Source organism: Pongo abelii, chromosome 1 (assembly GCF_028885655.2).
Source record: "Pongo abelii isolate AG06213 chromosome 1, NHGRI_mPonAbe1-v2.0_pri, whole genome shotgun sequence".
NCBI classification, from domain to species: domain Eukaryota; kingdom Metazoa; phylum Chordata; class Mammalia; order Primates; family Hominidae; genus Pongo; species Pongo abelii.
Window position 1 is genome coordinate 1,064,667 of NC_071985.2, and position 144,179 is coordinate 1,208,845.

The 144,179-nt window shown below is 39.5% G+C and overlaps 6 protein-coding genes, 2 long non-coding RNA genes and 1 pseudogene across 9 annotated transcripts; 4 read left to right on the forward strand and 5 right to left on the reverse strand.

Moving 5' to 3' along the window:
* Nucleotides 1-1,273: 1,273 nt before the first annotated feature.
* LOC100455573 (olfactory receptor 2T8) lies at nt 1,274-6,664 on the reverse strand. Its single transcript, XM_054560754.2, is given in 2 exon segments — nt 1,274-3,258; nt 3,261-6,664. Coding segments are annotated over 2 exon segments (933 nt in total). The 5' UTR covers nt 3,499-6,664; the 3' UTR covers nt 1,274-2,563.
* An 11,677-nt stretch (nt 6,665-18,341) lies between these two features.
* Nucleotides 18,342-23,011, reverse strand: LOC103891232 (olfactory receptor 2W3). The gene has a single exon (XM_063724186.1). The coding sequence runs from the start codon at nt 21,557-21,559 to the stop codon at nt 20,615-20,617; it is 945 nt and encodes a 314-aa protein (XP_063580256.1). The 5' UTR covers nt 21,560-23,011; the 3' UTR covers nt 18,342-20,614.
* Nucleotides 23,012-30,959: 7,948 nt separating this feature from the next.
* TRIM58 (tripartite motif containing 58) lies at nt 30,960-53,985 on the reverse strand. The gene is made up of 6 exons (XM_002809204.6): nt 53,421-53,985; nt 50,425-50,520; nt 46,221-46,451; nt 43,326-43,348; nt 43,130-43,230; nt 30,960-35,174 (listed from the first exon to the last, which is right to left on the reverse strand). The coding sequence occupies exons 1-6, from the start codon at nt 53,838-53,840 to the stop codon at nt 34,585-34,587; spliced, it is 1,461 nt and encodes a 486-aa protein (XP_002809250.2). The 5' UTR covers nt 53,841-53,985; the 3' UTR covers nt 30,960-34,584.
* Nucleotides 31,466-35,444, forward strand: LOC129060725 (uncharacterized). Its single transcript, XR_008527625.1, has 2 exons — nt 31,466-31,790; nt 34,996-35,444. It is a non-coding gene; the product is annotated as an uncharacterized LOC129060725 (long non-coding RNA).
* Nucleotides 53,986-69,316: 15,331 nt separating the features above from the next.
* On the forward strand, nt 69,317-70,313 carry LOC100456643 (olfactory receptor 11L1). The gene is given in 2 exon segments (XM_009243511.4): nt 69,317-70,273; nt 70,276-70,313. Coding segments are annotated over 2 exon segments (966 nt in total). The 5' UTR covers nt 69,317-69,345.
* Nucleotides 70,314-76,297: 5,984 nt separating this feature from the next.
* Nucleotides 76,298-107,252, forward strand: LOC129060726 (uncharacterized). Of its 2 annotated transcripts, none has more exons than XR_008527629.2 (3): nt 76,298-76,475; nt 77,740-77,845; nt 99,195-99,458. It is a non-coding gene; the product is annotated as an uncharacterized LOC129060726 (long non-coding RNA). The 2 variants fall into 2 exon arrangements; XR_008527628.2 differs by lacking the exon at nt 99,195-99,458 and adding an exon at nt 107,030-107,252 and having other exon boundaries at nt 76,300-76,475.
* Nucleotides 82,324-83,876, reverse strand: LOC100456254 (3-keto-steroid reductase/17-beta-hydroxysteroid dehydrogenase 7-like; annotated as a pseudogene).
* On the forward strand, nt 94,515-97,346 carry LOC100457385 (olfactory receptor 14A16). The gene has a single exon (XM_054560756.1). The coding sequence runs from the start codon at nt 95,490-95,492 to the stop codon at nt 96,420-96,422; it is 933 nt and encodes a 310-aa protein (XP_054416731.1). The 5' UTR covers nt 94,515-95,489; the 3' UTR covers nt 96,423-97,346.
* A 20,494-nt stretch (nt 107,253-127,746) lies between the features above and the next one.
* LOC100462154 (olfactory receptor 9S13) lies at nt 127,747-131,773 on the reverse strand. The gene has a single exon (XM_054560764.2). The coding sequence runs from the start codon at nt 131,410-131,412 to the stop codon at nt 130,489-130,491; it is 924 nt and encodes a 307-aa protein (XP_054416739.1). The 5' UTR covers nt 131,413-131,773; the 3' UTR covers nt 127,747-130,488.
* Between the last annotated feature and the right edge of the window lie 12,406 nt (nt 131,774-144,179).

Sequence of the window (144,179 nt, forward strand, 5' to 3'; positions counted from 1 at the left end):
AAATGAAGGTGAAATATTAAGCAAAATACAGTTGCAAAGTAAGTACTAAATGAATGAAAGGTATTTCTGTTTATTACTATTATTATAATTATTTTATAAGAAGTTATACTCTCTTTACTCCATCTAGGCGAGGGTTAAACCAATTCACTTAATGTGTCTGAAAGAATATGGAAGTTGGCTATTTGATGAAATTACCCTATGATCAAATTATGCCTATGTTTATATAAATAAACCAGGTTTAAAGCATAATAAATTGGCTTTAGATACCCTAAAGCACAACCTGCAGGCCCAGGGTAAATGCCTCAACCAGGCTTTCTTCCACAATCCCCAGGGGCCGCCACTTCCACACTACTGCATGGATCTGCCAACCTGGATCTCACTGGCTCCTGCTCCCTGACAGCATCTGCTCTACATTCCTCTGCTCCTTATTTCAAGAAAAGAAAAAGTTGTGAAGGAGAAGATTCAGACTAAAAAAAAAGCAAAGTAAAAAAAAAACAAAAACCGTCTCTAAGTACGTGAAACTATTGTATTACAATTGATTTTTGGATTTAATTTTTTGTTTTTGGAGATCACATGAGCATATATTTATAAATAAATTGATATAGAAATAAATGTATGTTTATGTTTGTTTCCTTTGTAAAATCAGCAGTCTCTTTAACATACCAAATTTCTTGCCTGAAAATTACTATATCTATATAATCATTTACCAGTAAAGGAGTGAAAGACATGCCATCCCCAAAATACCAAATTGAAATATTGATTACTTTGAATTAAAAACATAGAAGCAATGGTTATTTCAGAAAGGGCCAGCTGATCATTCTCTACCTACATGCGCGAAGCCATAGAGATTCCTCAGGAGGTGCACCCTCCATGTACCAGCTGAGAAAATAGCCCTTACACCAGACACTGAGATCTGGGGGTGCAATGGATCAGAATGAATATGCTTACCTAAGTAACCTTTCTACAAGTTTTACTCCCCTTCATATACCTCCTAATGACGCACCTAGAAACATATTGCTGTTACCCCATCCTCTTTGTCCTGTCATTTCTTCTTAAATTTATCATTCTTTCTCGGGAAAATATAAAATTGTCTCTCTTTGGCCACTTCCTCAGATTTCATGCTCTTGTGAAGAAGCCCCTGTTAATGTAAAATTAATAAAATCTGTGTGTTTTAGTGGCATCATTCCTCCAGTGAAGTAGAATGTTCTGTTACAATTCATAATTAAAACAAACAGATTTATAGCTTTAAGCAGAATGCAGGAGGTGGAAGAGATGTACTAAATACCTGGTTTAATAGAACAGCAAATCTTGAGGCATTGAATGATAACACATGTGTCAGGAAATATAATAACAAATAACCCAATATATGATTTTATTTCCAAAATTCCAAGTAGTCCTATGAATGCCATAGATTGCCTATTAATTAATGACCAAGTTGTTTTCGCTTTGGAAGCATATACAGATTTTTTTTCCCAAAAACGGAAGTAGACTGTTTACATCAATAGGCAATAGATAATAAGCTAACGCAAGAGGCCTCAACATTATTAGTCATCAGGAAAATGCAAATTAAAAGCAAATTGAGTTCCTACTACACTCAGAAGAATTGCTAAAATGAAGAAAACATCGATATTCGGAGCAACTGGAACTTGTGTGCATTGTCAGTGGCAGTACCAGAGTAAACAACCACTTTGAAAACAGTCTACTAAAGAGTTCATCAGACACCTACAAAGAAAAATAAAAACATATTATCACAAATAGGAGATTAACAGACATTTCAGTCATAAGAGCTTCAAACTGAAAATAGCCCAGATGTCCATTAGCAAAATAATGGATAAACAAATGATGAAATTTTCTGAAAACGAAATACTACTTAGCAGTAATAGAATAGCAACATTTCAATGAGGTAAAAATGTGGAGGGATTTTAGAAATACATTAAGCTGAAAGAAGGAAACAAGATTCAAGACAATACTATTGGTTTCCTTTGATATGAAATTTTAGAATAGCCCAAACTAATGAACAGAGATAAAAATTAGAGCAGTGGGTGTATCTTAGGCCTGGGGTATCACTGGAAAAAGGCCTGCAGGACCTTTCTGAGGTGGTGAAAATGGTATCTCTTGATAATTCATGAATTACCAGGGTAGATATTTGTGGAAATTGGTTGAAAAAGAACACCATAAATGTGAGAATTCTACTGTGTGTAAGCTACACCTCAATGTGAAACAAATGGCAACAATTAACCTTCAAAATTATTGTGAGGTATGATGTAAAACCATTTTACTAAAAATTAGTGATTTCACCGATTTTTAACAATCCACGATTTGATTGGATAATGACAGCTGAGTAAATGAACCCAAGGAATGAAGATTCATCTGCAATTCAAAGCAACACATACACACCACACACACACACACACATACACACACACACACACACAGAAAGAGACAGAGAGGGAGAGAGAGAGACAGAACAGATGTAGATATAAAAGTGTATATTCCTTATCTCTAGGAAATTCCACACAAACACTTTGCACAGTTTTGAATGTTGGGGCAAATATATATACTCTTATTCAAGATTTAAGGCCACACACCGACCCATACACCTTGTCAGGGCTTCCTTGACCTCACTGTTCCTCACACTGTAGATGAGGGGGTTGAGTAAAGGGGTGAACATAGTATAGAAGGCTGACACAACCTTGTCGTGGTTAGTGGACCTGTGGGATTTGGGTCTCATATAGGTAAAAATGCAAGCTCCATAAAAGAGTCCCACCACAGCCAAATGTGAAGAGCAGGTGGCAAAGGCCTTCTTGCATGCTTCTGTAGAGCGCATGTGGAGAACAGCAGCGAGGATGAGACCATAGGAGGACAGGATGAGGGACAAGGGCACCAGGAGCATTAACACACAGCAGATGTACATGGCATTTTCGAAGACTGAAGTGTCAGCACAAGCCAAACGCACCAGCACGGGGGCCTCGCAGAAGAAGTGATTGATCTCGTGTGCACCGCAATATGGGAAGCTCAGGGTAGCAACAGCCTGCAGGAGCCCGTCAGCTGTACCCAGGAACCAACACGACATGGTCATCCTCAGGCACAGCTGCCAGCTCATGAGAGTGGGATATCGGAGTGGGTGGCAGACAGCCACATAGCGGTCATAGGCCATGGCTGCTAAGAGGAAGCACTCTCCACCACCCAGTGTGAGGAGGAAGAAGATCTGCACACCACAGCCAGCGCGGGAGATGGCCTTATTTCCGGTCAAGTAGCCGCCATTTTGGGCACAGTGGTGGAAACCAGCATCATGTCCATGAGGGAGAGTTGGCTCAGGAGGAAGTACATGGGCGTGTGGAGCCTCCGGTCCCGGTGAATCAGGAGAATCATGAGGGCATTGCCAAACAGGGAGGTCAAAACGATACTCAGAACGATCATGAAGAGGACTTAGTGGGCTGTGGTGTGGTTAAAGAGTCCTAGGAGAATGAAATAAGAGGTATACCTCCCATTTTCCATGATTTCAAATAAGAGTGACACTGCAAATGGAGAAAAAGATGACAGAGTGTTTATCCTTTATGGTACTCCATTTGAGTTACACAGTTCTTGAAAAGTACTTGTGTGAAAGCAATGAAACCTATGTCAAATCTTTCATTTGCCACTTGCAAGATGTTCTAATTTGTGCATAAAATTAATTCAATTTTTTCTCATTTCCAAGGATTTCATAATAAATGCTTCTCAGGCTAAGTATTGATTAATTTTATATAACAAATCCAGGTTCGGGATAAGTTGCAAGTAACCTGTCAGAATGATTTTGCTTTATCTGATACCATCGTGAGTGCGAATGAAATGATTCACATAATTTGTCATTTTATTTGTGCTTGAGTTACGTCATGTATACTCAATATTTTAGAAGCTGAATTAAGTCAATATATTTCATTATATAAAACTACATCCTTGACTATGAAGGTTGTGGGTCTATAACATATCAAAACTCATTGAAACCTACCAAAATCAGGCAGTTTTCCCTGACTTAATCCAAGAAGACTTTTTTTTAACTTTCTAAACAGGGTGACTTATATTCTCAGGTCTGGAATGGCTGAGTCTGCAGATGAAAACATAATTAATTTGGAGTTGTGAACACATTTAGTCCTCCTTTACAGGTGATAGACTGAAAACAGTACTGACCTTCGTGGATATTTCTTATTTCTTTGCAGTGTAACAGTATAATGGTAAATACACATTTTCATTAACTGTACAAGGTACTTTGTTGCAATGAGACTTTTCTCATCAGTCCACAAGCATAACAACCTTTACCAGGTAAAGGAGGAAAAAGAAAACTAAGATCTTTATCCAATCACAGAGATAAATTAATTTCTTCTTCAGTCTCAAGAGAAATGAAATCTTTATAGACATTTTCATCTTAGATCTGCTGGTGCAGGAAGTTTTCTACCTTGTTGAATAAATGTCACCACACCTGCAAAGGTATCGATGATGATTCAATCTCAAGGATATGGTCTAATTCAATAAAGTTACATGGCAGAAGGAGCCCATCTCTTCCATGCGAATTCCCTTTGCCTCCACTCTTTGTATCCACCCTAAACTCAAATGCCAATCATGACCGGGAAAGGCAGTGCAGTTGGGTTAGTGGATACCACAGTGCATTACTTAAGCATCGTAATGCTACTGGCAGCACAATACCTGAGGGTTTTATTTGGCTGTTTAAAATTTAAACATCATGGAAATATACATATTTCCTTCTTGACAAATAAATTCTGCATTTGACAAAACTTTGTGATCTTCACACCCTCGTATCTCTAACATGTTCTATTTTTTCTTTTTATTTCTTAGAAAATGCAATAACATGTACTTTCTACACGTAGGAACTACACAAAATCTCTAATTACAGCCCTTAGTGTCACTTTGCTGAAAGACCTCAAAATCCTCCTAACTCATTTCTTTCACTCAATATCTTCCATGTCTCCATTTTTCCAACCTTCCTTAGTGTTGAAAATTGATCAACTTTAAATATCTTTTAAAAAATCAACCTGTAATGTCATAACGTAGGGTGTTGAACAAGTTTCTTAAATTTTTTTTTCTATCATATTAACTATTTTTAAGTGCACAGTCAGTACAGTGGCTTCAAGTATAATCATATTGTAGTATGACCATCCACAACATCCATCTATGAATCTCTTTTCACCTCCCTAAATTGAAATTCTGTACCCATTGTGAAATAACTCCCCATTCTTCTCACACACAGCCCCCAGCAACCACCATTCTATTTTGTGTCTCTATAAATTTGAGTGTTTTAGAAACCTCATATAAATGGAATCATGTGGTATTGTGTATTGTGTGTGTGTGTGTGTGCGTGTGTGTCTGGCTTATTTCACTTATCATAATGTCCTCAGTGTTCATCCCATGTGTCGGAATTTCCTTCCTAAGGGTGAATACTATTTCATTATCTGCATATATAACAGTTTGTTCATTTATCCAGTTATAGTCATTAATGTTGCTCCCACTCACTTCAGCTGTATATTGAAGTATCACTTTAATGGAATGTTTCATGACAGATGTTAGTTTTTTTTATTTTGGTAAGGTAAACATATATAGCATAAAAATATAGCAATTTCAATTAATTAGCCACTTACATTGTGCCAGACTGGTTCATATGTTTTCAGAGAATAATCTCAACAACTTGCATGACTTTTCAAGTCAGGAAAAACATTTTCTTATTATGAAGTTCCTACTATGGTTAAGTAGTTTGTAAAATTTGATGTCATTAGCTTGTACTTTTCAGTGAAAATAGATAATATTTCTATTCTTTATGTTCAGGTGGAATAAAAATTCTTTATTTCCAGGTGTATAAAAATTATCAGTTTTTATCAGTCTAACTGGTCATCATGCCATAGCATTCAGATTATTTCATGAAATGATCAATTAAATGTGTTAAATAAAATTAGTAGATAACTGTATTTCTCTATGATGTGATAATATTAAATTATTTGCTTTATTGAAATTACTGTCTAAATTTTTATGTTACAAAGCTAAGATAATTTGCCACTAATTAAAATGTTTATAAACCTACAAAAATGATTATTTGGGATAATTTTTTTAAAAAATTGGCCATGGATACAAAGAACAGTTAAATGAAAAATGAAGAATTAAATAATCTTGCTAATAAAATGTCTATAATTTCATTTAAAAGAGGGTTGAAAATTCAAGATTGACTAGTGTAGAAAGAAGTATGATCAAGTATTACCCTGAAAAATAAATATTTTCCTTTTCTTTCTTCACTATAGCTTAGCAAGCTAGAGAATTTTGAACTATATTTTCTTCTGTCTCCATAGTTTCTTACTTAGAATGGTGATAAAATGTGGACATCTTTACTTTAAATCACACTGATCTCTTTTGCAATGCTAGTAGAAGGCACGTATATATCCCTTCCTTTTTCTCATCAATAATTCGTCGAGTAATCATAGAACACTGAGAACAATGCCTCTAACATTCCATTCTGTACTTTTCTGATCCCTGTTGCCAAAACTTAATAGTAAAACTGTAACTCTCCTCCCCATAATACTGAAATGATTAATCAATTTGCTCTGTCAGAAAATAAATTGGAAACAGCCAAATCATATATTTGACAAAACTGACAGGTTATTACAAGAATTTAACCTGATGACCGTGTCAGCTAGCAAGTTTTGATTCTTCAGGTTGTAGAATGGATAATAGAATTTTATTTGTAAAATATATAGAGATACATAGCTATGAATTCTCTAGAGTTCAAACTTTACAGGAAAATTATTAAATATTAAGTGATTAGTATTTACACAACCACAGATTGTCCACTTACAGAAGATAAAAGTGATGACTCTTCCCAAAAGGCTGGATCCTGTCTGAGCAGCATGGTCTTAATGCCGCTTTGGGTGGAGGAAAGCTCTTCCAGCCTGGCTGTGTAGGCTTCACTTATATCAGTGTCTACAGTCTACTGTTTAGGGTGTGGCCTAAATTAAATCTGATTAATAAGCCAGAGAGGCATGAGTTTGCCACTTTGGTTGCAGAAACATTTAATTTTGGGGGACATTTTATAGATACCCATAATTTTAATATACTTCCAAAATGCTTTTGGAAAGCTGTGATTGATGTACTGAAAGAAGAGAGAATTATTTAGGAGCAAAAATGAAATGTAAAATAGATGTGCATGGAAAAAGATGATGCTTAAAAATACATTAAGGGGTGAGGTAATGTGACTGTGGCATTACTTGTCTGTAGTTTAATAGGATGGGAAGATTAAACAGTGTGATATTGAAAGACCAGCTCTTCTCAAAGAGAGTAGTTGAAATAAAAGGAAACTGTGGTAGAATCCATGGTAGTTTCCTTATTGAACTAAACTTGACAGAATCTCTGCTGCATTATAAGTATCAATGTTTTTGCATCTGTGTGATATAATTGTATTTTTTAATATTTTGTAGGTTTTTATCTATGTAATAAAATCAGTGAAAACAACAATAGTAACAACAGATTGCATTCACTGTGCCAGGCAGTTTGCAGTTTGATTTTATCTGGGGCTGCTTTTTGTGATTATGTTATTTGTTCTTAATATTTTCCACTGTCAAGCACCCTTGGATCCTGGCTCCACCTTTTGCAAGTTTTGTGAACTAGGGCTTCACTACTAGTGCATATAAATCTCAGCTTCCAAAACTGTAAAAAAAAAATATTTAAACAAAATTTCTCATGGAATAGATCATGGGGAAAGCTGCTCCTACACAAAACGAGAGATACTGTAATAGCTTATTCCAAGTGAAGTTGTAATTACCATTGTTTTTGTTTAGAAGGCAAGCCTATCATAGATTTTAGTGACACCTCTGCCTTTGCATGTTGGATCTTACTGAAGTGGCAAATGTTATTGATCACATGCAGTCTACAGTTAAAGTCAGGTTATCTTCTTTCCTGTGGGAAAAAAACAAATTCCTGGCTAAGTGCAAGCAGTAGGTCATAGATATTTAGTATATCAAGTAACAAATAAAACTTTCAATGAAAGTTTACCTATCACTTATGATAAAAGTTTTATCTTTCCATGTTCTCAACACTGATGTCTCTCAGGTCCCAGGGGCATCAATATGATGGTGTAGTAACACAGGTGGCTACTGTCCAATGGGGGAAGTAGCCTTTTGCCTTAAGTAGATCAATTCTCTGAAGGACTCTAGGGTGTGTGAGAATTAAGACCAGACAAGCTGTGAGTCAGATGAGAAAAAGATGTATGTACTGCCCAGAGCTCCACAGAAAAACAGAAAGGACAGTGATGCTGGGTAGCTGAGTTGAGATTAACTACTATGTGGCACAATTTACGAAAACCAAAGAGAGGCTATGCTGAGTCCCTACACCACCAAGACCTTGACATTCTGCCCACTCGCCTCCTGATGGCATGTGGGGATAGACCAGCTTCCAGATTTCACATAGATGAGCTGTATGGAGGAAGCCACCTAAAAGGTGACCCTGCCAGAGGGCAAAGTCAAGAGTCCACAGAGCAGCAAGCCTGAGCAGGAGAAATAAATATCACTTAGAAATTCCTGAAAAAAAGACTGAGATGGAGACTTAGACATTCAGGAAGCTGACCAAGGAGAGTTCCTAGTGTCAATTCCTGTGGCATTAATGAAGCAAAATTGGGCACAGGGAGAAAATGAACTGTGATGTAGTCACAACTACAGTCTCGGCTACTCCTTGGATGAACTCTGAGATTACCCTTCCATGTTGCCTTGTAGTAGGCAACTGGCCCCGTGTTTGTGTTCCCACAGAAGCAATTATTACATGTGGCTGCCCCCAGGAAGAGAGCATAAGCTTGGGTGAGGCAGTTTACCTCAACTGGGAACAGTGACTTGAGAAGGACTTAGCTGAGAGCTGTCAGATACTAATTCTCCTGGCAGCTGAGGGAACAAGTACTTCAGTGCTCAAGTGGGAAGGGGAGTGTGGAGAGCACACGACACTGTATAATAATGTACATTACACTGCATGAGCCAAACTCGATCAGAATTCAGTATGAAGGGAGCCCCAGTGCTATTCACACAGGTGTATTCCTGCATCACAGAGCAGGGGTGTCACATGGAGGGCAGGTATAGTCAGCATCTAGAAACAACGACCAGGGCACTAAAATATGTTTGCCTGGAAGTTCTAGTTCCAACTGAATGGTACAAGTTGGTTTGGAATTTGCCAGCTAGGAATATGCTGGCCTGAGGAGCTGAAATGGAAACAGCTTCCCTCTCTTTCTGACCAGGCACTCCCTTGCACCACACACACTTATCTTACTGTATGCTTGTTAAAAGATTCTAGGGACTAATTTTGAAACCACTCAGGCATGGAGACCAAGTGGCAAATTCTCTCCCTCTGAAAGATGACCTCAAGACAAATAATCTGCAGCCCAGCCACACTTGAGATGGTGCCAGCTGGCACTCTAGGTGGGCAATAACTCAAGATAGCCATCGCAAAAAGACACGCAGACCCTACTCTCTGCATAACCCCTGCATACCTCCCACACCACGTTTCCCTTTTTAAGCCCCTGCCCTCAGCTCAAAGCTTTAAGATGGTTTTTGTTTTTGTTGTTGTTGTTGTTTTGAGGCTTGAGGCAGCCCAATCTCCCATCTCCTATTAATTGAAAAATAAAACTGCTTTCCTGTCACTGCATCCTGCCTGTTTTGCAGTTACCTTCTAGATGGTGAGCAGCTGGACTTGCATACAGTTCCAGAAATACAGGTCTAAATGTACTTTCTACAACATTAAGTCTATAATTCAGTGAAGAGAATTCTCAGCAAAGAAAAACAAAAGAACTAAATAGAAACGTAAGAGCCAAAAAAGGCAGACCAAACAGTAATAATAAAAAAAAAATCCTCGCTGTAGTTCAGTGTAATAACGAAATATAGATGACAGGTAGAAGAGTTGGCAAACTTAAACCAATAGGAATTACACCATCTACCAATAGGAATTACACAATCTAAATATAATGAAGAAAAAAGATTGAAAGGGTAATGAAAAGAGCTTCAGGGTCCTGTGGGACAATAACAAGACAATTTTTGTCATTACATGTAATTTAAAGCTTGTCATGTATTTTTGAGTATGCATCCCATTTATTATTATGAACTGCCCATAGTTAGCCTGAATCATTTTTCTTGTGTGAAGTATACAGCTAATTCGTGGTCTTAGCATAACAAATCTCCCTCTATTATTTATTATCAATGTGAATCTTTATATGTAAAGTGTGTTTGCGCTAGAATAATTCATCATTGTTATGTATTTTTGGGCACGGTACCTGACACGTAGTTTTTGATCCTCACCCTCCTCCCACCTACTACCCTCCAATAAGCCCTGGTGTTTACTGTTACCTTCTTTGTGTCCATGTGCACTCAATGTTTAGCTGCCAGTTATGAGCGAGAACATTCAGTGTTTAGTTTTCTGTTCCTGTGTTAGTTCACTAAGGACAATGGCCTCCAGCTGCATTCATGCAGCTGCAAAGGACATGATTTTGTTCTTTTTTGTGGCTGTGTGGTATTCCATGCTTTATATGTATGAGATTGGTGCAAAAGTAATTGCGGTTTTTGCCATTGAAAGTACTCTGTCATGGGACTGCTGGGTCGAATGGTAGCTCTGTTTTCAGTTTTGTGAGAAATTTTCAAATTGTTCCACGCTAGCTTAACTAATTTACATTTTCACCAGCAGTGTATAAGCATTCCCTTTTCTCTGCAACCCTCCCAGCATCTGTTGTTTTGATTTTTTTTGACTTTTTAATAATAATAGCCATTCTGACAGGCGTGAGATGGTATCTCATTGTGGTTTTCATTTGCATTTCTCTAATAATTAGTGATAAGCATTTTTCCATATGCTTGTAGACCACATGTATGTCTTGTTTTGAGAAGTGTCTGTTCCTGCCCTTTGCCTATCTTTTAATGGAATTCCTTTTTTTTTGCTTGTTGATTTGTTTAAGTTCCTTATAGATTCTGGATATTAAACCTTCGTCAGACACATGGTTTGCAAATTTTTTCCCATTCTCTACATTGTCTGTTTATTCTGTTTATAGTTTCTTTTGCTGTTAGAAGACCTTTAGTTAAATTAGGTCCCACTTGTCAATATTTATTTTTGTTGCAATTGCTTTTGGAGTCTTCCTTATGAAACCTTTGCCAAGGCCTATGTCAAGAATGGTATTTCCCTAGGTATTCTTCTGGAGTTTTTTTAAGTTTTACATGTAAGTCTTTAATCCATCTTGAGTTGATTTTTGTATATGGTGAAATAAAGAAATCCAGTTTCAGTCCTCTACATATGGCTAGCCAGTTATCCCAAAGTCTGTATTGAACAGAAAATCCTTTCCCCATTGCTTGTTATTGTCAACTTTGTCAGATCAGTTGGTTATAGGTGTGCAGCTTTGTGTCAGGGTTTTCTAAGCTGTCCCATTGGTCTATAAGTCTGTTTTTGTACCAGTACCATGCTGTTTTGGTTACTGTAGCTTTTTAGTACAGTTTGAAATCTGACAGTGTGGTTACTCCAGCTCTTTTCTTTTGGCTTGAGATTGATATGGCCATTCAGTTAGTTTTGGCCTTTTGGTTCATTTGGTCATTAGATTAGCTTTTTCTAATTCTGTGAAAAATGACGTTGGTACTTTGGTAGAAACAGCATTGAATCTGTAAATTGCTTTGTACAGTATGGCCATTTTAACAATATTAATTCTTCCTATGTATAAGAATGGAATGTTTTTCCATTTATTTGTGTCATCTCTGATTTATTTTGGCAGTGTTTTGTAATTGTCATTATGAAATGCAAAATCCCAGCATTTTGCATTCATCATACAATTGACCTTCCAAACAACGTTATGAAAGTGTGTTTTCTACTATCCTATATACAACCTCAGGAGTTACTTTAAGTTAATTTTGGAAGAAAACCTAGAAGAAAAGAAAAACAAAGAAAGGAAAGAAACCCTTGGGATCTTTCTACTGAGCTACCATCAATAAGGACAATCATTCAAATTTTGGCTCAAGAAACAGAAATAAATTTTCATTGTGTAGTTTCTTCTCTACCATGTACCTAATTGTCACGCATTAAGATCTTCTCAATTTAGAGACTCAGTTTGAAGCCATATGAGGTGATTTATGTAAGCAACTTACATTGTCAGTTCCACATTCTTCCTTCCTCGTTGAGTTTATTTGACTGAATTAATTAAATCACAAATTAAAATAAGAAACTTCAAGAATAGCACTTACATGATTTCTTCTAATTTAAAATGTATTCTTTGGCCGGGCGTGGTGGCTTATGCCTGTAATCCCAGCACTTTGGGAGGCCGAGGCGGGCAGATCACGAAGTCAGGAGATCGAGACCATCCTGGCTAACAGGGTGAAACCTCGTCTCTACTAAAAATACAAAAATTAGCCGGGCGTGGTGGCAGGCACCTGTAGTCCCAGCTACTTGGGAGGCTGAGGCAGGAGAATGGTGTGAACCCGGGAGGCAGAGCTTGCAGTGAGCGGAGATCGCGCCGCTGCACTCCAGCCTGGGCAACAGAGCGAGACTCAGTCAAAAAAAAAAAGAAGAAAGAAAAAGAAACAATATCACAGGGTGTTGTAATATCATCCCCTTTCCATATGGATATTAGAAACAATATCACAGAGGGGTTGTACACCTTTTGCGATATTACGAGTAATATCATCCTCTACCCTCCTGGATATTAGGAACAACATCACAGGGGAGATGTACAGCCCCTGCAATATTGGGAATAATATTATCCTCCCTTCCCCTGGATATTGCGAACATTATCAACGTAAGGGTGTACACTCCCTGCAATATTAAGAGTAATATCATCTCCTCACACCCTGGATATTAGGAACAATATAACGGCGGGGTACACCCCCTTCGATATTAGGAATTATATCATCCTTTTCCCCTGTGGATATTAAAAACACTATCACACAGGCGGTGTACACTCTCTGCGATATTAGGACTAATATCATCCCCTCCCCCCCGGATATAAGGAACAATATAAGACGGGGAGTGTACACCCCCTGCGATATTGGCAGTAATATCATCCTCTCCCCCGGTGGATATTAGGAATACTGTCACAGGAGCGGTGTACACCCCCTGCAATATTGGAAGTATTATTATTTTTTCGCCTGGATATTAGAAACAATATCCCAATACATATTGTTCTTAATATCCAGGGGGGAGAGAAGGGTGATATTACTCCCCATATCGTGGGGTGTGTATACCCTTCTGTGACATTGGGGTAATATCATCCTCTCGCCCACTGGATATTAAAAACAATATCACAGGGGGAATGTACACAGCCTGTGATATTGGGAGTAATATCCTCTCCTTCTTTGGATATTAGGAATGATATCACAGGAGGTGTACACGCTCCGCGAGATTGGAAGTAGTATCATCCTCTCTTTCCCTGGATATTACAAACAATATCACAGCAGGGTATACACCTTCTGTGATACTGAGAGTAATATCAACCTCTCCCCTGCTGGATATTACAAACTATATAAGAGGGTGGTGTACACATAGGGTGTTTAGGATATTGGGAGTAATATCATCCTCTTTCTCCATGAATATTACGAACAATATCAGAGGGGGGTGTACAGCCCCTGATATTAAGAGTAATGTCATCTTCTCCTACCCTGGATGTTAAGAACAACATTAAATGAAGGTGTACACTCCCTGGGATATTGGGAATAATATCATCCTCTTTCCTTCTGTATATTACGGACAATATCACAGGGGGGTGTATATCCCCTGCAATATTGCAAGTAATATTATACTCTCCCACCCTTAATATTATGAACACTATCACAGGATGGTGTACACCCCCTGTGATATCAGGACTAATGTCATCGTCTCCCCACCTTGGATATTACAAACAATATCAGAGGGGGGTGTACACCCCTTGCAATATTAAGAGTAATATCATCATCTCCTCCTCTGGATATTATGAACCATATCACCTCCTGTGATACGGTTCCAATATCATCGTCTTCCCCCCCCACCAGATGTTAGGAAAATATCACAGGGTGGTTGTACAAGCCCCTGCAATATTGAGAGTAATATAATCCTCTTTCCCTGGACATTAGAAACAATATCACAAGGGGGTGTGTATACTCCCCGCAATATTGGAGGTAATATCATCCTCTTTCCTCATCACCTCCTGTGATATGTTTCGTAATATCCAGTGAGGGAGAGAAAGGTGATATTTCTCCTTATATCGTGGGGGCGTACACACCCCTGTGATATGGATTGTAATATCCAGAGAGGGAAGAAGAATTATATTACTCCCCATATTGCAGGGGGTGTCCACCTCCCTGTGATATGGTTCGTAATACCCAGTGGGAGAGACGTGATATTACCCCCCATATCGTTAGGGGGTACACCTCCTTGTGATGTGATTCGTAATATCCAGGGGAGGAGAGAAAGGTGATTATCTCAATAGATGCAGAAAAGTCCTTTGACAAAATTCAACAACTCTTCATGCTAAAAACTCTCAATAAATTAGGTATTGATGAGACGTATCTCAAAATAATAAGAGCTATCTATGATAAACCCACAGCCAATATCATACTGAATGGACAAAAACTGGAAGCATTCCCTTTGAAAACTGGCACAAGACAGGGATGCCCTCTCTCACTACTCCTATTCAACACAGTGTTGGAAGTTCTGGCCAGGGCAGTCAGGCAAGAGAAGGAAATAAAGGGTATTCAATCAGGAAAAGAGGAAGTCAAATTGTCCCTGTTTGCAGATGACATGATTGTATGTCTAGAAAACCACATCATCTCAGCCCAAAATCTCCTTAAGCTGATAAGCAACTTCAGCAAAGTCTCGGGATACAAAATCAATGTACAAAAATCACAAGCATTCTTATACACCAACAACAGACAAACAGAGAGCCAAATCATGAGTGAACTCTCATTCACAATTGCTTCAAAGAGAATAAAATACCTAGGAATCCAACTTACAAGGGACATGAAGGACCTCTTCAAGGAGAACTACAAACCACTGCTCAATGAAATAAAAGAGGATACAAACAAATGGAAGAACATTCCATGCTCATGGGTAGGAAGAATCAATATAGTGAAAATGGCCATACTGCCCAAGGTAATTTACAGATTCAATGCCATCTCCATCAAGCTACCAATGACTTTCTTCACAGAATTGGAAAAAACTACTTTAAAGTTCATATGGAACCAAAAAAGAGCCCACGTCGCCAAGTCAATCCTAAGCCTAAAGAGCAAAGCTGGAGGCATCATGCTACCTGACTTCAAACTATACTACAAGGCTACAGTAACCAAAACAGCATGGTACTGATACCAAAACAGAGATATAGACCAATGGAACAGAACAGAGCCCTCAGAAATAATGCCACATAAAAGTTTTTTAGGGACAGCAGTAATAAAAAATAAATAGGTTGAGAAACACCGAGTTAGACGATTCATCAAATAGGGTAAGTATATCATATTGTACATGCAAGGTTGAAAGTGTCATCCAAAGAATGAACGGGATTGTTACCAGAAAGGGGTCCCAAGCCAGACACCAAGAGAGGTCGTAAATTAGAGTTAGGAAGGGCCTGACATTTTGCCTGATGGCTCCTATTGTTAGGGAGTTTAGCAAACCTGTGGTTTTTGCTGTAGCCAAAGGAATTTAGGGAGTTGCCATGGCAGCAAGGCCTTGGAGCCCTCAGCCCGTAGGTAACTTTTCATTGCCTTAACCTTGGGGTCCATCTTATTCAATAAAGAGATATCTATTTTGGCTTCTCAGATCACAAAGGAAGCCAAAATATTTTAGCCTAAAATATACTTCTTTGAGATGTTTCAAGATGGCTGTTCAGGAGGGCTGGAAATACAAATTTAGCTGAAAAGCTGTCTTTTGTGAAGAAGATTTGCACCTGTAGAGAAAAATGTGCATTGATGCAGCCAGGCTTTCTCTGAGGCCTTCCCTTGTCCAGATTTAGGGATGATTAACTGAGGGTCTGAAGTTTTTAAAGGCCTGAAACATTTACATCTATTCTCCCTGAGCACTGCTACCTGTGAGGGTCCATCCATGTAACAAGACCACCTTTGCTAGACAGGCCACCTCTTCTCTGGTCCCATAAGCCGTTTTGCCACTGATCCAAGCCTCATTCTTTCTGGAACCTCAAGATGGTGTAAAAGCGTCAACCATCCGGTCATTTATTTGAGATCTTATGTTTTGTAAAACTCCTGTGCACTTTAATAAATTCATATGCCTTTTCTCTTAGTATTTCTCAGCTGTCTTTTTTCAGTTGATTTTCAGTGAACATTCAGATGAAGGGGAAGTTTTCCCTTGGCCTCCACAAGGTTTTATTAATTTCCACAAATTTCTGTAGAATTAGTAACAGTTAGAGGATTCAGTGGAGAATGTGGATAGTGGGAGGAGGAGGAAAGTTTATTCCAGTTAAAATTGGAAAGTTAAAAAGTAAATAGAGCACTACCTTCCCCGGTGGAGAGATACTGTCGTTCTACATTCTGGAGCCCGCACGACTTCCTAGGACTCAGCTGCTCAGGGCTTCACACAAATAGCATAGCCCAGTGGCGAGGAACTGATATATGACCATCAGAACACCTTTATTCAAATTCCCACTCCTGCAGTAACGGTGTATTGAAATCTAAAATCTCTGAGCCCTAAGTTCATCCTTTGTAAGATAGATGTGATGTATTTCCCACCTCTCTTTCTTGAGGATTCAGTGAGTAAATACAAGTAAATTGTCTGAGTGATTGACACATACCCACCTCCTCAAGAGTATTAACCATCATTAGCATGGTAAAAACATAATTATGTTTCAACTGAAAACTGTGAATGAGGCCGGGTGCGGTGGTGGCTCATGCCTGTAATCCCAGGGATCTGGGAGGCCGAGGCGGGCGGATCACCTGAGGTTGGGATTTCAAGACCAGCCTGACCAACATGGAGAAACCCTGTTTCTACTAAAAAAAAAAACACAAAATTAGCCAGGCGTGGTAGCACATGCCTGTAATCCCAGCTACTTGGGAAGCTGAAGCAGGAGAATCACTTGAACCTGGGAGGCGGAGGTTGCAGTGAGCGGAGATCGTGCCATTGCATGCTAGCCTGGGCAACAACAGCGAAAACTCCATCAAAAAAAAAAAGAAAAGAAAAGAAAGAAGGAAGGAAGGAAGGAAGTGGAGAGAGGAGAGAGAGAGAGGAGAGAGAGAGAGGAAAGAAAAGCAAGAAAAGCAAGAAAGCAAGCAAGAAAGAAAGAAAGCAAACTTAGTAATTTTCAGCACACCCTTCTGGTTATCAAGTTATCAGATTCCAGCCCTTTCCTGGGTTTGAGCTATTTGCACTTCTTGCTAAGTTGTAACTGATAGACATGCAAATTATATCTTGTTAGGAACTGACTTCCTCCCAGTGGAAAAACCAGTTTCACTTTCATTTGCAATTCATCTCAACATTCTTCTACTCTGTAAATTTAAATTGGCTTGACTTTTCCATTAAGCTGGTTATAGCATCTGCCTAGTTCCCTCAGATACTATGAGTAACACAAATTCTTTAACTCATATTCATTTTTATAGCTGTGAGTCATGAGTTTATTTTTTCCTGAAAATTATATTTCACTTTTATATATGGTAGAAGTGACACTAATAGAAGAGGAGCCACAGGTGTAATAACAAAAACAGCCGAGTGTGGTGGCTCACGCCTGTAATCCCAGCACTTTGGGAGGCCGAGGTGGGGGGAACACCTGAGGTCAGGCGTTTGACCAACATGGTGAAACCCCATGTCTACCAAAAATACAAAAATTAGCTGGGCGTGGTGGCACATGCCTGCAATCCCAGCTACTTGAGAGGCTGAGGCAGAAGAATTGCTTGAACTAGGGAGGTGGAGGTTGCAGTGAGCCGAGGTTGTGCCACTGCAGTCCACCCTGGACGACATGAGTGAAACTCCATCTCAAGGAAAGGAGGGAAGGAAGGAAGGAAGGAAGGGAGGGAGGGAGGGAGGGAGGGAGGGAACAACAACAGTTAAGTAGATAGGAGTTTCAAGAGAGATTTTTTTTAAAAGAAGAAAAGAAAGATGAGACAAAATAAAAAATGTAGTGACTATTCGAGAAAGGGAAACAAGCAGAGGAATAAATACAGAATGGGACACCTGCAGCCAAAGCAGCCTTCATCAAACAGTGATTGCAGCAGAAAACCATTGGGCTAAAGGAGAAGAAACTTCAGCCTGGGCGACAGAGCATGACTCCATCTCAAAAAAATAAAGTATTTTCTTTAACATATATATGTGGACGTGGGGAGTTTTATAACTGTTGGAAATATATCCTAACTGCCACACAGATAACTCATTCTCTATTCATCATTACCCCATCTAAGGGAGGAGACCACCCCTCATATTGTCTTATGCCCAATTTCTGCCTCCAAAGAAAAAAAAAGTAAAAACTAAAAGGCAAATATCAAATCCACAAGCAGACAGCCCGGTGCCACACCCTGGGCCTGGTAGTTAAAGATCGACCCCTGACCTAATCGGTTATGTTATCTATAGATTACAGACATTGCATAGAAAAGCACTGTGAAAATCCCAGTCCTGTTTTGTTCCGATCTAATTATTGGTGCATGCAGCCCCCAGTCACGTACCCCCTGCTTGCTCAATTGATCACGACCCTCTCACGCGCACCCCCTTAGAGTTGTGAGCCCTTAAAAGGGACAGGAATTGCTCACTTGGGGAGCTCGGCTCTTGAGACAGGAGTCTTGCCGATGCCCCTGGCCGGTTAAACCCCTTCCTTCTTTAACTCGGTGTCTGAGGAGTTTTGTCTGTGGCTCTTCCTGCTACACATCCACATCAGTACTTCTTACAAACAGCATCCTTAAATAGTCAGAGGGGGTGCTCTGGAAGCACAGGAATCCCCCTCTCTGGGGCTCTGGTTTGTTTACACTTACACAATGCCCTGGGGCTGGTGACTTTAGATGTGAGGTGTGGAGATGAGGAGGATACAAAAGAGGGCAGAAATATGCCCATAGAGGAGGAGGGAGCCGAGCACAGGAGCAATGGCAGAGGAATGAGGACCGCCCCTCAGCTGGCCTTTCACACCACTCCCTCTCACCTTGTATTCGCCCTTGGTCTATGAACACTCTCCCAACTTTTTCCAGAATGTGTCTGCCCTCCAAATGCCCGGAACGAGAGCAGGGGATGATATACTTCCTGGGTCCTTAAAATGTAGTCCAAGTCCCCAAAATAAGGACATCACCTGGGAGGTTTGCAGAGATGCAGAAACTCAGACCCCTCTTATCACCAGCTGAATTGGAATTGCATTGGAACAAGACCTCAGATAACTGGAGGGCACATTAGTGGGACACACTGAGGACCGCACTGTGTAAGGAACAGTAGCCAGTCATGCCCCTTAGCCCCAAAGGGTCTTTGACATTGTGTGCCAAATGCTTAAGGACTTTTGCTCTTTGAAATTTCATGATGCAATAGAAACCACATGAATCGGGAGTCAGACAGAACTTGGAAAAAACCCTGGTTCAGTTCCCCTCAAGCAAAAGATTTAACCTCCAGATCTCAAGGACCAGGGAGATAAAATGGGAATAATGATAATCATGCTGACCTCATACAAATACTGAGGTTAGATGAATTAGGAGCATCTGGTACACAGAAGGGACTGAACCAATGTCAGGTTCTTCTTACTAATAATGAAAAAAACATGCCTGAGAAAGAATGATGCTTTAAGATTTAAATGACCCATGTATCATTACTTACAGGTTCACTTCTTGGTTTATGCAGAATCTTACACCAGATTTTGGGGAAAATTCCAAAGGTTTAGATAAAGGGTACAACAAACTCTACAATTTCATGAAAAGGTTTAGGTAGGAATTGGGAATATAGAAAATATGAAACTGTGCTGAATTCCATGATGTGATGGCTTTAACCACAGAGGCACTCGGACCACGTGGAGAACAGTGATGCATTTGGGGTCATTCTGACTGAAACGTGTCGGGTGTGTCAGACTTTAAAGCAAACAACAACAAACAAAGCAAAGCTCTGATCGAGAAGAGTTATTTCCTCTTTGCACTCTGGTATAAGTTGATGGAAACTCATCTTTACAACTGTTTGTGTCACTTCGTTCTTTGCAGCTGCTTTACAGATCATGATGGGTTTTTGGGATGATTTGTGTTATACAGTTCACACATAAAGCACATAATGTTGACCAGGCACAGTGACTCACACCTGTAATCCCAGAACTTTAGGAGGCCATGGCAGGAGGATCACATGAGGCCAGGAGTTTGGGACCAGCCTGGGCAACACAGCAAGACTCCATCTCCATAGAAGACAGAAAAGTCACAATTCCCACCGCCAGTGATGCACACCTGTAGTCCCAGTTACTTGGAAGGCTGAGGTGGGGGAGGATCGCTTAAGCCCAATAGTTGAAGGAGCTATGGTGGCACCACTGCACTCCACCCTAGGTGACAGAGTGAGACCCCGTCTCAATTTTAAAAGCAACAACAACAAAAACACATAATGTCAGAACTGAAACAGCCTCACAAAAGTCCAGAAAAAGGCAAGTTGGGAGTCATGGGCTAATACCAGCTGGAATCCAGCCGTTCCATCCACCAGTGGCCCCGGATGGAGGTGAAGACAGGTGGAGATGCCCTTACTCCTTTCCTAGCTCTCTCTTCCCCAGAAGCAACCTTCCCAGTGCCCCCTTCACCTCTCTGTTTCTGAGGGTGTAGATGAGAGGATTGAGGAGGGGGGTGACAATGTTGTAGAAGAGCGTGAGGAACTTGCCCTGGTCCTGGGAAGAACTGGCTCCTGGCTGCATGTACATGTAGATGATGTTTCCATAGAAAAGGGAGACCACAGTGAGATGGGAGCTGCAGGTGCCGAAGGCCTTCTGCCTTCCTGATGCTGACCGAATTTGTAACACAGCCCTCACAATGTAGCTGTAAGAGAGCAGGATAAACACCAAGGGGGACAGCACAACACCCACCGCCAGGACAAAGACGGTGCCTTCGATGGCCACAGTGCTGACGCAGGCCATGCGGATCAGGGCAGGCATCTCACACAGGAAGTGGTCCACCTCGTGGCGCCCACAGCGGGGTAAGCGCAGGGTCACGGGAGACATGGCCAAGGAGTTGGCCACCCCACAGCCCCAGGCCCCTGACACCAAGCCCCGGCAGAGCCTGGGGTTCATGATCACCATGTAGCGCAGGGGCTTGCAGAGAGCCACAAACCGGTCATAGGCCATGACGGCCAGGAGCAGGCACTCCACACCACCCAGACCCAGGAACAGGAAGAGCTGGATGGCACAGCCCATGTAGCTGATGGTCTTGTCACGTCCATTAAGGTTGTAGAGCAGCTGGGGGATGGAGCTGGTGGTGAAACTGAGGTCCAGGAAGGAAAGGTGGGTGAGGAAGAAGTACATGGGGGTGTGGAGGTGGGGGTCCAGCCGGGACACCAGGATGATGGTGGTGTTGCCTACGAGGGTCACGAGGTACGCAATCAGGATGACCACAAAGAGGATCCTCTCCAGATGGGGTCGGTCAGAGAATCCCAGTAGGACGAAATGGGTTTGGGTGCTGCCATTGGTTCCATCCATCTCTACTTCAGCTGAACAGAAATATCAATCCTAATAATAACAGCTGATATTAAGGGAGAACTTACTAGAAGCTAAGCATTCTTCTCTGCTTTTTATTTTATTCATTTAACCCTATCAGAAGCGAAGCATTCCTCTATGCTTTTTATATTTATTTTATTCATTTAACCCCAACAGTTATATGGAGTTGCACTATTACTATTAGCTCCCAACTTATAGAAAAGGAAACTGAAACACACATGTGTTGAGCAAACTATGATATGTAGGAAGACACAGAGCTGATTCTGAACCCTGGCAATGTCTGATTCTGAACCCCAGCAATGTCTGAGAGTATGCAATCTTAATCACTATTAGTACTGCCTCTAAATCCAATGAAGTGAAGGCAAATCCTGCTGTGGCCAAACCATGAATTTTTCTAGAGACTCCAGTCCCTAAGATCCTGCCAAAAACCTCAAGGACTCAAAATGGAGCCTCAAAAGAATCCATCAATAGTATTTAAGAAATACTCATTACACACAGAGTACTTTATCTATTACTGGTCTCAAAGAAACACCTCATTCATTGGGTTATCATGTCTGAGGTAATTTTTAAATTACCTCAGAATTTAATTTAATTTAATTTTAAAATTACCTCAGTAGATAAATAATGTAAGAGACAAGCAAAATACACATAAAATCTCTTTTTTTCTCTCTCTCTTTTAAATGGGCCTGGTATTGAAGAAATAGAGTGTATAGGTTTTTCTTCCAAAGTACTATATACTGCTTGAGAAGATAAAACAGATTGAAAAAACTGTGTAACGGATATTACAATTGTAATGCAATCATTCACGCATATGTACAGAAACCTCTATCACGTTCCAATTCCAATACCACATCACATTCAAAGCAAAGAGTATTTGATGAGACAAACCACAAGTCTTACAGACAGATATAGAGAGACTCAGTCCATCCTGGTGTTTGGGTGATGGATGCATTAAAAGCCAAGACTTCGCCACTATGCAATACATGTAGCTAAAAAGCAGTACTCTCAAATTAATACAAATAAATATAAGTATGTATGTGCAGGTAAAAAGCAGTACTCCCAAATTAATATAAATAGATATAAGTACGTATGTGCAGGTAAAAAGCAGTACTCCCAAATTAATATAAATAGATATAAGTACGTATGTGCAGGTAAAAGGCAGTACTCCCAAATTAATATAAATAGATATAAGTACGTATGTGCAGGTAAAAAGCAGTACTTGCAAATTAATACAAATAAAAATAAATCCATACGTGCAGGTAACAAAACAGTACTCCCAAACTAAGACAAATAAAAATAAATACATACATACATTTTGGGCTACAGCTCCAAACTACTCTGCATTATCCCTAGGCTAACAAGACTAAATTACAAGATCTCAGCAAGCTCATTTGTCTTTTCACAGTTTTCTCATCTAAAATGGTAATAATCAAACCTACCTTACTTAGTTTACAGATATGCTTTGAGAGTTTTTAATATGAAATATAAATATATGAAACATATAAAAGTTCAGTGAGTGTAAAGGTTTCTACATATGTTAAAAAAAAAAGGTGATGTGTCATGCAAACACAGAACAGGAACATAAGCCCATAAGTCTAGCCAGAGAAATCCAGAAGAAAAAAAGCCTACTGAAGAGAAACTATCTTATCTTATATCTAATCAAGCTTTGAAAATACAATAACTATATCATGATAACTGACAAGGCATTTGTGGGAGGAAGGGAGTGTGGGTCGCTTCTTTATTCCTTACACCAAAAATATAAAATTACAAATTATATATTTAAACATTTTAAAAATACAACTACAATCAGAAAGCATGATAGTTATTTTTCCTTTTTTTCCCAATCATCTTGAATAAGTATACATCATAAGCCAAGTTGCAATTCTCAAAAGTTAAAAAGCAAAACATAGATAAATTGTATTACCTATTTAGAAAAATTTATACTCTAAGAAACACTTTTGGCCAGGTGCGGTGGCTCATGCCTGTAATCCCAGCACTTTGGGAGGCCAAGGTGGGTGGATCACCTGAGGTCAGGAGTTCACAACTAGCCTGGCCAACACAGTGAAACCCCTTCTCTACTAACCATACAAAAATTACACGGGTGTGGTGGTGCACACCTGTAATCCCAGCTACTCATGAGGTTGAGGTAGGAGAATAGTGTGAACCTGGGAGGCGGAGGTTGCAGTGAGTCGAGATCGTGCCACTGCACTCCACCTTGGGCGACAGAGTGAGACTCCGTCTCAAAAACAAAACAAAACAAAAAAGAAACACTACTAGCAAAGTCTAAAAAATAATGACAATAGTAGAAAAATTCAGCAAGACAACTGAAGGCTACCTTAATTTTTTTCTCAAAAAAGTGGCAAGAAAAACCTGTAGCAAAAGAAAAATATGTAATGACTTGAAGAAACAGTTCACAGGAAAATGAATGATTTACAAGCAAGTGATACAAACATTAGAAATGTTTGCACTGATGATTGAGGTTATAAAAATTTAAATATAAAGATATTTGCTTTTCCAGATAGGTAAATAGTGAAAAGTGTGGTAATATCCAGAGCTTGAAAAAATGTGGGAAATAAGTCCAATCTCATAAACTTTTTTTTTTTTTTTTTTTTTTTTTTTTTTTGAGACAGAGTCTCACTGTGTCGCTCAGGCTGGAGTGCAGTGGTGTGATCTGGGCTCACTGCAGCCTCATCCTCCCAGGTTCTCCTGCCTCAGCCTCCCAAGTAGCTAAGATTACAGACATGTGCCACCACACCCGGCTAATTTTTGTATATTTAGTTGAGATGGGGTTTTGCCATGTTGCCCAGGCTGGTCTTGAACTCCTGATCTCAAGCGATCCACCCATCTTGGACTCCCAAAGTGCCAGGATTACAGGTATGAGCCATCATGCCTGGCCTCATGAACTCTTGATAAGAGTCAAAATTGAAATAGTATCTTTGGAGAGATATTTAAAAAATGACTACTTAAATACACATATACCTTGACATAGTACATATTATTTTAACAAAAGAAATATCTGTCTTTCATAAAATGTTAAATGACATGCTTTTCTCATTGCCCTGTTAATTCCACATCTAGGAATCTGCTTTGCATTTATTAACCCTCAATCAGTAAACACATACCCTCAAAAATTGCATTATAGAATCTACTGAAATAGATAATACTGAGAAACAAGGTATGTTAAAGTGATAGACATGATTTAATAGACGATGACTGGAAACAATCACTAAATTGGAATGACATTACCAAGAATTTTATCCAAAAAAAAGATATTAATATCAAACAAGTAGAAAGCTAACTATACTGGGTGAGGTGGTTCACGCCTGTAATCCCAGCACTTCGGAAGGCTGAGAAGGGTAGATCACAAGGTCAGGAGTTCGAGACCAGCCTGGCCAAGATGGTGAAACCCCATCTCTACTAAAAAATACAAAAATTAGCTGGGCATGGTGGCGCATGCTTGTAACCCCAGCTACTTAGGAGGCTGAGGCAGGAGAATCACTTGAACCCGGGAGGCGGAGGTTGCAGTCAGGCAAGATCCCACCACTGCACTCCAGCCTGGTAACACAGCGAGACTCCGTCTCAAAAAAAAAAAGAAAGCTAAATATAATGTATAGTGAGATTATATGTAGTGTGACTCCATTTTTTGTTCACAAACTCTCACCATACACACACAAACATACATGGTACGTATATAGGTATATAGGCACATGTTGCAGAACAACACATTTTGGTCAACAAATTCCATCTGTGGTGGTTCCACCTCCTCTAGAGGAGTCTGAGGCAGGTCCTTCAGGCAGTATTGTAGAGGGCATTGTGATTATAGGAGCTGACGGCTCCATGCATGTAGCTGCCCCGGAAATCCTTCCAGCGGGACAAGGCGTAGAGGTGGAAGACAGTGGCACTGATCGTTCTGTCTCAGTGGACGCCCAGGCTAATGTGTTTGCTTGTGTCTTAGTTTGCAACGAAAAAGTTTGAAAAGTAAAAAAAAAAAAAAAAAAATTAAATAGACTATAACTTGTAGAATAAGAATAAAAAGAAAGTATTTTATACAGTTTTACAATGTGTGTTTTAAGCTAAGTGCTATTACAAAAAAAGTCACAAAGTTAATAAAAAGTAAAAGTTTTACAATGTAAAAACATTTCCATAAACTAAGGATAGTTTCTAACTGAAGAAAGAAAAATACTTTTTAATGCATTTAATATAGTCTAAGTGTACAAAGTTGATAAAGTCTGTAGTCATGTACAGGAATGTCCTGGGTCTTCACATTCAGTCACCACCCACCCACTCACTGACTCACCCACAGCAACTTCCAGTCCTGCAAGCTCCATTCATGGTAAGTGCCCTACACAGGTTACCATGTTTTGTATTTTATACAGTATTTTTACTGTGCCTTTTCTATGTTTAGATACACGTATACTTACCACTGTGTTACAGCTGTCTTCAGTATTCAGTACAGTACCACGCTGTACTCGTTTGTAGCCTAGGAGTGACAAGCTATAGCAGACACTTATGGCCTAGGCTTGTGGTAGGATACACCATCTAGGTTTGTGTAAGTACATGCTGTGATGCTCACACAATGACAAAATCACCTAACGATGCATTTCTCAGAACATATCCCCATCGTTAAGCAACACATGACTGTATTTGTATTCAAATAGAACCGATATCTGGATGTACGGTTTGAAATTGTTCAAAAGGCTCATTTCTAGCTTGGGCAACATGGGGAGACACCATCTGTACAAAAGTCAAAATTAAACCTTAGCCCGGCATGGTCGCACAAAGGTATGGTCCCAGCTACTCAAGAGACTGAGGTACGGGGGTCAATGGGCCCAGGAGGTCGAGGCTGCAGTGAGCTGTAATCATGCCACTGGCACGTCAGCCTGGGCGACAGAGTGAGACCCTGTCCTCCCCCACGCCTGCCAAAAAGAGACTCACTTTTAGAAAGTAAAGTGGAGGTTTAAGAAGACTCTCATTAGGCCGGGCATGGTGGCTCACGCCTGTAATCCCAGCACTTTGGGAGGCTGAGGCAGGCAGATCACCTGAGGTTGGGAGTTCGAGGCCAGCCTGACCAACATGGAAAACCCTATCTCTACTAAAAATACAAAAAAAAAAAAAAAAGAAGAAATTAGCCGTGCGTGGTGGCGTATGCCTGTAATCCCAGCAACTTGGGAGACTGAGGCAGGAGAATCACTAGCACCCGAGAGGCGGAGGTTACAGTGAGCCGAGACCACCCCATTGTACGCCAGCCCGGGAGACAGAGCGAAACACTGTCTCAAAAAATAATAATAATAATAGTAATAATAATAATTTTGCATTGGTAGATGTAGTGCTTTGTTATAATTAAATGACCTGTGATATAAGTGCTGTCTGTGTATATCTTTGTGTGTTGGTGTGTCTGTCATAATTTTTATTTTATTTTTTTTTTTGAGACAGAGTCTTGCTCTGTCACCCAGGCTGGAGTGCAGTGGCGCGATCTCGGCTCACTGCAAGCTCCACCTCCCGAGTTCACGTCATTCTCCTGCCTCAGCCTCCTGAGTAGCTGGGACAACAGGCGCCTGCCACCGCACCCAGCTAATTTTTTGTATTTTTAGTAGAGACAGGGTTTGACCATGTTGGCCAGGATGGTCTCGATCTCCTGACCTCGTGATCCGCCTGCCTCGGCCTCCCAAAGTGCTGGAATTACAGGTGTGAGCCACCACGCCCAGCCTGTCATAATTTATAAATGTTCTAAGAGCAAGGAGTATGTTCTTCAGATTTTTTTAACCCTTGAGGCACTCCCTATGGCTTCTTCATTTAACAAACCTACCTACAAGTGCAGACCTCTGAGCTGAGTTCCTCAACCCAGAAACCTGCTCACCATTTTCACTTGTATGCTGCTAGGCAACATTGAATGAATGCAGGAACACAGATGTAGCGAGAGGGCCTCAGCCAGGTCACGAAATGCCTTCTACCCTCTTGGGCGTACACAGGTGCTGTAGCCAGGTGTAAGGAAATCCAAGTGCCTCTCTCAGGTTTGGCCCATTCCTTATAAATGCAATGGCCCACAGTATTTGTGAATAGCGGTTTACTGCAATTACGCAGTGTTGCAGCTCTGCTGAGGGAAGACTGGAGATGGACCCTGATGGCAGCCTGGGTTCATCAGCATCCCAAAGCGCTGGGGAAACTTCAGACCCACAGGGATCACCAGCACATCCACTGAGGCAGAGGCGTGCACCACATCAAATTGCCCAATCTCCCGTCAGGTCCAGAGAGAAAATGAGGACCATGAGAATTTGTCCCTTGATATAAAAAGAATTTACTACCTCACGTAAGTAAAATTAGGGGACTCAATCCACTGTTGTTCTAAAAACATAAATACCAATGAGCCATTTGCTCCCCTCCCCTGTTCCCAAGAATCATTATATGGCTAAGAAAACAGCTGAGACATAATTGGTCCCATGCTACCTAGAACAGAATCATGCATTTTGTTTTTTAATCTCTCCTTATATCTGCTGAAAATAGGGCCAAAATATTTTGACATCTTCTTTTTACTAATATTTTTATGTATGAAAGAGAAAGAACCCATTGTCCTACATAGTGAAAAAAATCACATAAAGTGTATTATTACATTAAGGAGCTACAGCATGGCCTGTTTTATTTTTATTTATTTATTTATTTTGAGAGGAAGTTTCGCTCTTTTGCCCAGGCTGGAGTGAAGTGGTGCAATCTCTGCTCACTGTGACTTGCAACCTCCATCCCCCGGGTTCAAGCAATTCTCCTGCCTCAGCCTCCCTAGTATCTGGGATTATAGGCATCTGCCATCACGCCTGGCTAATTTTTGTATTTTTAGTAGAGATGAGGTTTTACCATGTTGGCCAGGCTGGTCTTGAACTCCTGACCTCAGGTGATCCACGCCCATTGGCCTCCCAAAGTGCTGGGATTACAGGTGTGAGCCACTGCACCCAGCCTTATTTTTACTTTTTGATTTGAAAGGAAGACGTTAGCATACATAGGTTTATAGTTTCAAAAACTGATAAGGAAATTTAGCAAGTATCATTACTTGGATGTGTATATGTAACTATGTTTTCAACGCTCTTGTAAAGGCAAAAGTGACATCACAATGCTGAATTTTTTAAAGAAAATAAATATACAAAAATAGCCAAGCAATGTCAGAAAAAAATCAGACTTAGAGTCAATTAACTAAGAAACTTATCAATATGACTGGGTACTTTTGGGTAGATGTAGTCAGAGAAGTAGAGAGTAAAGAGACTATTCTACACAAGTGAGTGTGTAGAAGTCATAAAATATGTGTGGTACACATATGCAGGCCCTGACATCCTTTCTTCCTCCCTGTGTAATAGAAAAGCAGACCACAGAGGGCCCCAGAAGCACAGAGAAAGCAAGTACCAAGGAGTCGGTGCTTGGAGGGCAGACAGGTTGAATAGATCCCAGTGTTCCCAATTCTCTGTGTCCTGGGGTTCTAGGGGTTGCAATCACCACTCCAAGCGCTTTCCATTACTTTTGCTGGCTAAGGAGGTTATTTCACTTCCCACTCCTGATTGCTCCTGTATCCCCTCCTCCCAGTCCTCTTCACTCAGGGCCTTCTCAACATGCTAGAAAAATTAGTCTAAGGTTGGGTGCAGTGGCTCACACCTGTAATCCCAGCACTTTGGGAGGCTGAGGCAGGCGGATCACCTGAGGTCGGGAGTTCAAGACCACTAGCCTGGCCAACATGGCAAAACCCTGTCTCTACTAAAAACACAAAAATTAGCTGGGTGTGGTGGCGGGCGCCTGTAGTCCCAGCTACTCGGGAGGCTGAGGCAGGAGAATCACCTGAACCCAGGAGGCAGAGCTTGCAGTGAGCCGAGATCATGCTACTGTACTCCAGCCTGAGTGACAGAGTGAGACTCCGTCTCAAAAAAAAAAAAAAGTTTAGTAAATTGATAAACCAGTCACCTGACTTGGAGGAGCGGTCATGAGGGTATGTTGGCCTGTTCTCACACTGCTATAAATATCTGAAACTGGGAAATTTATGAAGAAAAGAGGTTTAGTTGGCTCACGGTTCCACAGGCTGTGCAGGAAGCAAGGCAGCATCTGCTTCCAGGAGGCCTCAGGGAACTTTTACTCATGGCAGAAGGCAAAGTGGGAACTGGTGTCTTACGTGGCAAGAGCAGGGGCAAGAGAAAGTTGCGGGGCCACACACTTTTAAACAACCAGATTTCACAACTCATCCAAGGCGGATGGTGTTAAACCATGAGAAACTGCCCCCATGATCCAATCACCCCCCACCAGGCCCACCTCCAACACTGTGGATTATAACTGAGCATGAGATTTGGGTGGGGACACAAAGCCAAACCATATCGGGGGGTATTGAGCAAATTAGTTCTTTGAATAAATTATCCGGTCTTCTGCATATGTAGACATAGTTCTGGAGGGTTATAGCTTAGAAAAGGCTAGAAGCTCATGTTGGGGATTGACTTTCTCTTTTAGTTTTCTGTTTTTTAAGGGAGAGGTCTCACTCTGTCACTCAGGCCAGAGTGCAGTGGCGTGATCCTGGCTGACCGCAGACTTGAAACCCTGGGCTCAAGCAATCCTCCTGCCTCAGCCTCCCAAGTGGCTGGGACTACAGGTTGGCACCACCATATCTGGCTAATTTGTATTTTTTTGTAGGAACCAGGTCTTGCTTTGTTGCCCATCTGGTCTCAAACTTCTGGTCTCAAGCAATCCTCCCACCTCAGTCTCCCAAAGTGTTGGGATTACAGGCGTGAGCCACTGTGCTCTACCAGGGTTGATGTTCAAATTTTTATAGAGAACAAAAGAATTTCACTGGTAATTGTCAGAGCAGTCCTTAAGGATATGTCAGAAAGAAAAAAAATTATGATTTGAGATAGTAAAAAAAGCCAAACGTATATAACAGAAATGCACAGTAATAGGGAAGCGACGGGAAGGACAGCAGACCCAAGACACCCCATTTCTAGATGGCGTGGATGCACCATATCGTTTAGGTGAAGAAAGGCAACATAAAACATTAACATCAATTTTTTTAAAAAAAAAAGGTTGTAGTCTATGTAAGTTTATAGAAAGTTCCCCATATTTTTAGTGACGATACCATTTTGAGAGGTGGCTTATGGAGTATGAGACAAAGCATAATTCAAAGGTGTCACTGTGATGTCACAGGGAATAAAAACCACAGGGGGTTCAATGGGACGAGGCCTGGACATGCCAAGTTATCAGGTCACAAAATCCATTATGTTTACAAACTTAAGACTTCTGCTCAATTTTTCTCTATATCCCCAAAATTTGACTAATTTAGCACTTGGCATTAAACATTATTGGCCAATAATAATAAATATTGTATCCGTAGACTATATTACATTTTGCAAAACATTTTCAGGTCCATCAATTTTGCTCTCCACATCGTCAATCATTTATTCATTCAACAAATACAGATTGAGTGATAACCACATACAAACCAGCATTGGGGGTGCTTGAGAAACACTGAAAACATCATTGTCAACAAAGATACCTCCCCTTGTGGTGTTTACATTTAGCACAAAAAGGCAAAACATAAATAAATTAAATCAGCCTAACAAATAAGAGAACAATATAGTACACTAGACAACACGTACTATATGGGGAACAAAGAGCCTCCACTGAGCCTAGCAAGGGTGACTGGAAAGGTGAGCTCTAGGTGGGCTCTGGGGGAGTAGGGCTGTATGGTATCATTGAGAAGCTGGATCTCAGAAGACTTAAGGAAGAAAGGGAATAATGAGTCAAGGGGACATCAGGGAAAAGGGAATGTCAAGCAGAAGCCACAGCTGGGGAAATGGCCCTATGATGGGAAGTGCCTGCTTTGGTGGAAACCCGGCCATGAGGCCAGGGCAGCTGGAGCAGAATGCAAAGGGAAGTGGGGGTGGAAGAGATAATCAGAGGAGGGATGGGGGTTCAGATCCTCTAGGGCCTGGGGGTTCACTGTGAGGATTCTGACTTTCACTGTAAGTTGAATGGGAGGTCTTTGTGATGGTATCTAAGTCACTGTGCTGCCAACATATCCTTGGGTGCTAAAGGAATCAGCCCAGCTGCTGTAGAGAGAATGGGAGTGGAAGGGCCTAGAGCCCAAGCAGGACCACTGTGAGGAAACGAAGGTCATAATCCAGAGGGGCAGGATGGAGTTCCGACCATGGTTACAGCAGCAGGGTGGCCAGGACAACTGAACCCCGGACATATTCTGAAGGTAGGACCAACAGGGCTTGCTGATGGACTGGATGTGGGCTGGAGAAATCAAGAAAGTACTCAATCGGATGCCTGGCTTAAGCAATCAAAAAAATGGAGTTGCCATCCAGTGACAGGGAGAAGCCTGTGGTTTTTGTTGTTGCAGTTAGGGAGAGACTTGGGGAGAAATTTGTGGTTAAGTTTTAGGCAAATTGAGTTTAAAATGTCTATTTTGATGTCAAGTGGACAGCTGAATATAAAAGACTAGCATTCAGAGGAAAGGAGAGGGAAAGCCAGGAAACGGGTAAGGATGTCGAGGATTTTGCTGGTAATGAAACAAAGTTCCAGAGGAAATAGTGGCAATCTTTCAGGAGTTGGAAAGGGAAAGAGAAGGGTCATTACAGGAGACACACAAAACTGTGAATCTAAGAATGCAAGAGATGAAGACTCACATCGGTTTACTGACTGATATAAACCACAATAAAATGCACAGTGAGACAGGATTCAGCAGAGACAGTGGGACCAGAGTATTGGGCTACACAGTGGGAAATGGATACTCCTGGGACTGGGATGCTCATTCTACCCTATGGAGAGAGTAGAAGACATGTGGAGGTGTTCTCCTTCCCACCCAGGGCTTCCCTGTCTCAGTGAATGGGTGGTGCCCCATGGAAGGGGTATCTCAAGCCACCCACCTGATCCCTGTGGGAAGGGATGCTGTTGCTGAGCTGAAGCCCACCTTCCCTACACAGACCTTGCATGAGGGAGGGCTAGGGCACACATGGCCTGTGGAACACCAAGAAGAGGGACATGAGGATGCGTTATTTCCTCTGTTTGCAAATCTATCACAGAGAGTAGAAGTGTTCGCTCATGATCAAACAATTAAAAAATCTAGGAAGAAGGCTACGTTAGTAATATGACTGGAAGGTAAGTTAAAAGATATCAGTTGAAAAAATCTCCCTGGAAGAGAAAAACATCTTGAACTTCAAATTGAGGAGGAAAATTAAACCTTCTGCAGATTATTACCAAATAATGTTAAATAATTTGCCATTAATTAATATTTGGTTAGCATTCAAACATTTACCAGTTAAACATTTTAGCATTTGTGTAACATTTATTTATTTATTTATTTATTTATTTTTGAGACGAGTCTTGCTCTGTTGCCCAGGCTGGAGTGCAGTGGCGCGATCTCGGCTCACTGCAACCTCCACCTCCTGGGTTCATGCCATTCTCCTGCCTCAGCCTCCCAAGTAGCTGGGACTACAGGCACCCACCACCACGCCCCGCTAATTTCTTTTTGTATTTTTAGTAGAGACGGGGTTTCACTGTGTTAGCCAGGATGGTCTCAATCTCCTGACCTCGTGATCCGCCCACCTCGGCCTCCCAAAGTGCTAGGATTACAGGTGTGAGCCACTGTACCCGGCCATAATAATTATTTAGAAGACAGTGATACAAAGAAGGCAGTAAGGTTAGCCTTCAATGACTTTTAACATTTTTGTTGGAAAGGTACAGAACATACTTTAAAAATAAGTTAAATATTATCATCATTTCATCATCATCATTATAATGTATTTAAATGGAAAAGCTGAATTCAAACCAGCAATATCAAATACGACCTTAAATATTTACTATAACACTGTGAGGCCAGTATAATTGTTCCATGTATAGGAACCATAACAAGCAGCTAAAAGAGAGAGAAAAGTGTTGCTTGAGGTCTCTTTTTTTTCTTTTTTGAGATGGAGTCTCGCACTGGGCTGGAGTACAGTGGTGAGATCTTGGCTCACTGCAACCTCCGCCTCCAGGGTTCAAGCAATTCTCCTGTCTCAGCCTCCCGAATAGCTGGGATTACAGGCTCCTGCCACCATGCCCAGCTAATTTTTCTATTTTTTTTTTTTTTTTAGTAGAGACAGGGTTTCACCATGTTGGCCAGGCTGGTCTCGAACTCCTGAGCTTGTGATCCACCCGCCTCAGCCTCCCAAAGTGCTGGGATTACAGGCGCGAGTCACTGCGCCCAGCCTTAAGGTCTTATAACTAGTAAATATCTACATTAAAGAACAAGTTGAATGAAAATTCTGATAAATTCCTACTTAAAGTGTATCCAAAGAAAAAGGAAAAAGTCTAGGAGTTAGTGATATTAGATTCAGAGGAATGAGCTTTTTAATTCTTAAAAATTAGTCTCAGAATAAAAAGGATTTTAAAAGTAATTGAGTAAAGTCATAGGAAATGTGACCGTATAAAGGAATGGCTCTAAATGCATTAATCTAGAAGGAAGCAACAGGTTAAACGGTAAGAGGTAAGAAACAAAAAATAAGGAATGAGAGAGAGGGAGGGACAGGGAATGAGAGATAGAGCAGGGGAGGAGAGAATGAGAAGGAAAATCAGGAAAACGAGGAGAAACAGAATTAAGGAGGTGATACTGGAATAGTATCAGACCATTCTGAATCAATTTAAGAATTGCCATGTCTAATTCTTATATGGAAGATTTGAAATACAAGGATATTGAAAGGAATAACAAATTATAATGAATGCATAGAAATCCTTATGTAATCCAAGGTCATTAATTTGAAGGAAGGCATCAAGAAAATGTGATCTAGAAATAGAGGTTGAGATTGCTCCATTTACAAAATTATTATGCTCTATAATCTTCCCATATGCAAATATTTCATATTCCCTCTTTCGTCCCATGGAAATATTTCACGGCAACAAGGAATCAAGTGCTGACCTAAATGGGTGTATCTGTTAAAACTTAGTACATTGATATCCTTCACCCCACTCCAGGAACGTTTGCTAGGCTAGGACTGCATCTTGGGAACAGAATTTTAGAGATGATCATCTCTTACATCAGAAGCAGGATCTAAATGATCCCTGGATGCCCAATTTCCTGACTCTGCTACTGTCATGGGTGGCAAGATAAGAGGAGTTGCATCACAGATGAAAAAGTAAGGCCGAAGAAGACCAGAGAAGAGTTGGTTGAATGTGTAGATGTAAGATCCATTTGTGACATTGTAGAATGAAATTTCACCAGCTTCATAGTCCAAGAAAATCCCAATGCAGCGAGGACTTTCCAGTTGGAGAAGAGGCACCGATGGGGAGGCAAGGACCATGTACTCATTCCCTTTCAGCAGCCACAGGGCCCAGACCCCATTCTCAGGAGATGGCATGGTTTCCCCCTTTCTTGGCAATGTGTCTTGACAGACCCCTAAACCCCACTCTGCTCTTTCTCCCACCAGAACCTCCCAGTAATGCCTCCCTGATGAGAAGCTCTGCAAACCCAGGATGCAGGGCCATGTGTCAAATCGCTCAGGGTTGTTGGGGACATCCCTCCATGGTTCTCCATCCTGCACACTGCGCAGGTCGGCAGTCAAGAGCAGACTCGGGTGCGCCGTGGCAGGATCCAGCTTTACATCCACTGCGGAAAGAACGTGGTGGAGCAGGTGAAAGGAAAGAAAGGACTGGTAGAAACTTAGGAAACCACTGAAAAGAACAGTCCCACAGTTCCTCACTTTTCTCTCTCTATTAACTCCTAGAGAAAACAAATCAGTATTTCACCTTACAGGTTAAATCTTCTTTATTACTTTATTATTCTTATTCTTTATAACTTTCTGGTGTATTCCACTGTTACCTCTGCATAACCCAGAACTCTTTAACTTCCCCAATAAAAACTACTGATGACAACAAACCAAGTGAATAATCATTTAGTTTCCTTTCATTTACATCTAAAGCATTTGTGTGTGTGTGTGTGTGTGTGTGTGTGTGTGTGTGTGTGTGTGAGAGAGAGAGAGAGACAGAGAGACGGGGTCTTGCTATGTTGCCCAGGCTGGAGTGCAGAGCTATTCATGGGCATAGCCATGGTACACTACAGCCTCAAACTCCTGGACTCAAGCAATCCTCCTGTGTCTGCCTCCCCAGCAGCTGGGACTACAGGTGCACACCACCATGTCTGGCTTACATCCAAAGCATCTGGGTGCACTTAGGAGGATCTTCTGCATTTAACATAAAATTTATAAACCCCTGAGGAATTTTTTTTTCTTAAAAATCTATAGGAGAATTTTATTAACATTAAACCCACTACTTCCAAAGTTATATTACTGTGGTAGGCGGAATTCTAAGATGGACCCCATGACCTTCACACTCTGGTGTTATCCTCATGAGTATGTTACACTATATGACAAGAGAGAGATTATCAAGGTGAGTCTAATCTAATCCCACAAGTCCTGTAAAATCAGAAAGTTTTCCCTGGCTATTGGGTTGGTGGCAGCAGGAAAGGTCAATAAGATGTGGATTTGGTATCTCTTTGCTGGCTTTGAAGATGGAAAGGTCACATGAGGAGAAAAATGAGTGATCTCCAGAGCTGAGAGTGATCTCCAGAGCTGAGAGTGATCTCCAGAGCTGAGAGTGATCTCCAGAGCTGAGAATGGCCCCCAGCCAACAGCCAGCAAGAAAACAGGAATCTCAGTACCACATTTGCATCGAATTGTATTATGCCAACAACCTGAATAAGCTTGGAGTAAGGTTCTTCCCCAGACCTACAGAGAAGCCCGGCGTGGCCAACACCCATATTTGGGCCTTGAGAAAACCTCAGCAGAGGAGCCAGCTGATACCACCTGGATGTCTGATCTTCAGAACCGTGAGCTACTAAATGGTATGGCTTTAAGCAGATAAGCTTGTAGTTATGCATTATATAACAATATAAAATATTGATACTCTGAAGTCCCAGTGAGATTGATGAAACATTTGACCCACATACATAATAAATAAATACATCTAGATATGAAAGCTCAGTGAAGGGGGGATGTAAAATATTCAGCGCATTTCCTTATTAGCATTGCTTATAAGTAGTAAATTAATTAACAATATGGTTTGGATGTGTATCCCCTCCCAGTCTCATGTTGAAATGTGATTCCCAAAGTTGAAGGTGGGGCCTAGTGGGGGGTGCTGGATCATGGGTGCAGATCCCCCATGAATGACTTAGTGCCATCCCGCTGGTGATAAGTGAGTTCTTTATCCGTTCATGCAAGAGCTGGTTGTTTAAGAGGAACCTGGCACTGCTTCCCTCTTGCCATGTGATACGCTGGCTCCCCCTTTGCTTTCCACCATGACTGTAGGTTTCCTGAGGCCTCACCAGAAGCAGGTGCCAGCACCATGCTTCCTGTACAGTCTACAGAACCATGAGCCAAAATAAACCACATTTCCTTATATTAATAAATTACCCAGCCTCAGGTATTTCTTTATAGCAATGCAAAATCAGACTAACATGTTAATACAGTTTGATTTTTAATATCAGAACAAATACTGCTTCTACTGCTACTGCTACTGCTACTACTACTGCCACTACCACTATACTTATTTGCCTTTAAACACTTCTAGTGAACTTTTTTATTTTTTTTGAAACGGAGTCTCGCTCTGTTGCCCAGGCTGGAGTGCAGTGGTGCAATCTCGGCTCGCTGCAAGCTCTGCCTCCTGGGTTCACACCATTCTCGTGCCTCAGCCTCTGAAGTAGCTGGGACTACAGGCTCCCGCCACCACACCCGGCTAATTTTTTTTTTTATTTTTCAGTGGACACAGGGTTTCACCATGTTAGCCAGGATGGTCTCAATCTCCTGACCTCGTGATCCGCCTGCCTCGGCCTCCCGAAGTGCTGGGATTACAGGTGTGAGCCACCGCGCCCATCCCTTTTTTTTTTTAACTGAGACAGAGCCTTGCTCTGTTGCCCAGTCTGGAGTGCGGTGGTGCAATCACAGCTCACTGCAGCCTCCACCTCAGACTCAAGCCATCCCCTGACCTCAGCCTTCTGAGTAGCTGGGAAGGCGTGCACCACCATGCCCAGCTAGTTGTCTGTATTTTTTGTAGAGAAGGGGTTTTTCCATGTTGCCCAGGCTGGTCTCGAACTCCTGGGTTCAAGTGATCCATCCGCCTCAGCCTCCCAAAATGTTGGGATTACAGGCGTGAGCTGCCACGCCCGGCCTAGTGAACTTTTATTGATACCCAACCTGAGTGGTCACATAACTGCACATTGCATTATTTTTATTAACTTATGTAACCACCCTGAGGGTCACCATTGTCATCCCTACATTATACAAGAGTAGATTCAGAGTAAAAGAGTTTATGTAGTCTTCCCAAACTCTAGAGGTAAATAATAACAGAGATTGAAAGGTAGGTCTCCATGGATTGTGTATTTAACATATGTCGTACATCCCCATGCCATTCCTCTTCCGGCACATTTGTCTGCTTCATTTCTAACAAAAGAGATCTGTGAAATGGCTTTTGATATGGTCTATATCCCATTCCTCTCCCTACCCTTTCTCTCCTAAACTCAATTCTTCATCATGATATAACCATACCCCAACCAAACTGCTCATGTCCATCTTCCCAGGGACCTCTGTGTTGATGAATGGTTATTTGTCAGAGTTTGTCTTTTTTTTTCAGATGGAGTTTTGCTCTTGTTGCTCAGGTTGGAGTTCAATGGCATGATCTTGGCTCACTGCAACCTCTGTCTTCCGGGTTCAGGTGATTCTCCTGCCTCAGCCTCCCGAGTAGCTGGGATTAGAGGCATGCACCACCACGCCTGGCTAATTTTGTATTTTTAGTAGAGACAAGGTTTCTCCAGGTTGGTCAGGCTGGTCTCGAACTCCTCACCTCAGGTGATCGGCCCGCCTCGGCCTCCCAAAGTGCAGGGATTACAGGCATGAGCCACCGCGCCCAGCACAGAGTTCGTCTTCAATGATTTTTCTGTATCTCTCAACACTGAGAATCTGCTTGTGCTAGAAAATCTCCCTTTTCCAAAGATAACACTCTTCCATGTTTCCCTTCCCTCACTGCTCACTCCTCCTTGATCGTCTTTGCTGTTCTCTTCTCCTCCACCACCACCACTGGAGAAACCTATGGTCCCAAGACTTGGACTTCTTCTCTCTCTCTCACCTCACTCCCTATCTACCCGGGTGCTGGCTGGCTCATTGCTTTGATAAAATTCCATTCATATGCTGACTGATTCCCAAATGCATGTGCTTAGCTTTGACCTTTACCCTGAAACTCCCTATTGTACATTCATCTGCCCATTCGATAGCAACATTTGGATATTCAGCACTCATCACAACATCTATGTATCCAAAACCCAATGCCCTTCTTCTGCTTCAACTGTCGCTTTCCTCATCAATATAAGTGGCAATCACATTTTGCCAGTTCGCAAGATCCAAAACCTTGGAATCATTCATGGCTCTTCCTTTTTATAGCACATTGTATATAATCCAACAACAAATCTTAACAGCTCTGCCTTCAGTATATAACAAAAATCTGTCCATCTTGTGGCACCTTGCGTAATAACATCTATTCCAACACATAATCATCTCTCATCAAATTACTGCAAAGACCCTTAACTGCTTTTCCCATGCCAATCTTCTCCTCTCTGTAATTTACTTACAAGAAAGCATATACAGTGATCCTCATAAAACATTAGTCCAATCAAACTATTTTTCTAGGTACAACTTTCAGTGATGTCCTATTTCACTCAGGGATAAAGTAACATGCTCAGAGTGGCCTGTCTATCTAGCCCTTCCTTGGTCTCTCCGACCCTCCTGTCATTTACTCTGCCACAGAGTCCTCACATTGACATCCTCACAGCTCCTGGAACACACCTGCCATCCTCCATGTCAGGCCTTGGCACTCATTTCTGCTGCCTGAATGCTTTCTTCCAGATCATATATTTGCTGGGTTATCCTCTGCAGGGCGAGGTCTTTCCTGGTCACCTTATTCGAAACTAGAACTTCTCATTATCCTTTTCATACTCTTCTTGATTTTCTTCAATATTCTGTATCAGCCACTTAACAGCCTGTGTATTTTGGTGAAGTACATATCTGCAACAGAAAGCTATGGATTGTAGCGTATTTTGTTGTTGTTGAATGATACATTCCAATGTTTAAAAGAACGGATGAGATAAAATTAATAACACATTTTGAATTATTTCATTCAATAAAAACAAATATGGATATGAGGTTACTGAGTCTGAGGGTGCCATGATGATTTTAATCAAGTCAGGCATTTAGTATACATTCATCTGCCCAGGAGAACGTGGGTACTATGCTGCAGAGATGGGTTTTCTCATTAAGGGGCTTTACACTCTTTCCCTGTATAGTAGTGAAGTCACTATTTAGACATAGTCAGTTTTCATTACTTGGGATAAATTAGATTTTAAAATGAAATTTTAAACAATACTGAATCTATACTGTTTTAAAGAATAATACGATCAGATTGAACAGAATCATGTTTTGTGACACTGCTTATTCCTACATGAAAATAACTGACAATATTTTTGGCTTTATTGACTCACTAATTCAAGCAACTCATCAAATTATCAGCCAATAAATTAAACCAAACTTCTTGTTAATTGATAACTTTGCAGTGCTTTCATATTGATTACTTTTAGGAGGTGGGGTGCTTTCAAATGTTTCATTTTGTCCTCCAAGCAATTTATTTTTAGCATTTTATAAACAAGGAAATGTAAATTTACTGGAACTAATGTTACTCATATCAGCTAATAAGAGATGAACTACAATTTTGAGCCCATAGTTCTAACCAAATGTAGACTCTGTGGGTGGCTGTGACTCTGATACTGCTCATGAATATACCAATCCTCGTTCTTCTGGGCGTGGTGATGCAGGCTCTATGGGTAGCCGTGACTCTGATACTGCTCATGAATATACCAATCCTCGTTCTTCTGGGCGTGGTGATGCAGGCCTCTATGGGTGGCCGTGACTCTGATACTGCTCATGAATATACCAATCCTCGTTCTTCTGGGCGTGGTGGTGCAGGCTCTATGGGTGGCCGTGACTCTGATACTGCTCATGAATATACCAATCCTCGTTCTTCTGGGCGTGGTGGTGCAGGCTCTATGGGTGGCCGTGACTCTGATACTGCTCATGAATATACCAATCCTCGTTCTTCTGGGCGTGGTGGTGCAGGCTCTATGGGTGGCCGTGACTCTGATACTGCTCATGAATATACCAATCCTCGTTCTTCTGGGCGTGGTGGTGCAGGCTCTATGGGTGGCCATGACTCTGATACTGCTCATGAATATACTATCCTCGTTCTTCTGGGTGTGGTGGTGCGGGCTCTATGGGTGGCCGTGACTCCGATACCGCTCATGAATATACCAATCCTCTTTCTTCTGGGCGTGGTGCACTCTCCCACTGAAGGAGACCAGGGAATTTTACCCTAAAATATGGCACCCTGGTATGCCCATTATTTTAAATTAAAGGCCCTTGGAGACCAGCACACACTGTAAGAAGCTTTATTCTAACACTCATTTATCTGCCTAAAGTCCCTGTGTTTTAATTAATTTAGCTCATATTGCAGGAAGACAGACAAGTCTGTCAACACACCTGGATAGACTTTAGTCACAAACCACTGTCTACTTTTCAACACTTTGTCCCAAGCCACTTTATGTACTCCAAGCCCAATGAATCCTCCAACAAATCATTTACTATCTCCCTAAAATCATCCACACCTCCCCATCTCCTTTTCCTCCAATAAAGAAAGGTATATAAGCATCTGTATCCCACTGAGTTATTGGGTAATTATTCTCCTGCAATTCCGCTGTGCTATGAATGTTAAACTTTTTCTATGCCTTTGTTCCTATTAGTCTTTGGTCAGTTGATTTTCAGCAAACATTCATAGGGAAAGAGGAAAGTTTTCCCTTGTCCCCTACACTGTCTCCTTGATAGTTTGGCTTAGCCATGAACTCTCAGGAAGGCCAGATGCTCCAATTCAGCATGGATGCCTTTAAGAGGAGTGCATGCGTCACCATGCCTATGATACTATGAAGTATGTATTTGGTCTACAGTGCAGGAGTCACCATACCTATGATACTGGGAAGTATATATTTGGTCTACAGTCACCATGCCTATGATACTGTGAAGTGTGTATTTGGTCTACATCCTGTTTACTGACATATAGTTCTTAAAATCCTTGAAATTTCCAGAAAGACGAGTGTCTTTTGTAAGCTAATAAGATGACTTGTGGTTGGCGATCCCCCAGAAAGCCCCCCACTGGTTGTGGGTTGCCAGGGGAACCAACCACGTGATTAGAGGCTTGACACTTTCAGTCCTTCACACCACACCCCCACCCACCTCTGAAGAGAGAGGGGCTGAAGGGTGGGTTGATAAACCAATGGCCTATGATTTAATCAATCATGTCTACATAGTGCTTCCATAAAAACCCAAAATAACTGCGTTCATTGGCCAGGCACAGAGGCTCACGCCTGTAATCTCAGCACTTTGGGAGGCTGAGGCAGGCAGATCATTTGAGGTTAGGAGTTCGAGACCAGCCTGGCTAACATGGTGAGACCCCGTCCCTACTAAAAATATAAAAAGTAGCCAGGCATGGTGGCATGCACCTGTAATCCCAGCTACTCAGGAGGCTGAGGTAGGAGAATCGCTTGAACATGGGAGGCGGAGGTTGCAGTGAGCTGAGATGGCACCACTGCACTCCAGCCTGGGCGACAGAATAAGACTTCATCACACACACACAAAAAAGAACTGAGTCCTGAGGACTTCCAGATCGCTGAACACATGGAGGTTCCAAAGGTAGCATGCCTAGAGAGGGCGTGGAAGCTCCGTACCCCTTCTCACAAACCTCGCCCTAGGAATCTCTTCCATCTGTTCATCTCTAGCCTCTGTAACGCCCTTATAATAAATGAGCAAATATGTGTCCCTGAGTTTTGTGAGCTGTTCCAGGAAATTCAGTGAACTCAAGAAGAGGGTTGTGGGAACCCCAATTTACAGTCAGTTGGTCAGAATCACAAGCCACAACCTGTGCTTGCGACCAGCATCTGAAGTGGGGTCAGTCTTGTGGGAGGAAGCCCTCAACCCGGGGAACCTGGTGCTATCTCCAGGTAGATAGTGTCAAAATCAAATTGCATGGAAGGACATCTGGCTGAAGTATCTGCTGGAGAACTGATTGGCTGTTTGCGGGGAGAAATCCCCACACATTTTGGTGACCAGAAGTGATGTGTTGTATTGACTCTGGAAAAGAACTTCTTCCCCCATCTCTTCAATAACCTGCCCTTTTCTATGGCTCCCAGCACCAAGAAGGAGGTAGAGCTCTGTCAGCATGGGTACCAGAGTGAGAAGATGTGGCACAGAAGTCTCCACACCCAGGAACAAACCAACAGCACACTCAAAATAAATTTCTGCTGATCTGGGCCACTAAGACTTTAGGTTCTGTTGGTCACTGCAGCTGACTGGCATAGTGACAAACCACAATACAAGGCAAACCCCAGGCAGCCTAATTCCCAGTCTCTAAGATGCAACTACCTTGGAACTTCCTCAAACCCCAGGCAGCCTAATTCCCGGTCTCTAAGATGCAAACTACCTTGGAACTTCCTCAGCAGCTCCCTCCTCCCAGGGATGCAGCATGCTGTCTTCAGTTCCATGGGGATGTTCTCTGCTTCCAGCCTTGCGACAGCCTTACTTCTGGGAAAAGCACAGAAACCACAGAAGTCAGCAGGGTTCTCCACCAGCTCCTCTGCCTCTCCCAATCCCTTCACCAATTCAGAAAGCACACATACCTGCTCAGGACTCCTCTCACACCCTGAAAAGGAAAGAAAAACACAGTGTGAGTTGGACTCTGAACTGCTTTTCACAGTCAGACTGAGGACACCAAGAAAATTTCCTTAGAAATTACTGCAAAACATTATTAAGATAAAAGTATAGGAGACAATAAATCTCTTTTTTTTTTTTTTCTGAGATGGAGTTTCGCTCTTGTTGCCCAGGCTGCTGGACTGCAGTGGTACGATCTCGGTTCACTGCAACCTCCACCTCCCTGCCTCAGCCTCCCAAGTAGCTGGGATTACAGGCTCCCGCCACCATGCCTGGCTAATTTTTTTCATTTTTTTAGTAGAGACGGGGTTTCACCACGTTGGCCAGGCTGGTCTCGAACTCCTGACCTCAGGTGATCCACCCGCCTGGGCCTCCCAAAGTGATGGGATTACAGGCGTGAGTCACCACACCCAGCCAAATCTCTTTTCTTTAAAGCTATATAAAGTTTAGGTTAATTCCCGCAACACCTATCAATTTAATTATCTTCTGAATTAATAATTCTGCCACTTAGATATTGTAACAAAGTAACATTCTGCATGTAATTCAGATGGAACAGGATAAAATAGATCCTAAGTACTCATAGAATTTATTTGAGGGGCATGCATAGGTTCCTCAAATAAAGACACAAAATGTTTCCCTAAATGTCTTTATAGGAATTATAAATTCCTAATTCTCTGAACCAACATACCAGAGCTATTACTATGAGTAGGTTATCTAAGTAGATTAATAAAGGAAGCCTTTAATAACTAGTAACATTATTTTCTCAAAGTAGATTATTAAATAAATATATCTGTGATACATTTATTATATTAATAATTGTATTTGGGATACATTTCCCCTCTCCCCTTAAAAACAGTCACCAGTCAGATAAGTTTTAATGGCGTAAAAGCAGGGGAATAATTTGTTTTACCGTGTATGGGAATGTCAGGCCTTGGTCTTGGCCTTCAGGGGTAAAACGTAGCTTATTAGTACCAGGGAAGAAAGGGAAAGGAAAGTATAAAAATATACAGCCTGCGCAACACAACCAAGCCTCATCTCTACTAAAAACTTTTTTTAAATTAGCTGGGCATGGTGGTGCACACCTTTAGTCCCAGCTACTCGGGAGACTGAGGCTGCAGTGAGCTATGACTGAGCCACTGCACTCCAGCCTGAGTGACAGAGTGAGATCCTGCCCTTATAAAAAAATAGATAGATAAGATACCTCATTTAAGAATATGTCCTCCCATGCCAGGTGGGGTGGCTCATGCCTACAATCCCAGCGCTTTGGGAGGCCAAGGCAGGCAGAGCAATAAATACTACTGTTGAAATTGTCAAGCCGGGCACAGGGGCTCATGCCTTTAATCCCAACACTTTGGGAGGCCAAAGTGGGTGGATCGCCTAAGGTTAGGAGTTCAAGACCAGCCTGGCCAACATGGCGAAACCCCATCTCTAGTAAAAATGAAAAAAAAAAAAATTAGCCAAGTGCGGTGGCACATGCCTGTAATCCCAGCTACTCAGGAGGCTGAGGCAGGAGAATCACTTGAGCCAAGGAGGCAGAGGTTGCAGTGAGCCAAGATCACACCACTGCACACTGCACTCAGCCTAGGCAACAGAGCGAGACTCCGTCTCAAAAAAAAAAAAAAAGAAAAGAAACTGTCAAATTTCTTGTGTTTTGCTGTCTGCTATTTGGAAAATTAATTCCTTTCTGACTCTTAGTTTGCTAACAAGGAAATGAGCATAGTAATAATAATAAAATATAAATTTAATATATATAAGATAAAATGAGACAAATTAAATGGTTTTATAAATTCATTTAATGGTCCCCTGCCTCATAATCAGTACGTTTAGTCACTGTACTTGCAAAAAGTATACAGACAGTTAATGTGATTACTTATATTCATGGTACTTTCAGTGTCTAGAACTGAGTCAGAAAAGGTGGAATCTGTGGGTCAGCTGTTAAATGAGAATGTGAATCACTTAGTTTAGAATCCCCTGAGTGAGTCATTGGGGAGGAGATAGAAGTCGGCCCTGATAAATTTCTGTTGCCATTGGTTCTATCAAGAAAACATGGACCCATCAACACCTTTGGCTTTCCCTGTTCACTTGGGATATGATGTCTTCACAGAGGATTAAAAACAAAGATTTCCTTTCACTGTTATTCGTCTTTCTGCTCTCTAATCCCAAATAGACTGGGAGGAAGCTGCACAGGAGTCCACGTAATCCCTCCTCACCATGCCTGGAACAGGCATGCAATGTGGGCCAGGAAATCAGTGTTTGCTTTACAATCCAATATAACAATTTCAAGCTGGACAATTTAAATCATCATTCATCCTTCTGGCCAGTGACACTGAAATGTGTTATGCAGGCTTTCTGGGTTAGCCATCCCTAAAAAACAGCAATGCTATCATGGACAAACTGACTCTGAGGTTTTAGGAATTCTCAGCCAGCAGAGTGTCGCTTGTCCTTTTCCTAGCTGTTTAAATTTTCAGAAATCATTAATTTTAAGAATTCTTTAGTCCTTAAAATGAACTATATGCTGTTTGTTTGTTTGTTTGTTTTTTGAGACAGGGTCTTGCTATGTTGCCCAGGCAGGTCTCGATTTCCTTGGCCCAAGCAATCCTCCTGTCTCAGCCTCCCTAATAACTGGGACTACAGGCATGTGCCACCATGCCAGACTCAAACTATGTGATTCTCTAGAATCGCATAATTCTGATGCCAGGAATAGCTTCTGAGTAAATTCTAGGGTGTTTAAGCTGCCTTCTGAGTAAATTCGAGGGTGCCCTTTTCCTAAACAGCATAAACGCCAAAGTGTCTCTGAAAGCCACTGTACTAGTCTCTGTCACCTCAGTCTCACATCTGCCTGCTTTTCTGGCACCCGGCCTCACCTCCAGCAGACCCAGGGCCGGGCGCTGGCACCTCTCCTGCAGCTCATCTGCCAGCTCCTTCAGGGCCTTGCTCTGCTGGACCAGCCGGCTCTTGCTCTCCCGCAGTCTCTGCAGCGTCGTTCGCTCCTCGGCCTCCAGCCGCCTCAGCTGCCGTTGCTCCTCCTGGGCCAGAAAACCACGATGCTTCTCAAACTCCAATCTGAAGCGCTGCCGCTGCATTTCCACTTTCTCCTGAGGTGACACAGTGGATCACATCATCAGCGCTTGACCTCCTGAAGCCATGTACTGGACAGTGCTGGAGAAGGCAACGTCCAGAGTTCCCTGGGCTCCGTAACTCTGTGGACTGACTGGCTGCGTTCTAACAACATGCACAGACTGGAGTCCATTCATATAAGAAGTAGCCCAGGAGAGTTTTCAAACTAAGTTTAAAAAATACTGTTGGGCTGGAATTCCCATTTTGCCACAGGCTTGGGGGCAAGGCACTTTTATATTGAAGTTTCAGTACCATATACAAAATGTGAGGTTTTGGGGAGGTTGAGGCAAGAGGATTGCTTGAGGTCAGGAGTTCAAGACCAGCCTGGGTAACAAAGCAAAATGCAACCCCATCTCTAAAAAAATTAAAATGAACTGACCGGGCATGGTGGTGAGCCCTGTAGTCCCAGCTACCTACAAAGCTGAGGTGGGAGGATCACTTGAGTCTAAGAGCTCGAGGCTGCAGTAAGATGTGATTGCACCACTGCACCTCAGCCTGGGTAACAGAGCAAGACTCCATCTCTTAAAAAATGTGGGGAAAAAGAAGAGTATGTGGATTACAGTTAAATATCTATTAAACTACAAGAACAGTGATTAGCAAAGAGCAGTCACACAACAGAAGTTACTATTTACTAGTAGATTAGTCACTAGAACCACTAGAAACAACTGAATTATGAAGAAATGTTAGAAATCTAGAATTGTTTGAATAAGAAAAGGCTGAGGGATGAGAAAATATGAATGCTGTTTCATAATATGGTAATAGTGAACACAACGATAAGCCTAACATTCTCTACAAAGCCAAGAAAGAACTAAGTGATGCTCAGGCCACTGATTTCAGAGTTCACATCAGGGAATTAATCCCAGTTTCTACCTGAATCTCACATCTTCAGTTTCTGAATAGTCCTAAGGAACATACTTTGTCCCAGGCTTAGTTTCTAGATTTTCTTCTCTCAAGGTAAGTATATCGAAAAACTAACTTTAAGCTGAGTATGAGAGGCAAAGTATTCCCTCAAAGTATCTATACCTCCCATTCTCTGTCCTGTTTTATCGAAATTTTATTTTTTGTATATATTCATGGGGTACAAATGCAGTTTTGTTACATGTTATACAGCCTTGTAGGTGAAGTCATTTGCCTGGTTTTTTTTTTAATCTTTTTTTTGAGACAGAGTCTCGCTCTGTCACCCAGGCTGGAGTGCAGTGGTGCGATCTCGGCTCACTACAACCTCCTCCTCCTGGGTTCAAGTGATTCTCCTGTCTCAGCCTCCTGAGTAACTGGGATTACAGGCACACAGCACCATGCCCAGCTAATTTTTGTATTTTTAGTAGAGACAGGGTTTCACCATATTGGTCAGGCTGGTCTCAAACTCCTGACCTCATGATTGGCCCGCCTCGGCCTCCCAAAGTGCTGGGATTACAGGCATGAGCCACTGTGCCCAGCCTGTTTGCCTGTTTTTAAACATGATAACTTCTTGCTTTGACTAAAAGGCATAAGCTATCACCTTTTTAAACTAAATATCCCCTAAGACTTAACTCCTTCCTTCCATTTTCCATCTCTACCTCCTTCTACCATTTTCTAAATCACCAGATTCAGAAAACTTCATCTTCTTTCTGAAATCAGCCAAGTCTGAATTCCATATGCTGATTCCTGAAAGTGTAACTCATGTAAATATGAGAAGCTCTCTTCATATCAGAGGCTGTGCTGTCGTGGGGTGGGGCAAATAACCCAGCCACTAGAAAAGATTAGAGTCATACCTGGGGCATGACGGGGGGTGTGGTGGGAAGCGATTTGCCTGCAATTCATCTTCCTTTCACACCACCCTCTTGAGCACAACTATATCTGCAGATAGAGAAAAAGGAAAGGTTGTTTTGTAGTATTTAGAACAACTTTTGACCAAAAATGTGTTTGCTGCATTTGGCTCACATGGATACATTCTCGATGGTAATGATCATGCAAGTTTACTTGGCTTAGAACAGGGATCTCAGTATCATCCCTACTTAAGAATAATCTGTAGAGGGCTTAAAACATGCAGGAACTCAGCTCTCCGATATGGGGATTCTGATTCTACAGATCTATGGTCAGGCCAGGATTGAAAACAATTGACTTGTATTTCAGCCTGAAAAGAACAAAAATTATCAATCAATATTACAATATTAAATAATGTACATCCTACCACTATGTACATTATAGGCAAGTAATGAACATTATTTAAGATTGTAAAGCTTTGTTCTTGTTCTTTTTATCTCCATTGCCACTACCCAATCCAAACTATGCTTTACTAGCTTGATCTCACTGCAGAACCCACTGCTATATCCCTATCACCTAGAATTGCATCTTATACTGTCACTACTAGTTTAAAAATATTTGTTAATAATATTGATAAACAAGTTTGTCAGTATCAACATTAATAAGTTTAAATATTTCTTCACACATCTGAGTAACGTTAGGTACTAATGTTATTAACATCAATATTATTTAATATTGATAACTTTTATCCTTTCCTATCACTATCTACATCATTTACGTATAATGTACATTTTTCTTTTCTTTTTTTTTTTTTTTGTCTGAGACAGAGTTTCACTCTTGTTGCCCAGGCTGGAGTGCAATGGCACGATCTTGGCTCACTACAACCTCTGCCTCCTGGGTTCAAGCGATTCTCCTGCCTCAGCCTCCCGAGTAGCTGGGATTATAGACATGTGCCACCACGCCCGGCTAAATTTTTTTTGTATTTTTAGTAGAGACGGGGTTTCTCCATGTTGGTCAGGCTGGTCTCGAACTCCCGACCTCAGGTGATCCACCTGCTTCGGCCTCCCAAAGTGCTGGGATTACAGGTGTGAGCTACCACGCCTGGCCTTAATGTACATCTTTCTTCTGGGATAAGTGTTATCTTTTCTTATCCATATGTATATATATTGTAATCTAGTAATATAGTAAATATAGAAAAATGTAGTTTAAAAAGTCTTTATGTAATATCTGTGTAAAGACAGAGTATAAGACTAAATTTTCAAAGAAAACAAGAAGGAAATAATTTTAAATACATAGAGTGATCAGAAAAGAAGGGTTATTTGGAAAAGAAGAATAGGAATATTCTGTAAAGTATAACCTATTATATATCATATTATAAATACATTAAATGAATATATAGAACTATACACACAGTTTCTATATATAGTTTCTCAATCTTGACACTACTGACATCTTGAACAGATCATTTTTTCCTCATAAAATATGGGAACTGTCCTGTGGACTACAGGGTGTTAAGCTGCATTCCTGCCTCTACTAGATGACAGGTGCACTGCACCCACCCTTCCTCAGTTGTGACATCCAAAAATATCATCTCCAGAAATTGCAAAATGTTATCTTGGGGGGCAGGTATCGCCTCAGGTTGAGAATCACTGTGTGTGTGTGTATGAATCACTCTGTGTGTGTGTACACGTGTGCACGCACATGTGCATGAATGAAACATGGAATAAAAAGAGCTAGTGAGGTATAAAAAATGGAATATGTGTATGTATAGATGATCAAAAAAAAGGCTGAACATTCAGATTATTTCCCTGTATATAAGATGATCACCTTGGGCTACACTTCTTCTGTTACAAAGTTGTGAAATATTCATTATTTCATTCACCTAACACATATTTTCAAACTAGTAGTGACAGTATAAGATGCTATTCTAGGTGACAGGGATACAGCAGTGGGTTTTGCAGGAAGATCAAGCTAGCAAAGCTATTTAATTATAATTTGGATTGGGTGATGGCAATAGAGACAAAAAGAATAAAAATGAACCATATCATTTGAGGGGACGGGGATGACCCAGGATGGCTCTGAGGTGCTCTTGGGCATATATGGAGATGGAACAAAAGTGCTGGAGAATGGAAGATGGTGGAAGAATTACTGACCCAAATCTGAATCCTTCAAACAGGCAAGCCTCCTAAAGCCCCAACATGGTCTTACCTTCCAAATGACAGTCTTTTTTCCCACGTTGGCCTCCTGAGTCAAGGCGTCCTCCAACTCTTTCCTCACAAGTTCCAGAGCCATCTTGAGCTTTACCTGTTTAGGAAGATATTTCAAAGCTGTTACAGATGCCCTCAATCTGTACTTAACGTCACACAGATGTGTGAGGAAATACAAAGATCAACTTAAACAGTCCCTAGAAAGCACATAAAAATGTTCAATGTCATTAAAAACTAAACATAAATATACTTAAGTTTTAGTGTTAGGGTCTCGCTCTGTCACTCAGGTTGCTGTGCAGTGATGCGATCATGGCTCACTGCAGCCTCAAATTCCTGGGCTCAAACGATCCTCCCACCTCAGCCTCCCAAGCAGCTAGGACTCCAGGCACACATCATTACATTCAGCTAATTTTGTTTTCTGTAGAGATGGGGTCTTACTATATTGCCCAGGCTGGTGTCAAACTGCTGGCCTCCAGAGAGTCTCCCATCTTGGCCTTCCAAAGTGCTGGGATTACAGGCGTGAGCCACCATGCCTAGCTCCTTAAATGTACTTTAATACCAGATACAATCAAATATTTACCTAAAAGTATGCTCACTGCATTGTTATATACGATAGTATAACTTAACTAAAACATTAAAGATAGGGGAGAAAAAAATTATGTTAACTGGACAGAATTAAAATAAGATGTTACAGAATGTTTAATGACAAGAAATACAATGATAATGTCCAATAAATAAATATATTTTACAAAACAACATTAATTTTGAAAAAAACATGTGCTGGTAATGAACATATTAAAACTGGGCTGATGTAAATGAGAATGATATTAGATGAAATATCATCTACTGGTGTTTGGATGAAAAGTGATGCTATTATATCTCTCTATATTTCAACTTCTTGAAGTTATTGGTTACTTCATGATAAAGCATAGGTTTATTATTGTAGTATTAGTAGTATTATTAGGTCAGAAGGAACTTGGTAGGTTATCATATTTTACATGAAAAAATACAATATGTTGTAAACCTTACAATGAGTAGAAATACAATGAGAACTAAATCTTCCTTCAATGATAGGGCCCTTGCTAGAGGTAAATATGTGTATTTTATTTACAGAAAACACCCACAAAGATACATACATAAACAGGATTTTAATTAAAAAATTCTATTCCCAAAGTTACTCAATAAATCCTACATACACACCAATTGTTTTTAAAAGGAGAATATTATAATTGTTATACACAAAATAACAGTAGAATTCATGATACCATTTGACCCAGTGGGGAAAGTGGCATGTGTTTTGGTGTTTACAAAGAACGAAGCACTTTAACACTTGTAGATAGAGAAAAGCTCCCTCAGGCCAAAGAAACTGTCAGCAAAAGCAAGGAGATGTGGCACAGTTAGGAAAACAGTGATTCAGCTAAATTTGCTGGGTTTCCTGGCTAGTTAAGACAAGAGAGCTATGGAAACATAACTTAGAGCCCTAGAAAGCTTTCACTGACAGGCTCAGGAGTTTAGATAATATTTATTTGGTATTTAACTGAAGAACTACTGAAAATACAGAGAACATCTTTAGAAATATTACACTAAAGGCTGGGCTGCCTGTAACACCAGCACTTTGGGAGGCCAAGGTGGGTGGATCACAAGGTCAGGAGTTCAACACCAGCCTGGCCAACATGGTGAAACCCCATCTCTACTAAAAACACAAAAATTAGCCGGGTGTGGTGATGCGTACCTGTAATCCCAGCTACTCGGGAGGCTGAGGCAGGAGAATTGCTTGAACCAGGACCCGGGAGGCGGAGGTTGCAATGAGCCGAGATTGTGCCACTGCACTCCAGCCTGAGCTACAGAGCTACACTCCGTCTCAAAAAAAAAAAAAAAGGAAAAATGAAAAAGAAATATTACACTACCAATCCTCTGTCTGGTACTTTCTGGATTTTTTTTTTAAAGGTAAGAACATACCAGAAAAGTTTAGCTAGAAATTACCTAGTACCTGTATCTCACAAATGACAACGAAAATCAGAAGAAATACCAAGAGAGATATTGATAGGTCCAGAAGGAAGGGGAAAATATACTAAACCTTAATTTAAAACAAACAAAGTAAATAAATAAAAATGTTAAGAAAGCTAGTATTTGCAATGCACTACAGCGCAACTGATAGTCCTTTGGTTAAATATGTCAGTAAAGACGACTTAGACCTCCTCTGTGCTGGCAGTTGTTCTACATGCTGGGATTCAAGTGTGTTCAGAAAACATCCAAGAACTTTTGAAGTGTACCAGTAGGAAGAAATCTACACACAATTTCACAGCTGCCACTTTGGGGGCCAAATACTTCCATTTTGTTTTTCTTCTTTCTCTTTTAAGCTTCCCGGGCTACACCCCAAATGAAGCACCTCTTCATTGAGGATGTTCGAATCCTAAGTCCCCAAATCCCTGCTGATGGAGAGCCACCCGCTCCTACTTCAGGAGGCACGTGCACCTGAGCTTTGGAGGGGTCGCAACCCGTGCCCAGATCGACACTCTTCTTAACAACGCCCAAACCCGAGGGTTGCTTTGGTGACAACACTCATTTAATATAAACACTGTGCAAAAGCAAAACATTGCACAAATGAGAATTATTATGGCAAGTTTACGATATAGACGTACAATCGTTACCAAGAATTAACTGGACCACACAGCCCTCCGGACCAGAGCCCAGCTGAGGGACCAGACTATCCACATCGGGAAAAACCAGCGCAGCGCGAGTTCGAGGACAGGAGAGTGCTTGGGGGAGGGGCGGACGGTGTAAAATAATGGGCGTGTGTCGCAAAGGGGGTTACCCCAGCCAAGGCAAAGAGACCCACACTGAGTGAGCCGCGTGGGCGGGGGGGACGGCACGGGGCGGGGGGGAGCGGCCGTGGGAGCCGCTCAGGAGACGGGTGGCCTCGGCGGCTCCGCTCCGGACTGTCGCCCGCTTCCCGGTCACCGCAGCGCCCGCAGCCAACGCCCGGGGGCGCCTCACCTGGTAGCGGCCGGCGGCCTCCTGCAGCGGCGCCGTGCGGTGCGTCCTGTGCTCGGGGCCGGCGTCGCACACCCAGCACAGCGCCGCCTGGTCCTCCTCGCAGAAGCGGCTCAGGTCCTCGCCGTGCCGCGCGCATCGCCGCGCCCCGGGCCCCGCGCCCAACCCCAGCCGCCGCACGCTCTCCACCAGGCCCGCCAGCTGCCGGTTGGGGCGAAAGCCCGCGGGCCGGAAGGGGCCCCGGCACTGCGGACAGGCGTAGACGCCGCCCTGCGCGCTGTCCGACTTCTCGCAGAACTCGGAGATGCACCTGAGGCAGAAGCTGTGGCCGCAGTCCACGCTGACCGGCTCCTGCAGGAAATCTAGGCACACGGGGCACCGCGCCTCCTCAAGCAGCCGCTCCCCGGGCGGCGCCGAGGCCATGACCCGCCTCCCGGATGGCTGCGCTCCTGGCCGCCCGCACTGTCGCCCCTCGCGGTCTGCACAGGGGGAGGAGCCCACGCCCCAGGAAAGCAGGCGCCGTGGGTGGTGTCCGCTGGCTTCAGTTCAAGAGCTCAGACGAGCCACACCCGGTGAAAAGCCACCACTCAGGCGCTGCCTACGTCGGGGATAAAATTTAACGTTATGGTTCCCCCCACCCTCCCCCCGCCACACACACACCCAGGAAACTGGGCATTTCTAACTGGAATCCCTCGTCATCTCCTATTTTCACTGTCAGTAGATTTGGAGAATTGCTAAATTCCCTCCTTCCTTCCATCTTTGTTTGTTTGTTTGTTTTTGTTTTTTTGAGAGGGAATCTCGCTGTCACCCAGGCTGGAGTGCAATAGCGCGATCTCGGCTCACTGCAGCCTCTGCCTCCCGGGTTCAGGCGATTCTCCCGCCTCAGCCTCCCTAGTAGCTGGGATTACAGGCGCCCGCCACCATGTCCAGCTAATTTTTGTATTTTTAGTAGAGACGGGGTTTCACCATTTTGGTCAGGCTGATCTTGAACTCGTGACCTCAGGTGATCTGCCCGCCTCGGCCTCCCAGAGTGCTGGGATTACAGGCGTGAGCCACCGCGCCCAGCCTCCATCATCATTATATAGATTTTGTGCAGATTTCTGGGGTACCAGTGCAGTTTTGTTACATGGATACACTGCATAAAGTCTAGGCTTTAGCGCAGGCGTCACTGTAATCGTGTAAATTGTTCTCATTAGGTGATCTCTCATCCCTCGCCCGCCTTCCACCCTCCGGTCCCCTTCCATTGTTTACTGAGCTACTCCATGGTCCTCTCATGCCATAATCGTTTCTTAAAAGCCTTTCCCCCTTTATATGGCATAATCACTTTTTAAATTTTTTTTCCAAACTGCATTTTTTTCTCTTGCACTAATTACCTCTTGATGAAGAAATGAGACACCGCCTGACACGGAAAGATGCCTGCATAGGTGTGTATAACTATAGGTTTACAGCCCAGCCAAAAATAATTCTAAATATTTAAATAAATATCTGGCCTAGTTCAATGAGGGTCCTATAAGGAATACACACGTGTTGTAGGATTGTTGCAAAGCCAGTCTTGGAGATGACAAAGCTATAGAGATGCTCATCAGAAGGAATAATTCAAGCTTAGCCTCTCAGTGCTGTACCTGTCAGATGGGGGAGGCTGAAACAGGAGCAAAATGATTTGACAGAGTATTTTACTTCATCCAATGGGAGGCTGAATCAGGATAAAGTATATTAAAGTCTCTAATGTCATCCAGAAAGTCGACAAGTCTGGGGCAGTGTCTGCATCTGTGCAAAATAACTTTAGTATGGTCGAATTTGAAGTGATGGTGGGGTGTGCCTCTGGCAAATCAATCTGTCTCTGAGCACACATTGTGTCTGTTTGTAGCCAGGAGTCTCAGACATTGCACCAGGTACTGAAAACACACATGTTAAGGAAAAGAGGTAGGACCCCATTTCTCAAGGAGCCTTAAGATCAACTAGAAGAGGTGGATACGAAATCATGCAAACATATAATTACAAACCAATAACTGCAAGGAAGGTTGCTCACCAGTCCTGCAGGAATATACCTGAGGTCTCTGAGCTAACCTCTGATAGGTGAACACAAGCTGGCCAGCAGGAAGGGGGGCTCCGCAAAGCTGTTCCCCCAGAAGCCATGAAGGGTACAAGGTAAACTTCAGCAGGTGGGAGTAAGACATACCCAGATGACACTGAGAAGCCAGGCAGGCTGGCAAGTTGGGCCAGAATATGGTGGCAGCAGATAAGGCTGCAGCAAGAGGAGGGGCCAGATGACTCAGGTCCTTGGGGATCCTGTGGGGTTTGTGGGTCTTTATTATAAGGACAAACTCTTGGGCTGGATCTCTGGTGACAGCAAGAGCAAAGGATTTTGAGGCCTTCTGCCTAAAGGTTAAGTGCATAATTAAAGTGAATAGATTCTTGGAGAACACACATGGATCTGTATTAGCAAAACATTAAAGATGTGACATTAGAGAAAAAAGCTAAAGAGCAGAAGGCTTAGCAAAGAAAAACAGACTCTGGCTCCAAATTAAGGGCTGTGGCACTTGCTAAGAAGCTTGAGGCAAGCTGTGCTGCGTTTCTGCCCTGCATTTCTTCTGACATGCAGTGAAAAGTGTTAGTGTCATTCGTATAAGGCCTTTCAGAGTATTAAATGAGCTAATAGATAGCAGACACTTAATATAGGTCCTGGCATGTTGGAAATACACACACACACACACACACACACGTATATATATTGAGACAGAGTCTTGCTCTGCTGCCCAGGCTATAAGGTAGTGCCACAACCTGACTCACTGCAGCCTCTACCTTTCAGGCTCAAGTGATCCTCTCACCTCAGCCTCCCAAGTACCTGGGACTACAGGTGCCCGCCACCACGCCCAGCTAATTTTTGTATTTTTTGTAGAGACAGGGTTTTGCCATGTTGCCCAGGCTGGTCTCAAACTCCTGGGTTCAAACAGTCTCCCCACCTTGGCCTCCCAAAGTGCTGGGATTACAAGTGTGAGCCACCTTGTCCAGCCATGTAGCAAATATATTTAATTGAAGAGAAGGAAATGAAATAGCAAAGTGAATGGAAGGATGGTGAGTCAAAAGGTAAGCTACATTAGGAGGAGAGATTTTTCTATTTTGTTCACTGCTCTATCCCCAGGACCTTGAAGAGTAACTGGCACAAATGGACACTCCACAAATACTAACTGAATAAACAAGTTAATAAGTGAATGAACAGAATTAGCATAGTTTATCATAGGAGCTAATGAAAGAGGGAAGCTCAAAGATGATTATATTATGTCAAATGTCAAATCCATGTTTTTCTGCATTTAACATATATGATCTTGCTCTGGCTTTCCATAACTCTGGCAGATGCTGGAGCATTTTTCTATTTTGCAGGCATAATGAGACACAGTAAAACAATACATTTCCTCAAATGTATGGGCCAGTTGATAACTAGGGTCACTTAAATTCAGATTTCCTAGTGCCTATGATCCTAAGGAAAGGCCCCTGGCTTCTGATGTTGGGGGTCACTGTGGTTTTCAGGAGGGTGTGACGGAGTGGGCGAACTCACTTCTTCCCCTGCTGGTTCTAGAGTTGCTGAGCTTAAACTGTTTTGTCTCTGACACTGGTTGACTAGGAATGACATCGGTACCATTGTTCTTAGAAACACACATTTCCCTTACAGCACATCCATGCAGGTAAGTCGTGGACTGGATTATATCTAGATGTCATTGTATTTACAAATGCTATGTGGAGTGCCTAGCCAGGCAGTTTCTGGTTTAATGGGAATACTCTAACTTAAATTTGTATTTTCTCATGAGCTTTCTTTTGAGGTAAATAAAGCACCTCTTTGTTTATGCCAATATGACCAAATTCTAATGCACCCCACTCCTTAATTTATAGGCTAACTCCACCCTCTGACTCACTTACAGGTTGCAGAGTTGCAAATCTTTTAGCTAATACCACCCGCAGCCATCCTCCTCTAATATTCCTCTTCAGTTGTGTCCTGCCTTCTGTGACATCATTAAAATATGGGATCTGCCGTCATCTGATCGTTATTCCTCCCTGCTCTTTTTTGTAATTTCTTTGGCATCATGGCTTTGGGCTCCTGAAACCATTTCTTCAGGACAGCAATATTTTCTTCCCTACTTTGAACCCTTTTCATGGAGTTTCTCAGCTCTCCATGGCCAAACCCTTTGCCTCAGCTTTGGGGATTCACAATCTCCTAGCTCCATAGCCCCCAAATCAGCCCCATTTGTTACCAAAACACCAGGAGTTTGGTCTAGGTCCTGCTGCTCTCCACACAGAAAGCCAATCACTGAGACAACGATTATTGCCAAAGAAGAAGCTTTTAATCAGGTGCTGCAGCAGAGGAGATAGGAGCTCAGTTTCAAATCCATCTCCCTGACTGACTAAAATTAGAGGCTTATATAGCAGCAGGGAAGAAATATAATACTGTGTGGAAAAAGAGGAACTAGGGAGGGGTAAGGAAGCAATCATGTTGAATAAGTGGACTGGACTGGCATCTCATTATCTGGTTGAGATGACCTGGGGTGATCTGATAAGTTTCAGTTCTTTGTTACTTTACTTTTTGAGAGGGCTGGTGGTCCTTTCTTGAGGAAGGAACTCAGATAAAACAAAAGTAAGTTTCAAGCTCTAAGACCAGAAGGGTCAAATTCTCTCTCTGTATGTGTATGTGTGTGTGTGTGTGTGTGTGTGTGTGTGTGTGTGTGTGTATGTCTATAGGACTATTGGGTTGGCAAATTCACAATGCCAAAAATAAAAGCACAGCCCTCAAGACTAGCAGCCGCTGACTCAGCATTTCCTCCCTGCTTCTGGCTTTAAAAGGACCTCATTCACGCAACTGAACCCTGCATTTTTTTCTCTTTTTCTTTTTTCTTTTTTTTTTTTGAGACAGAGTCTCGCTCTGTCACCCAGGCTGGAGTGCAATGGTACGACCTCAGCTCACTGCAACCTCTGCCTCCCGGGTTCAAGCGATTCTCCTGCCTCAGCCTCCTGAGTAGCTGGGATTACAGGCACATGCCATCACGCCTGGCTGATTTTGTACTTTTAGTATGGCTGGATGTGGCTCCCACTCAGGTGGCAATGCAGAGAGAGATAATGGCTAATTTTGTATGCTATGCCAGTTTAGCTTTTATTGGTAGGCAATGGATATCAATGACACTCATAATTATCACCACTGGATGTGATACATAGACCCTACTTTTCTCTTTCCCAGTAGTTGCCAGCATTGACATCCTGTGGATTACTGTGAATTAGAGGCTTTGTCTGTCCGAATGATGCTCTAGGGTGGCTGGGGTGGCTGGAATGGGAAAGCAAAGTTGTGGGGTTTTCTGATAGCCTTTGGAGGCAGCCCAGATCCAACTGTATTTGCATAGATCGCATTGTTCCAGCTGACAGATGCACAAACACCCATAGTAGGCCTCTCTAGCCACTTCTCCAAGGAAAGCCCACAAAAGCTCTCCAATGAGTTTGAAGTGATCCCTCAACACCCCCTTGCTATCTCTATTCTGTGTAAAATGAGGAGGAGAAGGGCACTGAGGCATTTTTCCAGATATACAGACTTCCGCAATGAGTCTGCAATTAATGGCCTAATATGGATCCAGTGTTTCATGTTGTGTTAAATCTGTTTGTGTAAATCCTATTGTGTAAATCAGTTTGATACAAAAAATATGTATTGGCTCTTAATACTTATATGACATGCGTTAAGAATGTCTGTGAATTCAAGAATCTTCCACAAACACACTCCATAGCACAAGAAGACAAAATGCATGAGTTATAAAAGAGTATTTTCTCCTGCTTTATATAAGACTTAAAGAAAGATAAGAAGCATACATATTTGATTAATTCATGGCAAGGTAGAAAGAAAAGCAGGAACAAATTTATGATGATATTTGAAGGGAGGTGGTTCCCAATAGTGGAAATAGCAAGAGGCAAAGCCCTCCAAATAAATAAAGTTATAAACGTTAACCTCAATTTTGAAAGAAATGAGCACATTTTTCAAAGTATATAAGTAAAGAAGGTAATACGATCCAAGTTGAGTCTTTGAAAAGTAAATTTTTAAAAATTATTTTTAAAAATAAAATTTGTCTGAAAAGCAGATCTTCCTAGATGAAAATGCTGATAAGAAGTACCAATCCAAGTGGCTACCTCTCCAACACTCTCCCAGGGCCCTTGCGGAACGGCTTTCCTTATCTACTCCCTCTCCCTCTGACCTTGTCTACCACTCGGCAGTAGAAGTTCTCTTCAGTTCGTGTATCAGGTCTCTCCCTCATTTGTCCCTCTTACTAGCTCCTGAATTACTTAGCAGAACCAGAAACTTTGCATCATTCCCATAACTAATATTTACACGTTTCCTTAGATGCCCTTTGAACTAGATTCCGCTAATACAATGCCTGCAATTTCCATAACTGTCTTGAAAGCAGTGCATTAAACTGAAATTCAGACAATGAAGCTGAAGCTGACCTGCCTTCAAACAGTAGTGCTCTAATGCACTCTTCCTCTGACTCTGGTGCGTTATGTAAGTCTCTCTGCCTATGCCTTCTGTGACAAAAAGGATCCTTTTATAAGGCTTATATAGAGCATTATACACGGAGTGTCTGGAATCTAATACACACTCAACAAATGCTCATCCAAACCCTTGGCTCCCCAATCAATTAATCCACATGGAAGAAAGAAAAGCAAATGCAAATCTTTGGGGACATATATTTTGTTTAATTGTCTGCAGGGCTAATTCTTCTGAAGTTTCCTTATTTCCGTTGTGTGTTTTACCTGGAGATATATGGAAGTGAGGACTTTCTCCCCAGTTAGGTGCCAGGAGGTTTGTGAAGATAACAACAAATTATCTGAGAACTTTAAGATGTGACTGACTGAGAAGGAATAATTATTGATTTCTAGATTCGTTATTTACCTTTTGTGGCTGGTTGTTTCAATTAACTCACCAGTTTTATTCAATTATTGGATTCCAAAGAGTTGTTCTAAATTAAAAACAACCATCTTGCCCAAGATTGTCCTTGGACATTGAGGGCATAACACCTTCTGCTTATGGTTGTGTACGTGGCTGATGTTCCAGGTACCCTTTGCCGGGTGCTCTCTCAAGTGTAACCCTTGATGGTTTTGCAGGCCTGAGCACCCTTTTATCTCCATTTTCTCAGCTGTTGCTGATGAGTACAGAAGTTTTGTTATTTGGCTCACGCCTGTAATCCCAGCACTTTGGGAGGCCGATGCGGGCGGATCACGAGGTCCGGAGTTTGAGACCAGCCTGGCCAACATAGTGAAACCCCGTCTCTACTAAAAATACAAAAATAAACTGAGCATTGTGGCGGGCGCCTGTAATACCAGCTACTCAGGAGGCTGAGGCAGGAGAATTGCCTGAACCCGGGAGGCGGAGGTTGCAGTGAGCCGAGGTTGCGCCACTGCACTCCAGCCTGGGGGACAGAGTGAGACTCCATCTCAAAAAAAAAAAAAAAAAAGAAAGTGGATACATAATCTTTGCTGGCTAGGTCATGCCTGTCTCTGCAAACATGCAGATATTACAAGATCTAGATTTGTGATAAGACATGAAAAGACCACCCCAAACAATGGACTGTTATACAATCCATAAAGCGTGCTTTATTCATTTTTTTCCCTTTAACAGGAGGAGAAAAGAGCTATGGTAGGAATTAACTGTAAAAGTAGCTGCAAAATAGCCAGGATTCAGGCTATATAAAATTTGCTGCAAAGAAAGCCAAGATACAGGCTGTATAAGTAGTAACCCAGTTGTTCTACCCCATATGTGGGACACAAAGAGTTTGGAAGGCAAGACATTAGGTATCTAACTCTGAAAGACAGTTCTATGACTATTTAAAAAGACGTATTTTTTTCTGCACTGTCTTTCCTCCTCCAAATTTTCTAAAAACTATACATATGAATCATATTATCTTGAAAAAATGCATATTGGTTAAATCAAACATCAATAAATCATAAATCCCGTCAGACTATAACATGATGTGATTCACTGTTGTATTGTAATGCCTGAATAAGCTCCAGGCACATAGTAGGTATTTGTTGAATAAATGAATCATAAATAACCAAACAAAATACATGGTTTTTTGTTTTTATACATTTATTTATTCAATGCTTTAATATCTTCTCTTAGACTAAAATATATAAATTTAACTAGAAATATTAATAAATTTGCTCTTCTTAATTAGACTTCAATACACTGGAATTAAAAAAAATCCTGCTATATTAGGAATGGGTTGAAAATCTTTACTTTTTTAGGCTGGGCGTGGTGGCTCATGCCTGTAATTTCAGCACTTTGAGAGGCCAAGGTGGGAGGATCACAAGGTCAGGAGTTCAAGACCAGCCTGGCCAATATGGAGAAACCCCATCTCTACTGAAAATACAAAAAAATTAGCTGGGCATGGTGGCACATGCCTGTAATCCCAGCTACTCGGGAGGCTGAGGCAGGAGAACTGCTTGAACCCGGGAGGCAGAGGTTGCAGTGAGCCGAGATCGTACCACTGTAGTCCAGCCTGGGCGATGGAGCAAGACTTCATCTCAACAAAAAAAAAATAAGAAAAAAGAAAATATTTTCTTTTTTAACTTATCTTCTAAAACTCAAGCTAATAGCCTCTGAGACCAATTTATATATTGCATTTTCTTTGTTAAATTGACAGATTTAAACTTAGAATGATCTTTGCTACAGATTGCTTTAATTGAATGAATGAATTAATTTGCGGTCATAATTTTTTCCATTTAGCCACGTCTGTAATTAAGATATGAAGAGGAAATGCCATTCAGCAAAAAGCACCTGTTATGCTTTCAGTCAGAACGGCTCACTCACCCACTCACTGTCTGCTTGCTGGATTTTAGAGAAATCTCCATTTGTTTGATTCAGATTTTAGTTCAACATTTTTGGGACCTATCCTAAGTTAAATTTAAAAAAAAATCCGTTTCAAAAAGAATGTAAGAATTGCACGTGTCCATATGTCTCGAACACTTTATCAACATCTAAGCCTCAGTGGGCAGAGCGGAATCTCAAAAGGTTGATTTGGTTGTTTTCTGACTTGATTGTCAAATTATAGAATAATATCTGGGGAACAAGATTCTCAGAAGGGCCAGGTCCCCAAGAAACGCAAGGCTATTGAAAGGAGATGTTGGCTTTACCCAGTGTCAGACACCACAGAAGATGGCAAATTTCAGATCTCACAATGAAAGCACAGTACGAGTTTGGGTTACAGGAGGGCACGGTAGACACTGCCTAAATCAGGGGCCATTTAGCGCTCTGGATGCCGGGAGAACAGACAAGTAGGGGGAGTTCATGCAGAGAAGAAGAAAATCAACGTGGTGTGTATTTTACTGTCAAATAACATAAATGTTCTTGTTTTGGTTGTGTATGTTGGATTCTAAAAATACATCGACTTCAATAAATTATTCATCTTATCAAGGCAATTTTAGCCTTTGCAGATTCTCTATGTTTATGGAAACAGTAAATATCTTGCCTAAATTATAAAACTGTAATAACAGACAAGTAATCAAGAGTTCTCGAGAAGTCAAAAGGCCATTTAGTTTACTCTGGGCAAGAGTGCATCTAAGAACAACAACATTCTTTTTTATTTATTTATTTTTTTTTTTTTGAGACAGAGTCTTGTTCTGTTGCCCAGGCTGGAGTGCAATGGCATGATCTCAGCTCACTGCAACCTCTGCCTCTTGGGTTCAAGTGATTCTCCTGCCTCAGCCTCCGAAGGAGCTGGGATTACAGGCGTCCGCCACCATGCCTGGCTAATTTTTGTATTTTCAGTAGAGATGGGGTTTCACCATGTTGGCCATGATGGTCTCAAACTCCTGACCTCAGATGATTCACCCTCTTCAGCCTCCCAAAGGGCTGAGATTACAGGCATGAGCCACTGCCCCCGACAACAAGAACATTCATAATTATTTTTATTTCAAAGAAAGCTACAAAGTTAAATCTGAGGTTACCCTTGTTGCCCTAGTGCTAAAGCCAACCCAGTCTTTTGGGAAGCAGATTTTTTTTTTTTTTTCCAGCTCAGTGTAATTAAAGTAATTCTAGCACTTGGAAATAGTCAGTATTTAAATCAGGCTCAGAGCACCTGTAATCCCAGCACTTTAGGAGGCCAAGGCAGGAGGATCACTTGAGCCAGGAGTTAAGGGCCAGCCTGGGCAATATAGCATGACCTCTACCTCTACAAAAAAAAAAAATATATATATATATAATTAACCAGGCATGGTGGCACACACCTGTGGTCCTAACCACTCTGGCGGGAGGACACTTGAGCCCTTAAGTTTGAGATTACAGTGAGCTATGATTGTGCCACTGCACTGCAGCCGGGGCAGCCAAGCAAGACCTTGTCTCTTAAAAAAAAATCAGTATTTCAAAAGGTGGCGAGCTCTTCATTACTGAAAGTATTTAACCATGAAGCGGTGATTACACAACAGTTCATTTTCCTTGTGCATTTGGATATGAATTGTGGGAGGTACTTTAGAAAACTAGGAACTGAGCCCAGTGTCCTGTAAACTCAGTCTATTGTAATAAAGGGCTGTTTTGTTTTCACTGTGGTCTCATCAAGGAGACCCTCATTGCTCTCCATGTTTAACTTATTTTTCTGTGGATGTTCATTTTAAATTGAATACCATGGTCATATTCTTATAAAATACTAAGTGAAAGCCAAAGCAAAAAGGAACCATTTTCCAAGATGGCATTGTTGTTTTACCAAGAGTATTTATTATTATTATTATTTGAAATGGAGTCTCGCTCTATCACCCAGGCTGGAGTGCAGTGGCATGATCTCGGCTCATTGCAACCTCCACCTCCTGTGTTCAGGTGATTCTTCTGCCTCAGCCTCCTGAGTAGCTAGGACTACAGGTGCCCCCTACCATGCCCAGCTAAATCTGGTATTTTTAGTAGAGACAGGGTTTCCCCATTTTGACCAGGCTGGTCTTGAACTCCTGACCTCAAGTGATCCACCTGCCTCAGCCTCCCAAAGTGTTTGGGTTACAGGTGTGAGCCACCGTGCTCGGCTGAATAAATAATCTATGTGAATAAATCAATCTATGTGAATAAATCAACCTATGTGGATCAAATAACGATTTTCTCACATCTCTTAGTTTTCATTCAGTATTTTCAAGCCAGAACTGCAGGAATATTTTGCCTTCAAACCAACATATACTTAACACTTTTATCTTGACTCTGTTATAAATTCTGAGAATGGCAGAAGAGTAGTTAGATCAGGCCTAAAGAAGATGGTGTTATCTGAGCAGACTGGAAGGACATGAGAAATGAGCCATACAAAGCTGTTCAAGGACAACATTGCAGGGAACTAAACATGCTAAGGAGAAAACGAGGCAAGTTTCAGGTAACTTGAAGAATACGATGGAGGCGGAAGCACTGGGTGCAGAACGGACCAAGAAGAACGTAGACTAAGAGTTTGGTGAGGCTATGAGAGGAGAGAACAAGCAGGGCTGGGTAACCTGTCAAGGATTTGTTTTTGTTTGTTTGTTTGTTTTTTGTTTTTGTTTCTTAAGCTTCATTGAAGAAATCAAGTACTATATACTTCAATATATATGACACATTCAGTATTATATTCTTTGTAGCATGTGCAATAATGTTAAGATATCATTTTCTCTTAATATAATCATTTCCTGGCTACATGAAAATAATATTCCCAGTGACTTTGACCAAGCATGAGAGGAGAACGTAGAACAGAGCAGAAATAGTGAACTACAACAGACATGAAGAACAGAAACAGCAAGTCAACAGAACGTCGATTCTGACGAAGTGGAAACTGCAGAGGTGAATATGTGGATTGTCTGGTCACAATGTTTTCTTCCTTTTCAGGAACAATTCACAGTACATCTGTGTTCCCTGCAAAAACTCGCCTATGTTTTAAAATGTTCTCTTTGACTGCTTTCTTGAGTGGGGCAGGCTGGACGTGGAGGTGCTTTAACGAAACTATTGCAACAATCCAGATGAGAGATAGTGGTGCCTTTTCCAGGGAGAAAGCGATGGTGATCGTGAATGGTGATCAGATCAGTTCTGGATACCTTTTCAGGTAGAGCCAGTCAATTTTGCTGAAAAATTGGACATTGGGTTTGAAAGGAACAAGAGTCAAATTCAGAGTTTCTGGTCTGAGCAAGTGGGAGGATGGAGATGCGAAGGCTGCACTGGGGGAGGCTGGGGTAGTCAGGAGTGCTGGTCAGCTAAGTTAGGTCTCATTAAACTGCAAATGCTGACTAGTCATGAGTGAGCATTTCACAGAGGGCAGTTTTTACAGGAGGCTTCTGTTCAAGCTTGAGACATAAATTCGAGGGCTGAGAGCAAAGTGACAGCATTCAAGTCAAGAGACTGCCTGAAACTGTGAAGGAAATGAAGGTAGATTGAGAGACACGAAGCCCTGTACAAGTGTGAAAAACCAGGACTGTCGCTGATCTAAGAGAGTATGTAGTTGTGGATATTAAGTGACCAGTGGATCCAGGAAGAGGGAGAGATCAACAGTGCGACTATGCCCCAGATGAAGAGGATTGGGAATGCAATGGGTGGTTGGAGGGCGATGCCAGCACAGCTGCGCCGTTCTGGGGCAGTGGCAAGAGAAACATCCTGATCACAGTGCATTCCAGCGAGCAAGGAGGCAGAGGACAAGGAGCAGTGGGGAGGAACAGTGCCCTCCAGAAGGGAAAGCATCAGGAAAAGGGAGCAGAAAAGTGCAGGTAGTATTCAGAGAACAGCCAAGCCTCTAGACCTATTCTTCTCTGTTTCGTCTTTTTAAAGTGGGGGAGAGAAATCCAGCCCATTGACATGCTGAGGAAATGCTTTGGCAGAAAAGGCACCATGGGTGATTCAGGCATGAAGCTGAGAATACCAGTGAAGGAGAGAAAAAAAGAATTTCTCTTCTCGACTTTCATAAATTCACCGCTGGGACAGATTTTCATGAGCGAAACACAGATCACCAGGAGAAAAACACGCATGTTTATTTATGCATGTCATGCCCATCACAAGAAAGAAAGCAGCTCTCTCAGGAAAACAGCTCACCTAGATTGTTGCGACAGTTTGGAAGCAGTGGCTTTGAGGCCTTGCTGAAATAGTATCTTAGCAAGGAGCCATACATCCTCTACGGTGACGAAACAAAAAAAAAACGGCATCTTCAGGCTTCCAAGGCGCAAGACATTTGGAAAGGAAAATTTATAGGAAGAGTAGTCTGTTCCGAGATCCCTGGCGTTGCTGTCTGAGCTGATAAGCAAGCATTATAAAGGGGACTGTCTTCAGGTGGGAAGAGGCAGAGGGGAGGCAGGAAGACCTTTGTCTTTGTAAATCTTGGTCCTGCCTTCAGGAAAGCAGAGGGAGGGGCAGGTCCCCTGTGTGTTCATCTTCTTCAGCTCAACACTCCTGAGTCTTTTGGAGAGGAATAGTTTTGCCTCCGTCACCTGCAATAGCTTTCCAGTGGTAGGAGGTTATGGCGCCTAATGCCCAGGTGGAGGGATTTGCCTTAGACTTGGACACAGATAGTTTACTCAGGAAGTGTAGGGAGTAGATGCACAGGAACAAAAGGTAGTCGATGGCAGAATTTAGCTGCCTGAGCTTGTGGATATTTCCATTGAAGGATTTCAGGATTTTCCAGTGAAATAAGTCTCTTACTGAGGGTACAGAGCAACAAGGATGTGCTAGACATTTGAAAAGAGAGCAGCATAAGTGAAATAGTCACTTAGGAGATTGGAAGAGTGAATAGATACAGGTATTGATAAAAACCAAAGTCTGTAACAAATATTTGAAGAGGTTTATTCTGAGCCAAATTTAAAGACCATGATCTGTGACAGTCCCAGGAGGTCCTGAGAATATGTGCTTAAGGTGGTTGTGTTACAGCTTGACTTTATCCATTTTAGGGAGACATAAGACATCAATCAGTACATGTGAGCTATGCGTTGGTTTGGTCTGGAAAGGCGGGACAACTCCAAGAATGGGAGAAGGTTACAGGTCACACACAGATGCAAAGACTTTGTGATTGGCAACTGGTTGAAAGAATTAAGTTATTGTCTAAAGACCTGGAATCAATAGAAAGGAGAATCTGGGTTAAGATAAGGGGGTTGGGGAAACCAAGGTTCTTATGATGTAGATGAAGTCTCATATGTTGCCAGCCTGAGAAGCAGCAGATGGCAAAAATGTTCTATTGAGACCTTTAAAAGGTGCTAGACTTTCAGCTAATCTCTTGAGGATCAGACAAAGGCCTGGAGAGGGAAAGGGATTCTCCGCAGAATGTAGATTTCCCCCACAAGAGACAGCTTTGCAGGGCCATTTTAAATATGACAAATAAATATATTTTGTGCTAAAATGTTTCCATTTATTTCAGGGTCGGCTGTCTGTCATGATGCTATACTAGAGTCAGGTTAGAATTTGGTAGCTTATTTCTACAGAGTCTGTTTCGTCAGCCTTAAAATCTCTTTTTTGATGTTATTGCTGCTCAGTTGTGCCTGAATTCTGAATAAAGGAGAGTATAGTGAGGTTTATCCAACCCCCTCTTCCCAACATGACCTGAACCAGAATTTTTAGGTTTCTTTGAAATCCCCTTGGCTGAAAGGAGGAGTCCGCTCAGTCAGTTGTGGGGTTTAGAATTTTATTTTTGGTTTATAAGGGAAATATAGAATGATTGCTCTCCAGCAGTAAGGGCACACTGAGTTTGTTGGTTGTACATTTTAAAGAGGTTCTATTCTTGCTATGTCTCACTCCCTCAACTTCACAGAAGCTCCTGTATGGCAGGTGGATGTTTACTTTATCTAGAACTATAGATAATGAATTAAATGAAAGAATAAAAGGTGTACACGAGGGTGTAATTATAGTGCCTGAGCATGAGTATGGTATCGGATGAGGCAAGAAAGGACACCAGTGGAGTGAGACAGATTAGTTCAGCACAGGCCTTCACACACACACACACACACACACACACACACGGTCACACACACACACACATACACACAGCAGGGACTAATAAATATTGTTTGAGGGTAGAATATATACACTTTCCCAAGATGGTGTAGGAGATGTGCTGTGTCTGGCTTCTTTTTCAGACAAAGCCCACATATGAGAAGGGAAAGGCGTTTCCTTCCATATGTGCATGATTTTTTTTCTTTTTTTGAGATGGAGTCTCGCCCTGTCACCCAGGCTGGAATGCAGTGGTGTGATCTCGGCTCACTGCAATCTCTGCCTCCCGGGTTCAAGCCACTCTCCGGCCCCAGCCTCCCAAGTAGCTGGGATTATAGGCACACACCACTACACCCAGCTAATTTTTGTATTTTTAGTAGAGACGGGGTTTCATTATGTTGCTCAGGCTGGTTTCAAACTCTTGACCTTGTGATACGCCTGCCTCGGCCTTCCAAAGTGCTGATATTACAGGCATGAGCCACTGCACCCAGTGTGCAGGATTTTTTTTTTAAGCTTTGTTGTTATTGTTAGTTTTCTGAGTTTTTGTCCAGCTTTATTGAGGTGTAGTTGATAATTATTGTATACTATATATCTAAAGTGTACGACTTTGTTCTCATAGATGTATTCATTGTGAAATAATCATCACAATCAATCCAATTAACATATCTATCACCTTAATTTTTCTTTTTTGTATGGTGAGAACACTGAAGATCTACTAATCAGAGTCCTTTTTTGCCTGTCTTTGGATAGGAGACCTCAAGATTTCAGAGAAACCAGATGAATGAAACTTGCTTCGTCTCCTTATAAGATCTAACATTCACATTCAGCTTAAGATTTCAAAACGTGTTCTTATAAAAGAGATACGGAATTGTGCATTTATCCTTCTAAAAAGCTGTGCATACAGATCTAAACTATTTAAAAATTAATCTCTGAAGTTCCAAACATCACTAGTGATAAATTTGTGCCTTGCATCCTGTGCTTTTCCAGAATGTTTTTCATCCTCCACAGGCAATGGAGCCCCAAAATACCTCCACTGTGACTAACTTTCAGCTGTTAGGATTCCAGAACCTTCTTGAATGGCAGACCCTGCTCTTTGTCATTTTCCTGCTCATCTACTGCCTGACCATTACAGGGAATGTCGTCATCATCACTGTGGTGAGCCAGGACCAGCGACTGCACTCCCCTATGTACATGTTCCTCCAGCATCTCTCCTTTCTGGAGGTCTGGTACACGTCCACCACTGTGCCCCTTCTCCTAGCCAACCTGCTGTCCCGGGGCCAAGCCATCTCCTTCTCCGCCTGCATGGCACAGCTCTACTTCTTCATGTTTCTCGGTGCTACCGAGTGCTTTCTCCTGGCCGTGATGGCCTATGACCGTTACCTGGCCATCTGCAGTCCACTCCACTACCCCTTCCTCATGCATGGTGGGCTCTGCACCAGGTTGGTGGCGGTCTCCTGGTGCACAGGGGTCGGCACAGGCTTTCTGCCTTCCCTGATGATTTCCAGGTTGGACTTCTGTGGGCCCAATCGGATTAACCATTTCTTCTGTGACCTCCCCCCACTCATGCAGCTCTCCTGTTCCAGTGTTTATATCACCGAGGTGACCATCTCCATCCTGTCAATTGCCGTGCTGTGCATTTGTTTTTTTCTGACACTGGGGTCCTATGTTTTCATTGTGTCCTCCATATTGAGAATCCCTTCCACCTCTGGCCGGAGAAAGACCTTTTCCACATGTGGCTCCCACCTGGCTGTTGTCACTATCTACTACGGGACCATGATCTCCATGTATGTGCGCCCCCATCCCCACCTGTTGCCTGAAATCAACAAGATCATTTCTGTCTTCTACACTGTGGTCACACCATTGCTGAACCCAGTTATCTACAGCTTGAGGAACAAGGACTTCAAAGAAGCTGTTAGAAAGGTCATGAGAAGGAAATGTGGTATCTATGGAGTACGAGTAAAAGGAAGTTCCTTTATTAGGTAAAGAAAATTGCACAGAACGTGCAGTGGATTAAATTCGGGGTTAAGTGAATGGTAGATTCAGACCTTTAAACCTGAAGATCATTGTCAGAACTGCATTGAATTCTGTAGGCCACGAAACAACAGCTTTTTGAGGGTTCCTCCCTAGCAACTGGTCAGAAGATAAATTGCCTCCATCAAACCATTTTGAGATCAGTTTTGTCCTAGACACTTTCTAACATCTTGTTAGGAAAATCTGATTGAATTCCAGTGGATGGTGATTACACACACATTACTTTCACATTCTACAATAAGATTTCCCTTTGTTTATATAACCTTATATACAGAAAGCTCTGCATCTTTTCGGTACTATTAGTAGACTGGCCTTGTGAACCTAAAACCTGGTGGGTGCCATTGGTGCTTATTAAATAGCAGTAGAAAGAATAAATAAAAAAAAGAAGACATTTAAAATGTTTGTTGACCTACATTATCTCTTAATGATAAGAAAGAAGTAAGGATTTTTGAAGTGCCAAATATTCATCTACAAGACCTTAGATGTTTTAGCGTTTTTTGTTTAATGAAATTGTGGGAAGGAAGGGAGGGAGGGAGGGAAAGAAAGGAAGGAGGGAAGGGAGGGAGGGAGGGAGGGAGAAAGAAGATCCTCAGTATTCTGTGCTACTGTGAGTCCTGAGAGTCAGAGGATGTCACTAAAATGTTTAAATCACTTTTTTTTTCTTGAGTCAGTGTCTCACTCTGTCGCCCAGGCTGGAGTGCGATGGCACGATTTCGGCTCACTGCAACCTGCGCCTCCCAGGTTCAAGCGATTCTCCTGCTTCAGCCTCCTGAGTAGCTGGGAATACAGGCGTGCACCACCATGCCCAGCTAATTTTTGTATTTTTTTTTTTTTTTTTTAGTAGAGATGGAGTTTCACCCTGTTGGTCAGGCAGGTCTTGAACTCCTGACCTCATGATCCACCTGCCTCGGCCTCTCAAAGTGCTGGGATTACAGGGGTGAGCCACTGTGCCCAGCCTCTTAAATCACTTTTATAGTTTATTTTATTCAGCCAGTTTAGAAGATCTCTACAAATCCTGCCCATTGTTTGATTCATTAATTCTACAAATATTTTTAATCTCATGATGCAGGCCATGTCTTGTGCTACAGTCTGAATTTCCTGGAAAGACAATGACATAGAAAGGACCAAGCAAGCCAGGCACGGTGGCTCACACCTGTAATCCCAGCACTTTGGGAGGCCGAGGCGGGTGGATCACCTGAGGTCGGGAGTTCGAGACCAGCCTGGCCAACGTGGAAAAACCCCGTCTCTACTAAAAATACAAAATTAGCCAGGCATGATGCATGCCTGTTATCCCAGCTACTAGGGAGGCTGAGGCAGGAGAATCACTTGAACCCAGGAGGCAGAGGTTGCAGTGAGCTGAGATCATGCCATTGCACTCCAGCCTGGGCAACAAGAATGAAACTCCATCTCAAAAAAAAAAAAAAAAAAAACGAAAAAGAAAAAAGAAAGAAAGGGCCAAGCAAGACTTTACCTTAATAGACCTTCCAATGCAGAAAGGAGGAGAAAAATGTAACAATTCATAAAGCAATGATTGATTTATTTCTACTTGTGATGATCATTATGAAATAATAAAGTGAGGCCGGGCGCGGTGGCTCACGCCTGTAATCCCAGCACTTTGGGAGGCCGAGGCGGGCAGATCACGAGGTCAGGAGATCAAGACCATCCTGGCTAACACAGTGAAACCCCATCTCTACTAAAAATACAAAAAATTAGCTAGGCGTGGTGGCGGGCGCCTGTAGTCCCAGCTACTCGGGAGGCTGAGGCAGGAGAATGGCGTGAACCCGGGAGGTGGAGCTTGCAGTGAGCCGAGATCATGCCACTGCACTCCAGCCTGGGAGACAGAGCGAGACTCTGTCTCAAAAAAAAAAAAAAAAAAAAAGAAAGAAATAATAAAGTGCAAGCTGGAGCATGAACACAGAACGACAAGTCTGAGTCAATATACATGATTAGGGAAGCTTTCTAGTTACATAGCGCTTCACCTACGCTTCAAGAGTGAGGAGAACAAGAATGGAGAGTAGTCCAGCTAGAGCATGGCATGAGTGGCAGGAGAAGGCTGAGGAACTGGGGAGATAGAGGAAGGAGCTCAGTCTGGAGAGAATGGTAGGGGCTAATCCATCTCTGTCATTAAAAACCCCATAGGGTTTTCAGATTTTGCCCTAAGGGAAATGATTATCAAAACATACTAATACTAATTAGGGAATGACATGATATATTTTGCATGTGCGAATTCCATTGCTGCGTAGAGAAAAGACTAAAAGAGAGCAAGAGCTGTTGGGGTCATTGCTGTAGCCCATGCGGGATCGGAAGCTGGTTTGATTTTAGGTTTCATGATGTAATCCATCACAGGAAGTACCTCATGGATGGCGAGGTTGGGAGTACCTGTTCCGGTCTCACTCGTTCCAGTGCAGTGGTCCCTGAGCCTCAGGGTTCAATGCACTTTCCCCCTCTAGCTCATGTAATTTCCCCCACCACATGTCCTTGGGTTCTTTTACCTGCCTTTTTCTAGCCCTCACATTTTCTCTCCTTTCTGGGATTTGACCTGTGAGAAATGTCCTCAGTCTTTTTTTGATTCATCTGGTTCAAATATTGGGTAGAAGGAAGGTGATGCATTAGAATCTCAGATAGAGCAGGAAATGGATGCGGTAGGGAGAGAAGTTTCATTGGTTTCAGCTTTTCGGTAGACTACCCAAACAATCAATATCTTACCTTGCAGGTGGTCATCTCTGATTAGTATATTAGCTGTGCCTTATGTTTAACTGGACTTATGTTACTCTACCAAAAGCTTCTTTCTAATGTGTTAAATTTGGTGGTGCAGGGCTCTGCATATGGACAGTAAAAAATTATTGATCCACACATTAGGGATAGTAAGAAATTACACCAAAAGAACATTTGGATGTATAGATCTGGAGCTCAGAGGAGGGGCCTGGCTAAAAGTTAAAAATTTGGAAGTTTTTAACATATAGATGATATTTGAAAATATGGAAACAAATTCGACTTTTTCAGGGAGAGTGCAAACCAATATAATAGAGTGAAGAACAGCACAAAAGAATTTTAAAACATTAAATTTAATTGAAGGAAAAGAAATCCCAAAAGGAGTTAGCAGGAATGACCACAGAGGCTGGGGGAGCTTAGGAGGTAGCTGCATTTCTCTAAGGCATGAGAGTGTTGTGAAAAGGAAGAGGCAGTCAACACGGAAGATGAGGATTAAAGTGTTTTCATCAAACTTCTCAACACAGACTTTAGTGTTGCTCCTGGGAAGGGCAGCATGTTTGGCATGGGGATACTGCATATCAGACTAGTGGAAATGGGGCAGGGAATGACTTGTAAAACAATGGAAGCAATTGTGTGTGAAATAATTATCCTGAAACATGTAATTCTTCTTCTTTTTTTTTTTTTTTTTTTTTTTTTTTTTGAGAAGGAGTTTCACTCTTGTTGTCCAGGCTGGAATACAATGGTGCTATCTCGGCTCACCATAACCTCCGCTTACCAGGTTCAAGCAATTCTCATGCCTCAGTCTCCTGAGTAGCTAGGATTACAGGTGGGCGCCAACACGCCTGGCTAATTTGTTGTATTTTTAGTAGAGACAGGGTTTCTCCATGTTAGTCAGACTGGTCTCGAACTCCCGACCTCAGGTGATCAGCCCGCCTCGGCCTCCCAAAGTGCAGAGATTACAGGGGTGAGCCACCGTGCCCGGCCATGAGACACGTAATTTTGAAAGGTTGAAAGAAAAAATTGTGTTGGAGGGGCAGTTGTACTTTTGTAAGATGTTAGCATCTAAGTAAGTTTGAACACTTATGGGAAAGGTCCATAGTGATAAAAAATAAATCTGAGGAATCAATATAGAAAGTGATGACCGATAGCCTGAGATAAAACAAGAAGGCATCTTGTTCAAATGTGGAAATACCAACATTCAGTACGGGAAGTGTTTTCTTTAGTGTAGGAGGCAGAAAGGAGAGGATCATTGTAGTCTTATGAGGATTTAAAGAAATGGAGATAGGGCCAGGCTCAATGGCTCGCATCTTTAATCCTAGCACTTTGGGAGCCAAGGCGGGAATATGGCTTGAGCCTGGGAATTTGAGACTAGCCTGGGCAACAGAGTATGACTATGTCTCTACCAAAAATAGTAAAAATTATCTGAGCATGGTGGCATGTGCCTGTAATCCTAGTTACTCAGAAGGCTGAAGCACGAGGATCACTTGAACCCAGTAGGTGCAGGCTGCAGTGAGCCATGACTGTGCCACTGCACTCTACCCTGGGCAACAGAGTGAGACCCTGTCTCAAATAAAAAAGGAAAGAAATGGAGATGGCACTTGTACAATTTCCCAGCTGAGGAGTTACATGACACGTTTGGTGACAAGGTCAATTGTTCTTATTTACCATAGACGGTGTAGGTCAGGATTTAAAGAGTGGCAAAGGCATTCCATACTCATCTTGCAGAGTGAGATTGACAGCTGACTGAAGACGCGGGTGGATTTGGGAGCAAAAATGAAAGCTTAGTTGAAATAGAGTGTGATTGATTTATTGTCATACTAGCTTGCCTGTGTACCTTTTTTTATTTCTTTTTTTTTTTTGAGACGGAGTCTTGTTCTGTCGCCCAGGCTGGAGTGCAGTGGCACGATCTCGGCTCACTGCAACCTCCACCTCCTGGGTTCATTCTCCCTGCTTCAGCCTCCCGAGTAGCTGGGATTACAGGCACCCACTACCACGCCTGGCTAATTTTTGTATCTTTTTTAGTGGAGACAAAGTTTCGCCATGTAGACCAGGCTGGTGTTGAACTCCTGACCTCAGGTGATCCGCCTGCCTCAGCCTCCCAAAGTGCTGGGATTACAGGGGTGAGCCACTGTGCCCGGCCTCTCTTTTGCATTTTAAGCTTTTATATTTAGTATATTTATTCTAGCAAACTGCATAGGGCTTTATATTTCAATCTGATATTTATAACAGTAAAAATTAATATATTCATGTTTATTGATACAATTCTTATTGTTGCAGATTCATAATTCATATTTCCATTGTTTTCTAAAATTTGTTTTATTTCTCATTGTGTAAACAGATTGTGTTTCTCTCATTATTCCCATTTTTCTTTGTTGAGATAATCATGCTCCACTGATGCCAAAGTTTTATAATCTTACTATAGTTTATACAGTTCTACTTATTTTTATATGATAATTTTAATTAATTTATTTATTTTGTATATGTTTGAGACAGGGTCTGACTCTGTCTCACACTGTTTCCTAGGCTGGAGTGCAGTGGCACGATCACAGCTCATTGCAGCCTTGACCTCCTGGGTTCAAGCAATCCTCCTGCCTCAGCCTCCTGAGTAGCTGGGACTACAGGCATGTGCCACCACACCCGACTAATTTTTAAATCATTTCTAGAGGTGGTGCCTCTCTATGTTACCAGGCTGGTCTCCAACTACTGGGCTCAAGCGAGCCTCCCACCTCGGCCTCCCAAAAATGCTAGGATTACTGACGTGAGCCACCACACCAGCCTATGATAATTTTTACACTTGAGAATTCTTTCTGTAATTCACAAGTTTGCAATAATACCAAATTATTGCAAATTTTTGCTCCATATGGGCAATGTTGGCACTAATCTACATCAGCAAAACCTTGTCTCAGATACTTTTTTTATCTCCAGCTAATTGAGACACAAACTTTTATTCAAACATTTAGTTGATCCTATCAAAGATAGTTTTGTAAAAGATTGAAAAATTATCAACACTTTTGCAAATATTTATACTTTATTTCTATAGTATTTTTATACCAACTGCAAGATTTTGAAGAATAAATTAACCTCCATGTGCTTCCATACAATGCAAAGATAAATAAAAGTTAGAAAAGGGGAATATGTTTAAACTTACAGAGACAATAATTTTCAGTGTGTGAAGGAGGGTAAACTAATTCATCTGTAGTTTTCCACCCTTACTGGCAGTTGGAGCAGTTGGAGTTCCAGAATCCTAGGTGCTCAAGTGCCTCTGTTATAATTGGCTGCCGTGTGCGCCTATGGTCCAATGTGACACTGGAAGCCATAGCTGCCGCACTGACTTCGAACTGGAATCCTGAGCCCTCTGCATGTGCTCTCAACATCCCAGGTAGCTTAGTCCCCACAAGGTAAACATTGAAAATAAACCACTATGATATTTACAACTACCAACTACATCTTTTATTGGTCCATTTATTAACACGTGACAAATTTGTTAAATATGTTAAATATATTAGACCTAGGAAATATAGGTCAATATGTTAAATATATTATTAGACCTAGGAAATATAAGTCTAATATATTTAACATATATCCTCCCCCTCCCAATAATTATGGAATATAACAAAGAAAGACAGATTTAGAGAAGTTGATTATCATATATCTTAATCTGGATTTTTATAGGAAATATTGCATTCAACCATAATTTCAACCATGTTGCTCAATTTTGTTAGAAACAAAAAAAGGGGCTAAAACTATTTCTTCTCACTTTATCCTGAAGTTTGTAGTTTGATAAGTGAATTACCTTGTTTCCTCTATAACTCTCTTTACAGTAAAATGAGATATGAAGCATGGAAAGGGGAAATTGGACATTGGTGACTGAGTTTATTCTTGTGGGGATACCAACCACTGGAGCCCTTGGGGGCCTCCTCTTTGTGATTTTTTATAAGCCTATTTGGTGACAGTCCTTGGAAACATCCTTATTATTACCCTGATTCTTGTGGATTACAGGCTCCACTCACCCATGTATTTCTTCCTCAGCAATCTCTCTTTCAGTGAAATATTAACCATAACCGGTGCTGTTCCTAAGATGCTGGAGGGCTTCCTGTCAGAGAGGAATTGGCGAATGCTCTGCACAGTCCTATTTCTATTTTCTTTCCAGATGCACTGAGTTTATTCCTTCTGCTGTCATGTCCTACGACCACTATGTGGCCATTTGCAGTCCTCTTCAGTACCCTGCAATTATGACCAGCTCACTCTGTGCCCACCTCGTCATCCTTTCCTGGGTGGGTGGCTTTCTCCTCATCCTCCCTCCACCGTCTTCAAGGCAGGACTGCCATACTGTGGTCCCAACGTGATTGAGCACTTTTTCTGTGACAGCGCCCCTCTGCTCCACCTGGCCTGTGCTGACATTCGTGCCATTGAGCTGTTGGACTTTCTCAGCTCCCTAGTCCTGCTCATCAGCTCCCTCTCACTCACAGTGGTCTCCTATGTTTACATCATCTCCACCATTCTGAAGATACCCTCAGGCCAAGGTCAACGCAAAGCCTTTGCCACCTGTGCCTCTCACTTCGCGGTGGTCTCCACGGGCTATGGGATCTCCATCTTTGTCTGTGTTCGCCCCTCACAGAAGAGCAGCCTGCACCTCAACAAGATCCTCTTTATCCTCTCCAGCGTCATCACACCCCTCCTGAATCCCTTCATCTTCAGTCTGCGGAATTAAGCCATGAAAGATGCACTGAAGGACGCCTTGGCCAGAGGACAGAGCTTGCTCAAAGGGGTAAGGTCCACATGAGGATTCTCTGAGAATCCTCTTAGTCCTGGATATATTCAGCTTCATCAATGATGATTCTAACAAAGTCCTAAGACATTTGTAAATGAATACATGGTCTTAGTTATGAAAAAATTTCCAGTTTTCATAATGAAATGTACCAGGTTTATGTGCAATTTAAATTTCCAATATTGTGTTTCATTAATGAAACTTTTCATTATAGGTAGTAAGAGGATGTGGTGGTGGGTAAGAGTGTGTGTATATATATATATATTTATATATATTTTTTTTCATATCTATGTACTGTGGAAAGTAAAGTTTTCAGAGCACGTCTCTTCTCAACACAAATACACTTAAACATAAATCCATCCTTGGAATATAATTTCAGAAGTTGTTTTATGGGCTTAAACTCTATATTACTTTGAATATAGGTCATTAATTTTTTAATTCATCATTTTCATTCATTTTTACTAATGGCATTTGCTTTTTGGATGAGGAAATGTAAAATGCCTAAATAAAGTGCTTAAAATATTTCTTTATATTGATTTTTTTCTATCTTTCACAGTTTGTTTAAGTATAAGTATTTTATAATTTAGTATTAAGGTTATTCTGAAAAAATTAATTGCCAACATTTGTAATGAGAGAGGCAATGAGGGAATACATGATCATTGGAGAAAAATAACAAAAAAACAAAAAAATGAAGACAATGGATTTGTCAAGGACAAAGAGGAAAACATTTTTGTACGATCAGAAAATAATTGTTTGGGAATTGATAATATCAGAAATTTTGTTTTAGAGTGACCATGCTGATATAAGCTTCAGGAAACATAGTGCACATCTAAACTGCTAATAGGGATAACAGAAAAAAATGGAAAATTGAACATGAAAGTAAAATAATATAAATTATCTAAGCTGAAGTATAAAAGGAAAAACAATACAGAAAAATGAGCATACCAACAGGGAGTTTTGTCACAGTAGAACATTCTCTAACTTATGTATAATTGCAGTCACACTTAGGATTAGTGAAACTGTGAAAGAAAACAAATATACAAAACTAGTAACTAAATAATTCCCAATTTGTATTTTAAAAATCCTAGATTTCAAAAAAAAAAAAGATAATAAAACCCAAACAATACAATAAATAACATCTTGGCACATACTAGTCTGTTTCAAACTAAACCTCAAAATAAAATTTAAAAAGAACCATTAAAAAATGACACATTGGATGCTGGGGGAAAAGTTTAAAAATAGTCATTGAGTTTTCATCAATAACAATGGTAGGCAGACGACAACTGAAAGACATGTTTTAAAGGCTGAAAGAATAAAATGAGCAACTATATAAACAAAAAGCCATGGAAATCAAACATCTATATCCTTCCAAACTGTGATATAGAATACTACCTTTTCTTTTTTCTTTTTCTGTCTTTTTTTTTTTTTTTTTTTTGAGACAGCGTCCTACTCTGTTGGCCAGGCTGGAGTGCAGTGGCGTGATCTGGGCTTACTGCAACCTCTGACTCCCGGGTTCAAGCGATTCCCTTGCCTCAGCCTCCTGAGTAGCTGGGATTTCAGTCATGCGCCACCACGCCCAGCTCATTTTTTTGTATTTTTAGTAGGGACGGGGTTTAGCCATGTTGGCCAGGCTGGTCTCAAACTCCTGACCTCAGGTGATCTGCCCACTTCGGCCTTCCAAAGTGCTGAGATTACAGGCATGAGCCACCGCACCCGGCCAGAATAATAACTTTCTGATTAGAGCCATAAGAATGCAGAAAGTATTTGTCACTACACATGTAGATAATAAGTAATATTAAAAGGTATCTACAGGTAAATGGGAAATGATTACCAATGGAAAATTGTATCAATTAAATGAAACAGAATGCACCAGAAATTGTTATTAAGTTAGGTCATAACAAAGACTTTGCTTTATTTTTTCTTGCAATTTAAAAAACAAGAGACTGCTTAAAGCATAAACAGCATGAAAATGTAATGTGGAATAAATAGAAGTAATACATATGACAAAAATTGTCTAATAGTTATTACATTTTTGGAATAGGAAATGTGACTAGGAAAAAGGAAACGGGATGCAGGAAGTGCAGGTCTAGACATTTTTACTGTTGTTTTCGAGAGGAAGAAGGATGAACTATAAAGTGTGTGGTATAGTTGTACAATATGAACTATTATATATTTTAATAAATTAAATATACAATATTAGCTTTAAAACAAATACTAAAAATAATAGTAATATTATGTAGTATACCTAAGAATTCTATAGGAGAAATGAAAGGAAACACTAAAATAATATGTTAACAACAAAAAGAGAGGATAGGATAAACTGTGAAACAAAAGCAATTAGGATGAATGGAAAATAAATGACACCCAAGGATGTGCCAATAAACATGTATTTATAGATCAGTTCTCTCTGGGAGAAAGAAACCAGTTGTTGAGAGACTCCTACCCTCTGCGCAACAAAGAAAACATCCACATCAGAAGGGTAGGGAAAGCTGAGGCACACTCCAGCATGGACCCTGCTCTAGGCACTGTGCCACACAATCAGGAAGGGAATCCTCAACACTCAGCTCTTCCCTGTGGAGAAGAGAGTTCAGACCTCACATATACCACCCTAACTCTAAGGACAATCAGGAAAGGAATCCTCAACACTCAGCTCTTCCCTGTGGAGAAAACAGTTCGGACCTCACATATATCACCATAACTCTAAGGTCCCCCATGGCATGGCTCCTAATTCACCATCTCTGAGAGCAGAGGGGATTAGGCATGAGCAAGTCTGTCTATAACACAAGAAAAAGGGAGGCAGTTTGCTATTGATAAGACTGTGGATGTGTTCCCAGGGGCTCCACCTTTTGGGAACAGAGCTCAGTGTTTTTCCCCAAAAACACACTCTTCTAATGGCTTCTCAGTTCCATCGTGGATTTGCAATGTCAGACAAATTGTAGCCTGCTGGCAGCCTGAGAGGAAAATCAGCACTTCCCATGCCTTCTTCCTGGGCTTGCCTCAGAGATAAATCCAGATCTATTCATCTCTCTTGGGAAGGAGATTGTCGGAACATCGAATGCCTCAAGTTTTACCGCTTCCACTGGAGAGACTGCATCCTAAACTTTCTAGCTCTGGATGCAGAAGGGCCTTGGCATATGTGAGTCATCTGAGATCACGAACAAAGAGGTGGTTTTAAACAAGACTGCAAACATTTCCATTTTGGGGGCTACACCTTTGAGAGTAGTGTTGCAGAAAAAGGGCTGGGACATGCAGCTCTAAATCTCTCGGAAGAGGTTTACAGCACACATTTCCAGTAGATACTTGACAGCCTGATAATAAACTTGCATTGAGGAGCTAACAGGGCAGACAGACAATAGCCCTCTGGCTGCCTGAGCCAGAGCTAAGAACTTCCCAAGCCTTTCCTCTGGCCCACCTCAGTGATAAACCCAATCTGTCCATTCTTCCTTGAAGCAGCTTATCCATGCATCAGGTGCTACAACTACTATAGCTCACACTCAAGTGACTATCTCTTTCATGACCTAGCCCTGGGAGTCAATGAAGTTTTGCATTCCTGTGTGGCCCTGGACCACAGAAAACAAAAAGGTAGACATACAATGGGCTAATTTCCAAGAGCCATCTGCTCTGTATCAAAGGGTGCAGCATGAATGTGCACACAGGCATTTGCCACAGATCCCCCCAGCTCAGTGCAGAGAGTGGAAAAGCCCATGTTCACCTTCAACATGAGGATAGAAAGAAATCGAGTCCACAACCAAAACCCCTGGCTTTCCAGTTATAGCTAGAGGGTCTGGCTTCAAGTTTATTTCTCTGCTTCTGTGAGTTTAATTGATTTAGATTCCACATATAAGTGAGAGCATGTGGTTTTTCTCTTTCTGTGTTTGGTTTATTTCACGTAGCATAATGTTCTCCATTTCCATCCATGTTGTCACAAATGACAGAGTTTCTTCCACTTTGAGGATGACTTGCATTTTATTGTGTATATATGCCACATTTTCTTTACCCATTCATACCTTGATAGATACTTAGGTTGATTCCAGAACTTGGCTGTTGTGAATAATGCTGCAACGAACACGGGAGTACAGACATCTCTTTGACATATTGATTTTCAATCTTATGGGTAATTACCCAGAAGTGAGATTGATGAATTATATGGTAGTTCAATATTTAGTTTTCTGAGGAACCCCCATTATGGCTGTACTAATTCACATTCTCACCAACAGTGTACAAGGGTTCCCTTTTCTCACATCCTCACCAACACTTATCTTTTGTCTTTTTTTATTATATCCATTCTTACAGGTGTCAGGTGACACTTTGTGGTGCAGAAGATTTTTATGTTGATGTAATTCCATTTGTCTATTTGTCTATTTTTGATTTTGTGGTCGTACTTTTGGGGTCAAATTTTTTAAAAAAATTGCCCAGACCAATGTTATATAGTTTTAACTGTATATTTTCTTAGGAGTTTTACAGCTTCAGGCCTTATGTCAAGTCTTTAATTCATTCTGAGTTGACTTTTGTATATAGTATGAGATAAGGTCTAATTTTATGCTTTTGCATATGGATATCCAGTATTCCCAACACCTTTTATTGACTGTCTTTTTCCTTTTCCTATTGTATATTTTTGGCATCTTCATCAAAAACTAGTTGACTATGGGTGCATGGGCTCCACTTATTTCTAGGCTCTCTAAACTGTTCCATTGATTGATGTGTCTATATTTACACTGTCACCCAGGCTGGAGTGCAGTGGAACAATCTCAGCTCACTGCAACCTTCACCTCCCAGCCTCGGGCAATCCTCTCACCTCATCCTCCCGAGTAATTGGGACTATAGGCGCATACCACCAGGCCCAGCTAATTTTTGTATTTCTTTTTGTAGAGATAGGGTATCACTATGTTTCCCAGGCTGGTCTCGAACTCCTGGTCTCATGTGATCCTCACGCCTTGGCCTCCCAAAGTGCTGAGACTACAGACATGAGCCACTGTGCCCGGCCTGGCTATCTGTTTTTTGAATAGTGACCCTAACATGCTTTTCCAGTTCCAGTAACTTTTGATAAAATTTTTCAGCAATGTCTTTATGTAGATCCATCTTCTGGGTCATTATGTAATTTCTTCCAAAGCCAGTGGTGGCACTCAGATATTTGATCAGAGGATTGAGAGATTCGAGCTTTTGGTGGAAAAGCCATACCAGTGATTCTATTCCATCGTATGGTGTCAAAGTGAATGCATCTGCAAAAAAGCGAAGCAGCCATATTAGTGGCATCAACAGTGTCCACACAAAGGGAGCCAGAACTCCATATGTCAAACTGGTCAATGCTCTACCTGGACATACTACATTGGAATAGATACCCTGCTGGTTGAAGTTCCTGTTCAAAGCCACACTCAGAAGGTCAGTGGCATATCTGGAAGAGCTGTAGGGCTCCTTGCCTCTTCTTGGCTTGACAAAGATGCTTGGCAGCATCTTTGATGCTGAAATTAGATTTCCTTGCATTTCGAGATGATGTCCAGATAAGTTGAGATGGATTGTCACCATGGTGAGGCGAGGCTCCAGTTCCTGAATCAGGATAAAATGGCCAAAGACATTGTTCTTAAACACCTCCTGAAGTCCATTAGCAGTAATCTCATTATCCTGGGTCAGCAGGCCTTCAGCTATGGAGAACATATGAATCACTTTTCTTCAAAAGAGGTCAGAGAAAAGTGTTTTGACATTTAGCTGTGGATTGGGCATGATCCCAGCATTTCGACTTATATATAGTCTAATTTCTGAAACCTTTGCTTAAGTCACTTGGAGGCCCAGAAAACTGACTGCAGGTAGCTGAGATGGTGGTGGGGTGAGAGGCCAGCGGAGCAGCACGGACAGCTTCTGTCTTGCTTCATGTTCCTGCATGTCAAACAGATGAAGCTCATCATCTTCCACCAGCAGTCACTTTCAGAGGGCTAGGCCAATGCCACTCCTCGCCCCGGTGATCAAAAACACCTTTTGCATATTCGTGCCTGCACACTTCCAGGCCTAAATTAATTTTCAAGCAGTTTATGCTATGATGAAGAGATTCAGTTGTAACCTTGACTTTAGCCAAATACTGTTTTTAATGAGTGCTACCATATGTATTTGGATCCCATTCATGAATTGTTAAAAAATAAAATAAAATCTTGATTTTTTGGATTTATTGTGTTGCCATCTGCCCATATTGTAAATTTTACTTTCAAATGATTAAAATTTTTATTTTTTGGCTTTAACATTTTGATTAATATTAATGCACATTACTGTAATAACTTTATTACCTATAAAAATAAACGTAATAAAAATCAATATTTTAGTTAGGAAATTAATTAGACTATTTAAAAGTAGTTCTTAAGACAGTATTATTGCTAACTTTTTGTTGACTTTGACTGAATAATGTAATAAAAATCTTTTAGTAAGTTAAAAAATGTTAAATCGGCCGGGCGTGGTGGCTCACGTCTGTAATACCAGGACTTTGGGAGACTGAGGTGGGCGGATCACAAGGTCAGGAGATCCACACCACCCTGGCCAATGTGTTGAAACCCTGTCTCTACTAAAAGTACAAAAAAATTAGCTGGGCATGATGGTGTGTGCCTGTAGTCCCAGGTACTCGGGAGGCAGAGGCAGGATAATCACTTGAACCCGGGAGGCAGAGGTTGCAGTGAGCTGAAATTGCGCCACTGCACTCCAGCCTGCCGACAGAGCAAGACTCTGTCTTGGAAAAAAAAAAAAAGCTAAATCATGTCTCAAGATTGTATGTATTCAAATTCATTTAGTCACAATTACTCATGATTATGTTGATTTCTCATTTTATCTCACTTTGAGTTAGTAAATTATTTTATATTCTTATCTCTTTATATAATGGACCTCAAAGAGTTTCTTATTCACATAATTATAGTTGTGAACTATAAAATATGTGAACACTTTTCTAATTTTTTTAAGATTTGTTTCAAAGTTCTCAATTTGGAAGAAGTCCGTATGTTGCAATTGTTGAACTCAAAATATAAAGAAATATGCACCATATATTTAAAAATTCACTTGAAAGAATAAAAAAGTTTAAGAAATAAAGTATGAGAATAATTATTGACCACACAGATTTGGAGAAAGAGCCAAGTAGAACTTCAAATGTGGAAGCAGACTATTGTTTAAAATGAAATTCCGATACAATTTTAATAAAAAATTATTACATTGAGATAATTTTCCAGAACATTTAACAGATAATAGAAAAATGAAATTTCACAAACACACACATACACAGAAGTCAGGAATAAGTTAGGAATATAAGAAACGAGAAAGAAAATAAGAATCAAAAAGAAGGATGAGAGATAATGTCTTAGGGGTAATGGCTGACATTTTTTCAAAATTGTGAAAGGTATGAATTGAAGAACAATTTATCCTGATCTGATAGGTAACAAATAATCTACAGATTGTGTGTAGAATATGTATATATATATATATATATATATATATATATATATACACCCCTCTGGATCCATTGTTAACTCTCCTCCAGCCTGCACTGTGGCCTGTAGTCTAAGTTTTCTGGACTGTATCAGCAAAGTCACCGTCCTTGGCTTCTGGTTAGATGAGGCCAATGAGGAGAATTTGCAGAGCAGATAGAATTAAGTTCTGTTTAGGGAATTTAATCTTCAGTTCTTTTTTTGTGAAAGTCTCTCAGGTTGGTTGCATAATCTGATTGAAGCTTTCATCTATCTGATTGAAGCTTTCATCTCTGCCCGCCAGCACTTCTGCCCGCCAGCACTTCTGCCCGCCAGCACTTTCGCCCCCCAGCACTTCCGCCCCCAGCACTTCCGCCCCCAGCACTTCCGCCCGCCCCCACTTCCTCCCATCTCTTTCTCCTTTTTGCTTTACTCTTTTACTGCACCATTTCAGCCGTAAAGATGGCTGAGGTGTTCTAATGTCACTAGCAGTAACTTTATAAATAACCAACTTTGTAAATATCTACATTCACATTCAAAGATCACTGCACACTCAAAGAGGCAGACTACCATGTCTGAGTTTCATTAAAAAAAAAAGATCATAAATTTGATTCCAAGTTACACAGGTATCTAAATGGCCAATATTCAAATATGGTAGAGATATTTACATGTAAAAGTGTAAAGCATGTAATTAGAGACTCAGTAAAATTAGGAAGCTGTAAGTGGCAATCAGGCATGGAAGCATGGTCAGACATCTTAGTTAAGAACAAAAGTCAGTTATATAAAGTTGAAATATTTAAAATTACAAATATCAAATTCTAAGGGACAACTACATAAAGAGATATGCAAATATGAAGGGATGACTAATGGACTTTATAAGAGATCTAGAAAATAATGGCCAAGCATATTGCTCAGAATTTTAGAAAAGTATATGCCATGTGAAAACAATTCCATCTGAAGCCTAGACTCAAGGTATATGCACATAAAATTCTTATTCATTACAAAGGGAAAAAGCATGACTTCGAAGTGGAGAAATCTGGCAGACACCATCTTAACCAGGTGATTAAAGTTAGCACCAACAGTAATGGAACAAATTGACATTCTTGCCTTCTTGTAACAACCTGATTATAATTTTGAGGAAGTCACAGAAAATTTTAAATCAAGGGACATTCTACAAAGTACCTGACCTTCATTCTTCAGAATGTCAAACTCATGAACACAGAGAGATTAATAAACTACTCCAGATTAACGGAGAATAAAAGGACATGACAGTTAAATGCAATGTGAGATTAATGTATTGAATTTTAAATATGTAGATTTAGACATAGACAAAGATACAGATATAGAATAGATACAGATTTTAATGATGACATAATTATGATATAGGAGATAAGAAACTACATAAGCAGGGTATGGGAGTCCTCGATAAAGTTTCTCTTTTTAATGTAAAGCAGCCCCAAAATCATTTTCTAACAAAGAGCAGCCTATAAAATTGAGCTGCAGACATAGACAAGCAAGCTGGAAGCTTGCACAGGTGAATGCAGATGGGAAAAAGCTACCTGGGACCAGGCACGTTCAAAATGGTGGCTCCATCTTTGCTTCTCTTTGCCAGCCAGGTGTACAGTAAAAAGCAAACAAGACGCCCTGGTCAAGTGGAAAGCCCATTGCATAATCAGATTAAGGTGACGTGGCCAGCCTTCCCCCGGCATTATGCAAATGTCACACCTGTGGGCCCTATGTAAATCAGACACCACTTCCCCAAGCCTGCCTATAAAATCCAGCGAACTCCGATGCTGGCTGGTCCCTCCTTTCGGAAGGCCCTCTTTCTTACTAGAGAGAGCTCTATTTTCTTTTCTCTTTCCTTTGCCTATTAAACCTCTGCTCCTGAACTCCTGGTGTGTGTCCGTGTCCTAAATCTTCTTTGTGGGAGACAGTGAATCCTGGATATTTACCCCAGACAGTGACACCACTTCAATTATAAAGGTATTGTTGGAACAGTATTAAATTTTACAGCTTATCTGGATGATGTACTGACACTTAGAACAATATGAATATTATTTTATTTATTTTTATGTTTTTGCTTTTAATTCAATTCAATTTTATGATATTAATAACTTTAAATTTGAATTTTGGATTGGTGCTTAACTTTTGAGTGTATGTCTCCTCCAATTCTGGATGCTTCAAAACAGGAAATACATATTTATCATATCTTTCCCAGTAAAAAATAGTTGCATAGTATTTTTCCACTAATATTCATTTAGAATTGACAGTTTTGTGCTCTGATGTCCACTGCCTAAAAACATTTTTTCCCATATTATATTTATTTTCTGTATGCATGCTTGAAGACCTACTGCAGCACTTACAGTATTATTTAATTGTCATGCTAGATGTTGGGGTAACTATTTTATTTTATCATCTTTTGTTATAATATTTTAGAAGCAGGGTCTTGCTCTGTCACCCAGGCTGAAGTGTAGTGTCACAATCATGGCTCAGTGAGTGCAGCCTCAACCTCTTGGGCTCAAAGGATCCTCCCACCTCAGCCTCCTGAGTAGCAAGGACTACAGGTGTGCAGCACCATACCCAGATAATGTTTTTATTTTTTTATTTTGTAGAAATGGGGGTCTCTCCAGGTTGCTCAGGTTTGTCTCAAACACGTGGTCTCAAGTGATCCTTCCACCTTTGCCTCCCAAAACATTGGGATTACAGGCATGAGCCACTGTGTGCCCAGCTTATTTTATTTTAATATTGTAACACAACTCTTGGCCTTTTCTTCATCTCAAAAGTTAAGAAATTACTCCAACTCCTGGTAAAAGTAGTGGAATGTAGGTTCTGCAGAAGTTGAAGCAGAGATAAGCCTCAGAGATATCAGGCACCCCACAAATAGTAGTGGGAATAAGGAATACAAATCAATAGGGTCCTTTAGTGAATACAGACATTATATATTTTGAAACCCTTAATTTTATTTTACAAAATTCAAGTGACAGTCTTACATTCAGCTGGCCAAATATTTTATATGCTTCCCTTCTGGGGAAACTGAATTCTGGAAAAAATTTGTATTTGAGATCCCTTAAAACCTCTGCATCTTTTCTTGATGAAGTTCAGCTATTGATAAGCTCATTCTTTGCTCCTAGAATACCCAATAAGCTTCCTCACTCTTAATTATGAACTGAGAGCCTAGTCAGATTATTAGATGTTGTGTGAAATGTGTAATTTGAAAGATGTATTAGTAATTTTAAACCTATATTAGAGTTCTTCAGAGAAACATAACCAATAGGATATATGAGAGGGGATTTATTGAGGGGAATTGGCTCACATAATCAGAGGCAGAGAAGTCCCAGAAAGGCCAAGTGTGAGTTGGATGATCAGAGAAGCTGGTATTGTGATTCAGTTTGAAAGCCTCAGAACCAGGGAAACTGATGGTGCAGCCCCAAGCCCAAGGCCAAAAGCCCAAGAGCCCTTGGGAGGCCGCTAGTGCAAGTCCCACAGTCCAAAAGCTGACGAATCTGGAGTCTGATGTCTGAGGGCCAAAGGAGGAGAGGCATCTCACTCCTGAAGAGAGAGATAACAGAAAGAGAGAAAAAAAATCCCCCTTCTGCCTACTGTTTGTTTTAGCCAGCACCCCCGCCCCCCCCCACCCCCGCCACACACACACACCCCAGCCCCATTAAGGGCAGGCCTTCCTCTCTCAGTACATTGACTCACATGTTAATCTCCTCTGGAAACACCCTCACAGACACATCTAGAAACAAAGCTTCACCAGTCACCTAAGCCTCTGTTAATCCAGTCAAGTTTGACACCTAAAATTAACTATCACAGTATGAAAAATACAAAACTATTAAAATAATAATAGCAACAGAAATTTGTTTACAACATAAAAAACATAAATTGTGACATAAGAGACTTAAAATGAGAGGAGTAATAGAGTTTTTAAATTTAATGTAGATAAAGTTAAATTGTTAACACCTTAAAATAGCCTGTTATAAGTATAAAATGTTTTAAGTTATTATCATCCTAACCAAAAAAGCCAAAACCTATAGTAGATACAAAAAGGATAAAAAGAAAGGAATCAAGGCACACCACTAGAGAAAATCTAATCACAAAGGAAGACAGCGAAAGGTGAAGAAAGGAACAAATAATCTATTAAAAAAAACACACAAAAGAACTCCAGAAAATATTTAACAAAATGGCAGCAGTAAGTACTATCCAGTTTATCAACTGCAAATGAATTAAATGTTCCAATCAAAAGACATAAAGTGGGTGCATAGATAATATACCTTGCCTTCAAGAGATTCATGTCATCGTAAAGGACACATGTAGATTGAAAGTATAAGGATGACAGGATATTCCATCCAAATGGGTATCAAAGAGAGCAGAGGTAGCTATACTTACATAAGATAGACTTTAAGTCAAAACTGTAAAAATAGACAAAGTTATTATATAATGATAAAGGGGTTAATCAATCAAGAAGATATAACAATTGCAAATATATATGAATGTAACATCAGCATACCAGATATATAAAGCAAATACTTTATCTGAAAAGAGAGATAGTGATAAAGTAATAGTAGGGGATTTCAATACTCCACACTCAACTATGAACTGATGTGTTAGTAATCATCCAGCAGTCAATCAGTAAGGATTGGACTTCAACTACACTTTAGACCAAATGGACCCAACAGACACATACCAAACATTCCATCCAACAGCAGCAGCAGATATGTTCTTCTCAAGTGCACGTTAAACATTATTCAGCATAGACCAAATGTTAGGCCACAACGTGATTTTTAACAAGTTTAAGATGAATGAAATCATATCAAGTATCTTTTCTGACTACGTGCTATGAAACTAGATAACCATAATAGTGGAATCTCAGAAAACTTCACAAATATGTTGAAATTAACATGCTTATAAACAATTAATGGTTCGAAGAAGAAATTAAAAAGGAAATCAAAAAACACATGTTGATTCAAACAAGCATGAAAACACAACATATTAAAACTTATGAGATGCAGTCATGCAGTTCTAATAAGAAAATTTATAGCACCAATGCCTACATGAAAAATAAAGATTTTTTTTTGAGACGGTGCTTCGCTCTTTTTGCTTAGGCTGAAGTGCAATGGCACTATCTTGGCTCACTGCAACCTCCGCCTTCCAAGTTCAAGTGATTCTCCTGCCTCAGCCTCCTGAGTAGCTGGGATTACAGGCATGCACCACCACGCTCGGGTAATTGTTGTTGTTTTTTTTTTTTTTTTTTTTGTATTTAGTAGAGATGGGGTTTCACCATGTTAGTCAGCCTGGACTCGAACTCCTGACCTCAGGTGATCCACACACCTTGGCCTCCCAAAGTGCTGGGATTACAGGTGTGCACCACCGCGCCGGGCCCAAGAAAGATCTTAATAAAACTTAACATTATGCTCAAGAACCTAGAGAAAAAAGAGCAAACTAAACCAAAAATTAGTAGGAGAAAGGAAATAACAAAGAAAAAAGCAGAGAAAAATAAAAATGAAGTCCAGAAAGACAATAGAAAATAGCAACAAAACTAAGTCCCCTTTTTTAAAAACATAAACAATAACAGCAACAACAAAAACACCCAGTCACTGGTGGCTTCACGGGTAAATTCTATCAAATCTTTAAAGAATAACTAATGCCAGTTCTCCCTTACACATTTCAAAAATATTGAAGATGAAGGAACACTTCTAAAATCATGTTATGAGGCCAGTATTACTCTGATACTGAATCCCGACAAGGATACTGCAAGAAAAGAAAAATTACAGGCCCATGTTCCAGATAAACATAGATGCAAAAATCTTCAGTGAAATACTAGCAAATCAAATTTAACAGCACATTAAAAAGATCATTCATCATAATAAATCTGGATTTTTCCTTCAGATGCAAGTGGGTTTAGAATATGCAAATCAATAAATGTGATCTACTGCATTAACAGAATGAAGGACCAAACCATAGACCATTTCAATAGAGCCTGAGAAGGCCTTTGATACAATTCCTTTCATAATGAAAATTCTCAACAAATTAGGTACAAAATCATAAGGCCATAAATCACAAGCCCACTGCTAACATCATTTGCAAGAATGAAAAGTTTAAACATTTCTTCTAAGATCAGGAACAAGACAAGGATGGACACTCTCAATACTTTTATTCAACAGGGCATTTTATGCACAGCATGAGGACCATAACTAATAATATTTTATTGTAAACTAAAAAATTGCTGAGAGCAGATTTTAGGTGTCCTTACTACATACTCACACACAAAAGGCAATTATGTGAGGTGACAGATATGTTAGATTGCCTGACTGTATTATTATTTCACTATGTACATTCATATCAAAACATACACTTTAAATATATACAATAAAATAAATAGATAAGACAAAAAGTTCAAATATAAGTCGGATCATTCTACTCCTCTACTCAAAACCATCCAGATTTTTCTCTCACTCACAGTAAACAAACTACTTCCCATGACCTGCAGTGTCTGCCTGATCCTGCTCTCCATTTTTTCTGTAACACATCTCCTAGTCTTTTTTTTTTTTAATCTGCTCCCCTGGGGCTGTGCTAAACTCTGAACCTCACCTGTTATACCCCCACCTGTGTTCTTCATGGTACTACTCCCATCGCAATCTCCTGGGATAGCTTTTTCCTCTGCTCCTCACACACCCTCTCTCTAAGCACAGCATGGAGATGCTGGTGTTTTGAGAAAGTGACTTCCCACACACCTTTGGAATTTGACTCACTGCATTGTTTTCACTGAAGTTTGCCAACAGAAAGATCTGGCCTTTAGTAAGCACTCTATAAATGAATAAAGAAGCATTGAAAACAAGCCTCGGAGGACATCTGGAATCTTCATGCGCCAGATTCGAGGTATAGAGTAAGTCATTTTTTAAAAGAAAACTCATTATATTTTCTATTTTTAAAAATTTTTTATTTTTAACTTTTATGGGTACATAGAGATGTGTATATTTATGGGGTACCTGTGATGTTTTGATTCAGATACACAATGTGTAAAAATTATATTAGGGTAATTGGGGCATTCATCGCCTCAAGCATTTATAATTTATTTGTGTTAGGAACATTCCAATTCCATTCTCTTATTTTTAATTATACAATAAATTACTGTTGATTGTAGTCACCTTGTTGTGTATCAAATACTAGATCTTATTCACATTTTAAATGACATTTTTGCACCCATTAACTATTGCTACTTTCCGCCACACTCCCTACTACCCTCTCAGTCTCTGGGAACCACCATTCTACTCTCTATCTTCATGAGTTCAATTGCTTTGATTTTTACCTCCCATATTACAGTGAGAACATGCAAAATTTGTCTTTCTAAGCTTGGCTTATTTTACTTAACATAATGCCCTCTGGTTCTATCTATGTTGTTGCAAATGACAGGATTTCATTTGTTTTTATGGGTAAATAATATTCCATTGTGCATATGCACAACATTTTTAAAATCTACTCGTCTGTTAGCTATTCCGAACAGTGAATAAAAATGCAAGTGCAAATACCTCTCTGATATACTGATTTCCTTTCATTCAGTTACATACCTAGCAATGGGATTGCTGGATCATATGGTAGTTTTATCTTTAGTTTATTGAGGAACCTCCACACTGTTGTCCATAGTGGCTGTTCTAATTTACATTCCCTCCAACAGTGTACAATTCCCTTTTCTCTACATCCTCCCCAGCATTTGTTATTGCCTGTCTTTTGGATAACATCCATTTAAGATCATTATATCATTATAGTTTTTACTTGCATTTCTCTGATGATAAAAATCACATTTCATATTTTAAAAAATTTGGAGTTAAAATTTGTCTGGATTTGGGAACAATTAAAATTCTTATTTTACAAATAACAGAAACTAATAAAACCTAAAGATATATTTTTTCTCTGATGCTCAAATTATTCAAAGTAGCAGTATTAGCTTTTCCTGTGAGTGAACTTCACACACAGAAATGGGATAAAATACTACTTTTTATCTTTTTAATTTTAAGTATTCCACAATAGGATTATAATTTTTAATACTTTTGGCACATTATAGTATCTTCATTGAGGAGTATGTATTATGAATATCAGATGTTGTAACTCTTAGTGATATATTTTTGGATTAGCACACTAAGCTGAAAGTGTATTAAATGTTAAATGAAATCACAAAATTAATGAGAAGTAACTAGAAATAAATGAAGCAAGAAACTTAGGACTAATCTTAAAAAAAAATAATGTGAAGTACTTCTTAAGAAGGCATGCTATACTTTCCAGCTTCTAAACGATTATGAGGATAGCTCAGTCAGACAGAATCATCAATGCCACTGTCTTTGAGTCAATTTTCCCTTACCATTTTGTTTCCCTCATACTAGAAGAAAGAGACATGTATGGACATCTGTCTTTGTAATCATATGCTTTTTTACTCAACCACTCGGGGACTATTAGTGATGCTGTAAGATGAAGTCACAATACTTTAACAAGAATAGCCACGGAGATTAATCAAATCAAATATCATTAAAGTGATTTTTTAAAAACCACTCAAAATATTTTTACTTCTTTGTCTGGAATAAATCCTAACATTTATTTTTAACTGTTCATTCAAATATCTGGGTTTTTTTCTAACAGATTAAAATTAGTTTATATCACTTCTCTTCTAAATCCAGCAGACAACATTTACACTGTGATTTTTCTTTATCTATCACTCCTGAGAGAGAACAAGCACAATATTTAAAAGAAAGAACCAAAGAAGAGAGTGCAGGCGGAAAATTGTGAAGTGCAGTTCTAATATTTTACTAAATTTACATTAAGGTCAATGTATACAATCTGTAGAATTAGAAAGCCCCCACATGTCACTGCAATAGGAATGAATAACCACAGTTTTCCATCAGAGTAAGACCATCTGAATTATGTTCAAATTATGTGGAGATCCTTCTCCCCTGCCCCATAATTTGCAATACTTTTTTGGAAGGGATAGAGGGGAACAGAGAAAGTGGTGGACATAAAAACATTAAGATTGCGATATGCAAGGTCATGCATTGTAGTTGTATAACTTGGCTATGATGAAAGAGAAAAAAAGCTTGAAAGAGAAAACATATTTTAGCTTATTAAATATGAGAAAAAAGTCAAAGTGGCAGATGGGGGATTAAAAAAGAAAAGTATTTCAGTAATATAAGGCTAACAATATATTTATTTATTTGTTTGTTTTGAGACAGAGCCTTGCTCTGTTGCCCAGGCAGGAGTTCAATAGTGTGATCTTGGCTCACTGCAGCCTCCGCCTCCTGGGTTCAAGTGATTCACCCTGCCTCAGCCTCCCAAGTAGCAGGGATTATAGGTGCCCGCCACCACACCCAGCTAATTTTTTGTATTTTTAGCAGAGACGGGGTCTCGCCATGTTGTCCAGGCTGGTCTTGAACTCCTGAAGTCAGGCAACCCACCTGCCTGGGCCTCCCAAAGTGCTGGGATTACAGGCGTGAGCCACCACGCCCAGCCAGCTCATATATTATAGGATCTGTTGCCTACAGTAACCATGTGTGTGTCCTATGAAACTATAGGCACAAGATTGCAGATCATGATGTTAAAGCACCATTAGTTCAATCTCTTTTTAAAATTTCAAATGTGAGAATACCTGCAAACAAAGTTTTTTAGAGAGTAAGTAGGTTAAAGACTTTGTAGAATAGCTTGAGGGAGGTCTGTAATAGTTAAGTTTTGTTTTTAGAATTGTTTATTGTTCAAATTCTTGGAAGGTGTGTTGAAACTGAGGTCCTGTTGGTCATGGGACAAGATGTAGGAAGAGTAAGACTATGGTACAATGTAGTAGCCATTGATTTGCTGGTTTGAGTTTTCAAGAGAGATGGGAAGGAAAACTTTGTTTTTAAGTTTTGATAACATCCACGGAAAATTTTTAATCTTTCAGTATATTTCATAAGATATATTTGAACAATATTATAACAATGCATTTATGTGAGCTAAATTGCCTCAATAACATGAAATTAATCAGGAAATGCTTGGTGATCAATGCGCTAAAAAAGAACTAGATGAAAGTATTTTTTGTGGCAAATTGGCATGGAATTACCATACGTGTGGTACATGTGTGTGTTTCAGTATGCTAAATAATATAATATATGTGTTATATATATTTAATATTTAAAGAGTGGACATTGATATTTTACTTCAGTCTTCTCCTTTTCCTGTAGATTACTCCTGCAATAATGGCAAATCTCACAATCATGACTGAATTTATCCTCATGGGGTTTTCTACCAATGAAAATATGTGCATTTTGCATTCGGTTCTCTTCTTGTTGATTTATTTATGTGCCCTGATAGGGAATGTCCTCATTATCATGATCACAACTTTGGACCATCATCTCCACACCCCCATGTATTTCTTCTTGAAGAACTTATCTTTCTCGGATCTCTGCCTTATTTCAGTCACAGCTCCCAAATCTATCGCCAATTCTTTGATACACAACAACTCCATTTCATTCCTTGGCTGTGTTTCCCAGGTCTTTTTGTTGCTTTTTTCAGCATCTGCAGAGCTGCTCCTCCTCACGGTGATGTCCTTTGACTGCTATACTGCTATATGTCACCCTCTGCACTATGATGTCATCATGGACAGGGGCACCTGTGTCCGAACAGCCACTGTGTCTTGGCTGTATGGGGGTCTGATTGCTGTGATACACACAGCTGGCACCTTCTCCTTATCCTACTGTGGGTCCAACATGGTCCATCAGTTCTTCTGTGACATTCCCCAGTTATTAGCTATTTCTTGCTCAGAAAATTTAATAAGAGAAATTGCACTCATCCTTATTAATGTAGTTTTGGATTTTTGCTGTTTTATTTTCATCATCATTACCTATGTCTATGTCTTCTCTACAGTTAAGAAGATCCCTTCCACAGAAGGCCAGTCAAAAGCCTACTCTACTTGCCTTCCACACTTGCTGGTGGTTGTGTTATTTCTTTCCACTGGATTCATTGCTTATCTGAAGCCAGCTTCAGAGTCTCCTTCTATTTTGGATGTTGTAATTTCTGTGTTCTATACTATGCTGCCCCCAACCTTTAATCCCATTATATACAGTTTGAGAAACAAGGCCATAAAGATGGCTCTGGGGATGTTGATAAAGGGAAAGCTCACCAAAAAGTAAAAGCTGTTGCTTTTTTTCTTTCAATAATAGATACCATTTATAATGTACACACATTAATTCTTCATTTTTATCTCTAATTCTTAAAAGTAAAAATTTAAAAAGACAAATGGGAGCAACTATTTTATTAGAAAATTTCCTTGGGCAATTAATTACATTTTTCTATTCTTGGGTAAAATTCTGAATTTTTACAATATGGAGCCATTTCCCAAACCCCTTCTTGGGTGGTGTTCATAAGCTGATTTCTAGTTGTCTTTAATATAATGTAAGAAAGAATGTTTGTTTAGAACTTATTATCTCACTTAAAAACTCTTATTAAAGAAGCAGCAGCAGCAGTACAAAACCCAAAAATCTACTCTCTTATGACCTAATCAATTTGAACATAAAAATCTTATAGAATTCTTTGACAAATTATCCATATTTATTCCTTGTGTTGACTTGACTATTTAAATGTCACTGAGAAGAATAAAATGAAAAATGTGGTCTTACTCAAAAATTAATTGAATGGGAAGTTTCCTTTCCTTCTATATAGTCATTTTGCATTTTTGGTCAAAGGTCAAATAGAAAATGCATATTAAATGAATTTCGTCAGAGAAAGATATCAGCATTCAAAGAAATAAAGGAAGTGTGATTGAAGGCAGATGTCGACAGAATTATTAATTTGTATTGATGTTTTATTAACCGTAACATGACTTTCCTAATGCTCTAGTTACAATGTTTCAAAGGTTCCCATGTGTACATTTTAAATAGCCTTCGACTATTTGAGATATTCATTTTAATTATAGTTATTTTGAGGTTTCCCCTTAGTCTTTATTATGGTATTTTGAAGCCCAGTATTAGATTTTCTGCTAGATGGACTTCCTTCTAGATATCTCATACATTGCTCAATCTTTCTTCTACTAATAGATATTTTTTCTTCTATCATATAATCTATTAAGTGAAATAAACTTGGAAGAATATATGAATTGTTTTTCTCTGCAGCATCTGTACTACAAATTTCCAGTTTCTTAAATTACTCTTTGTGAAATGTAGAGCTGTGTACTTACAATGGTATTTTTCTCAAGCAAGTCTTTGGAGCACATAATTATGTCTTCAAATGTTTCATAATATATTAGGTCTATGAAAATATTATTTAAAATTATGTGTGTGTGTATGTCTATGTGTATGTTTTTCACAAAGACTGAGTCCATTCAAATTTTATAATTATATTTGTATATTAACTGCATGGGGTGTTTTTTTCAATAAAAATGTGACACAGAGATTGCTTCCATTTATTATTTGTTCAGCATGCAGAGAAATGTGCTAATTTGCCTTTTAAGTCAATCATCTATTCATGTATTTTGCTTATTTATCTACTCCATTGTAACATTTGTGTTTAACTTGAATATGCTTTGATAAAGTTATAGACACTAACACCCACTACATGTAAATACTTTTCATCTCCAGGTTTCTCTTTAATTATACTGATATTATTTTTTACTAAATGCAAGCTTTTAATAATTATGGAATTAAATTTGTGAAATTGTTTCCTTGTGATTTTTGATTGCTTCAAATAGATAATTTCATTAATTCATCAAATTCAATACATATTTTTATGTTATTTTTATTTGATAAACATAGATGGACACATGTGCACTGAGGTCAAAATGACATAGATTTTGTTTTCCCAGAAGACACAAAGAAAAGCAGAAAATGTCTTCTTGAATGTTAAAAAACATTTATTAACCAAGCCCCTTCTTATTATAATGAATTAACACAAATGACAAATTGCCTCTTTCTGAGTAAAAAGTGAACACAATAATATGTTTAGTTATGACACAATGGCACATAAAACCCAGTGAGCAGTTGGTGTAAGACAAAACCATTTGCTGCTTCATTCTTAATCATCTCAACTAAACCAGTTCCCAAACAGGGAATTTCAACACTCAGTGCATTGTTTGCTTTGTAGGCAATGTCGCCACTGTTCTAACTTCACTTTGACAGAGCAAGTGACAATATCCACGTGTTGCCAATCTTTTAAAATAGGCATTCACAGGATTGTTACAAGGATTATATCATTAATGCATGTGCCAATAATGAGTCTTCAGCAAAAGCTGATAATCATTAGTTAACTAATTTGCATTGAGAATTCACTACTGGCCTGTTGCCATGGTTGACACCACTATTTATTCTGAATATACTTATGAAGATTCTATATAGGAGGCTCTGTGTGACATGAACTGATGATCTTCAAACATGATTTTCTCAAAAGAAAACAAACTAACAAGGATTAAATGCAACTGAATAACTTCTGTGCATTAAGCTTTGTCCCATATAATCAGAGCAGTGCAGCACCAGGTACTGGCTGAGGGATTTTCTTCACCATGATCCCATGAGCACAGCATAATCAAAACAGTGTGAGTTCTTTCATTACTCAGATTCTAAATATCTCAATTACTTATACAAACTGGGAACTAACTATGTATTTCAATTGCTATGAGGTCAAAGCAATACTAGTGAACAACTTCCCTCTATTTTTGTCTTTGTAAAGTAGAAAAGTAAAACAAAATCTGCTTCGTTGGCTTGAATGCAACAAGGAATGTGTAGTTTATACAATTAAATAAATCAGAAAAATAAAGAATGATAATTTGGAGAAAATCTAGGTTACCATTTAGCTCTGCAACAATATTTTCTTATACGTGTATGTTGTCAATCCATGATCTAAATTAGTGGCAAAATAACTAAATCTTATTTAAAAAGATAAAGATAAAATTGAAAATTTCTTTTTGATTTCAGGCACACAAACTTCTTCTTATAAGCTCTGGATACCTGTTCATTGAAGTCACTGAAAAATAAAGTGGTTTTCTCAAAGCAACAGAGTCTCCTTTCAGATTTTAACTATGAAAATGGTTGGGAGTGGAGTGGAAACACCAACAATTTATACTATCATATTTATGCCAATGCATGTTATAATCAAGATCTCAAAAAGTTTTATGTAGTGATGTATAAAGTATGAATATAAGATGATGTTAAAATGATAGAATTAAAATTTAAAAGCATAAGATAAATTCACACATTTATAATAATCAGCTTAAAACTAACATTAGGATACATGTCATTACTTCACAGATGCATTGAACCAGGCGCACAACATTCCTCATTTTCACTATGTCTAGGATAATGACAACTAGACGCTGTGGCAAGTTGGGCATGTTCATCTAGGGTGATGGATCTTAGAGTGGTAGATGTTTCAACAAAAGCAGCAGAGAGTGGTATAGCCTCTTGGAATAAAATTCAAAACAACTGGTCAACTATTAGGGGAAGGAGAGAATGTGATCTAGAGCTGGTAGAGAAACAGCAAGGTGGACCTTGCCCTGCTCCAGACTGAGTGATGTAAGAGAGCGAAAGAGAAAGCAGTGTCCACCTATGTGGCAGGTGGAGTTCTCTGGACACAGACATTGAAAGTGACTTGAATGCGCTTTAGGAATGTGGGGAAAAGTGAAAGAAAGGAGGATTGCACAGAAGGAGGATTCAGGATACTTCACCCTGATCAGGGCTGGGGAGCGAGCTTTGCCCACCCCAGTTATTCCTCCACCTCTAAATCCCTCATTCACCAGTGGGCTGTCCCTGAGGGACATGTCCTCCTTCTTTAAAGAGGCCCTGAAGATGCTGACAGCCTCAACCTGTCTGATGACCTCACTGCAGCTCGGCAGTGAGTCCTTCTTCCAGGGGGTGTCTACCACCGTCGTGAGAGGGCTGCTGGGAAGGTTGCAGGCACCATGTTTCCAGAGGAGCAAAGATACTGAAGATCTATGGGAAACATGCAATTACCATAAGTTACAGAGGCCATGGGAGACAATATTCAGCACTTGGGGAGAGTAATAAATGGGTATAAAAGTGAATATGCAGAGCTACATATAGATTTGGAGATTTACAAGGCTATGTGTTGTGATCAGCTTCTAAAAGCAGATGGTCCTGGAGGGAGGGAGTGACCTTCCAAAGCAGGCAGGTCTCTGGGTACCTATTTCCATTTACCTTCCCCCACCGGGGATAGAAAGAGGCAAGATGTTCATAACACAAAGTTCCTCAGAAATCCTGCCCACCTCCAGGACATGAGATTCTTGGCTGCTCTCTGTCTCTCCTCTTTCTCATACCACACTGGCAAACCTTGTTGGCTTGGAGTTCAACACAAATGTAGAATCTGACACTCTACGAACACTTCCCCAGCCACCAATATTTAAAACCTAAGCCAGGTAGTGCATGTCTCTATTTTCAGCCAAATTATTTCCAATTTACAACAAGGGCCCACAAGTTCTGACTGCCCCTCAAATACCCCTTAGATGCAATCTTTATATTTTTTGGACACTTCTTTGTCACCCCGTTGTCCTTTGAAGGAAGCTGTAATGAACATCCTCATATATAGTGACATGCAGTGGCTTTTACTTCAGTATGCTAAATACCCAGGAATTAGATTAGTGGGTCTAGGGTAACAGGTAGTTGTGTTGTCAATAGTTTGTTTAGCAAAACAAAATGAAACCAAATAAAAACCCATCATTTTGTTTAAATACCAAAAGTATGTATTGGGCCCTTTTTGCCACTTCTCAGGTGAGAATTAGTAACAGTGAGTCTTTGTTGATAGCTTCCTAGACATAAACATTATCATTGGTATTTAATTTTGATTTGCTGTGTACTGGATTTATTTCTCTGTGAATTTTATGCTCCTTTGAATGTTGATTATGTCTCTATTTCATATGGCCATTTATACTTATTTTGCTTTCAATTTCTAAGGAATCCTCATCTAGCATAGACATTAACACTTTCTGTCTTATAGATTCCAAACCACTTTCTTCAAGCTCTTAAATGTTACTTAACTTATGTCATTTTTAGCTTACATTTTTAATCCACTTAAGATCGGTTATTTTGTGACATGAGATACGTTTTCCCTTCAGATACACAACAATTTTCCTGTATTAAGTAATTATAATCTGCCTTTGTCCAGTGAACTGATGAATAATTTTTTCTATAATAAATCAGCATATATACTAATATCAATTTTTGAGTTTTATATTGTTTTACTAATAATTTTCCAAATTTCTTTTAACAATTTAATTTGATTTTTTTAAAAATATAATTTGTCTGGTAAAATAATTCCTTTTTAAAGTGTTGCAATTTTGGATACATTCCCTGTATATTCTTGTGTATTCTTCTACATAAAATTAGAATACATTTTCATTAATTCCTGCTAAAGAAAGATGTGTTAAGATTCAGAGTGGAAACTTCTGAATGTGGAGGGAGTAAGATGGTTCAGATTTAGCCAGATTACATATACAAGCATAATTGATATTTAAAATGTCTTTAACTTTTTAAATTAGGCTTTATTTTAAAGATAGTAATACAAATCTTACATAATATTTGCAATAGTTTAGCACAATTTTATTTTTATTAAACTTTTAAATTTTTGAAATTTTTATCTTATTTTTATAGATTTTCAATTTGTGATGGATTTATAGAGGATATAATCCCATCATAAGGCAAGGAGCATCTGTGTATATATAATAACCTATGATATGAAACCATATATTTGGAAAGTATACATCTGATAAGGTGTTAAAATGCAAAATATAGAAGAAACTGAACTCAAAAGCAGGAAATAGATATACTGATTAAAAAATGGGAAAGGATGGAAATAATCATCTCTCAAAAGAAAACGGAGCAGTGTCTAACAGGTGTAAGAAAAATGCTAAACATCATTAATCATCAGGGAAATACAAACTAATATCACAATGACACGTCACCTCACTCCATTAGAATGGCCGTTATCAAAAAGAAGAAAGACAAAAAGTGCTGGCAAGGAGGTGGAGAAAGGGAACCCTTGTTCACTGTTGGCAGTAATTTAAATTAGTTATATATCATAGAAAAAAATACAGAATTTCCTCAAAAAAGTAAAAATAGAGCTACTATTTAATCTAGCAATCCCACTACTGTGCATAGATCTAAAAGAAATGGAATCAGTAGTATGTCAAAGCTGTATCCGCACTCCAATGAACATTCCAATATCATTCACCTTACCCAAGAAATGAAATAGACCTAGGATTCCATTAACAGATGAATGGATAAATAATGTGTGTGTACATATATTAATGTATATACACACACATACATTTGTGTACACATGTATATCATATGTGTGTACTGCATAAATATACGTGTATATATACAAACATGTGTGCATATATATGTATACAAACGTGTGCATTTGTATACACATATGCACACATATATCTGTATACATATATTTACAAAATGGAATACTATTCAGCTAGAAAAAAGAGAAGGATATCCCATGATTTACGACAACATGGATGAATCTGAAGAACATTATGTTGGGTGAAATAAGCCACGCACAGGATGAGAAAGAAAAGATTTTCTCATTTATATGTGGAATCAAATATACTTTACCTCATTGAAGCAAAAAGTAGAATAGTAATTGCCAGTGAGTTGGAGAGATGTTGGTCAAAGGATATAAAATTTTAGTTAGACAGGAAAAATAAACTTAAGAGATCTATTGTACAACATGGTGACTATAGATAACAACAATGTATATTTCAAAATTTTGAACAGAGTAGATTTTGTGTTTATACCATAAAAAGTGAAAATTATGTGAAGTAATGCATATATTAATTAGGCTGGTTTAGCCATTCTACAATGTTCACTATTTTAAACATCATGTTTTACACCATAAATATTTACAATTTGTATTTGTCAGCTGTAGAAAATAAACAATAATAAGACTTAAGTAACAGAGTAAACTGCTAGCACTAACTGATATCTGTAGAACACACTGGCTAATGCAGCAGAATATAATTTTCACTTGAAAATAGGAACACTTTTACACTATCGGTGGGAGTGTAAATCAGTTCAACCATTGTGGAAGACAGTGTGGCAATTTCTCAAGGATCTAGAACCAGAAATACCATTTGATCCAGCAATCCCATTACTGGTATATGCCCAAAGGATTATAAATCATTCTACTATAAAGACAGATGCACACATATGTTTATTGCAGCACTATTCACAATAGCAAAGACTTGGGACCAACCCAAATGCCCATCAATGATAGACTGGATAAAGAAAATGTGGCACATATATACCATGGATACTACGCAGCCATAAAAAAGAATGAGTTCATGTCCTTTGCGGGGACTTGGATGAAGCTGGAAACCGTCGTTCTCAGCAAACTAACACAGGAACAGAAAATCAAACACCACACTTTCTCACTCATAAGTGGGAGTTGAACAATGAGAACACATGGACACAGGGAGGAAAGCGTCACACACTGGGGCCTTTCGGGTGGTGTGGGGCTAGGGGAGGGATAGCATTAGGAGAAATACCTAATGTAGATGACGGGTTGACGGGTGCAGCAAACCACCATGGCACATGTATGCCTATGTAACAAACCTGCACATTCTGCACGTGTATCCTAGAACTTAAAGCAAAAAATAAATAAATAAATAAATAAAATTTTAACCTGAACTTTGACTCCTTATTTAGACAGCTTTTGACTCAGCTATCTCATTTTTCAAATTTAATTTTTTTAATTTATATTTTCCACCATAATTACAGTCAGTGTTATTTGAATAAAATATTCAAATATGTGGTAGCATTTTGTCACTTACTAGCCTATGTTTTGAGGGTTCATAATAAATTACTGAAATGAACTTTTTTATTGTGTCAGAAAAGATACTTGTATTAAAACTGACTTCTTCTTTATTATATTAATAGAGTTGAGATTTTTGTATATTTATTGGATATATTGGAATATTGAAATATTCTCAAAAATTTTTATTTGAATGATTAACATAAAATGGGAAAATATTTTTATACAGTTTTATGTTTTTAATTTTTAATTATATTTTATAATATCATTGTGTTTGCACATGAATTTTTTCAGCAGATTTTGAGAATTTCAAAGTGGAATGTTCATATTGATCATTATTTTCCCAGAACGATAAGTATTTCTATTACACATTTGCATAATTTTACATTCAAAACATATGAAGATTATATCAAATATATTTGTCTTGGTTGTGTGATACAATTTTAGAAATACCCACATATATGTGTATGTGTGCATATAGATATATATTTAATATATGACTTTTAACTTTTATCACATTATCCTATAACTTTTTTTACCATCTGGATCTGGGATTATTTTAGACACCACAATTCATGTGTGTTAGTGTGGCATTCAGTCTCAAAGAATTTGTATACGTAAGTCTATTTATTATTGAATACTTACTAAATTCCAGCTTTATCAGACAGTTAACCTATAACAAAATATAAGTAAACCAATGCCTAGTTTGTTAAATTACCTTTTACATATCTCCATACCTGTTATGGGTTGATTAATATCCCTCAGTAGAATCATGCATTTACTAGTCTATATTTACCAAAGAAAATAAGACTAGGCAGTCCAACTCTACAGAAGAAAATGTGACTCTATGATTAGGAGAAAATATAAAGTGACAATCTATATCTACTAAGAGTCAGATAACTAGTCCCTGGGAAAATTCTAGGCACATGGCCTCTTCTCTACAACATCTCAATAACTGATTGGGTAAATATGTTCTGTCAATGCCCTCTCACTAATAATTGAGACTCTTGATTGTATTCCAGCATTGGAAATTACTCATCACTAAGTAAAGTTCAGTTTTCATACTCTATTTCCATATATTAAAGCATGCCAAGATGTCTCTTATAATTGGGGGGAACAGATTAAATAAACCAATTTCAACAGTGGCAGCATTTCCCTTTAGAATATGTCAGAGTTCCAGCCTTTGGGAGATGGTTAACAGACACAAAATCATTGTCATTCTCATTCCATTTTCTCTTACCAGCAACTGTTTGCCAAATTCAAGATATCAAGAAAGAAAGTGCCTCTTATGAAAGAATTTTATCAATATTCAGGTCAGAGTTAGCATTGTCCATCCAACTGATGATTGGTAATAATTTCCTCAACAACTACATCAAAGGCTTGTTGACCCCTTCCATTTTTTACAAGGCAGATACTTTAATAAGTTTCATTTTTTAAAATTCTTATTTTTGATTATTATGATTTTAGTCAGCAAATGATAGGACTGGAAGAAAATTCTTTTTTAAATGCTATAATTAGAAAAGTTTCTTCATTGATTGACCAAGTGTTTATATTAAATTCTCTAGACATTAGTTTCATAAGTAAAGAACGAAGAGAAATAAAATACTATTTCTGAACATATTTTCTGAAACATGAGCTCAGAAAAGACTTATTTCAAAGAGTTGATTTTTTTACAGATTTTTGGCTAAAACATATATCAAACTTGAAACATATACATAACCTTATTGTAATGCAGAAAACAGGGTGCTGATTATACTGCTTTCAATGAACAATTAGTTGATTACAGTAGATAAATCTTACTTCAGTTATGAATCAAAAGTTAGAAAGAATGAAGACAAATAATGAAATAAAAACTTAAAAATATGTCTTATTTGCCAATATATTTCCACTAAAATGTAGTGTATTGTACTGGGATTATAGGGTACAGTATTATTGATCAACCTCTCTTATTATTGATTCAATGAAATATATGTATGTATAAATGGGAGCCAAACATTGAGTACTCACGGACACAAAGATGGGAACGACAGACACTGGGGCCTACTAGAGTGGGGAGGAAGAGAGCTGGGCAAGGGTTGAGAAACTAACTGTTGGGTACTATGCTCACTATCTGGCTGACGGGCTCATTCATATTCTAAATCTCAGCATCATGCAATATACTCATGTAACAAACTGGCACATGTACCCCTTGAATCTCAAATAAATGTTAAAATTATTTTAATAAAAAAATTTAATTGACAAATGAAATTGTATATATTTATGGTATACAATGTGATGCTTTGGAATATGTATATATACATCACGGACTGGCTAAATTAAACTAATATATACATCACTTCACATACTTATCATATTTTTGTGGTGAGAACACTTAAAATGAACTCTCAGTGATTTTTAAGTATGCAGTGCATTGTTATTAATTATGGTTACCATGTTGTACAATAGACCTCCTGAATTTATTTGTCCTGCCTAATTGAAATTTTGTTTCTTTTAACTAATAACCCTCAAATTCCTCCTCTTTCAGTCCCTGGTAATCAAACCACCATTCTACACTCTGCTTCTATGCATTTGACTTTATTAGATTCCACATAGAAGTGAGATTATGAGGTAACTTGTCTTTCTGGATGGTTTCCTATATTTCAGCAACTGGTATTCACCGCATTAATGGATGCCAGGTGAGAATAAATGTTACCCTCAGAGAATCTAAACCCCTCAAAGCAAGAGAAGTAGGTGAAAGTAAAGAGAAACATTTTACTAGAAGAGTGAAGATTGAGAGCTCCGGAGAGGAATGCATGGGTGGAGTAAAAAGATGAAAGATAATTGGAGATTGCAAATAGAGGTCATAACAAATTATTTTATTCATTTAGAGAGGATTAAAACAGGCTGTGAGGAAGCTTTGCATAGGAAAGAGGTCAAGAGAAAGAATGAAGTAGAGAAATTAAATAATAAATTTGCATTCGTATTCTCTTTCCAGGCTTATTCTTGTGGAGCCCTTCACTGGGCCTGTGTGCATTGTGCTGATGACAGTTCACATCATCTGCTCCCTAGCTGGGACACAACTCAGGAACTATGAACCTGAGGTCTCACTGAAAAAGAATTTCTATCAATAATATATGGAAATATTACAAGATAATTGGAATCTAATTTAAGTTTCTATAATTCCCCAAAATGCATACATAATAATAAAAAATAGAAGCAAGAAAAATATGGGAAAATGATTTATGTAAATAGGATGAGAAGAGTTTTAATAATTAGACAAAACTGAAAACTTAAAGATGTTTCTTAAAAATAATCTTGTTAATCAATTTAGGTGACTCTACAAACCCCATAACTACTATTGAAAGTTCATTTTTTTCTCACTTTTCTTAGAGCTGACCACTTAAAAAATAATGTCTACATTGTAGTAATTTTATCTGAACGTGTGCTAGTGTGGAATTATTGCACTCCTCTAAGACAAAGACCTTTTCATTGGATGTGCCTCTTAGTGACTGATAACATCAGTTGGTACAGGAAGAACTTGATCTTCTGAGGTGGCTTCATTGTCATCACCCTTCAATATCCTTGGTCTCTACGTGTTCTAATGGACACTAATTTGGAAAAAGTGAAAGTAGATTTCAATTTTCTAAATGAATCTAAATGAATTACTAATGGGTGTTTTCTTCTTATGGGGTACTTAGGAATATTCTGACATCTCTGTGTCTTTCCAGTCTTGGAAACATACAGACAACTTGCATTCAAACCATGTATCTCCCACACCCCACTGGGCATAATTAAAGCACTACACAGATTAGTTGAGTAATACTGAGGGAAAACATAAAGAGGAATTAATGGCTGCAGTAATGAGGCAAGGTTTTGGAATGTAGGTGAACTTTTAGTAAATGAAGAAATTGATCAATAGTCACGGGACTCATTAAGCTAATAAGATGACTGATAATTTCCTGGAGCTCATACTCAGAGTTCTGTCTCTTGAGTGTTCCTTCCTGGATTAATCCTGGTGAGTCTAGTGAGTAACAGCTGATGTAGGTAGGGACTCTTGGGTAACTGAGAGGCCAAGAAGTGAGTGTAACTCTGGGGCTGAGACAATTAGCAGTCCCAAAGCATCTGTAGGAGGAATGTTGTAAGTAAGAAGGAAAGACAGAGCTGGAAGATGTTGGAGTAATTGTAAGGCTACAGGTAAAATTTGACTCATTGCACGAACAAACAGAACTTCTAATGCTTGAATTAGATCACTTTATTTACCCTGCTATCAATATTTTCTTTCAAAGAACATGAAAATAAAACATTGAGAGTTTAGGTTTTCAAAAGGATAAATATAAGTATATACCCAGCAATGGGATCGCAGGATCATATGGTGGCTCTATTTTTAGCTTTTTGAGTAACTTCCACACTCTTCTCCGCAGTGGTTGTACTAATTTTGCTTGAGAGGATGGATACCCCATTCCATGATGTGATTATTATGCATTGCATGCCTGTATCAAAACCTCTCATGTACTTCATAAATATATACACCTACTATGTATCCACTAAAATAAAAAATAAAAATAAATAAAATCTGTGCCTTTGTTTTAGAAAATTCTGATTAGAAACATTGACATTAAAATTAGTGAATATTAAGTAACTTTAAGAACCATGAAAGCTTTTGCAAATAAAGAATTAATAAAGTGAAGAGTACTGTTTAGTGTTAAATGAAAGGATAAATATGGTCGAAAAATCTCTTTGAAATAATAGAACAGGAAAATTTTCTTTAGAATTATTCCTATGTAAATAGTTGACACTGGTCATTAATTGGCTTTTAATATTATATGATTCTTGGGCATAAACCTTGATGTATCATGCTCAAGAACAGTGCACCAGTGAGTTTCCACTTGCTATTATGTTTATTCCATACTACAAATTTGAAGAGGGAAGAAAATTTTTATTTTGCATTTGAGTTTGTCAATTACAAACAAACTAGAGATTTTTATATAATCCCTACCCATAAATCTACCTACCTATCAAAAAATCTACAAAATGACAATAAATCCGCCTCAGTAATGTTTTTAAAGTTTTTGTACCAAACAGATCTACAGACATGACTACTCATTTTATAGATGAGAAACAACTAAGAAACTTGAAAAGAAATAAAAATAATTTCAATTATTTTATTGCTAATAAATTAATTTTTGATTTTTGGCTATTATTTATTCCATTTATTTTTCTGATTACTCTGCTCCCCGTTTTAGGTAACTCTAATTACCAGGAAATTAGTCCCCTAGAAGTTGCCCACTGCCCACTGATGATTTGTTTATTTATTCTCTTTTCTTTACATGTGTTGTTTTGGGTACTTTCCATTACTGTCACTTCACGTTCACCAATCCTTTATTTCTCACATCTAAACTGCTACTAATGCTATCTAGTATATTTTTATTTCATACATTGCAATGTTTAAAATCATAAGATGCAATATTTTGTTATTTTTATATATTTTATGTTCAACTGAACTTTTTTAAGCTTATAGAATACACCTACTCAGCAAGGTGTAGAGGAACTCACTGGGGAAAGCAGTCTTCTCCTTACACAGTGCAGGGGCGACTGCATAGCCACATGCAGAAGAATGAATGTGAACTCCTATTTCACTGCAGAAGGAAAAAAGAAAGCAAAATGTATCATTGCCCTAATTACAAGAGCTAATGTAATAAATCAATTAGAAGAAAAAATAGGGTTATTCATGACCTAAGGCATACAAAAATTCATAGAAATACAGGAAAAGCACAAGCAATAAATGAAAACATAGATAATTTGATTCCATCAAAATCTGTTTAAAAGATTTCTGCTTCAAAAGGCATCATCAAGAAAACCCACAAATATGTGGAAATTAAACATTGCACATTAAAAATAAGAAATATAAGAATAACTGCTTTAAAAATAATAACTGCTATATAAAAAAAACACAGAATGAATGGCTTATGTGAACAGAAATGTATTTCTCACAGTTCTGGAGGATGGAAATCTGAAATCAGAGTGCCCAGCATGGTTGGGTTCTGGTAAGGGCCCACTTCTGGTGGCAGGCATCCCTCTTCTCATTGTGCCCTCAGATGATAGACAAAAGGCAAGAAAGTGCTCGTGGACCTTTTTTATCAGTAAACTATCGCAAGAACAAAAAACCAAACACCGCATATTCTCACTCATAGGTGGGAACTGAACAATGAGAACACATGGACACAGGAAGGGGAACATCACACTTCGGGGACTGTTGTGGGGTGGGGGGAGAGGGGAGGGATAGCATTGGGAGATATACCTAATGCTAGATGACGAGTTGGTGGGTGGAGCGCACCAGCATGGCACATGTATACATATGTAACTTACCTGCATATTGCGCACATGTACCATAAAACCTAAAGTATAATAATAATAATAAAAGAAAAAAAAAGAAGAAAAAAATAAAAAAAAATTAAAAAATTAAAAAATTAAAAAAAATAAAAATTAAAATTAAAATTAAAATTAAAATTAAAAAAAAAAAGGGCAATAATCCTACTCATGAAGGCTCCACTCTCATGACCCAATTACCTCCCAGTTGTCTTACTTCCTAATATCATCCAATGGTGGCTGTAATTTCAATACCAATTTTGGGAAAAACCAACTTTCTGTTCATAATAAACTCCAAGGAACTAGAAAAAGAAGAACAAACTAAACCCAAAGTTAGCAAAAGGAAAGAAATAATAAGTATTAAAGCAGTGATGAATAAAACAGAGAACAAAGAAAAACAAATTTAAATATTAACAAAAACAAGAGTGGATTTTTAAAAAAATAAAATTGAAAAAATATAGAGAAACTAAGAAAGAAAACTCAAATAAAATTAGCAATATAAGAAGAGGCATTTCAACTAATGTCATAGAAATGAAAAGAATTATAACAGACTACTATGAGCAATTCTACACTAACAAACTGCATAACATAGAAGAAATGAATTAATTCCTGGAAACATATAACTTATCAAGAGTGAATCACTCTTAAATTTCAAAAAAAATCTGAACAGACTTGTAAGTGGTGAAAAAATTGGAGTAGTAATAAAAAACATCTCAATAAAGAAAAGTGCATAAATAGAAGCCTCCACTGGAGAATAATACCAAACATTTCAAGAATAATTTTATTTTTTTGAGACAAGGTCTCACTTCTGACACCCAGGCTGAAGTGCAGTCACATGACTGCGGTTCACTGCAGTCTTGACTTCCTGGGCTCAGATGATTCTCCCACCTCAGCCTCCTGAACAGCTGAGACTACAGGTGCACATCACCATGCCTGCCTAATTTTTGTGTTTTTTGTAGAGATGGGTTTTCACCATGTAGTCCAGGCTGACCTTGAATTCCTGGGTTCAAGTGATATACCTGCCTCAGCCTCCCAAAATGCTGGGATTACAAGCATGAGCCACTGTGCCTAGCCTTTAAGAATAATTAACAACAATCTCTCTCAAACTCTTGTAAAGAATTGAAGAGAAAGCAGCATGCTCAAACTTATCCTTGATGCCCGCGTTGCCCTGATACCACATCCAGATAAAAACACAAGGAAAAAAAATACATAGCAATATTTCAATATTTCAATGAATATCAATGCAAAAATGCTGAATAAAATTCTAATAAATTAAATTTGACAGCACATTAAAATGAGCACACTCATGACCAGGTAGGATTTATACCTGAAATGCAAGAATGACTCTGTTGCAGGACAGGTGAGCCCCAAAATTGGGGCTGAGCCCAGGAGGGTTCTTGGCTTTGTCTAGGAAAAAATTCAAGGGTGAGCTGGTGGTGTTACACAGTAATCTATAATTGAATGATACTGCCCCTTTTGGAGCAGGGCTTACTCATAGGCAGTGTGCCCAGGGTGGGCAATGCATAGGCTCTTGGCAACTGTATACTCAAGTAAACCCGCTTCCAATTACATGCAAATTAAGGTATGGATCAATGCAAAATGAGAAGTGGGGTATTTAGCACTTTCTAGGAAAGAAGAGATAAACTTCAAGCCGTTTCTATAGAAAGGGGTGGTGACTTCTGGGTCTAGTGGAAGTATCTTATGCTAATGAGCAACAACAGCAGCTAGGGATCCCCTTCATTGTCCAATGCTGGTTCCTGCTGATTTCTTCACTTTATCCTGTCTGGACCAGATTCTGTTTTGGTCAGCAAGTTTGTGGCCAGAAAACAAGAGCTGCTGGTCTCCCACCTCATTCATCCCTTAGAGATTAGATACTTCTCCTTAAGGAGGCTGCAGAAAAGTGGAGGTCTGTCTTCTGTAACTGCCTCTTGCTGATTTTATGGGCATAAGGCCTGCCTAACACTGGGCGAGTAAAAACCTTTGAATGTTTGATTTAAGGGGGCCAACAGCAGGATGTTTTCATTTTCTCGGTCAGAACACAGGATGAGTTGGAAGCCATCCTTTTTACATGGAATCTATAAGATATAAACTTTACTAGGAGGTTGAACAAGAAACTTACAATTAGAAGGAAGAGAAAAATTAATGGTTCTTTCCCACTCACAGCATCATGTTATTTATCTATGCATTTGTGAAATAAAAGCTTTACGACTTTTATGGGTCTACAAGTGTAAGTTGTGGTGTTCTCCTCCTCTGCCTACGGGGACTTATAAGAAACAGGTTTAATCCTTGAAAGGTGTACCCAGCTAGTGATTCTCTGAAGTTTAACAGCAGTGAAGGTACTTAACAATACACAATAACAGCCCTTTCATTTTAGTTGTAATTGATCCTTGGGGAATTTTTTAAAAGAGTTTTTAGTAAGACTACATCTTCTGGAGGAGACAACACTTTATTTCTCTATTTTTTTTTATTATACTTTAAGTTGTAGGGCACATAAGGGGCCTGAAACCTAGCCTAAATTTTAAAGAGGGCATAGTGAGGTGTGTTTTATCCCATTTCCCATCATGGCTTAAACTTGCTTTCTTAGATTTCTTTCAGATTTCTTTTGGCCAAAGAACTTAGAGTCAAAAGGCTTATAGCCAATTAAATATTTTAAGCCAGAAGGGAATGAAGGTGGACAGACACTTATTAGCTCTTAAAATTCTTTTAAGCCACATCAGAGTAAAAAACTAAAATCCAAAAATAAGGTTATATATCAAGAAAAACCAAGAATATGGAATCAAGCTAAATTGGGAAAAAACATTGCTCTCAAAGACTTTTAAGTCAAAACGCTTTAGCATCAGACCACAATAAATATCAGAATCAGAGGAGAAAAACTCACAGAATTTGGTGCAAAAGCTAAAGGAGACAGCCATTATCCTAGGCATTTTTAAAGGGAGAAAGAGCTGAAAACAACAAGACACAACGATTGAATTTCGGAGACACAAATATGAGAAGTTTTAAAAGAAACTGGTTGGGAATGAAAGGCAAAATTTTCTGTAATTTAGTGAATGAATACCTTAAGAAAACCTAATTTCAATATGTAGACCATTTTTAGAAAGTCTATAATATTTTTTAAATTACAGCTAACTTAATCACATACAAAATTTCTTTAATAATGTCCCCTTTATGAACCTTGTGTCAACTTACTGAGACCATCTATCACATGCTGGGACTTTCTCACTCGTCTCATATTACTTCTGTACTTCTTGCTTAAATAACTAGTCATTTTACTCTAGGATAAGAATTTATTATACCAGTTTTTTTTGTAGAAAATTACTCTTTCTATAATCCTTCATTGCAAAAAGTACATTTTCTATTTATAACATTCTTTACATGTCTTTTTTTCTACTCACTGCTTCCTTCATCACTTGAATCTCCCTTTTAGTAATTTCCAAATTAGACAAAAATTGCTCTTTTTCCCAATAAAAAAAATATACCTTTGGCACATTTTATATAAACTTAGGAAGCAAGAAATCCTGAACTGCCCACCAGACATTGACATCTATAGATGAGAATTGTTTCACAATTTTAAGGTTTTTAACTATACAATAAGTTCACTATTTAAAGCCATTGTAATTATTCAAAAGCCTGCAGACATTAATAGTTTACCTAGGTGAAAAATTTAAAGTCAACTGGAGAAGACACAACATTCTCTTCAAACTAATAAGCTTAGAATAGTCTCATTTGTTTAATTTATGAGTGCTCTTTTATTCATAAGCCAATTTGATAGTATCCTAGACACAACACATACCACACAGACAAACTGACTAATACATCACAGGTGGATGCAAGTTATTTACAAAACTGGAACCTGTCTACCTGGCCAAATTTGTGTGCCCTGATATGTATGAAAGACAGGAAAAGGCAAGAAAGAGATTCCCACAGCATCATATAAGAGAGGAGTCAAACCATATTGCTCAAGGGAAGACCTCAGAGTCCCTGAGCCACCAGAGAGCTCCTCCAGCAGCAGAAACACGAGGTGGCCACTTTCCTGCTACTGTGGGAAGCTGTCCATAGGGTCAAGGGTCCAACACCCCCCAGTCAACTTACTTGAGCAAAGCAGCTTGAGGGGGCTAGTGGAAGTTTAGTTTTTGTATTGATGGGGATCTTTTTTTGTCTCTCATCAGGGATGGTTAGGACGTTCTCATTGTCAATAGCCTTTTTGCTTATGGTAGGCAAACTGATTCTGGCCCAGGGGCTGGCGAGCCGGGGGCTCTTCTCTAGGCATCTCAGATGTTGATCTTGCAATATTTTATTGGGATGAGAAACCCTGAGAGGCAGGGGACTGAAAGCATTTTCTAATAATTGCAATTATGAGCTATTTGTTTTATTTTTTCCACCTCTTTTGCCCTGTTTCTCTTGTTGTAAAGTTTAAAGACCACATTAAGAGTTGGCTCATAGGGCTTTGCATCCCCATTGCTGTTTTGTTAGCTTCCTCCTAATCTCAGGGTAGATTGACTAATAAAACATATGTCCAGGAGAGCCTGCCCTTCTGGAAAGTCTGGGTCTGCAATGGTATATTTCCTGAGTGCCTCAACCAATACATGTCCCATATTACTTGTCCCATATATGTATGGCTTAACCATACATGTCTTTCTCCACTTTTTTTCTATGGCACAGAAAACAGAAGACAATATTTACAAGTCATGACAAGTTAAATTAAACAGCATATTCAACTTAACAAATTCCTCTACAAACTTTTCTGGATCCACTGAGAAATGGCCTTCTGTTTCCTTTTATGAAGCCAAATCACATTTAGAAAATGGCACATGTACCCTAAATGTTCCCTCATTTCTATCATCTACCTCCTGCAATGGAAACAGCTTTGACTTCAGGAGCTGATATGGGGTCCCACTCTTGGTGGTACTGGTTGGACTTACTTTCTCAAGCATCAGAGGGTATAGGCTTGGGTTAGTTGGATAAAGAGGAGGGGTGTCTGATGACCTTGGGATGGAATTTTTCATTAGAGGACTGGCGGGACCCCCCTCAGAACTGGGGATGTGAGGAGGCTCCAGGGAGGGCATATGCCTTCTAGTGGGAGCAGCTAGGAGGGGATCCCTTAGGCGTGGCTTCCTGGTGCCTGGAAGTAACATGAGTCAGTAAAAGGCCTTAAAAGCCTGTACAAAAGGAACCTCCTCCCATTTTCCTTTGTTTTTTTCACAGAACAAATCTAATTGCAAAGTATCACTGTAAGGCAAAGAATGATGCCTAGGCCAGAACTGTTGGTTTTCTAATTTGTATTAAATCTAAACTGTGTAGCAATACAAAATGAGTTTTTTTTTTAATAGGTGAATTTGAATTCACTCCAATAACATAAAACACACCCTAGTGGCAAGTCCCCTGGGATGCTCATCATTGTCCCCATGTCTAATAAGGATTTCTGCTGGACACAGAAGTTTTTCTAAGTCTAGCAAGATGGAAAGCAAGTGGACTCTTGTTGTTTTTCCCTTTTAGATGCCCACCTCCTGTAGTGAAGGTGTAAGTGCAGTTAGCAAGGGTTACACAAGTGGATTATAAGCATTTAGCAGTGAATGAAATATAACAAAAGAAGTATTTTTGTTTAAAAAGTGTAGAAGGAAAAGTGTAAATAAAGTGACAATTAGAAGAGAAAATGTTGTTATGGAAAATGATAACTTTAGGGCAGAAAACAAGAGAAGGCAAGACCAAGATTCCCTTAGGGTGGGCCTTCAGCCCACAATCTTATAGGGAATGCCAGAGCCGAAAACCCTGGAGGAAGCAGGGGGCAGCCAATACCAGATGCTGAAAACCTGGAGTGTACCAAAGTATCAGCCACCGACGGTCCCCACTCCAAATGCCAGAAACCCCAGAGTTTCTGGGGGCTGACCATCACCAAAATTGCCAGAGTGTCCAGTGGGCAGCCAATAGCAAACACCAAAGGCCTGATTGGGGCCACAGAACAATGTGACCCTGGCATCCCAGAAACAACACAAAGGAGACCTCTCACAACTAACTGTCCTGCCTTAAAAAATTGCTCAGAAAGTCAAAGTAAAAAAAAAAATCTGCAAAAGAAACATACATTTTAGGACTGAACATAAAATTGCTGTCAGAACAGTAAAATGCAGACAGAGGAGAAGGGACTGAGGGATGGGGTGACAAGGATGTGCTTTGGGGCACCCAAATGTTGAAGGGCTTTCAACTAACCAGCTAGCCAGAAGCTTTTACTCATTAGCTTACCTGATATTGTGGGAAGCAGAGCGGACACTCACACATCCACAGGAGACAAAGTGGCACAAACCAGTCTTCCATGAGGAACCCAAGTAAAGGTCTTTCCAGGTTCCTTCAGCTTGTGTGGGCTTGGCTGCCATACAAGGGGCCAGTGTGAGGACAAGCAATCTGCCAGCCTCCTGGTCTGAGTGGCAGGTCCCACATGAAGCAATGGCACTGTGATGGTTAATAGTGAGTGTCAACTTGATTGGATTGAAGGATGCAAAGTATTGATCCTGGGTGTGTCTGTGAGGGTGTTGGCAAAGTAGGTTAACATTTGAGTCAGTGAGCTGGGAAAGGCCAACTCACCCTTAATCTGGGTGGGCACCATCTAATCAGCTGCCAGTGTGGCTAGGATAAAAGCAGGCAGAAGAACGTGAAGAGACTAGACTGACTCAGCCTCTCAGACTACATCTTTCTCCTGTGCTGGATTCTTCCTGCTCTTGAACATCAGACTTCAAGTTCTTCAGCTTTGGGACTTGGACTGGCTTCCTTGATACTCAGCATGCAGCAGGCCTATTGTGGGACCTTGCGATCATGCGAGTTTAATACTCCTTAATAAACTCATATATATATATATATATATATCCTATTAGTTCTGTGCCTCTAGAGAACCTTGACTAATACAGATTTTGGTACCAGGAGTGGTTCTAGTGGAACAGAATATTAAGGATAGAGTTCTTTCATTGGTTTGGAGGTTTCTGGAGTTGGCTGCTTAATGTGATTAGACCCAAAAATGCTAAGAGCTCTACTTCTAATAGTATGGAGAACACTGATAGTCCTTGGTGTGAACTGTTTAGAGAGTTATGCAAAATAAGTGCATTTGACACTCTTGATTCACCACTCATGACAGACAAGGAGTTTAGTGACTCTGTACATTATGCCTTTGACCATATGTGGAGAACCAAGGAACATAATGAAGCTGGTTGGTTCCTCCTAAGTTCAGTGGACAAAATGATGAAAGAAAATGATGAACTCAGGGATTCTAACTTGTGGCTTCTGAAGCAGACACTAAGCCTCAAATCTGCTAAGATTGCCCTGAGTGAGAGTCTCATCTCCTGTAGAGAAAGACCTAAAATTGTGGAAAATCTGACACAAGCTCCTATCATGCGCGTGGCTGACCTGCAATGAAAAGTGCATGCACAGCCTCACTAGGTGTCTACTGTTAAAGTGAGGGCATTGACTGGAACATATTGGGATCCTGCAACTTGGAATGGGGATGTGTGGGAGGACCCAGATAAAGCTGAAGACCCTGAGCTTGTAAACTCTGATGAATCTTCTTTGCCAGAAGAAACAGCTTTCCCATCCCCAGTAGTGGCAACATCTCCTCACCAATCCACACTGCCATCAGCCTTTCCATATTTGTCTGAGGAGATAAACCCTGCACTGCCTGAGGTGACAGTGATGGCCTCCCCTAAGGCAGCTGCCAGGCAACATAATGTTGATTCTTCTCAGGAGCCACCCCTAACACCTATGTTTATTTCTAGACCTATAACTAAAGTCACGGCAGGCCCCTAAAGGTGAGGTTCAGAGTGTGACCCATGAGGAGGTGTGCTACATTCAAAAAGAACTGCTTGAGTTTTCTAATTTATAGAAGCAGAAATCTTGGCTGGGATTGGTGGCTAGGCTTGTAATCCCAGCACTTTAGGAGGCTGAGGCAGGTGGATCACCTGAGGTCAGGTGTTCAAGATCAGCCTGGCCAACATGGTGAAACCCTGTTTCTACTAAAAATACAAAAATTAGCCAGGCATCATGGCAGGTGCCTGTAATCCCAGCTACTTGGGAGGCTAAGGCAGGAGAATCACTTGAACCTGGCAGGCAGACGTTGCAGTGAGCTGAGCACCATTGAACTCCATCCTGGGCAACGAGTAAAACGCCATCTCAAAAAAAAAAAAAAACGAAATCTTGAGAAGAGGCAAGAGAATGGATATTAAGGGTGTGGGATGATGGTGGAAGGAACATAGAGTTGGATCAGGCTGAATTTATTGATTTGAGCCCACTAAGTATGGATTCTGCATTCAATGTTGTGCTTGGGCAGTTAAAAAAGCTTCTAATACTTTGTTTAGCTGAAATATGGATTAAAGGTGGCCCACTGTGAGAGAGCTGGAAATGCGTTATCTCCCCAGGTTTAATGTAGAGGAAGGAATCCAAAGGCTTCGGGAGATTGGGATGCTGAAGTGGATTAGTCACATTAGACCTACTCATCCCAGCTGGGAGGGTCCAGAAGATATACCCCTGACCAATGCTTTGCAAAATAGATTTGTGAGGGCAGCACCTGTATCTTTGAAGAGCCTTGTAATTGCTCTTCTCTCTATGTCAGCTCTAACAGTGGGAACCACAGTCACTCTACTACAAAATGTAAATTCAGTCGGAATAGTTGGAGCCCGAGGTGGCATGGGCCAAGTGGTGGCAGTCAACTATCAAAGGCAGTCAACTATCAAAGGCAAGGTGGGCATAGCTACCATAATGAGCAGCAGAGGCAAACAGGCAATCAGAATTGTCTGACTTGTATAGAGCTCTATCATTGGCTAATTAATCATGCTGTTCCTAGAAGTGAAATTGACAGGAAGCCTATTGAAAACTTCCAGGTCGAGTGAACAAAAGACTAGTTTGAATTATGAAAAGAGAGAATCATGGGCCTCTCAACTAATTTTCAGACTTGAGCCGGTTAACAGACCCAGAACCCCTTGAATGAAGGGGAGGCCAGGTCCTTTTCAGTAAGGACCCCACTACAGTACCAAAAATTTACAATGTCAATCTTTCTCCCATCCTTCCCCAGGGTGACCTCTGGTATTTTACAGGGGTAACTGTGCATTGGGGAAAGGGAAATCATCAGACATGTTGGGGACTACTGAACACTCGTTCTGAGCTGACATTGATTCCAGGGAACCCAAAACGTCATTGTGGTCCTCCAGTAAAAGTAGAGGCTTATGGAGATCAGGTAATTAATGGAGTTTTAACTAAGGTCAAACTTACAGTGGGTCCAGTGAGTGAGTCCCTGGACTCATCCTATGGTCTTTTCCCCAGTGCCAGAATGAATAATTGGCATAGGCATACTTAGCAGCTGGCAGAACCCCCACATTGGATCCCTGACTCGTAGGGTTAGGGATTTTATGGTGGAAAACACCAAATGGAAACCATTAGCGCTGCCTCTACTTAGAAAAATAATAAATCAAAAACAGTATTATATCCCTAGAGGAATTGCAGAGATTAGTGCCACAGTCAAGGACTTGAAAGACACAGGGGTGGTGATTCCCACCACATCCCCATTCAACTTTCCCATTTGGCCTGTGCAGAAGACAGATGAATCTTGGAGAATTACAGTGGATTATCGTAAGCCTAACCAAGTGGTGACTCCAATTGCAGCTGCAATAGCAGATGTGGTTTCATGGCTTTGGCCAATTAACACATCTCCTGGTACCTAGTATGCAGCCATTGATTTGGCAAATGCCTTTTTCTCCATTCTTGTCCATAAGGCCCACCAGAAGCAATTTGCCTTCAGCTGGCAAGGCCAGCAGTATACCTTCACTGTCCTACCTCATGGGTATATCAACTCACGGGCTTTGTGTCATAATCTTGTTTGAAGAGACTTTGATCACTTTTCACTTCCACAAGATATCGCGCTGGTCCATTACATTGATGATGTTAGGATTACCAAGCCCTGTGATTAAGATCAATGGGAAACTACAGCAGCCCAATCCAGGCAGGACTACAAATGGCCCAGCAGCTGATTGGATCCATTGAGCAAGAAGTAGCAAACATGCTGGACTTATTGGTGAGACATTTGCATGCCAGAGGATAGGAAGTAAATCTGACTAAAATTCAGGAGACTTCTACCTCAGTAAAATGTCTAGGGGTCCAGTGGTGTGGGGCCAGTTGAGATATTTCTTCTAAGGTGAAGGATAAGTGGCTGCATTTGGTCCTTCCTACAACCAAGAAAGAGGCGAGAGGCACAATGCCTAGTGGACCTATTTGGATTTTGGAGGCAACAAATTCTTTATTTGGGTGTGTTACTCCAGCCTGTTTATTGAGTGACCCAAAACGCTGCCAGTTTTGAGTTGGGTCCAGAACAGGAGAACGCTCTGCAATAGGCTCAAGCTGCTGTGTCAGCTGCTCTGTCACTTGGGTCATATGACCCAGCTGATTCAATAGTGCTTGAGGTGTCAGTGGCAGATAGGGATGCTGTTGGAGCCTCTGGCAGGTCCCCATAGGTGAACCACAGTGGAGGCCTCTAGGATTTTGGAGCAAGGCCCTGCCATCTTCTGCAGATAACTACTCTCCTTTTGAGAGACAGCTCTTGGCCTGTTACTGGGCTTTGGTTGAAACCGAAGATTTGACTATGGGTTATCAAGTCAACATGCGACCTGAACTGCCTGTCATGAACTGGGTGCTTTCTGACCCATCCAGCCATAAAGTGGGTCATAGACAGCAGCATTCCATCATCAAATGGAAGTGGTATATATTTGATCGGGCTCCAGCAGGTTCTGAAGGCACAAGTAAGTTACATGAGGAAATGGCTCAAATGCCCATGGTCTCCATTCCTGCCCCTCTGCCTTCTCTCCCCCGGCCTGCACCAATGGCCTCATGTGGAGTTCCCTATGATCAGTTGACAGAGGAAGAGAGGACTAGGGCCTGATTTACAGATGTTTCTGTACGATATGCCAGCACAACCAGAAAGTGGACAGCTGCAGCACTACAGATCCTTTCTAGGACATCCCTGAAGAACAGCGGTGAAGGGAAATCTTCCCAGTGGGCAGAAATTAGAGTAGTGCACCTGGTTGTGCACTTTGCATGGAAGGAGAAATGGCCAGATGTGTGATTATATACTGATTCATAGGCTGTAGCCAATTGTTTGGCTGGATGGTCAGGGACTTGGAAGAACATAATTGGAAAATTGGTGACAAAGAAATTTGGGGAAGAGGTATGTGGATGAAACTTTCCTAGTTGTCTAGAACTGTGAAGATATTTGTATTCCATGTCCGTGCTCACCAATGGGTGACCTCAGCAGAGGAAGATTTTAATAATCAAGTGAATAGGATAACCTGTTCTGTGGACGCCACTCACCACCAGCCACCTGTCATTGCCTAATGGGCCCATTAACAAGGTGGCCATAGTGGCAGGGATAAAAGTTATGCACGGGCTCAGCAACATGAATTTCCCTTCACCAAGGCTAACCTAGCTATGGCCACTGCTGAGTTCCCAATTTGCCAGCAGCAGAGACCGACACTGAGCCCTTGATATGGCACAGTTCCTCAGGGTGAACAGCCAGCTACATGGTGGCAGGTTGATTATATTGGACCTCTTCCATCATGGAAACGGCAGAGGTTTGTCCTCACTGGGATAGACACTTACTCTGGATACAGGTTTGCCTATCCTTCATGCAATGCTTCTGCCAAGACTTCCATCTGTGGACTCATGGAATGCTTTATCCACCGTCACGGTATTCCACACAGCATTGCCTCTGACCAAGGCAGTCTATGGTTAAAGAAGTGTGGCAGTGGCTCATACTCATGGAATTCACTGGTCTTACCATGTTCCCCATCATCCTGAAGCAGCTGGATTGATAGAATGGTGGAATGGTCTTTTGAAGTCACAATTACAATGCCATCTAGGTGACAATATTTTGCAAGGGTGGGGCAAAGTTCTCCAGAAGGCCATGTATGTGCTGAATCAGTGTCCATTATATAGTACTCTTTCTCCCATCGCCAGGATTCACGGGTCCAGGAACCAAGGGGTGGAAGTGGAAGTGGCACCACTCACCATCGCCTCTAGTGATCCACTAGCAAAATTTTTGCTTCCTGTTCCTGCAACATTATGTTCTGCTGGCCTAGAGGTCTTAGTTCCAGAGGGAGGAGCACTGCCACCAGGAGACCCAACAAAAATTCCATTAAGCTGGAAGTTAAGATTGCCCCCTGGACACTTTGTACTCCTCCTATTCTTAAGTCAACAGGCTAAGAAGGGAGTTACAGTGTTGGCTGGGGTGGTTGACCTGAATTATCAAGATGAAATCAGCCTACTACTCCACAGTGGAGGTAAGGAAGAGTATGCATGGAATACAGGAGACCCCTTGGGGCTCTCTTAGTATTACCATGTCCTGTGATTAAGGTCAATGGAAAACTACAGCAGCCCAATCCAGGCAGGACTACAAATGCCCCAGACCCTTCAGAAATGAAGATTTGGGTCACTCCACTGGGAAAAGAAACACAACCTGCTGAGGTGCTTGCTGAAAGCAAAGGTAACAGAATGGGTAGTAAAAGTAGGTAGTCATCAATACCAGCTATGACCACGTGACCATTTGCAGAAACAAGGATTATAACTGTCATGAGTATTTTATCCTCCTTTTGATAAAATCATGTTTGTGAATGTATGCACTTGTACTAAGGAAATCCCTTCATTTTATTTCCTTTTTTCTTTATCATGTGGCATAAAATTATTGACTTCATATCAGCATTTAAGTGTTGTTAACTTTATATAATAGCATTTGGGCTGGGGATTGGTGTGTTTCTGGTTGTACGAAGGATAGTTGTATTATGTCAGGCATAATTAAGACCTTATTATTGTCTTTATTTGAAGATTATGTATGATCTCAGGAGATGTGTATAGGTTCAAATTCACATGGAGTGGATATGTAATGGTTAATACTGAGTGTCAACTTGATTGGATTGAAGGATGAAAAGTATTGATCCTGGGTGTATCTCTGAAGGTGTTGACAAAGGAGGTTAACATTTGAGTAAGTGGGCTGGGAAAGGCCAACACACGGTTTATCTGAGTGGGCACAATCTAATCGGCTGCCAGCACAGTTAGGACAGTTCTTCAGCACAGGCAGAAGAACATGAAAAGACTGGACTGAGCCTAGCCTCCCAGCCTACATCTTTCTCCCATGCTGGATGCTTCCTGCCCTCAAACATTGGACTTCAATTTCTTCAGCTTTGGGACTCGGACTGGCTTCCTTGCCCCGCAGCCTGCAGATAGCGTATTGTGGGACGTTGTGATCATGTAAGTTTAATCCTCCTTAATAAACTCCCCTATATGGGAGAGTTGAAACTCACCTATATAAGAGAACTTGAAGTCCAATGTTTGAGGGCAGGATTCAAAATAAGTAAGTGACAAATTGAGGCTGGGCATGGTGGCTCATTTCTGTAATCCTAGCACTTTGGGAGGCCTAGGCGGGTGGATCACGTGAGGTCAGGAGTTCAAGACTAACCTAGCCAACATAGTGAAACCCTGTCTCTACTAAAAATACAAAAAAAGTAGCCGGGCATGGTGGTGGGCATCTGTAATCCCAGTTATTCAGGAAGCTGATGCGGGACAATAGTCTGAACTTGGGAGGTAAAAGTTGCAGTGAGCCAAGATCATGCCACTGCACTCCAGCCTGGGTGACAAAGCAAGACTCTGTCTCAAAAAATAAATAGAAATAAAATAAACAATTGATAAATTGAAAAGGCAATCTGTGGAATAGGAAACAATAATCCAAAATCATGTATCTGATAAGGAGTTAAAAAATAACGACAAAACAACCTGATTTAAAAATGGACAAGTGACTTAAATAGATATTGCTCCAAAGAAGATATATACATGGCCAATAAGCATATGAAAAGATGTTCAACATTTCTAAGTCAAAATTAGGGAAATTCAAATCAAAATAACCACAAGATCTTACATCACATTTATCAGGATGGACACTGTCGAGAAAACAGAAAATAATGTGTGGGTGAGGAACTGGGGAAGTTTGAACCCTTGTTTGTGCCCTGTTGCTGGGAATGTAAAATGATGCAGTCGTTATGAAAGTCGTTATGAAAGAGTTTCACTGTTGCAAGATGAAAAATTTCCAGAGATCTGTTGCTCAACGATACAAATATAGTTAACATTACTGTACGGTACTCTTAAAAATGGTTAAAAATGGTAAAGATGGTTAAGTGGGGACTGGAAAGTTACCTATCGGGTATAGCATATCATTTTCCTACCGTAATAAAAGTATGCCATCGCAAAGACAATCCACGATGAATGGGAGAAAATATTTGAAAATTATATGTGTAATTTATATGTATTAATGAATATAAATTACATTTATAATATAATTTATATATTATTAGCTACATAATGTCATAGATGTCACAAAAATATTATACATGTCACATACATTTTTAAAAGATTAAAACATTCTGAAACTATTATATATTAGTGAATAGCAGACTTATATAAAATAGAAATACTTTTAAACAATTTTGTTGGCTCATTTTAATTTTTTTAGCAAAATAGTTGTTGCTACGTTGCCCAGGCTACAGTGCAAAGTGGCTTTTCACAGGTGTGATCATGGCACACTACAGCCTAAACCCCTGAACTCAAGTGAACTCAAGGCCTTAGCCTCTTAAGTAGCTGGGATTACAGACACTCCCCATCATGCCCAGTATGAAAATATTTTTAAATGAGTTAAATTGTATGGAACTGACTCAGGAAGAAGTGTAAAGCCCAAATTATCCTACGATACTATAGAAACTGAATCAGGGATGAGAAAATATTTCCATAAAGAAAATATCAGAAGAGAATACAGAAAAGAATAATAGACCCTGGAGACTCCAAAAGCGGGGAGGTTGGTGTGGAAGTGGGGATTGGAAAGTTACCTATTGGGTATAGCATTCATTATTTCGGTGATAGGTAAGTTATAAAAGCCCAGACTTTACCACTATGCAATATATCGGTGTAACAAAACTGCACTTGCATGCTCTAAATCAAGTTTTTATAAAAGAAAAAAAAAATCCAGCATGAGTACTTGCAAAGGTGAATTGTACTCAATATTTAAGCTATATATATATATATATTTAACGCATGCAAAGTCTAGTGGGGAAAGTAGAAATATGATCTAACATATTTTAGATATTTAGATGTAGCTTCACACCAAAACCATACAATGGCATTAGAAGAAAAGGAGTGACAGGCCAATCCTTACAGGAGACATAGGTTTCAGTATAACAAATAAAACAGTACATCAATAAACGATCATGACCACATTCAAATTACTCCCGTAGTGCAAGTTTGCATCAACGTAATGAAACCTATTATAACAGATTAACACATTAACACATGATAAAATGCTAAAATTATCTCACTATAGAAAAATATTCAACAAAGTACCATTCAAGAAAAAAGCCACCCTTGGACACTAGGGTGAAATAAATTTTCTCTTCCATCTGGTTAATAGATCAATATTAATTTCATTGAACTAAAATAAGATGGCTAAGAAGAATTTCTTCTATTATGACCTAGTAGACTTGGGTTATTGTCATCAATAATTATAATAATTTATGAACATTGTTTTTAGATATTAAGAGAAGTTAGAAAGTTAGTGAGAATCCTTGAGAAAAATACATGAAAGCCATGCAAGTTCATATACCACTATCAACTTTGAGCTGTTTTTTAATATCCCATTTGATAATGCATCAAAAATATTATTTGTTGGCAGAATATATAAACGTGAAAAATATAGTGAACAATGAACAAACATAATTAAACAGGATTATATACTGTGTTCATGAACAGAATTTTTCAATGTCATAAAGCTATTATCAATTATCCAAATTTGCACAAAAATACCAGTCAATGGTATTGATGAGGTTTATGAGGTCAAGAAGCAAATATTATGTGTCTGTAGAATATTAATTGGCCAGACAAGCAAAATATTTGTAATGGAAAAAAAGTGTGAATACTTTTTTTTTGAAATTCTTTTTAATTATAGTAAGCTAAATCATGACCATAAGTTACATGTACTGGGATAATAAAATAGATAAAAGGAATAAATCAATAAATAAGCATTGTATTAAATTTAATAACTTCTTAAACATCAGAATTCATCAGAATTAATAATTTTATTGAAAGAATTTTGAAAAACCATGCCACATTTTTTCATGTGTCTGTTGGCTGCATAAATGTCTTCTTTTGAAAAGTGTCTGCTCATATCCTTCGCCTACTTTTTGATGGGGTTGTTTGTTTTTTTCTTGTAAATTTGTTTGAGTCCTTTGTAGATTCTGCATATTAGCCCTTTGTCAGATGAGTGGATTGCAAAAATTTTCTCCCATTCTGTAGGTTGCCTGTTCACTCTAATTATAGTTTCTTTTGCTGTGCAGAAGAAGCTCTTTAGTTTAATTAGATCCCATTTGTCAATTTTGGCTTTTGTTGCCATTGTGGCTGGCCAGTTTTCCAAGCACCATTTATTAAATAGGGAATCTTTTCCCCATTTCTTGTTTTGCTCATCATCACTGGCCATCAGAGAAATGCAAATCAAAACCACAATGAGATACCATTCTCACACCAGTTAGAATGGTGATCATTAAAAAGTCAGGAAACAACAGGTGCTGGAGAGGATGTGGAGAAATAGGAACACTTTTACACTGTTGGTGGGACTGTAAACTAGTTCAACCATTGTAGATCTAGAACTAGGATCTAGAACTAGAAATACCATTTGACCCAGCCATCCCATTACTGGGTATATACCCAAAGGATTATAAATCATGCTGCTATAAAGACACATGCACACATATGTTTACTGCAGCACTATTCACAAGACCAAAGACCTGGAACCAACACAAATGTCCATCAATGATAGACTGGATTAAGAAAATGTGGCACATATACACCATGGAATACTATGCAGCCATAAAAAGGATGAGTTCATGTCCTTTGTAGGGACATGGATGAAGCTGGAAACCATCATTCTCAGCAAACTATCACAAAGACAAAAAACAAAACACTGCATGTTCTCACTCATAGGTGGGAACTGAACAATGAGAACACTTGGACACAGGAAGGGGAACATCACACACTGGGGCCTGTCATGGGGTGGGGGGAGCAGGGATGGATAGCATTAGGAGATATACCTAATGTAAATGATGAGTTAATGGGTGCAGCACACCAATATGGCACATGTATACATATGTAACAAACCTGCACGTTGTGCACATGTACCCTGGAACTTAAAATATAATAAAATAAAATAAAATAAAAATTCTTATTAGAAAAAAAAGAAAAAGCATGGCACAAAACTGTAAGAAGATATTTGTCATGTATACATCTGGCAAACAAACCTATATCCAGCATATATAAGGTATATCTTTAAAAAGTGGAAAAGACTGTCATCCAGCTAAAATAGGCAAATGGTTTAAACAATCACTTCACAAAAGAGGACACCCAAATGATTAATTCAAAATATAAAATTTGATCACTTGTGTCAGAGAAATGCTAATTATGATTCTATAGTGAGCAACAGCATTCACATCTCATAGTTGGTTACTGAGTCCAATAAGTTAATATGAGCACCCCCATCTTACTTATTAATTCTTCCTTCATGGATAAGTCAGGATAAAGATATCTTATTAATATATCCTATCCAAGAAGAAAAGGATGTACCAACTATCTAGTTATGTTTGAGAATATTGAGTCATAGCTTGAGACTCAAAGATTCCATCTTTTAGAATCTCACTTGCTCAATGGAAGCTGAAATTTCACTCTCTCTCCCTATGTTTTTCTCTTTTTTTCTTCTCTCATATTTCTTTGAATTGGTTTCAGTAGAAGAAAGCATTAAGCAGTATATATCTATGATGGAAGAAGCACATATTTTTATATTCAAGGTAACTGGAAGCTTTTAATCTCTAAAATGCTGTGCGAGGAATGAGAGTTACTGGACTTTGAACCCTTAAAAAGATAAAGAAATCTGTAAGGAGTGAGAACATACAGATGTTAATAAACCATGACAGAGGTGCCATCTCTTCTGTGAAGCCACCTTGGCCCCCTGTTTTCAATACTTGAACACAATTTGAATTTGCATGGTACTATACATATAAACTTATCCTATGTCAGCACTATTAATACTAAATTTCTAACAATGATTTACTATACTTGAGCTTTCTGAGGAAAAAAGTTTATTCAATTTGGTATCCCAACAGTTTAGGGCTTAGAAAATTATATTTGCTCAAACTGTTAATTAAATAAATTAATTCATTATTTTTTTTTACAGTTTCCATGTTTTTCATTCCTCTACTGAAAGTGAAATTTTCTTTTTTTTACCTTTCTTTTATTGATTGATTTATTTATTTATTTATTATTATTATACTTTAGGTTTTATGGTACATGTGCGCAATGTGCAGGTTAGTTACATATGTACACATGTGCCATGCTGGTGCGCTGCACCCACTAACTCGTCATCTAGCATTAGGTATATCTCCCAATGCTATCCTTCCCCCCTCCCCCCTCCCCCCACCCCACAACAGTCCCCAGAGTGTGATGTTCCCCTTCCTGTGTCCATGTGTTCTCATTGTTCAATTCCCATCTATGAGTGAGAACATGCGGTGTTTGGTTTTTTGTCCTTGCGATAGTTTACTGAGAATGATGATTTCCAATTTCATCCATGTCTCTATGAAAAAATGCTCACCATCACTGGCCATCAGAGAAATGCAAATCAAAACCATAATGAAAGTGAAATTTTCATAATTAAAATATTGTGTCTGCATCCAGGCAGTTAAGACCTTGATGCATTAATGTTTCAATGTATATTACTCTCATTTTACTGGATGACTTCCAACATCTTGAGATGTTGTGTTTATGAAAGTAAATTCTCCAACTGTACTGTAATATTCTTAAAGTGAAATATGAGTTTTATTCATTCGTGCTTCTCCTCAAATAGCATGCCCAGTAGATGCTTAATAAGTTAATATTGGATAAAAGCAGAAAGATGTCATGATACTTATTTCTGCATTTGCTTCTGCAGATTTTCCTTTATATCACGCCTGGAATTACAGATGTGAGCCACCACTCTCGGCCCAACAACTGTATTTGTTATAGCCAAAAACTAGAAACAACTCAAATGTTTATGAACACGTAAATCGATAAACAAATTGTAGTATATTCTTACAAAGGAATATTTTCCAGTAATAAACATGACAAACAATTGAGGTATGAAACAAGTTGTATAAATCTCAGACTAATTATACTAAGTAAAATAAGCTACACCTGTTCCAAGTCTAATTCCACCCCCTCAAAAAGATTACGTGGCTTATAGTTCAATTTAGGTGAAATGTGCACTAATCTATAGTGGCAGAAAGCAGATTAGTTGTTTCCTGGGAGGAGGGTTGTTTATGGCTAAAGTGAGGGAAGCATGAGGAAGGAACCAAGGAACCAGTTGGTGTGATTTGGCATAATAATATGTTCATTATCTTGATTGTGGGAGTGGTCGCACCAGTGTTTACATAAGTCAAAACATAACAAATTATACACTTCATGCGAATTTCTTGTGTGTCAATTATACCTCCATAAAACTATTTAAAATAGAATTTAATAATATTTTTTCTAATTTATTTACTTTTAACATGAAAAATACTAATTACTAATTTATATATTTCTAAATGTTTTAGGTAAAATATTAAAGCATTTTATTTTTCTTTTCCTTTGTGTAGGATCCATATTTGTACTTGGTAAGCTACATTCAAGATAAGCATTTTATTTATTTTCTAAGTAAAATATACAATTTTTACGTAATTGTTTTCTGACGGAGTTGGACCAAGATACTATGTAATATGTGAGACAAAAAAGCCATATATATCCGTCTATTCAGCCACCTTTTCCGCCAGTCTGCATTTTATTCCTCATAAGCCTTGATTTTGTTTATCGTTAAACATGTAAAGACCATTAAAATACCCCTGGTCTTCTGGATCACAGACTTCAAGAAAGAAACTAAGAAGCCCTGGAATGCCATATTCCTAAGACACAACCTCCATGGGTAGCAGCGCTTTGGGGTGAGGTCCAGGATGACTGAGGAGATCCATGGAGACGGTGATCTCAAAGACACCGTCTGAGACTCCGTCTCAGAGCCTGCTTGACCTCTTTGTTCCTCAGGCTGTATATCAGGGGATTCAGCATGGGGATGACCATAGTGTAGAATATGGACACTATTTTACTTTGCTCCATGAAGGAGATGGCACTGGGTTGTGCATACATGAAGAAAACAGTACCAAAAAACAAGCACACTCCTGTTAGGTGGGAAGCGCACGTGGAGAAGGCTTTCTGGCATCCCTGCGTGGTCGGGATCCTCAGAATTGTTGAGATGATGTAAATGTATGAGACCAGGACAATCAAAAAGGTACTGACAATAATGGAGCCACATAAACCAAGAAGAACCAGTTGGTTTATAAAGGTATCTGAACATGAGAGGGACAAGAGTGGGGGGACATCACAGAAAAAGTCGTTGATCTCATTGGATCCACAGAAAGGCAACCTGAAGGTCATGGTTGTTTGAGCAATGGCATTGACTACACCCCACAAGTAGGATCCTGATATTAACAGCACACAGACCTGGTGAGACATGCTCACAGAGTACAGAAGAGGGTTGCAGATGGCGATGAAGTGGTCATAGGCCATGGCAGCCAGGAGGAAAGCCTCTGTGGTACCAAAGAGAGACAGGAAAAAGAAATGAGCAGCACATCTGCCAAAGGAAATTGTGTGGTCCTCTTGCATGGAGTTCACCAGAGCCCTGGGTGCAATTGTGGAAGAATAGCAGATGTCCAACAATGAAAGGCTTTGCAGGAAGGCATACATTGGGGTGTGGAGGTGTGCATCTACCCAGATAATTACAATCATGCCAAGTTTTCCCACCACAGCTATGCTATAGAGGGTCAGAAAAATCAGAAATAGCATAGCCTGCATTCCGGGACCCCCTTGGAACCCAAGTAGAACAAATTCTGAGACATGTGTAAAATTCACCATTGTGTAAGTGCAGAGAGAAAGAGAATGAGAGAGAGAGAGGGAGGGAGAGAGAAAGAGAAAAAGAGAGAGAGAGATGGGAGAGGAGGAGGAGGAAGAAGGAAAACACTTATAAGCCAACGCAAAAATTATTTAATGCAATAATGTCTTGGTCTGCTGTGTTTTATATTTCATGTAAAGAGAAAAGTTCAGCTGTAAGAGAAAGAAATGGGAAATAAATCAAGTAGAAATAGTCTGCATCTATAAATATGGTGCCATATAATTCAACTCTAATCTCAAAATACTCATGTATTTTGAGTAATTTTTTTCACTCCACATCACTAGCTTTTTTTTTAATTTAAAGAGTTCTCAAAATCAGAACAGAAAGACATGATGACACCTGAGACTCAACTATTTAGTTAGTTTTTCTTTACAAGAATTGTTATCTGGGCTGAGGGAGATGCTGGCAAGTGGAGTTGATTATGTTTGTAAAATCAATTAACTTAGACTTTTTGGTCACATTTCTATTAGTTTCCTGGTACTATTAAAACAAATTATCTTAGATTTAATGGTTTTAAGCAATAGGAATTATTTAATTTACAGTTCCAGAGGACAAAAGTGTAGAGTAAGCTTTAAAGGCCTATAATATGTTAGCAGGCCCATGTTTCTTTTGGAGGCTCTAGAGAAGAATGTGTTTGCTTTCCTTTGCCAGCTTCTGAAGTCCACCTGTATTCAATGGTCCATGGCCCCTTTTTCTGCTTTTAAAGCCAGCAGCACAGCATCTTCTCTCCAACCTCTGCTTCTGGTCTTACATCTCCTGTACCTGACCATCCTACTTCCCTCTTAGAAGGACCTTAGTGATGACATTGGATCCTTCCAGATAAACCAGGATGGTATCTCATCTCAACATTTTTAATATTCACATCTGCAAATTTCCTTTTGCCATGTAAGGTAATATATACACAGGCTTCATAATTTACCATATGGACATCTTGGAAGGGCACTTTTTATCCTACCATATTATCTGTTTGATATACTTTGAATAGATTTATAAAATTTTGGTTATATTATAAGGTGAAAGAAATCTAACAATATGTGCTATGTTTGTGATACAAATTAGACCTTTTTATTGTAATCATTGATATGGCATCTTTCTAAATCAGTGATTATCAACCTATTTTTATTTCTTTTTACCTATAATAGCTCTCTCTCTCTCGTACATTCCATTATTTATTAAATATTATATGCAAAACAATAATATATTTAGGCAGTTTACCTTAGGACTACTTGAACTATAATAAGTTGGAATTCCCTTGTGGGGAGTGACTTCCATCTGTGGAATAGGAAGCATGGGATAGAGCAATGCATATGTGTATAAGTGTGCATGTATATGTGTGTGTGTTTACATGTGTGTGGTAATTTGTCATTTGGAAATTTCCTGATACTGTTTCTTACTCTATACAAAACGGAAATAAACATACCCTGGGAAGATTCAAAGACAGAGTAAATGGACATTTTTATTCAGAATAAATGCAAAATGGAGATGAATTTGCTCTCTTTTCTTATGAACTGTACCATGGTTCATAAAACTTGTACCATTAATTCAATAACTCTTAATTAATTTATTTCTCAGTGAGAAGGTATCAGAAACTTTTTTAAAAAATTCATTACAACTTTCAATTCTCCACATCTTTGGGATTTCATGAAAATGTAATCATACTTCTATGATTTTTTGACTTTTCCTTGTGTTCTGATAATTTAGACTAACTAATATGAGAGCACATTGTTTCTATGTAAGCTTCAGGCTCCAAGAGAAGATTGTGCTGTTTACTTCACTGATCAAACTTGAGCAACTAGAATAACACTTGGCTGAGATTCAAGACTCAAATTATTGAGTGAATGAATAAATGATTCCTCAATGAATGGAATTGATTTCATGGGTGGAACTGATTTCACATGCTTTTCATAATGGGCAGAGTATAACACAATTCCTTACTTTGAGTATTAGAGTTTATGTTGTTGGAAGTCTAGATCCCAAGATCTAAAGTAAAGTCTAAGTAGAAACAAACAAATCACAAAGCCATTCCATGTTTAAGGAGAAGCAAAGCAAGTCATTTTTACGTTAAACAGTAGTTACAGCTTACAGTCATAAGTGCATGCTGCTGCACTTTTGGGATCCAGTAAACATGCTGTAGATAGTATTATTTTATCTTAGAAGGAGGCAAATTGTGGAGTGGCATAAACTAAATGACTCCTAGAGAAGCAATGCATGTTCTCATCTCACCAAAGGCCATTCATTTTCCTAGAAAAGCCAGTGCAACAGAATCTCACAAACGAAAGGAAGCATCAGCAACAACCACAGAAAAATTATGTACCTGATTTTTGCTTTTTTGAACACTGGAGGACTTAACATTCATTTAACCGAAGGTCCCAGTTTTGGGTGCTTTGATATGAGTATTCATGGTTGCACTGTAATATTAGTGGCAATTAATTATTAATATTACATTGGCAAAAAACACAATTACTTTTGCACCAATCTAATAAACTGATATAGAAAATAAAAGAGCACAAACCTAATTCTGAGATAAAAAGCTAACATTTATTGGACAATTGCTATAGGCTAATCAATCTAAAAAATATTTAAATGGTGTTTATTTAATGCTCACAGAAGCCCTATGTGCCACATGCTAATATTAGTAAGTTCTACAAGGGAAATTAAGAAATGTGCCAAGTTTTCCCTCTAGAAAATTACTGAGTTTTTCTGCCTGACTCAAGGGCCTACTCTTTTGCCCTCTCATTGACTTGCCATTGTTTTAATCCAAGCCCTCATGTCAGGGTCAGTGTCTCTGGCAATGCTGTGTACTAATATGTTTCAGATTTTTTGCTGGATCATTATCCCTTGGTGCAAAACATTAATTGTACTCACTAGAATCCCACTATCTTAAGAGGGAGCACAATGCAAGTCATCAAGCATGGTGTCTAATTCTGATTAGGTCAATAATGAGTTTTGTGATGAGAAATATATGCATAAAATCTTCTGAGACAGAAGCCTTGAAATAGCTTATTGCCAAGATTCATTCATTGTTAATACTTTTTTTCATTGTATTATATCTTACTCTATCTGTTATATCTGTGGAAATAAGGTGGAAAATCTAATGAAACATTAACCATGATGTCACAATACTTCGGTGTTTCTTTGGATTAATATTATAAAAAATACCAACTTATAAGTGAAAGAATATTTGAGGATATGATGGTGTGAAAAATCAATGTAACATTAGAGTGTTCCCTGAACTCTAAATCAGGAAATGCATTTCTAGCTCCTAATCTTCCAATAGCCCAATGAAAAAGTTGAGCAACGTACTTCGTGATGTTCGGTAGTAAGATGGATTGAGTCGATTTCCCATCTGAGGCAGGGGCCTAACCATTATAGAAACGTTGGGTCATTTGATTCTTCTGAAAACCATATGAGGTTTTACTGTAATTACTCTCATTGTACAGAGAGGAAGGACAAGATTGAGAAAGTCAGAAGCTTTATCCAAGTTCATACTACTAATAAACAGAGAAGTCACAATGTGAACCCAGACAATTTGGCTCCAAAACCCACACCACTATGCTTATTTATTAGAGACAGGAATAAACTGTACACAATTTTAAATTTTGTCTTTTTATGTATACAAAATAAAGTCAAAGCATTATTATTTTTATGATACACTGGTATTTTAAATTTGTATCAGTGATCCTCAACTTAAAAGATCTAAATATTGGTCTACGTGCTTTTAAATAACCATGATACATGATGTTGTAGAAATACATTTTACTTGTGTGAAAGAAACACAGTGATATGGGCACTATACTACAAAGAGTCAATGGAGTATAGTGGTTAACATCAAGAACTCTGGGGCCAGAAGCCCTGGGTTCAAACACTTGTACTCGCTTGGACAAATGCCTCATTCTTTTTATATTTTATTAGTCTGATCTGTCAAACGTAAGTATTAAGAGCATGTGCTTCATTGTGAGGGCTAAAGCATTTCATAGATGAAAGTACTTTGGAGATCTCTTGGTAAATAAGAAGCACAATGTAAGTATTTCCGTTATTAATAATATTATGTTTAGTACAATGTAAGTGCAATGCACATATTGTCATTATTGCTTTTAGTATAATAAATAAAATCTAAGTCAGTATTAATATTATTATTGAGTCCATTATTGACCAATACTATTTGTTTTGTCTTGTTTTGCGTTGTTTTGTTTTGAGATGGGGTCTCACTCTGTCGCCCAGGCTGCAGTGCAGTGGTGCGATCTCGGCTCACTGCAACCTCTGTGTCCTTGGCTCAAGCGATTCCCCTGCCTCAGCCTCCTGAGTAGTGGGGATTAAAGGCACCTGCCACCACGCTGGCTAATTTTTGTACTTTTAGTAGAGACAGTGTTTTACCATGTTGGCCAGGCTGGTCTCGAACTCCTCGGCCCTGGCCTACCAAATTGCTGCCAATACTGTTTTAATTGAGGTCTGCCATTTTCGTAGATTAATTGGAGTTCATCAGTAAACTGTGATTGACTTATATTTCTCATCTAATTTACTAGAAGTTATATCCATTTAATTGAATTGGTTACAGGGTCTTTGTATAATCATTTTACGTTCTCAGTAAAATAAATCTCACCTAAATTTCATGTGTGACTTCTTTCTCTTTCTCGCTGACTCTTGGGTGCCTCATCAACTCTGCAGTTAGTAAAGTCCATACAAAATTTCCACAGCACTGTTTATCCAGGAATAAGAGTGAGAATTATAATATTGTTTTCCTCACTGTTGGTCATTTGAGACTTATTCCCCAAGGTTTTATTGTAACAAGAGTGGTTTGACTCACTCAAGTGCTATAACTTGGCAAGAAGACAGAATGAAGTCCCAGAGTAAAGATATGAGAGCACAACATGATGCCAGTCATGATGCTTATCTTTTAAACAATAGTAAGTATACCATGCTTGTCAGTTTTGAGGATGAAAACTTTAATAGAATTTGATCTGCTTTTACTTTAGGCCCCATGACCACAGATCTAGAACAGTATAAACACATATGATCAAATCTATATAACATCTGTCAGGTGTCTAGATTTCTGATGACCTAAGCAAATTCAAGGATAAAAATACATTATTTAGATATATTTCTTAATACATTTAAAGTTATATTTGGGTTACTGTGATTTTAACAGAAAATAGGTAGTGAACAAGAAGTAAGGACTTTGCTTTATGTGTTTCTGATTATAATGACAATGAATATCCAAAGCACTTATAATTGCTGTTAATATATGTTAGGTATTAACCCCTATAACACAAGAAAGTGATTGCTTATATTATCTTTGAAATATTTATACACAGCATATTATTTCCTGAATTGTGTATTAAAAAATTAAAAAATTCAGGGATTGAAACATCAAGAAAGCATTGATTTTCCATTCCTAAGTTACTTCACTTAGAATAATAGTCTCCAGTTCCATCCAGGTTGCTGTGAATGCCATTTATTCATTCCTTTTTATAGCTTTAGTAGTATTTCTTCATGCATATATACCACAGTTTCTTTATCCATTCATTGATTGATGGGCATTTGGGCTGGTTCCACATTTTTGCAATTGCGTATTGTGCTGCTATAAACATGTGTGTCCAAGTATCTTTTTCATATAATGACTTCTTTTCCTCTGGGTAGATATCCAGTAGTGGGATTGCTGGATCAAATAGAAGATCTACTTTTAGTTCTTTAAGGAATCTCCATACTGTTTTCCTTAGTGGTTGTACTAGTTTACATTCCCACCAGCAGTGTAGAAGTGTTCCCTTTTCACTGCATCCGTGCCTACATCTACTACTTTTTGATTTTTTGATTATGGCTATTCTTGCAGGAGTAAGGTGGTATCGCATTGTGGTTTTTATTTGCATTTCCCTAATAATTAGTGGTGTTGAGAATTTTTTCATGTTTTTTGGCTATTTGTATATCCTCTCTTGAGAATTGTCTATTCATGTCCTTAGCCCACTTTTTGATGGGATTGTTTTTTTCTTGCTTTTTGTTTGAGTTCATTGTAGATTCTGGATATTAGTCCTTTATTGGATGTATAGATTGTGAAGATTTTCTGCCACTCTGTGTGTTGTCTGTTAACTCTGCTAATTATATATTTTGCTGTGTAGAACATTTTTAGCTTAATTAAGTCCCATCTATTTATCTTTGTTTTTGTTGCATTTGCTTTTCGTTTCTTGGTCATGAAGTCTTTGCCTAAACCAATGTCTAGAAAGGTTTTCCCATCATCATCTTCTAGATCAAATAAATAAGAATATTTAAAACTAATAAAAAAGCCTATAGAATTTGTATATTAATAATATAATTCATTAGTTTTTCATTAACTGATGGCATCCATATACACAGCACCCATCTCAAGAAACAGTATCACCAGCAATATAGAAAAAGTTTTTAAAGAGTTCCCTCAAGGTTACCTTTTATAATTTTCACACTCATATACTTATTTAATCAGTATAAAAATTTTATAATATATTTTATATACTTTTTACAGAAGTGGAAATGGAGTCACTTAAGATTCAAGTAATGTCCTCAAGGCTTGAAAGCAAGTAATTGTGGGGCAGTGATTGTTTCAAATTGTTGGACAATAGAACTTCAGTTTACAGTATGTGGCTACCAGCCATATTGGATAATTATATCTGAATTTAAATAAAATAAAATTAACTATAATTTAAAGTGCCACTTTTTTATTAAACTAGCTACTTTTCAAGTGCTCAATTGCCACATGTTGTTCCACATAAGAAACAATACCAACACAGACCATTCTTATTAATGCAGCAAGTTCTACTGGGGAGTACTGCTCTGCAACCTTCATGCTTAACTCCTATACTATCCTTCATTCATCCAATGCAATATTCTGTGATGGAAATTTAAGCCTCAAATTTCTAAGACTTAATGAAACTTTATTTTTCTATTACAGCATACGCCCAATATAGGACAGAGGGAAATTCTGCTACCTATTTCTTCTAAGGTGCCAAACTAACTATTGAGGCACCATCTTTGGAAACCGGCATTTTTTTTTTTTTTTTTTTTTTGAGATGGAGTTTCTCTCTTGTTGCCCAGGCTGGAGTGCAGTGGTGCAACCTCAGCTCGCTGTAACCTCGGCTCACCACAACCTCCACCTCCCAGGTTCAAGTGATTCTCGTGCCTCAGCCTCACAAGTAGCTAGGATTATAGGCATGCACCACCTTGCCTTGCTAGTTTTGTATTTTTAGTAGAGACGGGGTTTCTCCATGTTGGTCAGGCTGATCTCGAACTCCCTACCTCAGGTGATCCACCTGCCTTGGCCTCCCAAAGTGCTGGGATTACAGGCATGAGCCACCACACCAGGCTGGAAATTGGCATTATAACACTAAAATTTAGGTTTCTAAGTCAGGGAAAATGAGTAACACGAAGAATTCATGCACGTGTATGTTCATTGCAGCACTATTCACGATAGCAAAGACATGGAATCAACACAAATGCTCATCAATGATAGACTGGATAAAGAAAATGTGGTACATATACACCATGGAATACTATGCAGCCATAGAAAAGAACGAGATCATGTTCTTTGCCACAACATGGTGGAGCTGGAGGCCACCATTCTAACCATAAGTGGGAACTAAGCCATAAGGATACAAAGGCATAAGAATGATATAGGACTTCGAGGAAAGGGTGGGAAGGGGGTTGAGGGATAAAAGACTACAAATTGGGTTCAGTGTATACTGCTCGGGTGATGAGTGCATCAAAATCTCACAAAGTACTACTAAAGAGCTTACTTGCAAAACCAAATAACACCTGTTCCCCAAAAACCTATAGAAATAATTTTTTTTAAAAAAAGATACAGAACAGGTCAGGTGCTGTGGCTCACACCTGTAATCCCAGCACTTTGGGAGGCCAAGGCAGGCAGATCACTTGAGGTCAGGAGTTCGAGACCAGCCTGGCCAACATAGTGAAACCCCATCTCTACTAAAATTACAAAAATTAGCCGGGCGTGTTGGTGCGCACCTGTAGTCTCAGCTACTCGGTGGCTGAGGCAGGAGAATGGCTTGAACCCAGGAGGCAGAGGTTGCAGTTAGCCAAAATCAGACCACTCCACTCCAGCCTGGGCAATGGAGCAAGATACTGTCTCAAAAAACAAACAAATAAACAAAAAACACACAAAAAAAGAACATTTCCATTACCAAAGGATCCCTCGTGTAGCCCATTTTTAACTACACCTCCTTACCATCCCACTTCTCTTCTGTCTTCCATTCCCTACCCCTGCAACAACTAACCTGTACTTTATTTCTATAATTGTCATTTTAAGAACATTATGCAAATATTTAATAGAATCATATGACATGTAAAAAAAAAGCATTGAAACATTATTTACAGATTAACTGACGGAGTTAGAATTTTAATAAAATGCAAACTAACTTCATGGATTATGCAGTTTGCCCTCATATTCCCTGAAGACTTATTGAAATTGTTTCTATTCTATAAGGATTAAATTCTAGTATGCATTTTGGGAAACTTGATAAAATGAAATGATCTCTCTTATTTAGAAATCTAGCACTATGATTGAAAAAAAGTATGAGGAATGCAAAAATATCATCCATGATGTATAAAATGTTGTGCATGTTGTGGGGGAAAATGTGGACAAACAACAAAGTAAATAAATACCTTCATGTCTGCATGTGTTTGCGATTGAGTAATAAAATTGACACAAAGATTTTTTAAAAAAAACACAGCAAAGGAGGTGTGTAATGATAGACAGCAATAGAAGTTTTAAAGGCAGAAAATACACAGGGTTTAGGAAATCTGTTAGGAGGAGACAGAAAATTGATTTATGGTGAAAAGAAATGTATGCTTACATAATTTCTACCTAATCCTATTAGAAAGGAAAACAAGCAAACTGGGTTCGACTGTACTTAATACTTCTTAAATTTTTCTTAACCAGGCCTAAGAGGTGGGTAACTTATATGTGAACTTCTGGAGTAACATAAGGTAATATCAACTTTTCACATAAGCTTGCCTAATTCAAAACATTTTCTTGAAAGATCAATGAAACAGCATAGAGAGTCCAGAAAGAGGCTGATGCATTTATGATCAAATTATTGTCAAGAAAGACATCAAAGGTATTGGAAAATCTCTTCAAAATATTATGTTGGAAAAACTGTATATCCATATTGACAAAAAACTATTAACCACTACCTCATACTGTACACAACATTTAATTTGAGAGAAATCACAGAGTTGAGCATAAAATGTAAAATTCTAAGGTTTTAGAAGAAAGCAGTGGGGTATGCAAAAACTTCTTTTGAAGACACAGAAAGCACTAACCTTAACCAAAATGATAAAATTGACAGGATATTAAATATATATGCATATCAATAGACGTATTGAAGAAAACAAAAAGGCAAGCCACTGTGGGAAAATATTAACACACGTGTATTTAATCATGGATTTGTGTTCTAAATGTATATTGAACTCCTGCAATACGATAGTAATGACAAAGAATCCAGTTAAAAGATGAAAAAACAGACTTGAAAGACACTTAACACAACATAATATACAAATGTCCAATAAGCAATGAAATAAAGCTTAATATCATCTGTAATCAGGGAAATCCAAACTAAAACCATATAATCGACCACTATCCGTCAGAATATCTAAAATTTTAAAAGTTCAACAGCATCAAGTGTCACAAAGGATGTAGAGTACCTCCACATTTCTCTTCTGTTGCTGGTAAAAATGTAAAATTCAACAACTTTGGAAAACTATTTGACTGTTCCTTTAAAAGTTAAATGTACTTCTACTCTATGACCAGCAATTTCAATTGTATATATATATACCAAAAAGAAATGAAAATATATGTCCACAGGAAGCTATGCATGAGAATTTTCAAAAATCTTTATCAACTAACAGGCAAAATCTAAAAACTGCTCTGGTGTCAAGTGTTCTGAGAATGGATAAACTGTAAGATACCCATAAAAAGGGATACCAATCATCAACAAAAAAGGAACAAACTACTGAATCTCATAGCCCCATGATGAATCACACACACAGAATTTAAAAATCTCAATGAAAGGGAACAGACAGAAAAATCAGCATACTATATTACTCTAAATATAAGAATTCCTAGAATAAGTAAAACTAACCCATAGAGGTAGAAATCAGATCTGTGATTGCTTTCAAAGGAGAAGCCTGAGTTTCAAGGGGCCAAGATAACTTTCTGGGGTGGTGGAAAAGTCCTGTAATTTGATAGGAGTGTGGGTTACACAAGTTAACTGAATGCATTTGTTAAAACCAATTAAATTGTACATTTGAGATCCATACATTTTATTGTATTTAACTGACACCTCAACAAAACAATAATATATAATAAAATATTTTTTATAAACAAAAAATGAGAGATTGTGTAGAATTGATCTTCATACAATCTTAACTTGGAAATGTAAAAATGCTACAATTATTTGTCCACAACCTGGACTTTGACAAGGCAGGAACGGTAAAATATTTCATTTGTGGACAGAATCAGACCTGATATATTCATAAGTTTAAGTATTTCCAAAGCGTATTCAGAAATGACTTCTTTGATTAATATTTATTTAGTACCTACGTACTCCAGATACTGACCTGATCTTTGGGAAAACAATAGCATTTGAGAAGAGTTACCTCGTGCAGACATTCAAATGCTGATAAATTTCTACTAAATATTTTTTAGGCATGGTAGATTACTGAAATGTTATATCTTGAAACATTTAATCCACAAGGTCAAAAAATTATATTAAGCACCATCTAAGTAATTTTATAATTACTTGACTGAAAATAATTACACTTACATAAACATAATTAAGATGATTTTATCAAGACACCAAATGGTTTCCTGCGTTTCTACATTTTCAGAAGTAGACTCATTCAAAGGCTGAATTAACAATGAGGTGATTCATATCTACATTCAAAGTTGACAACAAGAAAAAATTCAGAGTTTAGAAGATAATCAGTTTAATTAATGGAAAGAAATAACACAAATTGAGGAGATCCATAAGTACATTTCCAAAGAAGGGGAAGCAAAAGGTGGTCTTCTCGTGGAATGATCCTGAGACCCATTTAGCGTGTGGATCTCTGACTGTGAATACATGCAAGAACGAAGCTTGGCCAGCTGCATCCCCCACAGACTGGAGAGAAGAATGAGCTGCTTTGAAAGCATTAAGGAAATCTTCACATCATTTCTACTGAACTTCATTTCTAAGATACATTAACCCACTTTATAAATTCAAGACATATTAAAACTCCTGACATCTGCAAAATTCAGAAGAACTGGCAACGTGAGGAGAAACAGAAACTATTTTTCTCTTATGAAGGAAGACCTGGTGCAGAAAAGATTGTCCTATTGAAGCCAGATTTTGTCTGTGATCCTGAGGTTTGATCAGTTCCTCACAGAGCAGGCTTAGACGCTGAAACTCTGAGCCATCAGAGCTCAACATTTTCCTTCTTTTGGTGATCTGATAACCCAGAGGATTCTATGGTCCTCTCAACTTTCCCAAATTCCACATTTATATCAATGAAACATGACGATCCTTTTGCAAAAATTCAAACTCAACTCCTGTTTTAGTAAATTTGTTTTGCTCCATGTGATCTATCCAAGATGGATACCTTTCCATTTATTTGTGTCTTCTTCGGTTTCTTTAATCAATGTTTTTTAGTTTTCAGTGTACAGATCTTTCACTCCCTTAAATTTTTTGCTAAGGTTTTTTAATGTTATCATAAATGGGATTGTTTTTCTTAATTTTGTTGACAGCTAGGTTTTATTTATTTATTTATTGTGAGATGGAGTCTTGCTCTGTCGCCCAGGCTGGAGTGCAGTGGTGCGATCTCAGCTCACTGCAATCTCCTCTTCCCGAGTTCAAGTGATTCTCCTGCCTCAGCCTCCTGAGTAGCTGGCATTACAGTTGTGTGCTACCATGGCTGACTAATTTTTGTATTTTTAGTAGAGACGGGGTCTCACCATGTTGGTCAGGCTGGTCTTGAACTCCTGACCTCGTGATCTGCCCACCTCGGCCTCCCAAAGTGCTGGGATTACAGGTGTGAGCCACCGCTCCTGGCCAGGTCATTATTTATGTATAAAAATACTACTGATATTTGTTTGTTGATTTTGTATTCTATAACTTTACTGAATTCGTCTATTATTATGGTATAAATTTTATATAGTATATGTGTGCTATTCCAACATCCTAACTGCAGTGCCTGTGGACAGGTCATGGCTACCCCAGGCATTCCCCGTCCATAAACAGTTTTTAATTGTGATTCCCTATGACCAGACCCACCACACAGTGTCTACTTCAGTCCCCCTCTGACCTTTGCCATTACACACACCCACACACACACACACACACACATCTACTAGATAGAAATTAGTCAAAAGTGGAGTTTTTCTTGGATGTCAAATTGTTAAAATGAAGCTTACCATTCACCCCATCTCTTCATAGGCACGAGTTAAGGTAAATCAAATTTTTTTTGGCAGTGACACAAATATATTTTGTCTTCTTGAATGTAAGCAACTATTATCTGGGTATTTTTATAAAGTTTAACATGTACAAATAGAGCACGCAAACGTAGATCTATGTTTCACTATGTTGGCCAGGATGGTCTCGATCTCCTGACGTTGTAATTTGCCCACCTTAGCCTCCCAAAGTGCTGGGATTACAGGCGTGAGCCAACACACCCAGGCACTTCGTAACTTCTCTAAGTGTTGTTTCTTTCTCTC

What these genes read in the sequence shown, in the direction of transcription:
- LOC103891232 (XM_063724186.1), bottom strand. Translation starts at nt 21,559, where the DNA reads ATGGATGGAACCAATGGCAGCACCCAAACCCATTTCGTCCTACTGGGA.
- TRIM58 (XM_002809204.6), bottom strand. Translation starts at nt 53,840, where the DNA reads ATGGCCTCGGCGCCGCCCGGGGAGCGGCTGCTTGAGGAGGCGCGGTGC. An exon ending in AAAAGACTGTCATTTGGAAG is followed by an intron (nt 46,452 to 50,424) that starts GTAAGACCATGT and finishes GTGTCACCTCAG; the next exon opens with GAGAAAGTGGAAATGCAGCG. An exon ending in GCTGCTGAGGAAGTTCCAAG is followed by an intron (nt 35,175 to 43,129) that starts GTAGTTTGCATC and finishes TTCTTTCCGCAG; the next exon opens with TGGATGTAAAGCTGGATCCT.
- LOC100457385 (XM_054560756.1), top strand. Translation starts at nt 95,490, where the DNA reads ATGGCAAATCTCACAATCATGACTGAATTTATCCTCATGGGGTTTTCT.
- LOC100462154 (XM_054560764.2), bottom strand. Translation starts at nt 131,412, where the DNA reads ATGGTGAATTTTACACATGTCTCAGAATTTGTTCTACTTGGGTTCCAA.